Source organism: Triturus cristatus, chromosome 3_2 (genome assembly GCF_964204655.1).
Source record: "Triturus cristatus chromosome 3_2, aTriCri1.1, whole genome shotgun sequence".
Taxonomy (NCBI): domain Eukaryota; kingdom Metazoa; phylum Chordata; class Amphibia; order Caudata; family Salamandridae; genus Triturus; species Triturus cristatus.
Genome location: NC_140584.1, coordinates 952,621,990 through 952,766,168, shown reverse-complemented (window position 1 = coordinate 952,766,168; position 144,179 = coordinate 952,621,990). Strand labels below are relative to the sequence as shown.

General features: G+C 45.3%; 1 pseudogene; it reads right to left on the bottom strand.

The window, feature by feature from the left end:
- Window positions 1–77,185: 77,185 nt before the first annotated feature.
- Window positions 77,186–78,298, bottom strand: LOC146858868 (uncharacterized; annotated as a pseudogene).
- Between the last annotated feature and the right edge of the window lie 65,881 nt (window positions 78,299–144,179).

The following is a 144,179-nucleotide window of genomic DNA, read 5'->3' as shown; positions in this document are numbered from 1 at the left end:
TAGAGGGAGTTGCGTAGAGCGTCATAGGGTGGAATAGTGTCAGAGAGGCATAGAGTGAAGTAGAGATTTGTAGAGTGGAGAGGCATAGATTGGAGTCGAGTATCATAGAGTAGAATATATTTGTAATTGTAAATTGCATTTATGTAGTGCTTATTATCCCTGACAAGGCGTTGAAGCACTTTTCGGTGAGAGTAGAGTGTCATAAAGTGGAGTATCGTGCAGTGTAGTGTCACAGAGTGAACTAGAGTGAAGTGGCGTAAAGTACAGTGGTGCAGAGTAGATTGACGTAGAGTACATTAATTTTAAATATTGTGGTGTCGAGTCCATTGGCATAGAGTGCAGTGAGGTAGAGTAGAGAAGTACACAGTAGATTGCAGAGGAATAGAACACAGTGGCATAGAGTGGAGCGCTGTAGAGTGGAGCTGAGTGGCGTACAGTTTAGTGCCATAGAAAATATTGATACAGAGTAGAAACTGAAGTGGTGTAAAGGGAAGTGGTGCAGGGTAGAGTGGGGTGGTGTAGGGTAGAGTGTAGAGTGGCGTAGAGTGAGTGCAGTGGCATAGAGTAGAGGAGAGTGCAGTGGCAGGGAGTGCAGTGGTGCAGGATAGATTAGAGTGGCGTAGAGTGGAGTAATGAAGAGTTAAGTAGCATAGAGTGCAGTGGCATAGAGTGCTTTGGTGTAGAGTGCAGTAGAGTGGCGTAGAGTTGAGTGGGGCAGAGTAGAGTGCAGTGGCTTACAGTACAGTGATGCAGAGTACAGTGGTGAGATCAGTGGAATAGAGTGGAGTGGCACAGAGTGCAGTCTTCCAGAGTGCAGCATCATAGAGGGCAGTGGCAGAGAGTGCAGTGGTATAGAGTGCAGTGGTGTAGAGTGGTGCAGAGTGCAGTGAGGCAGAGTACAGTGGTGCAGTGGTGAAGAGTGCAGTGGTGCATACTATAGTGGGGTAGAGTGCACTGGTATAGAGTATAGTGGTGTAGAGTAGAGTAGAGAGGCACAGAATGCAGTGTCATAGAGTGCAGTGGTACAAGGTGGACTAGAGTGGCATAGAGTGGCATAGAGTAGAGTGGTGCGAAGTAGAGTGCAGCGTCATAGAGTGCAGTGGTGCAGAGTAGGGTGGCACAGAGTACAGTGCGTAGAGTTCAGTGGCAGAGAGTGCACTGTTGCAGAGTAGATTGATGTGGATTGCAGTGATGTAGAGTAGAGTGGCATAAAGTGCATCAGTGTGGAGTGCACTGGTGTAGAGTGGTGCAGAGTAAAGTGACGTAGAGTGCAATGGCGTAGAGTAGAGTTACGTGGAGTGCAGTGGCATAGAGTAAAGTGTTGCAGAGTATAGTGGCGTATGGGCAATGGTGGCGAGTACAGTGCAGTGGTGTAGAGTGCATTGGTTTTGAGTAAAGTAGTGCAGAGTACATTGGCGTAGAGTGCAGCGTCGTAGAATAGACTGGCATAGAGTGCAGTGGGGTGGAGTGGCGCAGGGTAGATTGCAGTGGCGTACAGTAAAGTGGCCAAGAGAGGAATGGCACAGAGTGGAATCGAGTAGCATAGAATGCAGTGGCACAGAGTAGATTGTTTCAGAGTGAAGTGAACTGGTGTGGAATTCAGTGGCATAGAGTACATTGTTGTGGAGTGCAGTTGTACAGAGTAGATTATAGGAGCTTAAAATGGATTGGCATAGAGTGCAGTGACAAAGAGTGTAGTGATGCATAGCAGAGTAGTGTGGGTTAGAGCGCATTGGCATAAAGTTGAGTGGTGTAGAGTAGAGAGGCATCAAGTGAAGTATTGCAGTGTGGAGCGGTGCAGAGTAGAGTGCAGTGACGCAATGTGGAGTCGTGTGGACTGGCATTGTGTGGAGTGGAACAGAGTAGAGTGCAGTGGCGTGCACTGGTGCAGTGTACAGTGGAGTGGAGTAGGGTAAAGTGGAGTAACGCACTGCCATTACGAACAAGACACCTTCAATTGAAATGAGCATTACATTTGAACAGACATACAGTTTTACTGATAAACATATATAATGCACAAATAATAATGTGTGAAAATGTCATAATCTATTGTATTGATTCGTTTTGATCGTATTCAAATATTTGTTTCCACCACACTTCAGAATCCCCAAAAATGTGCTTCAATGGTACTTTCCATATTCTTAAATATCTGCACAGTTTATTTACATTCATTTGATATTGTTTTGTGCTAGAAAAAAGTAATCTCGTACAGCTCACCCAGAGTAGTAAGCCTGATTGCCACAGAAATCCTCTCATTTTGAAGTCAGAGAAAGAAAAGTAAACACCAAGTTCCCTGGAAGACAGAGCCTGACATTTGACCTCTGTCTTTGAATGCACAACAAATGTGACAAGATAAGAACAAGATTGAACGTTGATAGAATTTCAGTACTTGTGAAAGAATGCAGTAAATAGAGTTTGGGCAAGGGAAGGGACAAACTCAACCTGGACAGCCTAAAACAAATAAAGGCAGCAAATAGAAAGCAAGCAAATGTGAGCTACAAGGCCAATGCGAAGCAATGGGTGGAATGCATTTCCAGGGAAGCTTACCGAATGTCCCCAAGATGCTGTTAGTAAACCAGACAACTGTGCTGTCTGATAGGCTTCAGCCATAAACCTAAAGAGTGCAGTGAGACAGGGCAGGAGGGAGCAATCACCCACAACTATGGTAAATATGTGAAATCCAATGTACATGTGTCTGCAAGTGTTTAATAAATATGTGAAACCAAACATGTTTCTAAGTACTGTACCAATTACATGTTACCCCTATCACCACCACAGCCGGGTTTCTGTAGTCCAGTGCCAAATCATTGCAATAATAAATACAGAAGCTTCTCCTCGTTGAAATGACTGTCTTTGGACCTGGGACTGTGCTCTAGCAAATGCCTAAAATTAAAAAAAACAAAAAACGCCAAGCTGAGAAATCACTCTGAAAGGCACGAATAAATCCATGGCAAAAAGCGCTGAAAGTAGTGGTATCATAAATGAGGTGTGTATAGCTGGGGGGTCCTGTACTTTAGCTACACTCAGGAAAAGCTGGTTAGGAAAAAATGTGTCAAGTGAAAACTAGAATACAATGCCTGCTGGGCATGGAGGAAACACTCTGCTAGGAGTGATTTGTAGTCAAAATGACAAGAGGCAACTCTGCTTAACCTCACCTTCAAGCACTTGAAAAGTAGGTGTGCCTGCTTGGGCGTACAGAGTTAGAGCGCAGGTGGGAAGCATTTAGACAGCTGGAGGTCTCAGTGAGTTACATGCACATTGCATTTGCAAATCTCGCTGACTAGGATGCCTACTTCTGAGTCTGGAAATCCAGCTATGTAAGACTTTAGCTTTCTGCAGAGAATGTAGTGTAATCTGTGGGTCTCTGGCTACAAATATACCGACAAACCCTTATTATTATCAAGCTCAGAGACAACTCAGTTAGCTATGGGCGCTATATAAATGGTCTATTCTAAAATTAACATAATTCTTTTGGAGTCAACTAGGTAAACACTGAGGTCTTGGGAGGCGGAATGGGTTACTCTTACTGAGAAGTCCCACTGATGACCGGATCCATTGGAGGACCAGAAGAGATGGCCCTGAGTTAACAAAGGCCACAGAAGCAGAGAGCATATATAGCTCCTGTCAGAGGGCCAACCTCAACAAACATATAGATGTACACGGGCAGAGAACACTGAGGACTTTGGATGCAGAGAGTGGAGCTCCTTTGTGAATAGCGTTATCCTTGAATGCAGAGTGGGGGAGCTCCTGTGAATACTGGCACCCTTGTACAAAGAGTGGGGGAGCTCCTCTATGAATACCAGGACCTCGTATGCAGATTGGGGGAGCTCCTGTCAATGCTGGCACCCTTGTACAAAGAGTGGGGGAGCTCCTCTATGAATACGGGACCCTTGTATGCAGAGTGGGGGAGATCCTGTCAATATTGATACTTTTGTACAAAGAGTGGGGGAGCTCCTCTATGAATACCGGGACCTTGTATGCAGATTGGGGGAGCTCCTGTCAATACTGGCACCCTTGTACAAAGAGTGGGGGAGCTTCTCTATGAATACCGGGACCCCGTATGCAGATTTAGGGGAGCTCCTGTCAATACTGGCACCCTTGTACATCGAGTGGGGGAGCTCCTCTATGAATACCGGGACCTTGTATGCAGATTGGGGGAGCTCCTGTCAATACTGGCACCCTTGTACAAAGAGTGGGGGAGCTTCACTATGAATACCGGGACCTCGCATGCAGATTGGGGGAGCCCCTGTCAATACTGGCACCCTTGTATAACGAGTGGGGGAGCCCCTCTATGAATACCGGGACCCCTGTATGCAGAGTGGGGGAGATCCTGTCAATACTGGCACCCTTGTACAAAGAGTGGGGGAGCTCCTCTATGAATACCGGGACCTTGTATGCAGATTGGGGGAGCTCCTGTCAATACTGGCACCCTTGTACAACGAGTGGGGGAGCTCCTCTATGAATACTGGGACCCTTGTATGCAGAGTGGGGGAGCTCCTGTCAATACTGCCACCCTTGTACAAAGAGTGGGGGAGCTCCTCTATGAATACTGGGACCTAGTATGCAGATTGGGGGAGCTCCTGTCAATACTGGCATCCTTGTACAACGAGTGGGAGCGCTCCTCTATGAATACCAGGACCCTTGTATGCAGATTGGGGGAGCTCCTGTCAATACTGGCACCCTTGTACAAAGAGTGAGGGAGCTCCTCTATGAATACCGGGACCCTTGTATGCAGAGTTGGGGAGCTCCTGTCAATATTGACACCCTTGTAAAAAGAATGGGGGTGCTCATCTATGATTACCGGGGCCCTCTATGCAGATTGGGGGAGCTCCTGTCAATACTGGCACCCTTGTACGAGTGGGGGATTTCCTCTATGAATACCGGAACCCGTGTGTGCAGGGTGGGGGAGCTCTTGTCAATACTGGAACCCTTGTACAACAAGTGGGGCATCTCCTCTATGAAAATCGGGACCCTTGTATGCATAGTGGGGGAGCTCCTGTCAATACTGATACCCTTGTATGAACGGTGGGGGAGCTCCTCTGTGAATTCCTCTAAGAACCTTGTACGAAGAGTGAGGGAGAGCCTCTGTGAATACAGATACCTTTGTACAAAGAGTGGGGGAGCTCCTCTGTGAATACAGATACCTTTGTACAAAGAGTGGGGGAGCTCCTCTGTGAATACAGATACCTTTGTACAAAGAGTGGGGGAGCTCCTCAATGAGCACCAAGAACTTTGTACTTAGAGCTGAGTAGCTTCTCTGTGAAGACTTGGACCTTTGTTTGAAGGAAGAGGGTACTCTTCTGTACCACAGACCTTTGTACAAATAGCGATAGGGCTCCTTTATGAATTCTGAAGTTATTTGAGGCAGGGGGTGCTCCTCGTCAAAGCTAGGGTTGAAGTGCTCAGCGGTGATTAATGAGAGTGAATGAAGGGAGGGGTTAGCGCTCCTTGGAGCATTCGTCTTGGCAGTTTCTTGTGTGCTTCTTTCAGAATACAATGGTTCGGGAGGCAGAGGGGTGCCCCTCTTGCAATGATGCGGTTGGCAGGTGAAAGGGGTGCACCTCTCTCAGTGCTGAGGCTGGCACGTGCAGTGGGTGGTGAAGTTGGCAAGTGCAGAGGGGTGCCCGTCTTTCAGTGCAGTGGTTGGCAAGTGCAGGGGCTCCTCCTCTCTCAGTGCTGAGGTTGGCAGGTGCAGAGGGTGCTGCGGTTTGCATGTGTAGAGGGGTGCCCCTCTCTCAGTGCTGAGGTTGGCAGGTGCAGTGGGTGGTGAGGTTGGCAGGTCCAGAGGGATGCCCCTCGGTGCTGAGTTTGGCAGGTGCAGAGGGTTGACCCTCTCTCAGTGCCCAGGTTAGCAGATTCTGAGGTTGCCCTTCTCTCAGTGCTGTAGTTGGCAGGTGCAGAGGGTTGACCCTCTCTCAGTGCCCAGGTTGGAAGATTCTAAGGGTGCCCCTCTCTCAGTGCTGTAGTTGGCAGGTGCAGAGGGTATCTGTCTCTCAGTGCTGAGGTTGGCAGGGTCAGAGGATGCTGAGGTTGGCACGTATGGAGAGGTACCCATCTCTCAGTCATAAAGTTGGAAGGTGCTGAGATTGGCAGGTGCAGAGGGGTGCAACTCTTTTACTGCTGAGGCTGGGAGGTGCAGAGCGGTGCCCTTCTCTCAGTGCAGAGGTTGGCAGGTGCAGGGGGTGCCCCTCTCTCAGAGCTGAGGTTGGTAGGTCCAGGGGGTGCCCCTCTCTCAGAGCTGAGGTTGGCAGGTGCAGGGGGTGCCCCTCTCTCAGAGCTGAGGTTGGCAGGTGCAGACGGGTGCCCCTCTCTCAGTGCTGAGGTTGGCAGGTGCAGAGGGTGATGAGGTTGGCAGATGCAGCGGGGTTCCCCTCTCTCGGTGCTGAGGTTGGCAGGTGCAGTGGGTGGTGAGGTTGTCAGGTCCAGGGGGTGCCCCTCTCTCAGAGCTGAGGTTGGTGGGTGCAGGGGGTGCCCCTCTCTCAGAGCTGAGGTTGGCAGGTGCAGACGGGTGCCCCTCTCTCGGTGCTGAGGTTGGCAGGTGCAGAGGGTGATGAGGTTGGCAGATGCAGCGGGTGCCCCTCTCTCAGTGCTGAGGCTGGCAGGTGCAGTGGGTGGTGAAGTTGGCAAGTGCAGAGTGGTGCTCGTCTTTCAGTGCAGAGGTTGGCAGGTGCAGGGGGTCCTCCTCTCTCAGTGCTGAGATTGGCAGGTGCAGTGGGTGGTGAGGTTGGCAGGTCCAGAGGGATGCCCCTCAGTGCTGAGATTGGCAGATTCAGAGGGTGCCCCTCTCAGTGCTGCAGTTGGCAGGTGCAGTTGGGGTCTCTCTCTCAGTGCTGACGTTGGAAGGGTCAGAGGGTGCTGAGGTTGGCACATATGGATGGGTACCCTCTCTCAGTGCTGAGGCTGGGAGGTGCAGAGCGGTGCCCTTCTCTCAGTGCAGATGTTGGCAGGTGCGGACGGGTACCCCTCTCTCTGTACTGAGGTTGGCATGTGCAGACGGGTGCCCCTCTCTCAGTGCTGAGTTTGGCAGGGTCAGGGGGTGCTGAGGTTGGCAGGTGCAGATGTATGCCCCTTTCTCAGTGCTGAGGCTGGCAGGTGCCGAGCATTGCAGGTGCAGTGGGTGGTGAGGTTGGCAGGTGCCGGGGGTGCCCCTCCCCCAGTGCAGAGGTTGGCATGTGCAGAGCATTACCCCTCTCTCAGTGCCGAGGTTGGCAGGGGCAGAGGGATGCACGTCTTTTCAGTGCCGAGGTTGGCAGGTGCAGAGGGGTGCACCTCCCTCAGTGCCGTGGTTGGCAGTTGCCCATCTCTCAGTGCTGGGTTGGCAGGTGCAGTGGGTGGTGAGGTTGGCAGGTGCAGATGGGTGCCCCGCTCTCAGTGGTGAGGTTGGCAGTTGCATTGGGTGGTGAAGTTGACAGGTGCAGAGGGGTGCCCCGCTCTCAGTGGTGAGGTTGGCAGTTGCACTGGGTGGTGAGGTTGACAGGTGCAGAGGGGCGTCCCTCTCTCGGCGATGGGTTGGCAGGTGCAATGGGTGGAGCGGTTGGCAGGTGCGGAGGGGTGCCCCTCTCTCAGTGCCGAGGTTGGCAGGTGTTGGGGGTGCCCCTCTTTCAGTGCCGAAGTTGGCAGGAGCAGGGTGGTGCCCCTCTCCCAGTGCCGAGGTTGGCAGCTGCAGGGGGTCCTCCTCACTTAGTGCTCAGATTAGCAGGTACAGGGGGTGCCCCTCTCTCAGTGCTGAGGTTGGCAGGTGCAGGTGATGCCTCTCTCTGAGCTGAGGTTGGCACAAGCAGGGGTGCCCCTCTCTCAGTGCTGAGGTTGGCAGATGCAGTGGGTGGTGAGGTTGGCAGGTGCAGAGGGCGATGAGGAGGGCAGGAGCAGGGGATGCCCCTCTCTCAGTGCTGGGTTGGCAGATGCAGTGGGTGGTGAGGTTGGCAGGTGCGGGGTTGCCCCTCTCTCAGTGCTGAGGTTGGCAGGGTTCAGAGGGGTGCCCCTCTCTCAGTGCTGAGATTGTCTGGGTTCAGAGGGGTGCCCCTCTCTCAGTGCTGAGGTTGGCGGGGTTCAGAGGGGTGCCCCTCTCTCAGTGCTGAGGTTGGCCGGGTTCAGAGGGGTGCACCTCTGTCAGTGCTGAGGTTGTCTGGGTTCAGAGGGGTGCACCTCTCTCAGTGCTGAGGTTGTCTGGGTTCAGAGGGGTGCACCTCTCTCAGTGCTGAGGTTGGCCGGGTTCAGAGGGGTGCCCCCTCTCAGTGCTGAGGTTGGCGGGGTTCAGAGGGGTGCCCCTCTCTCAGTGCTGAGGTTGGCCGGGTTCAGAGGGGTGCACCTCTCTCAGTGCTGAGGTTGTCTGGGTTCAGAGGGGTGCACCTCTCTCAGTGCTGAGGTTGTCTGGGTTCAGAGGGGTGCACCTGTCTCAGTGCTGAGGTTGTCTGGGTTCAGAGGGGTGCCCCTCTCTCAGTGCTGAGGTTGGCCGGGTTCAGAGGGGTGCACCTCTCTCAGTGCTGAGGTTGTCTGGGTTCAGAGGGGTGCACCTCTCTCAGTGCTGAGGTTGTCCGGGTTCAGAGGGGTGCACCTCTGTCAGTGCTGAGGTTGTCTGGGTTCAGAGGGGTGCACCTCTCTCAGTGCTGAGGTTGTCTGGGTTCAGAGGGGTGCACCTCTCTCAGTGCTGAGGTTGTCTGGGTTCAGAGGGGTGCACCTGTCTCAGTGCTGAGGTTGTCTGGGTTCAGAGGGGTGCCCCTCTCTCAGTGCTGAGGTTGTCTGGGTTCAGAGGGGTGCACCTCTCTCATTGCTGAGGTTGGCAGGGTTCAGAGGGGTGCACCTCTCTCAGTGCTGAGGTTGTCTGGGTTCAGGGGGGTGCCCCTCTCTCAGTGCTGAGGTTGGCTGGGTTCAGAGGGGTGCACCTCTCTCATTGCTGAGGTTGGCGGGGTTCAGAGGGGTGCACCTGTCTCAGTGCTGAGGTTGTCTGGGTTCAGAGGGGTGCCCCTCTCTCAGTGCTGAGGTTGGCGGGGTTCAGAGGGGTGCACCTGTCTCAGTGCTGAGGTTGGCGGGGTTCAGAGGGGTGCCCCTCTCTCAGTGCTGAGGTTGGCAGGGTTCAGAGGGGTGCCCCTCTATCAGTGCTGAGGTTGTCTGGGTTCAGAGGGGTGCCCCTCTCTCAGTGCTGAGGTTGGCGGGGTTCAGAGGGGTGCACCTCTCTCAGTGCTGAGGTTGGCGGGGTTCAGAGGGGTGCCCCTCTCTCGGTGCTGAGGTTGGCAGGTGCAGTGGGGTGCCCCTCTCTCATTGCTGAGATTAGCTGAGGCAGGGAGTTTTCTTCTCTGAATTCAGAAGTTGGCGGAGAATAGGTTAAGTGCTTCGCTGTAAACAAGGAGGCAAACCTTCTCAATGACCACCTGCGGCGGGATTCCGTTTTTTCAGAGAGGGACATTTGCACGGATGGCCCTAGCGTGCACTGCTCACACGCCAGAATCTGAAACTCGATGAAAACAAAAAGGGAACCATTTTGGCTGATGGCAATGGCCAAGATCATTCATTGCTCGACTTGCTCTCAAATGTCAGACTCTGCTTGTCCTCAGTTTTGCCATCAAGTTTAGGAGACCAACCAGATCAGTGCCTTGCATGAACAATCATAAGAAATTGTATGTTTCCTTCAGTTTGACTTCTGCTCCATAGCTTTATATACAAATTTTCTGTCGCACACACTAATTTCCTGCAGGGTAAACCTGATAACGCTGTAGTTCCTGAAAATACCCTTTGACCTGAGGCCTGGACTGTAAATGACTAGACTGACAAAATAATTTTTTGCTTCTGTTTTTGCTGAAGACAGTCCCCAAACCACCGATGATCTGCTGCTGACTGGTGGAAGTCAGCTGCGGCCGGCTACCGTTTCCTGCCATTAGACCACCAGGCAATGAAAACACCCAAAATCACTGAGACTTGTGCAATTAGATCAATTTCCCAAAAGCTTCCAACCCCCCCAAAAAAGATTGCTTTGCAGCTAAGGCTTCCAAGAGTCAAGCCCTCCACACCATCCGCAATCCAGGCATTGCGTTTCCTCAGCCCCGCACAAGGACGGTGAGTTATGGGCGGGAATAAATGCATTGCCAATTAAAATGAAATTATTATTTCGTGAGCCAGACATGTTAACGGCTGGCACGAAAACATATGTAAATACATGCACAGGCTTTCTTAACGAGTCCTCGTTGCGAGCACTGATATACGTACCTGTGGTGGCGCAGCAGAGCCCCACTGAAGGGAAGCAACGTAACCGAGCTCGAGAGAGCAGCAAAGATCTAGAAAATAGAAAATAAACATGATCAGCTAAACTTTTTAGCACGATATATTAATTTACTATTTTTTTTACTTCCGGTTCATAGAGTTCTGTGTAAAGAAGTCACAGAATGGAGAGAGAAGATTAATACATGTTTCACTATTAAGTACGAGAAGAGAACTCCTACAAAAGAGTTCCCAATCTCAGAAAGACAGAGGCAGAAAATGATGCCCGAAATCAGATCTCACCAGGGGATTTTGAGCGAGGGAGATGGTTGTAAGAGTCCCAGACCTCTAAAATATCAACAATAGCCCTGTTGAAGTGCTTAGACCATTGGAAACACGGTGTGGATCCCTTAATATCACAATAAAGGCGATATGTGACTACAAAGGCAACAATGCCCCCTCAGCTTCCTTTGAGCCGAAATGTACAATACTCACTTAGACAGACCTCAGGTGGACCTATTAAAATACAGAAGGTCCACAATACACATTTATTAGGATAATCACAGTTTTCCATGTTTATATTGAAGGTGGCAGAGTGTTCAGTAAGAGTTTGAAGCGATTTAAAGTGATTTCAAACATTCATTGAATAGCTGAACTCCAGATAGCAGACACATTAGATATACAGGAAGGACCCTTTGTAAATTGTTCAACAGGCGGTAGCAGTCAAAGATCCTCATGGAACCAACCCACTGGAGAGAAGTCAACGAGTTGACCCACTATAGTAATAAGTATGACTTCATTGAACCATGTGAATATGTCACTTGTTTAAAAAAAAAAATCATTGTCATTTTTGCTTCCTAAACAAAAGTAAGTATTAGAATCATAGCTCTAAGTATGCATAATCCATTTTGCCTGAGTTGATAATAGGAGAGTATGGTTCAATAAAATGAAAGCAAACTATTTGCAATAAATAGGGGTACTGCACCAGAAGGTGTCAAAAGCATGAGTTAGCACCAATCAACAACCATAATACAACAATCAATAAACAGTAGTTTCTTTAGGACTCTTAGTTTCATAATGTTATCTACAGAAATACTCATTGCATGTATCCAGGGGTCTTCCAAACAACATTTGGAGATAAGAATGAAAGGAAAAGGGCACAAGAGGGTGACCACACGTCATGTACCTAAATAAATCAAAATACCATGTTAGTATATCCTAGCTACCGAGCACTATCGCAGCTGGAGGGGCAGCCTACAGAGGCCTATCTTTCTTGCCCGCTGGGTAACGACTAAAGGCATTCTAAGTCAGGGTTACAGCTAGACTGCCTGTGAACTGCACTCCGCCCATCCACTCACATCACTCGTCCAGCTCTCGATACATGGAGCAACCGTTGACTTCCAAGTCATTGCATCTCTTTGATTGACCACAACCAGCGCCAGATAAATAATATACACATTCCACTCGTGCTGTAAACAACTTTCATTCTTAAGTGAGTTAGATTTTCCAGTTCTGTAAGTCAGTTTCTCGGTTAATTTCCTTCAGAAAAAAACCTCTATTACCGGTAGGACCAGATCATATGGTAGGATTGTGCATCATCAGCCTTACACCTAGAACATTTATTGCTCATGGTAACATGCATTCTTTGTATGTGATCAACAGTTAAATAGGTCCAATGAGCATAGTTAAAATGTAAACGTTTAATTCAAGCGTTCCTAAAAACTCGATCTAGAGGCCTACCAGTTTGAACCCATTCTTCATCAGATTGCTCCAGTCCCATATCACCCTCAAGTTATTCTCTGTGATCATGCAATACAGCGTTAACATTTCTTAATGCGTCATAGAATGAGTCCATTGGCCGCCTTCCCTTTGCCATGACAAAATCAGTTGCAGCGTCTTACGTGCAGGTGGTTTTACATTTTTGTATTTAGTTGTTGCAAATTAGGGGGCGGACTTCGATCAGGAATGAAGCCCCTTTGGTCTCTATGGACCAAAACTGGTAGTACCTTTAGTGTTCCAGATGCCAAGATTTTTCTCACAACCTTATTGTCTAGATTTAACAGGGACAAGGGGCGATAAGGCGTCCTGTCCAGCGGAGCGCGATTTGTTTTGCTTCTTTATTTCGGGGAGGGAGTTAGTCGTTCTCCAGCGAGGAGTTGTATAGGTCAATTGCTTGGGTTGTCGGTAGGATTACAGATGTAGGGAGGCTCTGGGTGGCAAGAGTCTTACCTCTGGCATGATTTTGATTCGAGCTGAAATGGCAAGCAGTGTGATGGGAACATCTATTTTGATCAGTGTGCGTTACCTGCCCCTCCCCTAGTCCCTCAGCAGCATGCAGAAGGCTGCTGAGGGCCAAAAAGAGGCACATGGTGTCAGTCCTGGGATGTCATCAGAGTACACACTGTGCATGATCTTCACTGGCCCTTGACACTTTTGTGCTTCAACATCAATGTTGATCGTTGGTCCCAGAAGTTCAAAGGGCGCCTTTGATGCCCAAGAAGGTTCTGGATATGCTGATGCAGAGTACTCCACTAGGTAATGGGTAGCTGTTTCACTAAATGCCAGTCTGCTTCTCATAGAGATAAACCTTGCCACACAATGACCGAAAGGCATAGGAAACGTCTCATCTTTCCAGCAGCAGAAACTAAACAAGCATTGGCATAGCCAATAGGTCTCGCCTTTGGGACCTTATAAGTGTTTAGCCATGCAACAGTTGCATAACTAAATACTTATAAGGTCCCAAAAGCGAGACCTATTGGCTATGCAAAGTGGCCGTGCGGCCGCGAAAGTGAAAGTGATTGCGATCACGATCACACATCAAAGCAGCCGCAAAAGTGAAAGATGTCGCGGTAAAGTGCGGTGCGCGTGCCCGCGCACATGCACTGTAGCTCTAGGCTGGCCTGGTAGCACTTTTTGGAGCCCTCTCAATAAGTCTCGCCAGACCAGCGCATGCGCTGGGTCAGGCGAGACCTAAAAACAGGTGAGGACTTTAAAAACATTTTATATGGTGAAAAAAATCGGATGAGACTTCAAAACAAAGCTCACACTGCCAACTAAAGCTTTATAAACAGTGTCAGAAATGTAAAAACAGATGAATCTTCGGCGTGGCCTCTTAATTTGTACCTAGCTCTCACATATATCACATTATGCCGGATCAGAAAATCTGTCTCTACGGCAGTATATTCTTATTTCCTTCTTCAAGCCTTCTACGGTTCTTTTGATCCTGCAGGCCTCATATTTCTCCTGCCTTCATCAAAGAGAAGCAATGATGGTGTCAGAGATTTGGAAGACATTGACTTCCCCTTGTCTCACCTAGGAGCACTGATCCCTCCTGCTGTCAACAGCTGCCCAGGTTTGGCCTGGGGCAGGGAGCTCACCTCTCAGTGCTTCTTGGAAGGGCTCGTGTAAAAAGTGCTGAACTCCCTGCTAGGGACAGCACCTGCTGACCCAGGAAGCTCAGGCATTCCATCCGGGGTCATGGTGACCTCTGAAAGCTGCCAAGGCAGGTTTCAACATCACACTGCTTCCCTTGAACGACAGGGGGGAAGCAATGCAAATGAGCTCGCGAGGGCCAAAGGAAGTTAGAATAGCCGCCAAGTCCATCAATTCAAAGAGGTCAAAACTCTTCATTTTTTTGTAGCGGGAATTTGCGTCTTTCCCAGTTTGAATGTACCTTGTTTCACATTTTTGCAAATTCATTGGTAATATTTAGTAAAGCAATCTTTATACTTATCCTGAATAATCCAAAACGAGATGATGTATGTTTACAGTTATTCAGGGCCACCGATTATAAGCCATTTTTCAAACATTTCTGCCGGCATGTATTAAGTTTGTGCTACTTTCAGTGATCTGATGCTAGCACGGAATTGGTCTCCATATACACAACAACATTGCACTGAAATATTAGCCTAGTAGAAGCAGCCAGTCTGTAGATATTTCTGTTTTTAAATCTTCATGCTGTCAGTATAAACAGGGCCACAGCAAGGGAGCATATGGAAGCGACTGCAAGACAGGGAAAGAGCCACTGCCTCCACATTAGTAGTATAAGGAGCCATAACTGGGATCAAGTGGATCTCTTCGTTACACCACTGGGCTTTGGTGCCCCTGCGCCTGCTGCAGGAACAACAGCTACGCCAAGAGTACAGCAAATATTGGCTTAGCAATCTTGATTGACAGCACGGAGAGCCAATCAAAGGGAGATCTACCTATAATTTTTTCTGTTTTTGTAAATAAATACAGATGAAGAAATGCCTTATTTCGCATCTTTGTTTGTGAGCAGTAGTATAAATCCGAGAGCCTTAATGATGGCACATCTTTGTGCAATGTCTGCCTTTGCAGAAAAACTGCATCCAAAGTGAGACGAGGTCAAGTTTTATGACCTGCCTCTGATTTCGACTTGGGATTATAGAAGCATGAAAGTGTGCATTGCTCGTTTGCACGGCGCATACACCCAGCTTCTGCTTGTGATTTGGTTCTGCTGTAATATATAATAAAGGATGAAAGGTGTACAGGTGATGAAGCAGTGTATAACTTTTCTCTTGCACATTGCATTTCAAAATGACATTGCTAATGACATCTAATCATTTTTAGGTCGAGCTTAGGCAGCGCGCATGCCCTGCTGTCTGCAAGACCTGGTGTAACACTAGACTGAGTGTACACTGAGTGTAATCCCGCCTCTACTTACCATTGGATCACTCCCAAGTCGCTCATTTTCGTAGCCTCCTAAGTTGTTCAGGCAGCCAATACCTCATTTCCGGTCAAAGCTAAGGAGCACCGGCCAAGCACAGTCTCCTTACGCTTACTTTCTTCATCAATTCTTTTACAGAACTTTTTTTTTAGGCTCCACCAGTCACAGATGAACGGATGCCTTCTAGCACGGAGCAGGGGCGGCAATAGGCTCATGTATTGTATCCGATTCCTCGTGGCCAGGCGGCCCCTGTGGTTTGGCGGCCCTGTGCAGGTGCACAGCTTGAACATGCCTAAGGCCGCCCCTGCACGGAGCACCAGTTAAAGGCAAAGCCACTGAAGCTGTGTGCAGGCTACCGTGAAACAAAAACATCCCGGACACTACTGTCTGCTTAGCTTGTAGAAGCAGCAGCCGTGAGCTTTAGGTTTCACATGACACCTCAGCCCGGAAGACAGGCGCGATGGAGTCATAGTCACAAAGAGGGTCCATTCCAACAACCACCAGCACTGACAGAAGTAAGAACCTCCAGTGCTCTAAGTAGCAAAAATGATCAAGGAACCAACAAGTCGAGAGTAGTACTTGAGGCTAGCAACGAGTTGTCATGGGGATTTATTATTGAGGGATGTGTCATGGCACGCGGGGAGCAGAGCAGTAGTGTTTCCCTGTGTGCTAGGTATTACGGACATGGCAGCGCTGCTCGGCGCACCGCTGCAGTACATTTACAATTTTTATCATGATGACTGTCACCCCACTGGGCTTTGTAAGAGCTAAAACTTGTTTTATTTATAGTGCTGGAGGTGTATGCCACATCTGCCCCTCCCCTCGAAGCACTCATTTTGGTGTCATTGTGTACTTCAGCACGTGTAGTGTTTCAGGTCTATGGTGCGTATGCCGGCCTGTCCCTGCCTCTTCAATCATACACGGCCACCAGCAAGGCTCCGTTTAATGGCTCTATGTGTCATAATCTGCATATCTGTCCAGCTGCAGGGTTGACTGCCATAGAAAACATATCTTTTCTATGGCAGCCAAAGAGGCGGGCAGCCTTTTTTCTGCCAAATTTGGAATTTGAGAACCATGATCAAATCTCGGCGTGTGCTCAAAATCCTGTGATTCTCGGCAAATCACTTCTCCCTCTGCCTCCAAACATGAATGTGATCTTGTGTAATGTAACCGGTGCTCATGCAAAGTGCTCCAATACCTTTGTGTGGCGTTCACGCTATATAAAACTGCAATAAACGCCACTCCACCATGGTTTTACAATTGTTTTCATCTTGTTGGTTGGCCTTCTGGGGTTGCCTTCCGTCCTGGCTAATCTTGCTTGTGGTAGTGTGCGCAGAGCTCCTGGCCTGACCTGCCCTGCACCATGACTGGCTCAGCGTCACCGTCGGTTGTCCAAGGTCCCCACAGATGGGGGCAAAGCCGGCTAGGGCATGTTTTTACTGCTGGTGTTGTGTGTGCTGTGTGATCACAAGTGCGTCAGGAGCTGTGGGTCCTGCTGGGATCCATCGTCCTTCTGGTGATAGAGAAGTAGCGGGAAATCCAAACCCAGCAGGGCCCTTACGGGTTTGATGACGATAGAAGACCTAGGATCCTTGCCTGTATTCTTAGGGGATAAGTATTTTTTAAGAGTATCTTCCTTAGTTCTTTTCTTACTTTTCTTACCTTGTCTCCTGGGAATTTCAGTTCTGCTTTTACAGTATCTACCACAAAGTCCAGGAATTGTGCCTGTTCGCTTGGTACTGTACAAGATTTTTTCTTGTTTATAATAAACCCTAGGTGTTCTAGGAGTCGTATTGCAAGATCCGCATGAAGAGAAACAGTCTGCTTTGACTGGGCCATTATGAGAATGTAATTGAGATATACAATAAATCTCACTCTCCTTTCCCTGAGCCAAGTAGTCACGGGGCGTAGTACCTTGGTGAAGCACCGAGGGGTGGACGATAGTCCGAAAGGGACACTGCGAAATTGGCATAGCCTTCCCTCCCATGTAAATTAGAGGAATTTCTGGTGAGGTCCCCAAAATGGGATTGTCAAATAGGCGTCTTTCAGGTCTAGTCTGGTCAGCCAGTCCCCTTTCCTTAGGATGTCTCGTAAAAGATGTATTCCCTCCATTGGTGGTAGGTTACCCAATGATTTTAATCCTTTAGATTTATAACTGGTCTTTGTTCCTTGTTTTTCTTCTCTAGCAAGGAAGATATTGCTGTGGAAGCCTAATTCTGTGCCCTCTATAATTGCCCCTTTCGTTAATTGGTCTTTTACCTCCTGAGAGACCAGTTTCTATCTTTTGGTAAGCATTACATCTACCATGGGCATCTTGTTTGGGAAGGGATGTGGAGGACATCTATCTTGTATCCTCTCACTGTATCCAAGACCCATGGATCTTGAGTTACTAAGTTCCAATTGCCAGAGAATTGGCGTAATCTCCCTCCCACCCTTGGAGGGATATCTGAAAGGTCTTTCAAGGTTCCTACCTGAGGAAAAGGAACGCTGTCTCCGTTCCCTTCTGAAGGGTCTTCCATGGTTCCTCTGTCTTTGAGGGTAGAAAGGTTGGATGCCATAGGTATTCTGGAATTTTCCACCACGGCCCAGGAACGGTCTTGAGGGAGGTAGTCCACAGCCAGGGAAACAACCCCGCAATCTCCCGACTATCCCAAAAACTCTATCATGGAAGACCTTTTTTATTTCCTTTTGTGATTTTTGAATGGAGCTGAAAAAAACTTCAACGTATTTAGCCATCTCCTTAATAAAATCTTCTCCAAAAAGTAGACCCTGGGAACTAGGTCCTCCATCTCTATTGGCCAATTCAATAAGTTTAGGATCGATCTTAAGTAGGACCCCTTTGTGTCTCTCCGTGGAGATTGCATTATTGGCATTTCCCATCAGGCATATTGCCATCTGCACCCATTCTCTTAGCCCCTTAGGGTCGATTAGGGTATCCCCTAGATAGGCTGACTCGACCATCTCAAATATCTTAGTAAGTGGGCCTATTGTATCGAGAAGGTGGCTCTGGCAGGCCTTCAGCCCTTTGTCCATGTCTTTTCTAGGGTCCTTAGCATTTTTTGCTAAAAAAGCTACCACTTTAGGGTCAAGTTCCGGAGTCATTGCCACTTGATCCGATAGTGATGGGCGTGGGCATTCAGAGCGTAGCCTGGACCTAACGTCTTTGGGAATTTCTTTTCTCAACCAAAATGAGAGGTAGTCCGCTACATGTTGAGATGGTGTCCACTTCGGTGATAAGGGATGTTTAATTAGTAGAGGATCGAACATTTCCTCTCCAAATGGATCCACAATTCCCATTTTGGATCCCCAGGCCTTGGATGCCTCCTCAGAGCTTCCTGTTCCTCTTGTTTCTACCTCTTCGACATCAGTATCGAACTCAGACGAACAAGAAAGCTCGATTTCTGGTTCACAATTGTCATCACTGTCAATGTGGATTGGGAGCTCAGGGCCTTTGTCTTACCCATCTGGGGTGCCCGAGGCTCCAGTTTTGTCACCGCCTTGAGAGCGTGATGAGGGGATGGAGGCTTTACTTTTCTTTGTTCTCTTACGTTTATTTCCTCCAGAGGCCCTCTTCCTTGGAGCCTTACTTGCTCCTTCTTGCTTACTAGTCGATGGACATGGTAGATTGGAGATGGGATCTAATTTTCAATTTATGGTCTCATCAATTGAGCCCAAAACATTTTCTAGAGCCTTGTTAACCAGCTACTCCAATTTATCCCCAATATTCAATTGAGGTGGGGGTGCAGACATTGTTGATAGGGTTTTACAATCCCCCTATGAAATACATAGGGTATTAGAGCAAATATTTAAGGAGAGGGAATGACTAACCCTTATTAGTCTAGAGTTTCCCCTCTTTTTTTGTTTTTTTTGTTGTTAGAAAAACCTTTCAAAAGGCCTTGATAATGATTTCCTACCTAACGTGGGAGAGAGGTGTAAAAAAAAAACAGCTGTTCGTTAATCCGAGACAGTTAATTGTGTGGTAACTGCTGGTATGATCATTTGTATTATAATTTTGTTTATCCCAATTTAGTAAAGTGGCCACATGTATTAGGGACACTAAGTTGTCCCAATCCTTTAAAATGGCCGCCACGCACGTATTGAGTGTGTGTGGGTGCCTGCTAAGGGTCTTTCATCAAATGCACCCGGCCCTCCTCTGCGATCACGCTGAGGGGGCCGGATCAGTAAGATCTACTCGGTTGGTCTGCTCCCTTCGCCTGGGTGCTCACTTCCCTGCTTCCCTAGCGGGAAGAGCAGGGCTTGGAGTGGCGGTGAGGCAGGGAGAATTAAATGAAAGAAGCATGCCGGCAAAAGAGGTAGCGCTTGAACGCGCACCTCAAACTAGATGGATCTCGTGAGAGAGCTTGTGCTTGACCGCGCGCCTCTGGACGAACGGTAGGCAAGTTTCTTTAATCCAAATGTAAATAGGGGAAAGGTGCTAAATCCAGTTCATAATAAAACCAGGGGGAAGAAAGGAAAGAAAAAGGTATTTAACCTGTGAAGGGTTGATAGAGAATAAGAGTGTTTGGAAAACACACAAAGTGTTGAAAGTATAGAAAATTAAATACATTAAATGGCACAGGCTACATTAAATAGACTTTCAAAAATCTACCTTCAATAAATCTTAAAGTACTGTAAGTAAACAGCATGTAATAATAATGAAAAGAGCTTAAGAGTTCTAGGCCCGTAAGGAATATACTTATCTTTGTGAGCAGCAGCAACAAAGAAGGAAGATGGCTGCTTGTGGGGGAACTTTATAGCATATTGGAATGTTCATTGAAGTTCTGTATTCTTCAATTGTTGCTGCTGAGCTGTGGCAATAAAGGAGATTTGTATAATGCTGGCCTTCGTGTCATGCCATAAAATCCAAACCCAGCAGGCCCTTACAGGTTTGATGACAATACTCCTTTAAGAAAGCTTCCATACCTTTACCTCAGCTTTTTAAATTTTTTGGTTTACTTTGGAATGCGATTACTTTGGACAGTTAACTCAGATTGCATTATTTTGTTTTTTGTACTAAAATTATATTTAAGTCCGTAAATTGTTAAATTATTTAAAACTAATATTTGTCAAGCCCTCAAACCCCCAAAACCCCTTAACCCCTATTACATACGTCTAAAAACACCACATGTTTGTGTGTGTGTGTATGTACAGAAATATGAATTATCATTTTTTTAGGAGTAGTCACTGCATTATTTTAAATATATGCACAAAATTTGGGAAATTAGGGATTCAAAATAAAGAGGGCACACCCTCATACAACAACACTAGAGAATGGCAATCTAACATCTCTGCATTTTTAGATTGAGCCTGGCTAGTTCATGCGCTGCTCTGTGAGGCATGCTGTATTGGAGGATGGACCTGAAGCCCCGCCCACTCTCCGCCCATATTTGTCATTGGCTTGTGTCATTGTCCTTCATAAATGCTGGCTTCTGATTCGTTAATAGGCTTGTTAGTCCCTCCTTTGCACCGCCTTGTCTTCATTTGTAACCTCCCATGAGGACTGGCCCTTTTACTTTGGTTGTTACACGGTACGTCGTATGTAGTCTGTAAGCACTATTTTCTTTAATGAGTTTCTTCTACTGAAGGCACAACATGCTTTCCTGCAACATTTGTTTGTCAAGCTGACAACCAAATGCTTTTTTGTAAAAGCACACCATACTGCGCTTTCACTTTAATAGAGTCCACTTGCCTTTTCTTTAGACACGGCTCGTCTAAAGAAAGGGGCATGGCCTCTATTAACGTGAAAGAGCATCATGGAGCGCTCGTAAACTATAAGCGTTTGCAATGCAATAGGTCTCGCTTTTTTCAAACTTTGACCTATTGGTATTGTAAATTACAATGATTTTTATCATTTCAAGTTTTTTAAACTCATAAAATTAAAAGGCATTGTCATTTACAATACCATTTAGCTCACAAGCTCGCACTGCGAGACCTATTGCATTGCAAATGCTTGTTAGGTTTTGATATCCGTCTAAAGCAGATTATTTTGACTCAAAACAATGTACAACAATGTAGAAACAAGTGTATATTAAATTAATAAATATTTTATGAAATATTTTGTTTAATTCACAAACAAACAAAAATCGAAATTTGAATTATAATGGAAATGATGGAGCTTTCTAAAATGAGGTTTTCTTTATGTAAGAAAAAGCTACATGTCAGGCAGGCATCTCCAGTGAGTATACTTGTGATCTACTGGTAGCTCACCAGCTACCTATTAGTAGCCCTCCTGTGTGTAGCCCAGCCTACTAAATTAGAATATTTTGCTTAGTTGAAAAATATATGAATACCAAAACTGAAAAGTGTGTATTAGAGATTATGTTTGGAGAACAATGGATGAATTTCCAATATGTGTTTAAAGCTATAGTTGAGTGACAAACCATGTGTCATTGGAGACTTATTAGTCATACTATTACCATGGTTCTAGGGGCATTGCAGCAATGGCTGTTATGTGTTATCCCCGTGGAGACATTCCAAATTGATAAATACATATTTACATTACTGCTGGCAACCCTGCCTGATGCACTGAGTTGGTCACTGCTGACAGTCTTGCAGGGGGGTGTGGCCACCAGTGATTAAATTGTGCAGTTGGTTGCAGGTGGGGCACTTATTTTTCCCTCAACAGACCTTGCCCTAGAGCAAGACAGAGAAAAACACAAAAGGGGGAAAGAAAGAGGAAGAGAACAAATGAAAAATAGTGACATAGGGAGAATGCAAGGATGAAAAAGAACCAACAAGGGTGAGATAAGTAGGCAGGGAGTGTCAGGTCATGGATTAAAAAGGTATGAGGTGGAATCAAGACTATGCAGCCTTGGTATTCAGTACCCCAATGCTCGATGGTGCCAGCTGAGGGCTACTAAGCGGAACTATGGGCCCTGGCACTTACTCTTTTTACAAACTAAGCACTGGTGGCCACTAACTAAATCTTGTCTGATGTGGTCACTATTACAACACTAATAATATTAGTAGCTCAGTGTGATTTGCATTTAACATAACTAGCTCTAATTACAGAAAAGGTTGGAGACCCCTGCTCTAGCAAATCACCTGTTTTTTTTGCTCCTAATGCATGCCCTCTTTTTGTCATTCCATACTAGTGTTTCAATTAAGACCATCAATCATTTCATATTATACTATGTACTATACCCCTAAAGTATGCAAGTAGTTCTGTAAAAAAGAAAGCAGGATCAGGCCTTTACTCTTAAACCAAATATTGCTTTTCTGTAGTTTAGGCCATATATTAAAAGTTTGAGAGGTATATGATGGTGTGTGTATAGGCTTTCCCCGCCGTCTACATTCGGAAATATGGGTTTAATGCCCCACGCCAAAATTAAATCTAGAACTGATTTTTTTTTAGGTAGACACGTATCAATATTCATTAGCAGCAATCGATTTGATGCACTACATTGGATCCACCTGTCTGTCCATAAAAGTCTACTGAAAATACACTCTCAGAGGGCTCATTAGAAAGACCCTGGAAATATACCTGGCGACTCTGCCGCCTTGCGTTATGTATACCAGGGGCACTGGTACCTCCGGAGAGGGGATGTTGCTGGGTATTATATGTGGGACCTTGAGGGGCTCCTTAGAATGTAGAGACTACTGGCAGAATCAGCAAAACAATTATGTTCCTGATTGTCCTCATCCATCATATTACCCATGGAATTTCACCTGGGAACACCATTTGTTTTAGATTTTAGAAGGCGGGGTTCCCGAGTGACAGACACCTGATCCATATAGTTACCATGGATCTCAAAATTCTATTGGGACCTGTAATTCCAAGGGGCCATTTGTAATAAGTGTCCAAGTCTATTTTTCTGCTTCAAAATCGTAGGAAACACATTATCAATGTCATAAAATCAATTAACTGTACAAGTTGTCAAAATAAGTGTGTGGGGGGACTGATTAGCAAATTCAGGGCCTGAGCTAGAGTTCAGAGGACGGTACTTACTCCATCAGGGTGAAGAAGAGAAATATTCCATCGCCCTGGTGGGGCACACGTCATTCGAATTTAGAGTCGTCCGCTGGCCCAGTGGACAACTTTTATCATTAACAGGGTTTGCTGGAGGGGTATAGCCTAAATCCTTGCCTACGACAGAACTTGTGTTAGAAAATTCCTATCTACAGGCTTTGACATAGTGAAATAACAATCCATCCATAAAGGCCTATTGGCTTTAACAAATGCTTTCGACAATAAATAATTCAGGCTTATTGCCATCAGGGCATATCTTAGTCAGTGAGTTTCAGGGGGTGTTAATCTCCAATTGCCATCTAACAAAGGGGTGGGCAGCAATGGGGAAGAGTGAGAGGGCCAAGAGAAACTGCAACCTTGAGGGCTCAGACACATGTGCTGCAACTCTGTGCCTGTATCAATCGCGCTCCTGGCTTTTTATCAAATATCAAATAATTATTAGTGGAAAATTGTGCTGTCAAATGATTTGTTAAGACCCACATTTGTTTCAAAATGTTGTTGGTGCGATAACGTAAACGTTCCTGGAGAGGGTCGGACTCTTGCTTCTTTCGCTGAGTGCAATAAGGGACTGGGAATAGAATCATTCAGAAGGGCTGCTTTGAGCACCAAGTCCAGCTCTGCAATCTGAAGCATTAAAATACCAGAAGCTGTATTATACATAGGGTGCACTGTCCCAGTCTACACCTTGACGACCTCCAACTAGGTGTGCCGGGCACCAATAGGCAGAGTGCCCCCGATTACAGATACCCATGGGGTAGACGCCCACTCCTACCTGCCCTGGGCCAGCATATTACTGAAACGAGCTGTTTGAAGCAGTCTCTCCATTTTTCACAGCGCAGATGGCATTCTAACCTGCTTTGCAAAGGAGGACCGAGATCAACAGACAATAAACCATTGCACCCGCCTGCAGGGGCATGTCTGGGTGGTCCATGGGACCTCCTTTCCCACCTTTTAGGGGGCGCACTAAATTTGCACCACCTCTTTGTGGTCCACGGCCAGTATGCCTACGGATGGCCTTTTTCCTCTGCACCGCGTGCATAATACAGCGGGTGCAGGCTGGGAATACCGAATCCGGGCTATTGATGGGGTATAATGTCATCACAGCAATATCGAGGGGCAAAATATCGAAAGTTATATTTCTATACATTTTCTATCCATAACTCCCCATATATACGTCCCTCATGATATATATATATTTAGAAGGTATGTAGATGTGGAGATAAGAATAGTAAATACTTACCTACCTCTTTACACTTACCTTTCAATATTTCATCCCTCGATATTGTTGTAATAATATTCTGTCCCGCCTATATTCCATCTTTCACTGCGGGTGCAGAGGGTAAGTGTTTCCTTCATGACAAGGGGCCATGTCCCTATGCAAATTCGCAAACACACCTTTTGGATTGCGTGGCACGCATGTAGCACCAGAGAGATCTGTATTACTGAAGGTGCCTCGCAAGCGTCGGTGACTCCTTGTGCAATAATAACAACATTGCACAGAAAGCGGGAGCATCAGCCCCTTCTGCCCCCAAGACACTTTAAGCAATGAGGACCACCTAGGGTTATTGTGTTGTTTTGTCCCGCTGTTGCATGTCAAGCTGCAATCCCCCCAAAAAGACACAAAAATGATGACCATTGATATTTATATTGTTTTTCCCATAATATACTGACATTGTGGGCCCAGTTCACCAAGCCAACTTGCACCCATAATGACCCTATTTATGCCTGTGAAGGGTCCATCGAAGGATACTAAACATTTAGAACGGCACAATTGTACATCACAAGTTTAGTACAATTATTCAGTATTAAACCCCAAGCACAGAGACTGTAGTGGGTGGATCAACCATGATTGGCCTTCAGATTTTGTGAGTGCCCAGCAACTTATGAGTTGATGAGCATTCACAAGCTCCTCTTTGACCCTTTCCCACCTCGAAAATTGTCAATGATGCGCTCCAGCAAAGTGCCAGAACCAATATCCTTCCAGGGAGGGAAGAGAAAGGAAAACCCCATAAATTTGTGTGGGCGTGCAGAAAGAGGGTTCTCCATGGAGAAAAATATTTAGCGTTTGATAAATAAAAGTGTAACAGCAAAGTGGCCTTTCCCAGTGAGTATATGTATTGTGTGAACAATATACATTTTAGAAATAGCAATGTCCAAACATGTCATATGACAAAAATGGCACATGACACTGCCAGTAGTATGGCTGGAAATCTGAAAACTGCAACTGACTCACCTTTTCAAGCCTACTACTGCCAATGTTTGTGAAGCCGTGCATCTGCACCATTCATAGAGATACATCTAACAGTACAGATTTACTACTTACTTTTGTAAATCAGTCACTATATGTATTTCACTTCCCAATTCAAAAAGTGAACAAGTTGAAACCTGTTCTCTAGGCGAAAAGAGGACAAAAGTAAATTTATAAAAAGGAAAAGTATCTGCATCTGTTCAGGAGAAAAACCAACACAAACATAGCAGACACCTTAGGGCCCCCAGACCTAACTACCAACCCAGGAAGGCAATCGTTTGGGTGGTGTCACACCTCCAATACCCCCTGAAGGAATGCCCTCACTACCTGTGTCATACCTTTTCATAATAAGATCAGACCGATGGCATCTTCCAATGAACCAATCCGGCCTGCAGCCTTGAACATCGGCGTGTCACTATAACCACCCGAGGCCCGCTCTATTGAGCATATTCTTTGGAATAAATGCAGTTTTTAAGTAGAAGCACACAGCTTGGTCTGTTACGTGGATTTTTAGAGCTCCTAAACACCCATGAGAGTATCCTGGTGCTAAGCAGGTGTGTGGTGCTGACCTCGAGCAGCCTTACTCGAATATCTAGGTCTTCAGCTCTTTGCACAATTCAAAAAGTGATGAGGAGACTCTAATGAGATGCGGGAGGTGGTTCCCTGAGTTAAGAGCGATGTATGTGAAAGGACGGACTCCTGCTTTTGTGTATGGATGATGATATGTGAGGGTGAGTGTCTAGCAGAGTGGATGTGCCTGGTGGGTTGGTGGAACTGCATGTGGCTGTTCAGGTAGGCAGGACCTATGTTGTGTAGTGCTTTGCATGTGTGGGTAAGGAGCTTGCACTCTGCGTGTATTGCCAGTGTAGCTCCCTTAGATGTTTGGTGACGTGAGATTGGTGTGGGAGGTTGAGGACCAGTCTGGCTGCTGCGTTCTGGACGGGCCGAAGTACCAAGGCCTAGCTCATGAAAGGTGTTGTGAAGGTTGTCTTACCAGATTCAATATAAGGTACTACAATCAATAAAGATCACTGCCCGGTCACATTCATCACTTTATTAAAGAACTCATCCTTTAGGCACACTTAGATTAATACAACAGTTATAGTGAAAACCCACAGTGAAAGCAACAAAGTCCTTAGCATAAATGGTTAAAACATTTTAGAAAAAAACTAGTCTTTACATCCAGGGTCAGTGTTCATGAAACCTGTGGATGTGATAAAAGGCGCATCATCTAATCACTAGGTTAGCCTTTCTGCATAAGTAAGGGTCAGTTCTGTAATTCTTTAATCCTAATTACCTTATTTCATGAAACTCCAGAGGTCGTCTTTCTGAAACCTTTAGCTTTAGACCCGATAGACTTTAATTGCCCGTGTACGCCTGTTAAGATCACAGCACCATGGACAGCTCTCGAGCTGCCCTTGTTCCTTAAACCCTTCAGTGCCACGCCCTTTCCCCGCCCTGTGCCGGCCGTTGCATTAGCGGGCGGGGTTCATGACGAGATAGTCTCGTCATGGGCACAGCGCAACCGCGCTCCATGACGAGACCATCTCGTCATGGGCACTGAAGCGGTTAAGATAGGAATAATGGGAGTCAAAGGAGAACCACAGGGGTGTTTAAAATACGCCTCTAGCAAGATTATTGGGTCACAACCATCACAATCTTTCTTTTTATTTCAGAAACTTTTTATTTTCATACGAAGGCAAGAAAAACAAAAAGACAAGCAATAAAAGGGTATGTAGTACAATCCTTCTTATCATAGACTTCCAAGGTTTCCGTGGGGGTTGTTAAAATGTATTTATTTTATTTTAGGAGTTTTATATAGCGCTAGCTGGATCCGAGGGCATCACAGCGCTTCACAACAAGTAACTTATATGAAAACAAGCAGTGCAGAGATCATTGTAGAACATAGAGATTTGTGACGAGTAAAGTTCAAACAAAGGAGTAATTGAGCGAATGGAAACACGAAGAGTCCAGGTCACACATAACGAGTAGCCGATAAGTTTTCTTGTTCGGGGCGGAGGGAGGGGATAGGATTTCCAGAAGGGGTCCAGGCGGTAGAGGATGTCAATGTCAAATGACACAGTGTTAAAGTCAGGTGGAGTGCCAGCTAAGGTACTTCTGTGGATCCTATCGGTACGCTAGTGAGCAATCGAGGAAGAGGACTTTGAGCAAGCTTTTGAATTTTGCAAAAGAGGGGATTGTTCTGATGTGGGGGGGGGATGGAGTTCCAGATTTTGGGCACGTTACCAGCAAACGACCTGGCCGCGTTTTTTTGTTTGCGAGTTTTCAGCGGGATGAGTAGCAGAGTATTAGAGCTCTTAAAGGTTCCTGGTCTGGCCGGCCTTTTTGAGTTTGGCAGCCAGGTATTCTGGTTTGCCTGTGTGAAGGGCTTTGTGTGTGAGGCAGGCTGTTCTGAAGCTGGCCCGCATTTCAATTGGGAGCCATTTTAGTTCTCTGAGTGCGGGCGAGATGTGGTCGAATTTCTTAGTTGCGGGGACCATTCTGGCTGCTGCATTGAAGGTTGTTTTGAGGGGGGCGAGGTGGGATTTTGCTGCACCAGCCAGGGCTGCAATCCCGTAGTCGAGTCTGGACAGCACCAGTGCTTGAGTGGCTTGTTGAAGGTCCTTGGGCGGGAGGAAGGGTTTTATTTTATGCAGTAGCTTCAAGTTAAGGAAGGCGCTTTTTGCGGAGCTTGTAATGTGTTTGTTCATGTCCAGTTTTGGGTCTAGGGTGATACCTAGAGATTTTCCCGATTCTGCCAGGGTGAGGTTACCATTGAGAGCATCAATAGCTTTGAACCATTCTGCAATTTGGGGGTTCTCTTCTTTGTTGGAGATGAGGAGTATTTCCGTTTTCTCTTGATTGAGTTTTAGATGATTACTTGAGAGCCAATGTTGTACCTCTCTGAGCGTGGCGTTGAGTCTCTTGATGTTATCAATGGAGGTTGTTTCCAGATAGATCTGTGTGTCGTCAGCATATAGGTGGAAAGGGATGTTGGATTTTTTGAGTAGGGTGGTAAGGGGTTCAATGTAGATGTTGAACAGCTGAGGGGAGAGCACTGACCCTCGTGGAACACCCCTGTTTACGGGGTGAAGGTCGGACTCAAAGTTTTTGATTTTAATTCTTTGTGAGCGGATGTGGAGGTAGGAGGAGAACCAGTGTAAGACTGCCTCGTCAAGACCTGCCCTTTCTTGTAGAACCTTGATGAGAAGTTTGTGGTCGACCGTATTGAATGCAGCCGATAGATCCAGGAGAATGAGAAGGCAACATTGGTCCGAGTCAAGTGACTTGTGTAAATCATCAATGACATTAAGGATCGCGGTTTCAGTGCTGCAGCCTTTTCTGAATCCTGATTGGTGGGGATCTAGAAGGTTGATGTTGTCCAAGTGTTGGGTTAATTGTGAAAGTACACATCTTTCCAGGATTTTGGATAGAAGAGGAAGGTTTGAGACAGGTCTGAAGTTATTCAGATCCTTTGTGTCTAGGCCGGGCTTTTTCAGTTGTGGCGTGACTTGTCCGACTTTGAGGCAGTCTGGTACGACTCCAGATCTGTAAGAAGTTCCTACGTGTACTCTAGGTAGTGAGGAGGTGGGGAATACCTCCTGTGGGAACTAGGACCCTCACACACCCAGCAAGCTAGGTGTCATGCTTCATCATATGGGTCTGCTCCTCGTCGAGCCGGCGCTGCAATGCTTGACGGGCACCCATAGAGGGGCTCTTTATCTGAGATCTTTTGTTCCTCGCCGTATCAGTGCTGTAGGTGTGAGGGGCCTAGGTATGTGTAGATGTAGGATGTGAATGTAAAATAGGTAATGGGAACCTCTGTGATGAGTTTTATTCTATATGGGTCCCAACCTAATTAAAAGGAAACGAGGGGGGTGACAATGTGTGGCAAGGTGCAACGCTACCTACCAAATGCTCTAACTGTGGGTCATTACTCCAGAGAAAGAAGCAACCAACCTATTCAAAAGGTCTGTGTCTGCCTCATCAGTTGGCAGTGAAATATAAGGACACTCGATGTAGTGTCACTACTCCCATTCGGAGCTTTGTGTCTGACCTACCCGCTTAGTCACATTATAACAAAATAGTTACCCCCCTCGTTTCCTTTTAATTAGGTTGGGACCCATATAGAATAAAAGTCATCACAGAGGTTCCCATTACCTATTTTACATTCACATCCTACATTTACACATACCTAGGCCCCTCACACCCACAGCACTGATACGGTGAGGATCAAAAGATCTCAGATAAAGAGCCCCTCTATGGGTGCCCGTTGAGCATTGCAGCGCCGGCTCGATGAGGAGCAGACCCATATGATGAAGCATGACACCTAGCTTGCTGGGGGTGTGGGGGTCCCAGTTCCCACAGGAGGTATTCCCCAACTCCTCACTACCTAGAGTACACATAGGAACTTCGTACCTTTCTGGTTCTTGACTTAATTTAGGGTATGTAGGTTGGACCTTAATCAAGCCCTCTCCATCCCTCCCTTTGTTGATAAACGACTCCAGATCTAACACAAAGTCCATCGAAATATATTTGTTTTTATAATAATATGATTTGTATTATTTATTACACGTTTGTCTGGTGTCCCTGTGGTCACTGACTCTTGTCAAGCTCAGAGTAAGGGCTGGAAGATCAGTTCCACATCAATTCCTTACACATACAAATAAACTCTTTGTGTGCCCGTGGGGTACCTGTGGGATACCGGGTCTCTCACATAGTGTAATGGCCACACAAGAGGAATACAGTCAAAACAATTCTACTGACATTCGAGGTAGGAATTTCTGGTGCTCAGTTAGTGGTGGGCATAACTAGCGTATTTCTCTCTAGCGCAATTATCGCAAAAGTACTCACAATTATGCATAATTGCGTAAGGAGCGCAACACAGCATTTCCCTTTATTTTCTAAGTCCAAAATGCACCCTTGCATCCAGAATGGGACCAAGGATACATACTGCACTAAGAAAATAGCACTGAATGCTACAGGAAAGGAACAACAGTGGCCAGCAGCCGCTCGCTCACCCTTAGTCCGTTGTTCTTGTTCACCTGCGGTAGGATTTTTGCCCCATATTACTCTTAACTACTCAAGCTAGCGTAATTGTGTAATTTCAAATAACAAGAGTAATGTGTAATTACTGAAATTACTCTGATCACACCAGAATAATTCAAATTTCTCCCAGACCTGTTCTCAGTCCTCCGAGAGGGGTCACAGATAGATCCAGCGCAAGGGCTGTTAGCGCCAGGCCCATTTCTTTCCAGGGATCGATCGATCGATCTATCTATCTATCTATCTATCTATCTATCTATCTATCTATCTATCTATCTATCTATCTATCTATCTATCTATCTATCTATCTATCTATCTATCTATCTATCTATCTATCTATCTATCTATCTATCTATCTATCTATCTATCTATCTATCTGTCTGTCTGTCTGTCTGTCTGTCTGTCTGTCTGTCTGTCTGTCTGTCTATCTTATATGTATATTCTAAGGTCTGTGTGTCTGTTTATATGTGTGCATATATATTCATAAGGCGACAGGTAAAATCAGCTGCCACTAGGTGGCAATATATGCTGGAACTGCCACCCATGCGTCCTATGATAATGTGTTTTTTGTACGAGGTTCTCAAGATACCAGAAACCAGAGATGGGCCCCACATGATGCTTGTTGCCTGGGCCCCACAAAAGATTCTGACAGGTCAGGTCACAGAGAGGTCATGGAAAACAAACTGGTAGAGACCTTTCAGTTCCCCCATGGGCTCTGGTCATGAGCTATTTTGCATTTGCGGCCCTCTGCTTGTGACTTTGGGTCTCTGGTTGCAGTAGGCATTTTCTTTTGCTCAAGAGTCCTACTCTGCCTCTCTTTGTTGGGGTCAATTGCCTGCTTTAGGTACTATTCATGGCTACTGTCCCTGGTGCAACAGGACACTGGTGATGGATCTTAATGGAAATGAATACCTATACAACAGCCCTCTAGCGGTGGCCTACACCAACTGCAGGCACACACCTGAGAGAAAGAACAGGAATATGGTACAGGCCCTTTAACACACACCATGTAACCAACATGGAGGGAAATGCTCCAAGAGACGGCTTCAAATTTGCACATGGGTGAGTCCACAAGGTTCATTATCGGGGTACTCTAAACAAGTTGTTTCCGGCGCCATATCTAGGCTGGTATGCGCTCAAGAAAACTTTCAATAAAACTAGTAACTGATTTCAAAGCAGTTTCATCCTGGATGCGTGGGAGATAATAAAACGCGCTTCAAGCGGTCTGCACGGGTGACATTGCACGCCAGAGCTGTGTGTCTTCGCCCTGGACTGCTGAGGCTCGCAGATCTGACGCTAAGCAGCCTTCAGCGGGGGCACCTTACCTTTCACACACGAACTGCTGACACGGACAGAGAGCAGGCTCTGGGAGGGAGGGGCGCGGCGGGGGATACATACATTAATGTTCCTGCTTGCATGAAAGGCTGGCAGTGTGCCCACCTGCCAGGACACCCCTTATTCAAGCCCTCGTCCGGGTTAATCTTGGATTCACCTTCCAGGAAAAATAATGCGCTTCTGTATTTTCAGGCTGCTTTTAAGAGGGGGCGTCTGCCCTCCGGCCCCTCCATCAGAGCGGACAGGCGCTATATGTTCCACAAGAAAATTATACATAATGTGTCCATGTCGGGTGGAGGTCACCCTCTCTTTCCCAGCACAAAAGCCTCGACACTCATGGAAACGTGTGAAATGAAACTGAAATAAAATATGATCTGAAAGTTCTACGGACCTCTGGTGAAATATCCCTGTCCCCTGGAGGCACGTGGGGTGCAGAGGTTCCGGGTTGACAGCCGGAAGGAGGGCTGTTGACGGCTGACATCAGCTCTTGTCCGGTCACGGCCCAGAATTCTTTCAAGACCCCCCAGCTTTTCATCCTTTCCCTTTGGCAAAGAGGATACTGTTAAGTTAGTTAGTACCACATTCTGTTTACAGCCCCTAAAAAGACCGCAAACACTATATGTAATTCATCCCTCCTCTCATTTGGATAACCGGTTTATGGAAATGTTTTACTGATGCACCTTTAGCTTACCATTACAGGGTGGGCAGCATGAGAGAAGCAAAGCGATAACATTCCAAAGCACCTTAGGGTGGGGGGGGGGGGGGGGGGGCGGCTGGATATGGCACACCTTAGGAAGAAAGGAGACAAAGAACGTCCGGGCGTGACCCTCATGAGGGCGGAGCCGTCTTAGATACAACACACACAGCCAAGTAACTTATATAAAATACTTTGGGGGGTGCAAAAGGACCAGTTTAAAAGGACCAGGCTTCAAGTGGGAAAAAGTTACTGCTCCACACTCTTGGTTCCCCTCAGGCAGCCTTGCTGGGCTCCTGTAACACATGTCCCACGACCTCTTACTAATGTGTTATGACAATGTCGAAAATAGGCTGCGGTGGTCCTGAAAGCGCACCAAACAATAAGGTCACCGAATAACCCTATGAGCAAGAGAGCAATGATACTGCCTTCGGATTTTCTTTGTTTAAATCACTGTTTTCAGGCGTTTTCGTCAATTTGGAACGAATGAGTGAAGCGGGACTACAACTCCCAGAATCCCTTCTGTGGTTAACCTAAACCCCAGCAGTAGAGCACCTCATCCTTCCTCACCTGGCGCCTCCTGATTACAGGTGTGGAGAAGCACTGGGTCAGACCCTCCTGTCGCAGAAAACCAATGGCAGGCTGGGGGCAGGAGCACCCCAAGACTTGTACAGAATGCTAGAGCACCCCTCATGACGGGGTTGAGATTCACTTTGGCCCCATCATATTTTGACTCTATGAGGGGTCTCCAGACTTGCCCAGAGGTATTGGCAGGTAGTGTTTTAGAACCCCATTTTATACTTTTGTCCCTACTATTGCTGCCCCACCCCCAGTCGGTCCTGTCTTGAGCTGCAGCCACCCAATGATGTCCCTACCTTGTCCCACACTAAAGCTTCTGTCCACAACTTTGGATCCAACTAAGGGTTAGACTGGCACACGAATCATTTTTATTTATTATAAAGTTATACATTGTTTTACATTTGTTCAGAAAGCTCCATTTATTTTTGAGCCGTAAGCATATGTTTTAGGATGAACTCACAGGGGCCCAACTGTGGGAATGGGGGTGTCTTAACCCACTCAGATGAGCATTCTCAGGTTGGTAGTGGGGTTCAGATGGTCATAGTCTGTGTGGGAGATTCAACCGCGACTAACAGCATTCAAGGTATAGGCCTATGTCCTGGGTCAGACTGGGGTAGAAAATAAGCCTGGGCACCAAAGTAAAAGGGGCCTCCATTAGCGAATCAGATGTGATAGTTGGAGCAGTTCTAAAAAAAAGCTTTAGATGGGTGTTTTGCAAGGTATGGGAGACAGTATGCATTTATGCTTGCTGAAGACAATGTTTATGGTGGTAATATGAGTGTAAAATCGGCCCACCAGACCACAAAACCGGCACACAAACAGCTAAAAAAAACTGGCTTACACACTGACCTGTCAGACCAGCCCTTCCGGCACTGCCAGATTGCCTTACAGGCCAGTCCGACCCTACATGATATGCCCCCCATGAGCCACACAAAAGGCCTGGAGAAAACAAAGGACATGATTGCCAAACAATAAGACCTAGTCAATGTCTCAGTAACATTCTGCTGTATAGAAACATTACAGATATTCACACTTTGCTTCTTCGATGGCTAGCCTGACAAAATAATTTTTCACTTGTTTTTTTCCATCAGCTGCTTGGAGGTTCACACAGGGTCTGATTTTCAAAGTTATTTGTGCGTGCAAGTCAAACTTCGATGTCCAGCATGCCTCATTAACACATTATTCTCTTCCCCCTTCTCCTATTAATGTTCTATCCCTTTTTGTTAATGATTGAGCCACATCTCCTCAGAAGTGATTACTATTAGGGATACCAGCAGTACACTACTACTTTTCCACCACCACTCTCGTACACACCCACACATCATTCTGCACTCACACTTTGACACATCTCAAGACGAACTCATCAGAATAATGAAAGCGTCCGACCCTATGCACCAACTGACTTACTCTGTCCCCAGAACTCAAACTCTGGCCCTCACAGCCACTGCTCTAGTCTCTATGACCACTCTTTTTAGGTACTCTTTCACGTTCAGTTTTACTTTCTAACCTATCCACATACCATAGTTCTCAGATGGACTGATTGAGTATCTATGTCCCTGTGAGTGCTGCCAGTTTTATGGGTGGAACCACCACAAGGAAAACAAGCATTGGCATAGCCAATAGGTCTCACCTTTGGGGACCTTATAAGTATTTAGTTATGCAGCACAATATCCTTACTGCAACAACATTAACTGTTGCATGGCTAAACACTTATAAGGTCTCAAAGGCGAGCTGCTGAAATAATCATTTCTGCCAAGTGCTGATATATCAAGCGTAATTTATTTAAAGCGCTTTTTGCTTGCTTGCGTGAGGAAGAGAAGTAAGAGGGGAACTTAGCATCTCACAAAACTTCCGTGCAGTAAGGGAGGGGGAGGAGCGGGTGAGAGAGGGGGAGGAAAGCCGGCCATGAGAGGAAAGGAATGCTAGAAACCAGGATAGCAGCTGTGCGCGTGCACGACATCGCGAACGCAAGCTGGAGGCCTGAAAAAAGCCACTAGGTTAGCACTTCCAAAACGCGCTTACTAAAACTCTCGCCAGAGCAGCACTATAAGCTCTGGCTCAGGCGAGACTTAAAAAAGTGGTCATACCCAGCCCATTTTGAGATATAAAGCATTCTTTTTTACCATGGGCTTACTTCGTGGATTCAAATCCACTCCAGCTTCTGTTTCTAATGGAAATCCTTTAATTGGCTGTATATATTTATTTATTTAAGAGTTTTATATAGCACTGGCAAGACCAGGGGGTATCAGAGCGCTTTACAGAACAGGGACAGAGACAAAGACAATATACAGGTCAGGGTTGGAGATCATAGATTTACAATAGTTTGTGGAGGTGTTCGACTTTGGTTCTTTCATTCGGATAGGCCACAATTGTCCCCAAAAGAAAACATGCCTGGACTATAATTGCGGAGTTTAAACCCAGATCAGAGGCACCTTATTTATCAGGCAGTTATGCACTTTCATGGAAGAAAATATTTATGGCACTGAGGATGGGAGAATGGCCTTTTTTAAGACACTTTCCAGCATGGCGCTGCTCAAGTGACGATACCAAGCGTAGGGAGTGTAGGTACCACTCAGAACAGATTGATCACGTCGTTTGTGTCTGTCCCGCGTTTCTTAATGAGAGAAGGATTTTGCTCCGGGGCGAATGGATCAAACATGGAGCCCGATCATGCCAACAAGCCATCAAAGCTGCCATGAACCCAGAAAACACGATCCTCAACATCCGGTTTACCACATTCGTCACAAGAGAGGCCGAAAATCTCAGAATGGCAGGATTTCAATCAACCCCTCCACAACCTGTACACCCATGAACATATCCGAGCCCCAACTAACTCTTGACAATTCAAAAGACAACTACCAATGCCTGCTGCTGCTTTTTCTACTGTCTCATTACCCCCTACTTTATTTCCTGAACGTCAAGGTTCGGTTGTTCTTTTTTTATTCTTACTGACGATGATATAATTCCCGGCAGCCCATATCCTCCATTAGATAACCATGAAATCGGTGAATTACGTGCATCCAACAACAAGGACATTACACTCCAATGGATTCCAGCAACATTTCCGCTTCCTTTTTAAACTATTTTGTATCAATGACTCGCTTTTAACATTTTTAACTTTTTTGGTACTTAAAAAGTATTGTGTTTCTTTCTTTTTCTTCATTTTAATTTTCATGATTTTAAGTAATCAAACAATAAAGATAAAATTCAATGCAGTGATTTCTAGAGAGGATTTATAATATTTAGAAAGATTCATTACAAACATTTGAAAGTTACAATACAGAAATTGTAAAGTGCAGATACATAAAGTCAATGCCAGGAAGGCTCTCACCAATAGGACAATATAGAACTATGGGCAAAATCAAAAATATTCCAAGACTCACTGAGCAGTAAAATCAGTAAGAAAGCGGACAACATCCCTAGAAGCATTAACCCCTTCGGTGCTCATGACGGAACGGTTCCGTCATGAGCCACGGTTGAGCTGTGCTCATGACGGAACCGTTCCGTCATGACCACGCCCGCGCAAGATTCCGTCAGCACAGCGGCGGAATTTGCGCAGCATGGAAGGGGTTAAAAAGGGCTCTTCCTCAAATCTAATTGTTTACATAGGAAATCTGCTCATAGACTAAGATGAAAACTGCAGATTCATCTTGGTTTGAGCAAAAGAATAGAAATTCAGCACAGAATTAATAGACGTGATATTGCCTCACCAAATAGGCATTCTCCCGCTACATGAATATTGATCCAGCTATAGTACACTGAAATCATAGGGAGAGTCCAGAAAACACTAGTTACAAAACAACAGTGAACTACTGTGAATGGATGCAACACAGAGAAGAGGCTGAAGAAACCTCGAAAGTTGTTACACTACTGAGCCCATGTTAGAAAGATGGCTAGAAAACAACGTCAATCAGACATAAACACACATGACTCTAATTGACTGTGTGCAGCAGAAATAAAAAACAGTGAACGTGCAGGGTGAGACATCCATTTCGAACAAGTTTGTGTTGAGGTCTAGCTGCAGCCTAATTAGTATAAGCAACATTTTCCTGGAGACAACAGGTCATAGCATAATTCTTTCAAAGGCAGTAGCATCATATACATGTATACAGTGTAGATCCATATTCTGCACATGGTTAATAAAGCACAATTTTATAAATGCAATAAAACTCCCACACAGTCTAGGTCCTGGCACCACTCCTGAATAGTTGGCACTCTTGCACGGTCATACTGCTGCCCTAGCAAGGGCCGACGCCGCCCCTATGGCAGAGTAGCGTCCCCCCGCAACCCCTGCCAGCGGCGTAAAGAAAAAGAAAACAATAATAAACCTGGGTTTATCATCGTTTTATTTTGTTTCCCGGCCGAGTCTTGGGGTTGGGGTCAGGGGGATGACAGGACCCAACGGGGAGTGGTTGCACTGCTAACAGTGTGCATGACGGTTTGGACGGCCATCTGAGGCCGGCCAAACCGTCATGCACACTGAAGCTCTCTCCAACCCAGCTGCGTTGCTAGGGTTGGAGATAATAAAGCACTGGCTCCCAGTCTCCCTGGGAGCGCGAATCATCGGCGCCCTACGCCAATCATGAAGTTGCTTTCATGCCTGAGTCTGGGAGCCTCTGCCTTCAGTGGAGCCATGAGAGGAGCAAAAGACGGTGATGCGGCGGGCTGCAGGTCAGTGCTTTTTTTCTCCGTTTCTTCATTGTTCACCCCTCCCCCCTTTCCTCTGACACCGGCCGCTAATGTGCCCTATTTTCATTTTTACACATCTTTTTGTATCTATTTAATTTCTAAGTCACCACAGAACCCCAGAGATAATGCCCTGGATATGTGCATGACCTATTGTTTTATTCCATTTGGTTTGTTCCAATAGGTCTGTATTTTCGGGCACGACAATGAATATGATCCCACATGAGCCTGCCTCCTCGGGTAGGCCGATGAGTAGATATATCCAAGTACCTCCATTTTCGGTTTTGAGTAGTATATACTGTGGGTGTCAATGTAAATTCGGTCCTATTACAACCTCTCTATGATGAATTAACACCTCTTGCCAACCTTCCTCAGACAACTCACATACATCCCTCTCCCATTTTTTTTACCTTATTTAATACAAATGTTGTATTATTAGCTGACGATTTATAGGTTTTGCCGTGATCTGTAAACGAGAGAAAGAGAAAAGAGAATAAAAAAGGGTCAGAGAGAGAGAAAGATAGAGATAAAAAGAGAGGGTGGACGAGAAAAAGAGCGCGAAAAAGAAAGTTAGAGAGATAATATAATGGGGGTATTATATCCCCTTGTTTTGTCGACGAGACTCTTATTATCCGACTACTGGTGCTAATTGCAGTGCTTTGAGCTTGATGAGGTGCGAACCCCATTAGGGATGGGCCACCCTTTATGTGAGCGCCAAAGCACATTGACAAGTGTGAGAGAAGGAAAGATGGAGAGGCTATCAGAAACAATTACCTGCACGAAATCAAATTGATGTGCCGGTTTCCAGGATGATTTATGTGGCAGTAATGGTGGCACCGCGGATGCCACTCAGCTGCATGGCACTGCGGGGGTTTGGAGTTTAGGGCCGAGCGGAAGTAGCTTTATCTGCTCTCTTATGTAAACAGATGCTCTTTTAAATACAAAATGCAACCAGCCAAGAATAGCAATAATGTTGTGTACGGGAACACTTTACCGCCAATGGCACCAACAACCTGAAAAGACGTGTTAAAAATATAATATAAAAACTAATAAGCTCTTTGAAATAGTGTCTCTGTAGGCACTGACATTTGGCACATAATTCTCACAAGTTCTGCAAACAGTGTCATAATGACTTAAATTATTTAAACCCTCACACAATAAAATGTTATATAATTAATACGTGAAGAATACGAACCTGGGATCGCAGACAATCCAAGTGCCCACATTCAAAATATACCGAATCTGATTGGATGAGAGATCGTTTTCTCTCGGCATGCATTTTGGATCCGTGGACCCAAAGCTGGTAGTGGACCAGAAGCAGCCTGATTGGCTGACTGCAGCAGAGAAAAATATGTTGCACTCCCATTGCCGGAAGCGGAGCTCAGTCCCACGCCTTGAAAAAACAAGCATTTACAATGCAATGGTCTCGGCATTGTTAAAGTTAAAGCTATTGGCATTGCTCATGACATTATTTTTGTTTAGGTTTTTGTTTTTAAAACATTTAAAGAAACGGCATTGTTATTTACAATGTCAATAGCTTAATCACTCTCAAATGCGAGACCTATTGCATTTGCACCCACACACAGAGCCACACACCCAAAGCCAACCACACACACAGAGCCACCCACACAGAGCCACTCACATAGAGCAACCCACACACAAATAGAGCCACCCATAGAGCCACCCACAGAGCCACCTACACACACACACAGAGTTACCCACACACAGACAGACCCACCACGCATAGAGCCACCTACCAAAAAGCCACCCCCACACACAGAGCCACACACACAGAGCCACCCCCACACACACAGAGCCACCCCCACACACACAGAGCCACCCCCACACAGAGCCACCCCCACACACACAGAGCCACCCCCACACACACAGAGCCACCCCCACACACAGCCACATATTTACTTTTTGCAGGATCAACTGACATACCCCTCAACAGGCTCTATCAAGATTAAGAGAAACCTTCCCCCATCAAGGAGCCCATGGAACTGGGTTTGAGTCTCAGTAATGACACTGAACAGTGTTCTGATACCCGATTGGATTCGGGTCAAGTTCGCGTTATATAAAATAAAACTCTGCAATATAGGTAATCCAGACAATACTAAGAAACGAATGGCAGAATGATGTGTGCTGCATACTGAAAACATAAAACAAACAGAAAAATATTAGAGATCATTCACAGTATCCCCTCGATACTGCATTTTCCATTGAATGGCCAGTCATAACTGATGAAACAATATGCATCAACCGGTAAAACGGTGCTAGCAGATACATATATTTTCCTTTAAGTCCAGTAACGAGATATCTGAAAATAATAATTAAAAAAATGGGGTACTTGGGATCTGAAGGAAGGCGGTTGCTTTGCACGGAAGAGGGGTGGTTGATGGAAGCGAGCTCTTCTTTAAAATAAACTCATTAGAATTGTTGTACATAATAAAAAGAAATCGGTAAAGGAGTTGCTTCACATTGCGAGAAATCATGGCGCCTGCTCATGAGCGTACCAACCCCCACCCCAATTTATGCCCATTTGCTTTTAATGGAGAGTGCGGGCATCGATCTCCAGTACCCAGACATTCGCACTACTTTCCCCGCGTTGAAAACACACCCTGGCCCCACTCAAGGCACGGAGGGGGGTTAAATGATTTGCCCCGGATCACAGGAAGAGGACACAACCTCGCGGCTCGGACGAGCTTTCGCGCCCCAGAGACGGCAGCGCAGCCGACGGACCAACTCCTCATCAAGGAGAGTAAGTGATTTTAAATTTTTTGCAAATTTTGGGATGGAGAGTGCGGGAATCGATCCTGTTACCTCTCGCGTGCTTACGCAATTGCTCTACCCCTCGCACTACTTCACCTGCGTCGAGGCTACACCCGGACCCAGCTCGAGGCACGGGGAGATTAAGTGATTTGCCCAGGATCACAAGATGAGAAAGCGGCCTAGCGGCTCAAAACCTGCTGTCCCGCACCGGAGGCGGCAGCGCAGCCCACGGCCCACATCCTCATCAAGGATATTACGTGGGTCTGAAATTTTTAGCAAATTTCAAGGTGGAGAGTGCGGGCATCGACCCCGCTACCTCCCGCGCGCTAGACAAGTGCTCCACCAATCGGGCTACTTCCCCCGCGGTACTAACCAGCGCTGCAAATCGGCAGCGCTGCAAACGGACCGCCTCAACCGCCCCCTAAAATCACCATCCGTGCATCGATCTTGTGCCCCCTCCGCCCGTGGCAAATCCGAGCCACAGGGCCCCGTCGCCTGGTACTGCCCAGGGACAGGGCTGGGGCGGAGTGGGTGTAGCAAGACTCACCGTCAAAGAAGCACGACGACTTCGCGACGACCTGTGGTGACGATGCGGCGTGGACGGCGAGGGGTGACATATTAAGTCAGGCAGGTTAGGCAGATTGAGGCCTGGTGCTGCACATGCGCGAGCTTGCGCGAGACAGCTTTAAACGTGTTTGTTTGTGGAAAACATGCGCCTCAAAGTAGCGTATATGCCAGCGGAAACCACAACAACAGTCGTAAACAGTGGCAGAGCACTGCGTGAGGCATAGGAAGCGAGTTCACAAAAAGTAGAGGCACGCACTAATGCTGAGGGTTGAAAAGCATGCTAGAGGTGCGGGAAGCGTGGTGTGATCAGCGCCGAATGAAGATGTCGGTGGGGTGAAGAAGATAAGAACAGTCTTACCACTCGATAGGGACATCTTCAGCAAGATCAGCACCAGAGGTGAGCAGGGTTGCACGCAGGGTCCGACGTGTGGCAAACAGCACATGGATTGCCCGAGAGCAGGGGGAGAGGACGAGCACACCACCGCCTTTCTCCGAGGTGAAGCAGAAATGCCTCGGAGAAACGCAGCGGCGTTTTGGGATTCGGGGGCGTGTTTTTCTTTCTCAAACACGCCCAGAGAAAGAATGGGAAAAAACACGCCCCCGAATCGCAAAAGGACGCGGCTTGTTTGGGGAGACAAACCTCTTCTCCAATGGCTGACCAGCATTTCAAAGGCCAGCCAATGGAGAAGAGGAGAGAAGAGGGGCGGGTTAAAGCCCCACTACTCCAAGTCATTAAATCTTGCGAGCGAGACTGCGCAAGCGCAGCCTTCGCTAGCCGAGACCTAACAAAGCACACCAAGTTCTCGGGTGTACGCACCCCTGCCCCTTGGCTCACGTAGGTTACCCAAACACACCATTCCTTACAGTGAAATTAAAAAAATATATAGTTTTGTGCTGCAGGCTACGTGGACTCTGAGACAAGGTTTGTGGCATCCTCAAGGCTCTGAGTCATGCCTTGGGGTGCAGCAAGCTCTCTTGGACCCTTGTTGTGCAGTGCATAGAGTCGCATTTGTAAGGCAGGCACTCGGGCAATGGCCAAGGGGCCAGTATCTGAGTTCCAGCTGTGGGCTGCTTTTTTGGGCAGCCTGGGAGGCTGATTTGGGCAGTGTCTGTGTTGTTCGGATGCTGCCAGCGGCCCAGTGGGTGCCTAAGTGGACTTTCTGGAGGCAGATGGGCATCCATCACCTCCCTTTTATCAACGGGCAGAGGTGTCACCCCCTATCTCTCGCTGGGCCGGCCCATTAATGTATGCATATTGAGCAGGGTCAGGGGGCCTGAGCAGAAGTGGCGTCACTTGTTTTCAGGTGTGTTTCACCAGTGTGAACTAATCATTAATTTTTTTTATCTAAATAAAGTTAAGAAAACATGCCTCTGTCAGAGACACCGCCCCTTCTTTTTTTAAAACTTCACCAAAGCAGTGTTTTGTGGAAAGGCAATATGCAAACGTGGACCACATTATTTCAGCGTGCCCGGGCCGATTTTTAATCCCAATCTAACCCTGGCAGTGCCCTCTCTCTGCTCCACAGGTATGGGACGGGATCAGCGAAACTGAAAGGGGTCCAGTAAGGATTCAAGAGTCCCGAATTGTTAAAAAAAAAAGAATTGGACAGTGTGGATTGGCTGCCTGCAGCAGGATGTGTACAGAAGGTGACCGTGCCACTGTAGATTTGGTTATATAAGAGTATCAATTAGAAAGGGATTTAAAAAAAACTATCTTTATAGCTTTATTGCCAATCTACAAATCTACAAGACATTTACCCCAAAACTGTTCTTCTGATTTGAGTTTGAATTGCAAGTTTTGTGCAGACCCACCAAAAAAGGGGGAGCTCATAAAAGGGTATCATAAAAGTGGCTTTTCTTAGTTTAACTCACTCAATCTTTGCTCTCTGCTTCAGACAAAAATACTGAAAGGGAATTACGCCAAACTTGGCTTGAAAGTAGAACTTTACTAAAGGAAGTGGTTCTGCTGGGTTTGGTGTACCTCTGTTCAAATGCTTTTTGAAAAAAGTAGCAGTTAAAAATATTTGTGGCCTATCCAAAGACCCACTTTAAAAAATATAAACAAATCTGATTAGATGAGGGAGCATTTTATCCTTGCATGTATGTCAAGTCTGTGGACCCAGTTCTCTGGCTGGCTTTGACTGCTGCAGCTGTCATTAAAGGATATGCCACTTGTTTTCTGGGTCCTGAAAAAAAATGGTAACTGAGCCACTGGGGGCAGGGTATCATCCCCTGACCAAATTGACCTCCTCTTAGATTAAACAAACTAGACTAGCTTTCTGCTGCAGGCTTTGTGGACCCCGAGGCAGGGTAACTTTCCCTGGGGTCTCTGAACCCCATGGCTAGGTCTCTTGGACCACTGTTGTACACTTTCTTTGTTCTACAGATATGGGAAGTGCTCTGAAAATGCAGGTAGTTAAATAAAAACTCTGACAGTCTCCACTGGGATCTGTATTAAAACCTATAACCTTCTCTTGGCCCCTTCTCTTGGCCCCCCTCCTACCCCCGCCTCCTCAGTCAAAACACTTGGTATAAAACTTAATTCTCAACTCACTCTTCACTCCCAGGTTAGCTCTGTGGTGTCTTCTTCTTTTCTTTCACTGCGCACTATACGCAGGGTGTCCCGTTTCTTCACTTTCTCTGCTCTAAAGCTCATCATCTTGGCCATGGTGGTATCCCGCCTGGATTATGGCAACGCCCTGTATGCCGGCATCCCCGCCTACAGTTTGCGTCGCCTACAACAGATCCAAAACCAGGCGGCCCGCCTGGTTTTCAAACTCCCCAAATTTCACCACTCTACCCCGCTCCTAAAATCACTTCACTGGCTCCCTGTGCGAGCCAGAATTCAATTCAAGCTTGCTTCCATCACTTTCCGGGCCCGACACGGACTCGCACCTGCGTTCATCTCCTCCGAGATTGTTTCCTATGTTCCCACCAGGGAACTTCGTTCATCCTCCCAGTCCCTCCTCACCATCCCACGCTTCCGGAGAAAGAAGTGGGGAGGCTCCAAATTTGCTATTCTCGCCCCTACCCTCTGGAACTCCCTTCCCCTTGAACTCCGTACCATTTCTCTCTACCCACAATTCCGTAACCAACTTAAAACCTACCTGTTCACAAAATATTTCGAATAATAACTTTCCTGTCCCCCCAGCTTTTTAATTTAGGATCCGGTTAGTAACAGCGCCAAGAAACCGCAGGTATACGTGCGCTTTATAAGAAATTTTAAATTCAAATTCAAATTCAAATAAATGTAAAAAAATTGACAGTGAATTGGGCACCGTGCCTGGCAATAGTCCAGGCCCAACATCCGACCTCTGCTGTGCACGGCCAAAGGCTGTACTCAGTTGGTGTTGGTAGCTCACAGCAGCCTTGATGCAGGGCCTGGCCAATGGTTGTGACCTGGAAACAGTGGCGGCCGGCACCGATTGGGGGTGGCAGGGGAGCAGGGGTTGAGGGTGAAGGAGTGTAAAAAAACAAATAGAAAAAACATACCTGCAAAACCGCGTCCCTTGTCATCACTCCCGGGCAGAAAAGGAAGGAGTAAGCACCAGGCTCCCCATTGCCAGTCACAATGCTGCAATTCTGTGTTGTGATTGGTTAGAGTGCCGTGGTTCGGCGCTCAGACAGGCAGTGGGTGCCTGGGCATGTTCTCCACCCAGGCTATAATGCAGCCTGGGTGGAGAACATTCAAAGTGCGCATGAATGTTTAGCCGGCCCCAGTCAGCCGGCCAAACATTCCTGCGCACTTTAAGTGAGCAAACCACTCCTCCCCCTGCTCCTGTGTGAGCAGCCCAGCCCCGCTGCACCTGCAAAGCTGCTGCAGCAGGAGAACTTTAAATGATAATAACATTGAGTTATTATCATTTGATGTGTCCTTTATTTCACTGCTGTGTCACAGTGGTGCGACATTCCTCCGCCTTTGTGTGGGAGCCGCCACTGTCTGGCAATATTTATACCAATTATACCTAAAAGGACAACATTATTAAATAGAAGCACACATCAAATTGACACATTATGCTAGTCATAGTGTTATAAGTAATCTGACCTGTAACATTGATTACATCTTTTGTAATTCCATCTCTCACATCAGTTGTGAGGATATGAACATTGTATCTGGTGTGCGAGTTATGGTTTGCATAGCTCTTGTGCGAGTTATGGACTTCCGGTTTTAATATGTAACTGTACTTTAACTTTGTTGACACACACAAACGCGCGCGCACACACACAGAAACATACCATAGTGACTGTCACTACTGTGAAGTTATTCCAGTCACAATTTCCATTAGAAGAGCATTTTTTTTGCTAATTACTTTGTCACCATTTGACATATCTTCATGAAACTTTCCAAAAAAGAGTTTATCCACCTCAGCCCCTTCTTGGAATGTTTTGGAATAGTCCGTCAAGCTGGGGAGAAAAAACTGGGCAGCGGTGTCCCACAGAACTTTTGTTCCAAAGGGAAAATTAGACAGCAATGCAGAAAGAATGGCTGAACAAAATTACACCAAATTCAGCAGAAAGCTCGATCTGTACTTGAAAGCGAGCTTTTTGTGATGTAGGGTTTTTTTTGAGAAATTAAGCTTAAAAATACAGGAACACAAATTAAACAAGCATTTGCAATGCAATAGGTCTCGCATTTATGCGAGTTTAAGCTATTGGCATTGTAAATGACGATGCCTTTTATTTATGTTTGAAAAACGAAAACACAAATAAAAGGCATTGTTATTTGCAATGTGAATAGCTCAAACTCGCGTAAATGCGAGACCTATTGCATTGTACATGCTTGTTACAGTTGTAACCTTTTCACAAAAGCCAGGAAAAATCACAAACGTCATAAAAAAGTCGACGTTAAGGTGCAAATGCGAGTTTTATAACTAAAAAACAAATCTGGCACAGTCTAAATAGTCTTGAAACGCTGAAGATATGATATCACAGCAACCTTTGCTCGTCATCAGTTATGTACTGCTGCTGCTGACACGCTACAAATGTTGAATACATTAACACACATCAACTACACCAGTGTGGATATAAACTGTGACCTGCAAGTGACAGACAGACCTCTGCAGCAGATGTGTCAACCTGCTGAGCTGTGCTATAGGAATCGAAATCAGTGGCCTGTAGGAAGCTCACAGTCCTCTGCTGCAGGTGCCTTATCCCACTTGCTAAACCCAACCCACTGGATTTGGAAATCGTGCTCTGTGGACTAGAATCAAAACCCTTCAAGAGATGCTTTTTTCTTATGCTTCTGTTAAAGGGACTGGGGTTTGCGACAGACAGATCTCTGTAGAAGATGCAATGTCACAGGTTATGATGGAATCCGCGGATCTAGAACTGAATCCGCGGATCTGCTGGTAGCAGTTGAACCTGTAGCCCTCTGGTTTCAAAAAGATTCACGCATCAGACACATTATCCCACCGAGCTATCTCACCGGCTAGTGGCATTATCAAACAAGGATTCCGAGGAACGCTGGCCTGGTTTTTACGTGAAGTATGTTGTTTTAAAACTCCACGGGCAGACTGGGGCGCTCGGCCCCGCCCGGCCGGAAACGTCTCGTGTACAAGTTGAGCAGGGACACCTGTGTTTGTACAGGGCACGCCTCCTGTGTGCGTTCTTGCCCGCTGTTGAAAAAAAAAACCTCAATCGGGTTCAGAGGAGGATGTATTTATAATAACTCTGTGCTCGACACATCAATCAACTCAGCGTCTGCCCAGGCCCTCGAGGCTTCCAACAGGCAGGGAGGGACCAGTGCTTCAAAGCCGCTCGGTGGAAAGGAGGCAACCTCAAGTAGTCTGGAAGCGAGTCCTCCTTCGGCTGGCATTTTTACTACATTTGTGACCTACTCAAAGAGTGCGAATTTTGATAAGGAAAAGAAATGCATAAAAAAATCAAAGTGGGCTGCAGTAAAAAAAAACAAAAAAACTTTGTAATCCGCACACTAAAATAAATGCCTTTTGTTGAACGATTTCACCCCGACGTTAGGGTGCAAGTAAGCACTCAGACCCCCCAGTTTTTTTCTTTTGGGAGCTGCGTGCAAAATGTATTTATTTTTAAATCAAGCCATATTCAGGAGGCAGAGTTATTTCTAGTGGGATTTCGTCGCCAAACGCAAACCCCTTTAACTGAAGTTAAATAACCTCACAAATACTTTGCTCTGTTGGCGCCCATCTGTGTGAAGTAGCTGAGATTAGCACCAGTAAAAAAAAAGCCATTAATCAAGCAGGATGGCTCTGTCTCCCTTCACGCCCAGGGAGGAGGGAGATGCGAGCAGAGCATCAAAGGGCTGGGTGAGAAGGGAGGGGGGAATGCAAGGGTCAAAGCGGCGAAAGTGAAAGTAATCGAGCAGAGCATCAAAGGGCTGGGTGAGAAGGGAGGGGGGAATGCAATGAGCAGAGGAGCAGCTGTGCACGTGCATGTGATCGTGCACTCAAGGTTTAGGCCAGCCAAAAGACTGTGGGTAGCACTTTGAAAATCCCACATACAAAATGTCTCTTCGAGCCTTTGGCTCGCGAGACCTAAAAATGGAGTGCTCTAAATGATCGTCCTGTCAGACGGTTGTTCTCATGGGACCAGTGGCGGCAGGCAGGGGACAGGGGTGGCGAGGTGGGGGAGAGGGGAGACAAAAAAAACACACAATTTCTTTTTGCTGCCGGCTGGGTGGCTGTCTCTCCCCTTCAGCCGCCTTCTCCTCTGCTTCCATAGCGGAAGGAAGCGGGAAGCACAAAGGCTCCCTACCCTAAGCCAATCAACGTTGCAATGCAGTGTTGTCATTGGTCTGACCACCATAGTTCAGCGCTCAGATGGGGACTGTGAGGCTTTGCATGTTCCTCACCAGGATGTGTAAAGCATGCTTAGTGGGGAAGATGCAAAGTAAACAGGATTGTTTGGCTGGCCCAAGAGGGCCAGCCAAGCAGTCCTGCGCACTTGGAGTGGGCAATCCACTCATCCCCCGTATTCCCAGCGCTGCCCCACCCTAACCCAGCCCGTAGTGAAAAAAAAATGATTGTAACCAGGTTATTATCATTTTATTTTTCCGCTGCGTTGCTCTTAAAGCAGTGGGGTGACGCGCCTTAGCCGAGCAGCCGCCCCTGCATGGGACCCAACCTTCCCGCGGGACCGAACGTTCCCAGTGGCAGGCCACAACATGAAAGAGAATGGTCTGCCCACCATTACAGGACAGTGGGACTCAGTCATGATGCCCCGAAACGTGAAAACAAAAGAGTTAAGAGAGGGTAGGGTAGGATAACCCTGACCCCTTATTTTTAGACTGTTGGCCCTGCTGCGTTCTCACAGAAGATTTTGACAGCTTCTGTGGGACTCTTGCAGGAGCCAGCGCAGACCCCTGAGTTCATGTGGGACCCAAAAATAGATAGATAAATAAATAACTCCCCTACCAGCTGGCATCTCACAAGGCTTAGTCCTTGGACCCCTCCTTTTCTCCCTCTTTGTGATCGTTTTTCATAACCTCATCTTCTTTCTTGGTTTCTCGTACCACCTAGATGCTGAAGAAATATAAAACACATTTTCATTTATCTCATGCATATTTCCTACACTCCAATATAGATTTTCATTCTTCCTTTCCTCTTTTAGGTGGACCTCAGAATGCCCTCTGCTCTTTTATGTTTCACGTCACAAACTGAAGTCATCTACTTCCCTGTACAAAATACCCACAATACCCTCTCATCTGCTATATGCATTCCCTGAAACACTTCTGCCCCTCCGTTATAACTAAGCCTATGCGCCTCCAGCTGGTAGCCGACACTGTCCCAGTCCATCACATCACAGCCTCAGCCGGGAGAGAAGGTCCTTCCATGAAAGAAGCTCTGAAGCTCTGAATGGATCAGACAAGTACATTGGCAGATTTTGCCTGGTGCCGGGTATCACCAACCGCTCAACAGTAGGAAAATCTGTTCCCTGATTAACATCTCAGTGATGAGCAAAGTTAACTCCTGTTCACCCTTCCTGACTTGTCTCCCATAATTAGCTCTCATCACTTCTAGACAAAGACATCACTTGTAAGAACGTTATACAAATCACACCACCATTCACACCCTAGACCCCATTCACAACAGTGACAATGGCTCTCTGTCAAATCCTGCCCCATGCAAATCACTTGCAATTGAGATCAAGCCACTCGTAACATGTCCGACATCTACATATCTACTCTCATCCCGTGTCTGACATCCACATACCTACCCTCATCACGTCCACTGTTCACACTGCTAACCTGACTGTACCCAAACCGCCCTCTGCCCCATCACCTGCAGTATCCTTCCATCTGTTGCCAGGACCACTACTCTGGAATGCTGTTTCCCACGCAGAGAAGAGCTACCAGCTCGCATACTGAATTAATTTGACACTGAGAGCTCACCGCAACCCTCCAGCTACCCGCATGTATAATTTCACCCAGAATGCTAAACCACAAATGCATCCCGCGGATGCGTGTAATTAAACTGTATGCTACGCACCTCTTGCCTTGCACTTAAGAGCTGACGGTCTCACAATAGTTCGATTCAATGTCAGGGTTTCATTTCTACAATCACTGTTTCATCAGATGCTTTATTTAGAACCTTTTGGCACTGCATACTGCACTTGTGCGGACAAGCAACCGGCACTGTGCAATCATTGAAAACGGCATCTTGCACAGTGCGAGCTGTAGTTTTCTGCTGCTCGAGTAGATTTTTACTCGAGCGGCAGCTTTCTCAACGCGAACTGGTAGTTTCTCATCGCGAGCGGTCGAGAGCATACGGGACCACTCGCAATGAGAAACCTTACCTCCTCACGTTGAGAATCTCGCCGGGTGGTTTATTTTCCACGCTCTCGATCGCCAACTTGATGTTGCTGATCGCGAACGAGGAAAAAGTCTCGCTGGGATGTCATTTTGCTTGCTCGCGGTCGGCAACTTGACGTTGAGGACCGCAAGCAAGCAAAAAATGACCGCTGCACTACGCAACACTACGCTACGCGTGTTCGCACTGTGCTACGTGCAATTCGCGTAGTGCGAAGTAGCGCAAACTTCGAAAACTACGCGAACGTAGCGTAGTGCTTTGCCCAGGCTTACCATTGAGTTGGGTAACAATAAACATCTGTTATTCAGCACCAAGATACCCATTGCGGTAAACGTACACTTTACAAATACGCATGTTATCTTATCAGAAGTAATGGTGCTTGATTTAAGAATGGAAGGCTCAGCCAGCATTGCTAGGATTCAATTTGTGAACTCACCGAACCATCCATCAGTGCACAATTGACCTCAATAAGTTCTGCAATTTGCATTGGGCTCAAAATAATTTGTGGACAGTTCTAAAACTGTAACCCAACAAAGACCTTTGTTCTCTCGCTGATCTTGCACCCAAAACAACGCATGCTTAATGACCTAGTAAAGCAAGTAGGATCCTATGAGATTAAAGAATGAATCTTAGAAATTCAAAAGCTTCTTTCAGCAACTAAACATGAACTACATGTGTTTAAAAGCATAGTTTATAGACTTTTTTGGCCACTTCCTAACTCGTTATATGCCATGCTAATATTGTCACTGTGCCCTACCCTGCTGGCCTGGCCTGCCCAGCCTGCCCTGCCTTTTGCATGGTTTGCTAATTTTCATGTGTCTTTGTGCCAGGAAGATCTTTAGGCCCAGAACTCAAACTGGGGGGTGAGTGTTTGACATTGTTCATCATTCTGTCCATCAACGGTTCTTTTTGTATTTGTCACCCCGAGTGGGACTGGTATGCCCAGACATGTTTTTCATGCTCACCATGCCACTGGTTTCAGGCTATCCTGGCTGATGAGGGGTGATATCCCAAAACCGGTCCTAGGATGCTTGTTTACAGTCCAGGGAGGACCTGGCCTGGCAGTTTGGGCTGGACTATTCCCTTTGGGTGCAGGGTCAAGACTGATTTGCATTTGACTGGGTCCAAACTGGAATGGTATGGTGAGCAAAAAACAATGGATTTAGGTCCGGATCTCTGTACTGGGAGTGAATTGTTGACATTGTTTAGCATTCCGTCCATCAATTGTTCTTTTCACATTGATTCTCAAACATCGCTATCTGGGTTTCATCCTATGGAGCCCAACCACTGCACCTAGTGAGAAAAACAACAAGCACCTTTAATTTTGCCCAAAACTCCCACTGATAGTTCAGTGTTTTGCGGTTCTTATGAAAGATTAAGGGCAGGGCCGTACTGGCCGTACCGGGCACCAGGCGTTTCCATGGTGGGCCGCCAGAATGGGGGCCGGTTTTGGGCCCCTGGGGTGCCGTTTTTGTTACCGGGGCCAGTAATATCACCCCCTGTAACAAAATCGGACTAAACTGGCCCTGACAAACAGCTTGCCACACCCCCACCCTCCCAGGCCTGATTAAGGGAGCCATCACAAGTCAGTGAAGTGGAATTCCTGTATGTAATTATGCTCCACCTGATCGCGAATGTCCAAGTGTTTTCACAACTGGTTTTCCTGGGTGTGTGAACACTAGACTCAATTTAATAGCTGGAAAACAATGGCCAGTAAAATCGCTTCAGGCTGCGGTTGAAACAGCAGCGAGGCCTTGGCTTCCAGCTCATCTTCTCTGGCAAAGGAGGAGCATGCAGTCCTCCCCAGGACACTTCTATGCCTTCTCTTCTGTACCCTTCCCTCCCACCCCCCTCTCATGGCAGGTTGTAAATTGTAGCGTTAAACCCCATAAAATTGGGATTTCTGTGTGGCGGTGTGTGGCGGTATGTGGCGGTAAAAACGGGTGGACACAGTTAATCACAATTTCATGGGGTTTCTAATCATAATTGCAGGATACTAAAAGGGTGTTACCATAGGGTACAAGAGGAGTTGGTGGCATAGGTTCTCGTATAAAGACAGCAAAGTGAAGCTGTACAGACAATCTGTAAGGGGGAGAGTGAACATACTCATGGTTCTCCCACTACATGCTTTTAATCTATATGTTGAACCACCCAATTTCAGTTTAACTTTATTATGATACGGAATTCCTAAAGAGGGCCACATAACATAAAACAGTAATAAAAGAATGATACATGATCCATAGTACACAGTACATACTAGGACCAACAATTAAAAAGTATAAAACCTCCAGTCTGTTACATACATCATCTAGAAACGACATTGTTTCCTTTAGAAAGTCTCACCCCAGGGACTGCAGATTATATAATTTGAAAAACAGTTGAAACATGGTAAATGTCTGTCCCATCCGGTGATGAGCTGTGCCCCGTTGAGTGGAGCTGATATATGGTCTGGCTGGGCCTTATTGAAAGCCGGGCGGGCGTGGGCATAGCAGGAGGCTGCTCCTCTGGAGCTTGGCCATCCCACCCTAGAGCCAACACTCCTTTGGTTGGACAGGGTCCTCTACTGAGACTGATGGTTTATCAACAGTTTGGATGGCTGGCCTTTGCCAGACTGCTCTGGGATCGGGGAGTTGATAATTGTGGGTGTTTTTTCGTAGTTTGGGTTGTTTTGTTTGCAGGGGTGGTTATGGCTCTCTTATCCGGAGGTGGGCTGGGTGAGGGTGTGAGATATGGAGGTAATGCAAACCACGCATTGACGTTTCTGACGTGGAATATAAGGGGGATGGGGTTGGCAGCTAAAAGGCACAATGTGCATAGATATTTGAGAAGAAGGGGTGTGCAGGTGGCCCTTCTACAAGAAACACATCTCTTGCGAGGGGAGGTGGAGACATTACGTAGAAGATGGAGGGGACAGATATTCGTAACCTGTTTCTCAGCATATGTCTGTGAGATGTTAATTTGGATACGGGCGGGAGTTCCCTTCAAACCTGTACATACATTAATAGATAAGGAAGGTAGATATGTGCTGTTAACTGGGAGATTGTCTGGTTCGTATATTACAATTGGTAGTCTATATGCCCCTAATCAAGATCAGGTGACTTTCCTCCATGATTTTTCAGCCCACATGGCTGATCTGACAATGGAGACTATGATACTTGGGGTAGATTTCTATTGTGTGGCAGATGTCTCCCTAGACCACTCTCACCCTCCCCTGCCTGAGGCCCAGGACCATCGAACTGCCACCGGGTATTGGGACTGGGTGAAACATTGGAGGGTGGAGGACATTTGGAGGATACAACATACAGAGGGAAGGGATTATTCCTTCTACTCGCCTATGCATCACTTACATACCAAAATAGACACCTCCGTGTGCTCACCCAGCTTCAGTGGAACTGTAACACATACTGAGTATTTGGGACATACATTTTCAGACCACATCCCATTAATAATGTCCCACCAACCACTGGGGAGGTCCCATCTGATTCCCTTATGGAGACTCAATCCTCTAATGCTGGAGGATGTCTGCTTTAGGGAGACATTGGGCACCTTTATTGAAACTTACTTTTTTAACAATACACAAACGGCATCCACAGGGTTGGTGGAGTGGGAGGCATTTAAAGTGGTGGTTCGGGTACACTGCCTGGGACAATCAATAGGGGTGCACAAGGAGCTCCACTAAGAGTAGGAGGACTTGGAGGAGAAGCTACACAGGCTGGATAATGCACAGACATCGACAGCCTCTGCTTTAGTACACTTGCGGGAAACTCGGGCACTTTACAATGAGGCACTTGAGCGGTTGAGATGCCATGACCATAAGAATAATCTTACCAGGGTACCGGAGGAGGAAGGTAGGCCCGGCCTCTTGTTGGCATGGCTGATCAGACCAGAGATCCGAAGGCTACCGATCACTAATGTCCGGTCTGGGACTGGGGCGTCTGTCTATCAAACAGAAATGAATAACACTTTATTCTGGGTATATTATGAAGCTCTATATACACCACACCTCCCCCCCTGTTCCGCAAGAGGAGGTCACAAAATTCTTGGATCGCCTCCAATTCCAGGTGCTGGATAGTGAGGCTCAGGAGACGTTGGGAGGCCCAGTGACACTACAGGAAGTTCACGAGGCCATTATCAGCAAGGCGACAGGTAAAATGCCAGGATCAGATGACCTTCCTACACAATTCTATTTGGTGTATGCCTCCAGACTGGCACCCCGACTATTGACCCTATATACGAAATCCATGAGTCTTGGGCGGCTTCCTGAGTCCATGCGGGATGCGCTTGTAATTCCAATTCCCAAAACGACAGTTCCAGGAGCCCGGGCTGTGGATTATAGACTGCTCTCCATGCTCAACATAGATTTTACGATACTTAGCAAGATCCTGGTGCTCCGATTGCTTACCTATAAGCCCACCTTAATGATCAGAATGGGTTTATCCCATCCTGGAATTCCTCCTTCAATTTACGGTGACTGTATTCTGTGATGTACCACTCTGGGGTGTGATTTGTACCATGGGCAGCCCTCCTGTCGATTGATCTGGAAAAGCATTTCGATACAATATGTTGGGATTATTTATTCAAAACCATGAGACAAATGGGTCCTGGAGATGGTTGGGTGAAGTGGGTGTAAGTGTTATATGAAGGCCCCACAGCACAGGTCAGGACAGGTAAAACAGTGTCCACACAATATGCGATCTCTAGCGGCACCTGGCAGGGATGCCCTCTGTCGTCCCTTTTATTTGCTCTGGCAATCGAGCCTCTGGCCGCATTGTTGCGATGGGGAGGTGAGGGGATGGGCCTGATGGTAGACGGTCTTGACCATTCCATTTCCCTATACGCAGACAACCTTCTGTGGTGGGATCCGGCATCGTGCTGGATTGCCTGAGATGGTTTGATCTCCTGTCAGGTTTACGGGTTAACAAAAACAATACTTACTTATTTCCTGTGGCTGGAGTCCTACCCCAGCCCCAGGACATTCCTTTGAACCTTAACTGGGCACCCTCCACCTTTAAGTACCAGGGTATCCATATCATTCAGTCTCTTGATGACCTGAAAGAGGGTAATCTGGACAGAACTCTTCGGTCCCTTAGGTCCTGCGTTCCCTTACTGATCTTCTTTGCGACTACTGATTATGGCTCGAGTTTCATAAGCCAAAATAGTTATGCTGCCACACTTACTGAACATTTTCATCAATCTCCTGATCTCAGTGTCAATGGGATGCCTCCGACAATTGGACTCCTTGTTACAGGATCCTTTTTGGGGAGACGGGCAGCGGAAGGTCTTATTGGTGACACTACAGTGCCCCATGGCAGAGGTGGTCCTAAGGGTACAGAACTTAGAGCTTATTTCCTGGCCTCACAGATGCAATGGTTGGCACAGTAGTTGGAGGGAGTGAACCCAGAGGGAATGTATATAGTGGAGCCTTGAACCCACCCTAACGTATTACTAGCTCAGCTGCTCGATCCATCGGTGGTAGTCCCTAACTGGTCAGTGCTGCAAACCACGGCTCTGCAGTGCTGGAAACAATGCATAATCAAAACCGCTGGAACCCCTTGGTATACGCCGGTCCTGCCCTTAGTTGGACAGCTCCACGGCGACCCAGGGTCGATATTTACAGTTGACCAAATGACAGTTTTGGACATAGGTGGGACTGGAGACGGTTGGAGACTGTTATCAAGAGAAAGCCTTAGCCCCCTTTGAGGATCTGGTCGAAGGCCATGGCCTCCCTCCTGGACAATTCCTACAGTACGAGGCGTTGGTCTGCACATTTGGTGCACTATGGGAAAAGACCCGGGAAGAACCTGAGATGCATGCAGAGTTGCTCACCTTGCTTACATTAGGTGCTGCTGGGCATCAGGTGAAGTGGTTTTATGCCTCACTGATTGTAATATCTCTTACACCTTTACAAACACTGCACAGGCGAAGGGACACAGTCTTGTACCGAGACCTCACCGACCTGGAATGGGGTAAAATTCTTGCATCCCCTAAGAGGGTTTTCCGAAACAGGAGGTTGATGTATTTACAATTCAACTTCGTGCACATGACTTATATGACCCCCATAGACTCCAGGTCGCCTACGGTGGTGAAGTGTGTAGATGCCTGAAGTGTAATCACAGTGATGTGGACTTCATACACATGACCTGTGCCTAGGGCATGTTGTGTCCTTTCTGGGACGAATCGTTTGGGTGCACACTCGACCCCGAGATCAAAGTATGACTGTTGGGGCTTTTCCCCAGACTGAGCAAAAGTAAGGTGGGAAATAGGTTTATCGATCTAGCCCTGGCCGTAGCTAAAAGGCAGATATCAATGACCAGGAAATCTGCCAGTGGGCCCGTGATAGTGACATGGAAACGGGATGTAACTCTCGGGGCTGGGGCAGAGGGCAGAGTCCTCATGGAAGGAGGTACTAAACGCCTGGGAACTCCCGACACAGGCACACAGCAGTGAAAAGGGGAGTGAGGATGGGAATAGGCCTGGGCTGGAGTGAATCAATGTGGCGTGGGACCCTAATACTTACGGCACCTCTTGTGGAGACACTCAGGTATAGGGAGAATGCTGGAATTGGGTACCACAAAGTCTGTGTGGGTGAAGGAGAAAGGGGTGCTCTCCACTAACCAATGTTGCCCCCATGCCCTATCCCCGTGCATCCTTATGATGAGTAGTGCATAGCATGCTGGTCGCACAACTGACAGGGAGCAGCCGGCTCTCCCCCCGCCCCCTTTCTACAAACCGACTCCCCCAGACCATAACTTTGATCTATAGTGCTATCCCCCCTGCACAAGTTAGTGGTTTTTGTTTGTTACCAAACAGACGGCATTTCCACTACCCCTTTCCAAGCCGCGGTGATTGTTTTAGAAAACAACACATCTTCATTGGAATCTAATACTGGGGATACCGGGTATTAGAAAACGTTATTCATGAGTCTACAGATGGATTCCCTGACTGGGGGGGGGGGGGGCATCCCCCAATGTTTTCTTAAGTAACAATTTGAAATATGTTTCCTTGCCTACTTAATAAATGCCAATAAATATATGTTTGGAAAAAAAAGTGTCCTTTATAGAGTGTCGACATGCATAGCACCACACAAAAAATATACTGAAATGACTGAAGTTATATGGGTTCAACCATTTAAAAAATATCATTGTACATGGCACAATAGAAAATCACGTTTCAGTTCACAAAACCCTAGAAGCACTTTATATGCTCACTTCTTCCCAACCTCACAAGAGAGGCAATGAACACAGAAGAAGATAGAAAAGCAAACATAACATATAAAGAGCTTACTCAGTAGCTTCATTTTCAAGCCTTTATAAAGTGCAACATGCGTAATGCAATATACGAAGTGCAAATAATACCTAATACATTCTTATAAATGCAGCCTTAAAAAATTGGAGCATACATATGCAAGGTTGAAAAATACCAGTATTGCATGTCTAAAGCAAACATAACATATAAAGAGCTTATTCAGTAGCTTCATTTTCAAGCCTTTATAAAGTGCAACATGCGTAATGCAATATACGAAGTGCAAATAATACCTAATACATTCTTATAAATGCAGCCTTAAAAAATTGGAGCATACATATGCAAGGTTGGAATATACCAGTACTGCATGTCTAAAGCAAACATAACATATAAAGAGCTTATTCAGTAGCTTTATTTTCAAGCCTTTATAAAGTGCAACATGCGTAATGCAATATACGAAGTGCAAATAATACCTAACACATTCTTATAAATGCAGCCTTAAAAAATTGGAGCATACATATGCAAAGTTAGAATGTACCAGTATTGCATGTCTCATAAACATGACCAGAAAAAGCACCTCCCAGCACATTCCATCAGAGCATTCCAAATCAACATTAAAATGAAATATGTACTCCCACCTATGCTGAGCCTCAGCCCAGATAAAGGTAGGAGAGTCTAAAAAATTTAAGATCTTGTTACACTCGGCCATCCTGTAACCAAATAATTTGGGGAAACATTACATTAGTTTTAAACACCTACTGATAATACACAGGAGCACGATAGGTGTTCTAAGAGGATCAGATTTTTTTTAAGCGCCCACAAGTCCTGCCCCATGGCCCTAATAGATATTCAAACAGGATCTGAAAAATTGGTAGATCTTATTGGAAATCATTTCATTCAAAGGAGACAATACACATTTACAAGCCTCAGGAATGTACATTATACTTATTAAAGATAGGCCTTAAAAAATGGCGACGAACATTCTGTAACACAAGACACACAAATAAAACGTGGTTAAGATCCTGAGTATGTAACTGGCATAGCTCACATCTTCTATCCTTTTTTGAGAATTTGTCCGAAATGCCAGTAATCACTCGTAAAGGGAGCAAATCCTACATGGCACTCAATGGCATTATTTACTGTCAAACAATAAAAATCAGATTTGAACAAATCAGATTCCTAAAGGTGACTAATTATTTTTTAATCGCGCGCTCGTCAAGAGATTTTTGTTAAAAAGAAGGAAAATTATAGGAGAAATAGAATGAAATGCAATTAAATAAAATGCAAACAAGCTATTTCCAGCTTTTAGCGCTAGACCAAGTTATACCTCCTTGTCTGGAAGTGCTTGCACGTATCACACATTTAGCTGCAATCAATATCAAATACCCACAAAAGGAATGGCTGCTGGACAGACATTTGCACCATAACAGCCTCAAAGCGCAGCCCAGCAAAAGGAGGCAACAAATCATTTGTTACTGACCAGATAAAAAGAGACAACAGATCAATAGGAAGAAGGTCATTGTGATTTTCCTTTACAAGGAAAGCCTTGGTCCCTCTGCAGCTCTGGGCTCTGCATTCTAAAAGGGTCCACGTAAGTGCACCCCTCTGCCCTGTCGAGTCACTGCCTGGGGAAGCATGCAAGCTTTCTCCATCCTGACCTTAAGATGTCTGCAAAAAGGAAACTTTGTGGCATGGGCCTTCACAAGCTAGCTTCAAATGATCGAATCGATATTAGTTCTGAATTAAAAAAATAATAAGTGAGAAACCCAACAAATCTAAAATAGAAGTTAGATAAAACAAAAGTTAGAAATGTAAAAGCTATGTTAAAACCGGGAGTGCGAAAAAAATGAATAATTCTGGATTCTCCTACATTGAGTCTTATTACTAACAGGGAGGGAAGGTGCAGTTGTCTACTGGTTGAATTGGCAGTGTAAAAAGAAGTGTGCGATGGCCGAGAATTCAATCAAAAGTGGGCTCCACCACCTCCTGTTTATGTAGATGACTGTAAATGCATCACAATGGGCTCATTGCACGTCAGGGCCACGGTGTCACTGCACATGCTGCACTAATGATAGCATCCCCACTGGATCAAGTTGTGCACTATGTACCCAGAAGACCAATCTCTAATCCTATTCATTCTTAGCTGCTCCACCTAACATAACTTAGTGACTGACCTTGGGGACTTCCTCACCCTTTAAGCCTTACTTACTGTATATCTACCCCAAATTGTAGGCAAGTACAAACAGCTAAAAAAAAGGGTATTACCTCACTTCTTGGAAAATTAAAATACAAATTTTAAAATCTTGAAATCATAGCTTCAACAGAAAAAAAAACACATCAACATATTTACATGGATTTTACCACATCAACATATTTACATGGATTTTACACCCTTAACAAAGCAAATAAGGTCGCAGTGTAAGACTTTAGTAAAGGGTACAACTTTGGGTGCAATGAAAACACTATCAAGAGGCTGATGGTTCAAATGAGAACTTAGGAACTAAGCCAAAGAACGCTATGAAATAAGCCAAGGAAGGGAGGTGCCACAAGGAGCGTGCCTTCCATTTAAAAGCTATAAAGCTCACGAGGGAAGGGAGGGTGCCCAGAGCCACCTGCCTTCCAATGGACCTCTTGGTAAATTTCCGGTCTCTCTTTCTCACCTCTGTCTTTTTCAGTCTCAGTTTCTATCTCTCTCTCTCTGCCTACCTCTTCCTATGACTCTCAAAATGTGCCTCCCTACTTCGCTCTCTGATTTGCTGTCTCTGCATCCATCTCTACCTCTGTACTTTACCTTACTTCTCACCTCTCTCTGCACCTGACTGCTATATTTCCATATAATCTGCCTGTATCTCTCCTCCAACTTCCTCTGTCCTCTGTCTCTCACCTTTCTATCAAACTCTCATCTCTCTAGACCTGACCTTTCTCTAAGTCTGTCTCACCACTCTCTCTGCGTCACCACTACCTTCTTCACCTCTGTCCCTCATTTCTCTCTTTACCTGACATTTCACGTATGGCCTCATCTCTCTCTACTCCACTACTCTCTCAGTTAGCAGTAATTGTTATTACGAGTACTCTAGTACTTTTATACTTCTTATATCCTACAGAAGGATTATCCATCTATCTAATCGTTCACATACCTGCCAACTCACACTGTGCCACCGTGTGATACACTATATCGAATCCCATCACACGGTCTCCCAGTGAGGAGCCGATATCTCACTGGGGCAGGGAAAATGAGCTAAAAAACACTGTAAATAGTGGTTTTCCAGCTCATTTTCCGAGGCTTTCAACCGCCGAAAGGGGGCCCTTGACATTGGCACAACCTTAGGGGTTCAAAAGAACCTCTTAGGTACTTCTCGGCATGAGGCCCCATCCCCTTAAAGGCCCCACCGCTTCCTCACATAGCGAGATTGTTCTTCAAGTTGGCAGGTATGTGCACATTTTATTCAATAATGAGCATCTACGTAATCACAAGTGACACGTTTCGCTCTCGCAGTTTGGCCAATGGCGATTAAAATGTTGTCACAGTCAAAGACATATGTGTTTTCCAATTGTTCCACATAGTTTAATCCGTCACAGAGTAGATTCCATGTCGCATCCTGGTCCTACAGCACTGCAGCTCATCATCAGTAAGACACGTGCGCTGTGGATGCAAAGGTGCCAATCATTGAATAAAATGAACATATAACTCACAACTGAAAACTGAACATCCCTAGAGTTTGCAAAGCCAGATGGGGCGGCCGCTCCTTCTCAGTGGCGGTGGCCAAACTTTGGAATACTCTACCCTCCTCGATCTCCCTGGTGGAACCCCTTCCGGTGTTCAAATAACCACTGAAGACCTGGCTTTTCTCAGTTCAGTCAGCAGCCTCTCATTCTCCTCTCCTCTTCCCGTCCCTGCAGCACCTTGGCACCCTCGGGTTTTAGTGCGCTTTATAAATTCCTATCTTATCCTAGCCCACAACTGTTGGACCCATGAGTACTCTTTCTGTGTGATACGAGAAGTGAAGAAAGCCAAGATACCTTTTTTCCTCTAACCAGAGTCTCGACCAGGGGCCATTCTGCGTGCATCCACGGCTCTATGAATAAGGGCGATGCCAGCCTTGTTACCAATGCAGACCCTAATGACACTGGGCAAATAAAGGAAGCTCCTTCCAGGCTCTCCAGAGGTCTCTGACCGCACCTATGCTGTTGCACCATTGTCAGAACAATGAGTCCCAAACAATGTCTTTGATGTCACCTATTCTACCACAATGTCACTCAATATCCGAAAGAAAATCTTTTCGTAGTAAAACCAAACTCTGAATGTATTTAAGTGAAAGGCAGCAGATACCTTAGTCTCTGAACCATTTATTACATTTAAAAGAACACTGCCCTCGCGCTGGGCAAATTGTAGTCTTTTCGACAAGCCGCAGACCATGTGGTTAACAACTCTGCAGTTTTTGCATAAAACAAGATTTCCCAGTGCTTTACCTGCATGGATTTCCTAACAAAGGACGAAGAGGAGAACTTCTCTCATGCTACCCAGGGCTCCTGTGCAGGCCACATGCCTGGCTTTTCCCAACTTCTATCCCTCGGCTCGATGGTGCCCTCAGGCTCTGTGCCCGGTTCCTTCCGCCACTTCCCTCTCTTCAATAACTTCGACGCTTGAAGTCTTTAAAGGGAACAGACATTTGTACGAAATGAGCATTCTGCAACTTTGCCTACAGACCTTCCCTGCACAATATTGCTTTGCTGAGGCTTGTGCAGCATAAACGTTTTGTGTGAGAAATAACTAGGTTTAGCTTCTTTTTACTCCCAAATAATACATTTATGCAAGATTGTTCAACTATTTTTTAAGTTCATCAACCCATTAAGTTCCTTCAGTCAGTGCAGTTTTATAAACCTAGAAGTCGACAAAGTTCAATTCCACCCAAGCTCCCATCTTTGCTTGAAATCGTGGTCTCACCTTTGAACTGCCTATATCTTAATTTGGCCATGTCAACTTTATTGTACCCTTCCATCTCTTTTAATCTTTATTACATTGTTCCTTTCTCATCTATAAAAATTTCTCATTCAAATACTTCTGTTGACGCCTAAATGTTCTTCCACTTTTTTGCTCCATCCCTTTAACTTTTTCATTAGCTGGCTTGCCATCTCTTCCGTTACCAAAGGGTGTGTGTGTGTTGAAAAATAAGTATATGAGGAATATATGTAGTATACTAAAGTGAATCCCCATAAAGTGTTCTTGGCCAAAGGAGGGAGCACAGATTACAACAGGTGGTGTCTTATGGTCTTGGGGAGTGTCTTGGTGAGCTAGATTGTCTTTCTCTTCCTGAGCTCTGTTCAATGAGACTGACTGCAGTTCTCTATAGACCTCCTGTGGAGCTCATTGCACTGCTGGATGGATCCCATCCTGAGTGGAACCAACAAGAGGAGTGCTGATGTCACTCTGAGTGACATGTGGACCTTTGGCAGCTCTTGACGGAGTGGTGAGAGACAACCACCAGGAGCTTAGGGAGTGGTGAGATGGCACACGGCTCGACGCTGGTGTATCTGACATAGTGGCATTAACAGTGAGAGGGAGGCACCACAAACCCCCAAGTAGCCCCCCCCCCCCTCTGATCTTTGGAACCCTATCCTGAAGAAGACTGGCTCACTGAAGAGGTCTCGCCAGGCAAATGACAAGAAAAATGGCTTCTTCTGGTCTATGGTGTTCAGGGTAAGTACAGGGCGACTATTTGAGGAAGTTCATAGACGGCTTCTGGGTCTGGCCAGCAGAGCCTCAGGGTGGAATCCTGCACAACTAAAACAACAAGCATTTACAATACAATCCGTCCTCGCAACTGTGAGATTTTGAGCTATTGGCGTTATCATTATATTATTGGCAGCGTCATTGGGAAATCAGCCGCAGTGTAACCAGCGGCGGCTCCTCCGCTGAGGCGGAGGAGCGTCGCCCCACAGGAAAAATGAAATGATAATAACACCATGTTATTATCATTTTATTTTCCCGTCCTAGGTTTAGGGTGGGGCTGGACTGCCCACACAGCAGGGGGAGGAGTGGTGCACACTTTCTGAGTGTGTATGACTTTTTGGCCTGCTGTCCTGGGCCGGTCAAACAGTCATGCGCACTTAGCATGTTCTACACCGGGCTCTATTGCAGTCTGGGTGGAGAACATGCACCGGCTCCCAACCCCTGTCTGAGTGCTGAACCGCAGCCCTCAGATGAAAGACAACCCTGCTGTCATGCTGGTGACAGCAGCATCGTGATTGGCTAGGAGAGTCTGGGAGCCTGTGTGCTTCCTGTTTTCCTGGTTTCCTGTGTCGGACGGAGGAGAGGAGGCGGCTTGCAGGTAAGTGGAATTACTTTTTTTTTACACCCCACCCCACTTCACCCCTGCCCCTCCTCGCCCCACCACTACTGCCCTGTAGCAGTCGCTACTGAGTGCAACATGAAGACGGTGCTGCAAAGCAGTGAGAGTGCTTTGTGAAGCCTTCTTTGCATGTGAGGCCCTTTGTCCTTGAGGCTTGTGGTGAAGGCCTGCAGTGGGGGTGAGTGGCAGTGGTGCTATGAAGTGCATGACTTTGAATAAGGATGCCCACATCTCGACAGAGGGCAGGACATTGTCAAGGACTTCGAATGGTATGCAGTGCTTCTTAACGTGCAACGCCTCTCACGAGCACCAGATCTGAGGTCACAGGCCGTCCAAAACAAAATACCTTCCTACCCGCTACCCTCCAGCCTTCACACCTGCCCAGCACCAGCTGAATCCCCGCCGCTGGCATTGCCCAGGCCCATGGCACGTTAAGGTCGCCACAGTGTGCACCCGCCAGGTGTAATAAGCATTCATTTACTCTACAAATACATGAAGAAAAGTTGTTCCACTAATTTATGACTTCGGCAAAGTTCCCGATTAGCAGACACAGCGGCCAGGAGGGTGGGGGTGAAAACATATGCCCGGGGGTACGTGTACTGGACAACCATTACAGCGCTGTAATTAGCTGGAATGTGCTTCACTGGTCCACCCAGGCATGTCCAGCTCTAAAGTTATGCCACGGCTGCTGTCTGCGACTGGTTAATGAATATAAATCAGGTGGTTTCTAGTTAGCGAGCATGTAATGGGCTTGCAACGAGCTGAATACCAAACCACAGGGCCTGGGGACAGGAACATGTTGTTCATGAGGCTGAATTTCCTTTTTCTCTTGTTAGAAGGCTGTCCTCTGGTCTCGGCACCTGCAGCACCTGATACCTCCATTAGGGCAGTGTCACACTGATACCTGATATGTGCATCCTCTTCCTTGGATGATTGGCAGATGAAACTTTGCAGCCAATCAAAATAAAGAATATTTATCACACCCACCCCCTTCACTCACTGCGGTTAAGCCTAGCCCCCCCTTTGTCCATGAGTGGCCAAGTCTATCCCTGGGTACCTGCACGCGCTGAAGGTGACCTCCGGGTGGATGTGCCCTACCCATAGCCATTTTGTAACATTTTTCAGTATTTCTTCAGGATGGGTGGCTTCTGTGGCATTTAGACATAGTCACAAGGGCGTGACCAGTAAATAAATAAGTATAATAATCGCCGAGAATGCATGGGTAGCACGTGTAAGCTATTTTAGGGAGATGAACTGTGTTGTTACCAGTGTGTTCTCATGACTACTTATGAAGCCTGATTCTGCGCTTTAAAATTCTATTGCTCACAGTATTTTACTTTTTGTATTTTTTCTGCAGTTTTATGGTGTGTTTTTTAACTTTCAAATTTTAATTCTTAATCCATCGCATTTTTGGCGAAGTTTTTGGAGCATTTTTATTAGGGGGGCAATACATACGAGTTTTGTCTGGTATCATAGAGTGGTAATAAGGGCAGACGTTTCAGGGATTGTGGCCCCAACTCTTGGATTGCCATTATTGTGTCATTAAGGTGTCGATTCAAACCGCCATTTTGGTTAGCGGTCTAGTTGAAGGATTCTGGTGACTACCGATTATTTAAACCAGGAGCGTCTGCGTATCTTTAGGCTGTTTTATGAAGATCAACCGTGTTGTTGTTGTTATAATGAACTTTAGAAAAGTATCTCTCACAAGTACTTTACCTTTTCATAATATTAATGTAGTTTTATGGTGTGTTTCTTAACTTTGAAATGTTAACTATTGATCCATCGTTGTACAGTGAGGTTTTGGAGTATGTTAGCAGGAAAGAGGGGACTACTTAAGAGTCTTGGGCAGGCCATCAAAAAGTGGTAATAAAGGCAGATGTTTCAATCAGCGCAACCCCAACTCTCTGATTGCCATTATTGTTCCATTGGAGTGTGCCATCTAGAACCGCCATTTTTGTTAGTGGTCTAGTTGAAGGATACAGATGACTACCGGTTATTTAAACAGCCCACAGATGAGTCCTCACCAGCGAATCACCAAGGGCAATCTGTAGGTGCCCGTTCACACCTGGATCACAACCACCACCCAGAAATGCTGCCCACAGTGAAATAGTTCTGTAAGTAACTGGCATAGTAGTTATGATCCAGCCCTTTTGTGTTGTCTTTCTCTGTGTAATGGGACTTTTCAAGAATCAGCAACGCAAGTATTAGCTGATCTTGGGTGTTAACGCTCTTTCTGTGTAATTTGTGCAAGGTCCCTTTGGCTCATCTAATTCAGTCTTCTAGCGTTTCCTTTCTCATGTATGCTGATGATACACGCATTCTTTTTATGTTTAAGGGAGATCTTAGTCAATGTGCTCTCACCTTAGCCAACTGCCTGTCAGCAGTTTATAACTGCGTGTATTATCATCAACTGATATTAAATAGTGAGAAAACAGACATTCTACTCCCCTTTTTCGATGCGTAACTTTCTGGGATCTTGCTTTCTGGCCATCATTCTTGGGTCAAACATTTAGTAGTAAATTTGATACAGGTCTTATGCTAAATAATCAGATAAATGCAGCGGTCAGTTCTTGATATTTTCAACTCTTTTTTTAACCAAACTTTCCACCGCTTTTGGTCTACACACAGCATGCAGATCTAAGATTAATTTATCACCGCAATATTGAACTATTGCGATGCAGTTTTTCTCGAGTTACCTGATAGGTCAATAAAGAAATTGCAGTTAGTCCAAAAATCAGCTGCAAGATTAATCCTGAATTCAAAGATATCAGACTCAGTATCTACTGCACTTGCTTTCCCTTCACTGTTAACCAGTAAGAAAACATATTCTTATCCCTTTATCTCATCCATAATGGTATTTATGATGTCTGCTTTACTCCTCTAGCCTAACATTTTCACCTGTATCATCCTAAATGCTTTCCTAATTCTAATACACAAATTTAAGCTCAAAACCATTAGTGGTTATTCATTCTTGATAGCTGCTGAGAAACACTGGAACGTGCTTCTGTCTGACTTAAGAAGGATTACATCGCTTTCTAAGTCGAGGAAGGCCCGGAAAAGTGTCTATTTCCAGTTATGATTAAAGCACCGCCTGGTTAATATCTTATATCTATCCTTTTGTCACCCAGAGGTTTTCTGTTGTACCACGATATCTTTTGGTGTAGGATTCACTTAAAAAATACTATAAATAATAAATAAATAAAATAAGTGACACAAGCAAAGTCTGCTCATACAACCTCAGTCTCCAATTTCTAGCCGCTCACTAAGGCAGCCATGAACTAGGATGCCACTTACACCTAGTATATTGAATAATGAAGTTAGGCATGGTGCAGACATGCCGGGTTCCACCCACTTCACAGTGACAACCATTTATTGTTATTTTTTCCCACAGATATGAACAGCCTGGTACATTCCACAAGCAGTCTGTAAATTTCTGGTAGCTGAACTATTGAGACTTACTTTCAAATGATCTTTGCACAGATCGGGGGCAACAATTAAAGACCATAAACAAGGTTACCTTCCATCCAATAGGGCTCTCGTTTCACTTTGCATTCCCTCAGTTGTATTTCTTGTCATCATTGATGCATATTCTCTTTAACATGAAGGTCCATTGTAAAGAGTACCCTGCAGAATTGCCCGTCTTACCTGAGAGGAATGAATCATATTTGCCTGGTTTTGAAATGTAACAGCAGCCAAGGCTAGAAATTGGGATTTTACTGCAAGAGGTTCTGCTCTACAATGCTCCACGGATCCTGGCATACATGTGGAACCCTGTGAAATGCAAGAGGCATATTATACCTGTTTTATGCTCACCTTTTTAATTTTATCCTTACTGCTTTTGGGCTTTTCAACTAATGTCAGAAGAGCTGGAATATTTAAGCCAGAAGCCCAGATAACCCTGCAGGCCATGGGCATCGAGATTGTCCAAAAAAAGGAATTATAAGTCATACTTGACTTGCAATTCGCATACACAATTGAATATTATTGTAACTCATGAAACCAAATAGGATTTAAACACCCTCCAGCTAGCTTATGCACCACTAGCACTGACCTACCATTGTTACTGAGTATGTCCCTTATGACTATCACTAACTGTCCTTGTCAATGACCATGCCAGACTATCAGCAGGCTGTAGACCTCTGAAGGTAATGCCCAAACTGGTTACAACTCAAATAAAGAAGAGCTTGTGCGTTTCAAGGCACAGTAGGAAAATGTCAAGGATATCCCAGCACTGCAAGGAAAACAGGTTATGACAATGACCACAAAATGTTGACTGAATTCAAAGGTTTTGGGGAAAACAATGTCTTGTTTTGAAGCTTTTTTAGTTAGGCTTCTTGTTAAGTACTTCTTTTATACGAAAAGATGATCTTGCAATGTGTGGAGGTTTTCAGCAATACAGATGTTCCACAGAATTTTCTGCAAATATGTTTTTTCTTTTTTCTTCCAGCAAAACCTATCTTTGATGACTTTTCCCACATGATTTTTTAAGTAACGATTGTAAATTCAATTTCCTTGTTTTCATAGAATTTCACAAAATTTGCAAAAGTGAAGTCCCACAGTTTCACACACCACACCAGTGTCAGAACAGTTTTAAAATACGCTACCGATGACTTCAAATTGCTGTTTTGCATATTTTGGTACACAAATCTTTATGTGTGTGTTTCACAAGAACAAGGGAACCCAGGCAATCAGTCAGGGACCTTGGGTACAAGTATTTAACACAGGAACAATGGTCCATCACAACAAATAATTATCTCTGTAATTCACATAGAGATACAAGAAGTGTATGATCATATTTCAAAAAAAATGTATATAATAAATTATTTTGCAAATCACCAAAAACGACATACAAGTGGGACAATTTACAACAAAAAATTAGAGTTTAACATAGTCAGGTATTTGTATATAGTAGCCAAGAAACGATTTAGTGATAGGATCACAAACGCAATAGCAAAAATAAAATTGTGTCAGAGTGCTGGAAGTCGACAGTGTTTCAATCCCTTAGCAAAATAATGGGATCATCATCAGGACATTACAATTAATGCCTAAGAATGCCAAGGTGAAAGGATCCTCGCCCAGAATCCGAAGGGAACCTGGTCGCAATAATATGCAGTAGAAGCCGTATATGATAGTCACACAGGATTCCTGGTAATGTTTGAAGGTGATCGGCGATATGGGGTCCCGGAGGACCAGAATTCTGCTATGATGAATCTTTAAAGCACAAGGGAATTTTCCTTCAAATACAGAAGAATTTCACCAAACTTCTTATTATACAAAACCTCAATATTTCACTATTTCAAGGGCAGATTTTTTTTAAATTTCACCCAGTAACTTCAGTAGAATCAAAAATGTGCACACTCCTGATTGAGTGGTCCAATCATCAAGAGGCATTATGACAAAGGTATATACAATGTGTGCCACTGGCAGACTCCAGGCGTTTGCGGAATAGCTGGTGTACAGACACTGGAACACTGAACTCAAGAGATAATATGTTTTTGTGGACTTCATGTTAACTACAGAGTACTTACTCATTCTATACCACAAGACTTGTTGTGTCCAGATCTCTCTAATTTTAATCTGACCAGACCTCTGGGTTCTCATTGCTATTCCAGCCACATATGTGTTTAGCTTCATATATGATACTTACTTTTACCTCTTCTTTAGCTTAGATCTAATTTTACCATTTTTGAAGAGACCCAAAGGCCTGTTATAGATCTTCATAAAGCACTTCCATCTCTATTTAGCATGAAACACTTAAGGGGTCATTTATAGACTGGTTATAACAGAGTGTCTGCCAAAAATGGGAAGATGTTCAACCTGCCAACCACCTTGTTCCCTTGTCTTATTTAGCAGTAGGAAAAGCGATGTGTTTTGGAAACACCTTCACCAGCACACAACCACTTGCTGACAAGGACTCATAAGTCGTGCTCTTTTCTTGTGTGCAATCTAATGCAATGCCAGCAGTACCCAGGACATCATTAATGGGGGCTGGCAAAATAAACAATGACACCCACACTTTGGTAGAAAATTCCAAGCACGTCTGGGACACTGATTTTTTTCCCCTGTGGGAAACAAAACAAGCATTGGTCAAGCCAATAGGTTTCAACTATGGGGGAGCTACTGGCTTTGTCAATTTCTTTCAGCCATGCTGTACATAAGCGCTGCAGTTGTATGATGTTACAACGCATGCTTTTACCCCGCATGCCGTTACAACACACTTTTTTACTCCGACTTGCTGTCGGGGGTGTGCTGGAGTTTGGAATAGTATAATTTACTATTCCAACTCCAGTCTGTGCAACAGTAGGGAAGAAGTTGGAGTTAAATCCAACACCTTATACCCCTAAAGCAAGCCATTTTCGTTGTAATGGTATGCGGGATAAAAGCATGCGTTGTAACGGTTGTTTGCCAAGCGCTGCTGCTGTGCAGCATGGCTGAAAGTTAGAAAAAAAAGAGCTATATTCAGCCAGTGCTTAGTGCGAGTGGCAGTGACTTGTATGGATTATTGTTCGCCTTCACAAAAAAACTGTTTAATTATCTTACTTTCGATCGGAAGCTCTCTGTGTTGGACATGCATGAAGACAGCGCCAAAAAGGCCATACAGAGCAGCCCCATCTGCATCTCTGTGGTATCTTGAAACCCATTGGTGCAACTGTTGGACACTTTTTTTCTGGCGAGATGGGAGGGGGCAAGCTCCGATGGGGGAGAGGGTGCAGTGTGGATGGGACCAAGCAACAATTGGGGTGGGCTGGAGTGGATTGGACAAATAATAACACAGGAGCAGGATGGGAGGCAGGACCAGCAACAATGCGGGCATGGAGAGGAAGAAAGGGAGTGCAAATATAAGGAAAAAGTACCTCTGAAAGTGGTGGGCAGAAGAAGGACACTGGGCAAGGGAAGCAGTAATTTGGCTATGCTCTAGGATAGGGGCAAACACATGAAGAGGAAGTGAGGCTGGCACTCACTGACAAAAGTGAAGTAAGGAAAGGAAAGGGACAACTAAGTCAATCAATGGTAAGCAATGGGTGGGCTCAAAACTCCTGCAAGTAAACAAATTGTCTTGCAAGCTATATCACATGAGTTTACTCACCCAAGACCTAAAGTATAGGGTCTAGAGAAGGGGGTGAATGAGAGGGGCGAACTATTAAAGAGGCGAAGATGCCTGCCAATCATACTGTAGGGCATAAAGGAACAGACAGTGCCCCCAAACATTTAAGGGTTCTAAGGTGAAGGCAGGAGAATGCTTAAGGATGGGGTGGCAATGTGTCCTGAGTGAGTGAAAACAAGCTTCACCACACAGCCCTTACCACACATGATCTTTACCACACAAGTAAGTACCAGGCAAGTAAGGATTTTGTACCTTTACCACGCAGTACTTTATCACACAGGTAAGTATATATTTTTTAAAGTGCTCAAGGTATACATCGACATCATATTCATCCATCCTAACGTCCCCCCTCTAGTTGAATCTTCAACTACTTTATCCTCTTCATATGTCATGACTGTTACATTATTCGAAACTGTGTGTCTTATCTATAGTGTCTGTTGCTCTTTCCCTAGCTACATGCATACTATCCAATTGGAGTACTGACTTTTAACAGAAGGAAACCCCGTTTGAGGAAACCACACAACAGAAATACAGCAACAAAAACTGGAATTAGTGACATGAATAGCTTGGAAACGCAAAGGGGATCCAAAAAAACAATATTATGCAATCAGTCCCACCCAGGGGCACATCCCTCCTTCTTCATGTCAGCTTGTAGACGATACAGTTCTCAGATGGCAAAAGCTAATGTTCCATTGTCCATATTGTTTCCAGAGATGAAAGTACAACAGGAAACACCAGTCTTGGCACACACTCCATCCTCCATAGCGGTCATCAAGTCCAATACATACTGATGTTGAATCAGCATAAGGCGGACGGCTCTCAGTTCTTCCTTTATAGTGTTTAGGCTGAGCTCAGAATCGTTGATCATCTTCAGCATCTTCCACCTGGTTATCTGTAACTTGCGGGCGTTCACCTTTGGTTTCCTGATGAACAAGGGTATCGACCCTCCTGTGTTTACTTGGATCTCTGTAAACCCTTATTCTGGAATGTCCTTGTACTGAGCCCAGCCCAAAAAAATAGTAGTTTGTCTTCTTCAAGCCTGATGCAAGAGTTGTTTTCTTCTGTAACAGATGTTGAGACAACTCAGACAGATCTTCTCCAGGGATGACCAGTGCTGGGGTGTGTATGGTCATGAGGGTGCAGAGGCCCCGCCATCTGGGTACAGCTGGTTATAGGCAAAGTCACTGCTTTGCCAGTAGATATCCATCAACGTGGAGGTGGCCCAATGCAGGTCCAGTCTATGCAGTATCACGCCCCAGTTTTTTATTGTTACAGAGTGGTATGGTTCCTTTCTCTCTGAAACACATCTAATACAGTGTACTTTCCATCCAACTAGGGGTTGTCCCTACACCTCCAATCATGTGTAACTATTGATCTCCGTGTCCCAGACTTCCTGTCACAGGGCGTCTATACTGGCGTTGGACCCCCTCCCATGAGACTCATTTTCCCTAGAGTGATCAAGGTGAGCGGCCCTGCACTGGAATTCCATGTCTGGGGTCCACTTGCCTTTAAATAAGGTGGCCCAAAAGACTTTAAGGGCCTCCCTGGGACAGCAGACATAAGAGGCAAGAGTGGATGTATTTGTGCACTGGTGCTGTTGTCTTGCTACCTCCAGGAACCCCCTTCTCTACGAAGTCTCGGGGCCAAACAGTGTCCTCCCCTATGGTGCCCCTTCTGCGCATCCTGTCTAACTCAGTTTGGATGTCGCTAGAATCGGTGAAAAGGTACAGTGCTGTAGGGTTGGTCTCATACTGAGTGATGTTTGCTATTGTAGTATGGGGTTCTATTCTATTGAATCTAGGCCCTGATCCCACATAAGTACAGATGGATGAGGAATTTTGCTCTCTCAGGAGCTATCTCCTGTCTGATATCCCATGCCTGTCTGCACCGACGGCATGGGATATCAGTGAACAAATGTAACATGACCTGTTCGTGGTTTGAGTGCTCACGGTGGTCAGGTGTTGGTACCAGGTGTTGTGTAAGAGTGGGCTATGTAGTGCTTGAGGAATTCTAGTGTTAGGTTCAGTATAGGTGTACGTGAGGGGAGCGAGGTTCCTGCACATCTGTTGCAAGAATGTAGAAGTAGAGATTATGAGATTAAGGCATACGTCTATCTCTGGAGGGGCACGAGAGGACTCTGGCTAAATAGAGTATATACAAAAACACATAATGTAGGCTGTAGGACCATCTTCAGGGAAGATGTCTGTCGTCTGGGTGCCCAGAGGGATCTTGTCTTGGTGCAGTAAAAAAAATGTCTCTTTAAAAAATGGTTGTAAAGTCAAATTATAGTCTGTGGTACTTGAGTGGGTAGCCTTGTGAAATTCCTTTTGAAAGCTTTGATCGACGGGGTGGTGGACCTTGGCAATGATGGTGCACATGCAGCTCGATCACAGACATGCAGGTTAAGAGCTGTGCCTTGTAAGTTAGCTTGGAAAAAACACAACGTTAGGCATTTTACTGTGATCAAATTTCCCTAATGGGGTACAGGAAGAAGGTGCTAGGATTTTCGGGAATGGTGAGTTTTAAGCTGACTCTAGTGCTGTTTGTATTTTGGTTCCCCCTCTCCGTGCTACGGTGGGGACAGTGCTCTTCTTCTGTGGGCTGCTCCGTTTTAAAGGTGTGGTGTTTTAATTAGTGAAAAGATGTTCTTTTGACCTGCATGTGCTGCATGCAATTGTGAAGCAAAAGGGGATGTTTGATTTTTAGGCCAATGTTTTAGTTGATAAGTGCGTCTCAGCACATGGTGTGGAACACGGTTTTCTCTAATTGGGTTGAGTTGCCGGGTTAGGCCCTTCTTCTGGAAGGGTTGAGAGTTTTGAGCTGTTTTTAGGCTTACTTGTCCGGATTGCGGTGGGCGTTTACCTATGGTCTGGTCGTTGCTAATTTTAACAAGTGATACCGGAGGTGGCCGGAGGGTTGTTCATGGAACCACCATAAGGACCTGCAGGGAAATGGATGGAACTTTGTTTGTCCACTGCGCTTTTCTATGAGAGTTTGGGGTTCTCGTTGTGGACTTTGTGTGCTCGGCCTTATGTGGGTAATGCTAATGAACTCAATGGATTTTCCCTATGGACTTTGGTCGTGTGAATTTGGTTTCTTTGGAGTTTTGAGGACATTATTGCCCTACGCATGTTGAGGAACCTTGATGCCAATGCCAGCGTTTGCTTCATTTTGGAACTAAAGGAGAGCCACCATTTGGTGGTAAACCCTGAGGTGGGCAAGACTGGGCGTGGTCAGCTAACCCAGCACTGGGAGACCAACAGCAGTGGGAGCTCCCGGCCCCCAGCGGGCACCCGGATGGTAAACTCTAGTGTGGATTCCCGGTAGACATAGCATGGCCATCCAAAAAGGCTGGCTGTGAAGACAGGTAAGGAAATATGAGTAGGAGCAGTATGAAAGGGATAGGTCATTCCGGGCGATAGGGGGATGGGTTTGGACTTACGGCGTGCTTGATTATGCTATGGCATTGCCACCCCAGAGTCACCCCAGCCTGCCGCAGTTGTGGGCCCGGTCCCTATAGGACTGAGGTCCCTACCTGTTGTAGCAGTTGCCCTGTATTCGGCCAACTGCCTGCCTCTGTGGCGGCGGGGTGGCTGTAGCCTGATTACCTTGTAGCTGATTGTGCAATGCATTTATACTGTTTTGAGCTTGGTTTTGGGGGTGGATGCTCTGTGGGGGATGTCCTGGTACTATTCCATTCTGATAATGGTACAGTTTTAGATGGCACCGGTTACTCATGTGGCCCATTCGGTGACAGTAGTGGCACTCTAGGAGGCTGGTTTGGACCCAGCTTCCCTGACCTCAGCTGCTAGGACTGGGCAGATACCCACTTGGGTCTGCAGGCAGAGCTCCCCTTGAGACTGGTGCCATCTGGATGTTCGCAGATCTTTTTCAACTTATGTTGGACCAGTTTGGCGGTGTCTATCTGGGCCTACTCCTGTTTTACCCTGTCCTTCTCCTGTCTTTTCCGGTAATAGTGCAGTATGTATTCTATTGCATTGTATTGTTTTTGCATTTATATAGAGCTTACTATCCCTGACGAGGTGTCGAAGCGCTTTTAGGGCAAGTAGCACGCTACTCTAGAACCCGTAAAGGATTAGTGGTGAATTATTATAGTGAAAATATGAAAGTAATTTGAGTGGTGGATATGTTAGTCAGTTATTTAGATTGAGAAGAATAGTGGAGTGATAGAAGCGGGAAAAAGGTTTGCATTTACATAGCGATTGCTACCCTTGAGGGGGTGTTGAAGTACTTTTTCGGAGAAAATAAATTTGCGTGGTGGACAAGTTAGTCAGTTATTTGGATTGAGAAGGATAGTGCAGGGCAGAGAAGGGAAAAGGGTTTGAATTTAAATAGCAAGCTACCCCTGATGGGGGGTTGAAGTGTTTTTTTTTCAGCGAGTTGCACGCTACTCTGGAACCCGTACAGTGTTAGTGGTAAATTAGTATAGGATAGGATAGGATAATATTTATAAAGCAAGCTTATACCCGAGGGTGTCAAGGTGCTGAGAGGACGGGGGAGGAGGGAGAAGTGCCAACATCCAGCTCAGAAGCAAATAGCTAAGTTTTCAAAAGTTTTCTGAGGTGAATAGTGAAATATGAAAGTAATTTGAGTGGGGCATCTGCTAGTCAGTTATTTGGATTGAGAAGGATAGCAAAAGGGTAGAAGAGGTAAACAGGTTTGCAATTGCATAGCGCTTGCTACCCCTGATGAGGTGCTGAAGTGTTTTTTCAGCGAGTAGCACGCTACTCCGGAACACGTAAAGGATGAGTGGTGAATTAGTATAGTGAAAATATATATATGGGTCTGTATTTCCCACCAAGGTTTGGTGTCTAGTCCTACTACACCATCTAACCCGGCCTGGATCTCAGTGGGTAGTCCCTTTTTGAGGATGTTGTAAAAAAATACAACCTAGAGACCCATGTCAGTCATGTGCTGTCCTGTCTCTTGCCCCCATCATTCTCTCATTCTATCTAGGAATTCAGTCACGGTCTCCCCAGGATTCATGCTGCCTGCTATTAGTCCTCCTATGTCTGGGCGGTCAGGGAACGTCTCCCTCAAGGTACTCCAGATCTGGTGTCTGAATGAGTTAAATGCAGCCCCGTGATGCTCGGTGTTGATAAGCATGACTGTGGGGATGCGGGCTCTGGAGAACTCCATGGCGGTGTACTCCCCGATGAGGCTTCTGAGCAGACTTTTGATGTCACCTATAGCTAAGTTTATACCCACTGTGTTCTTTTCAAAGCATGAGATCGATTTTCCTGCCCGTCCATCAATGGAGGCAGTTTGTTCTGTTGCAGGGATTCTGCTTATGCGCAGAACTATGCGCAGGAACCCAGGCCCTCAGTGAATTGCGGTGTACCAAAAACTCACCTCAGAACCCAGAACCCCTATCCGGCCAGCATCAGGGTTCCATTCGTTATCCGAGATTTAGCTCGGCGGTCCCAATGTATAAACAACCCAGAACAAGCGACTTAGTATATTTCTCAGGAATGGTGGGAATCAGAAACACCTTTTCGGAATTATTCTCGTACCAGTCCACAACAGAATAAACAGAGACACTGGAAAAGTTTCAAGAGTTTATTTTATGAACCTCGTGTCCTTATATGCAGCAGTTTGGCCAACATTAGCAGACAAACAATTAAAATCAAAACCATCAGCATAGTTACAATACCATAGAAAATGAAAGGAGCAATCATAATAAAATGACAGTGGCTCTATGCCACCTTCCTTTCTCTAACACACTAATAGTATTATTAGACTAATAAAAGGTCTCTAGGCTTGAATGGGGAACCCCATACCGTATAGATCAGCTCAGAGAATTCACATCACAGGATCAGCTATGCTCTGCTCCAAGGAACGCTCTTCTTCCGAATGTGTTGAAAAACATGCAACACTGCAATATTAAAAGCATTCGACTTTCAGGTATTTGCAGGTGCGTGCGTGATATGGCTAAACTAGTGGGCCGATCAACCTGAACTCAACAACATGCACCGTCTAGCGATCCAGACTGTTTCTGTTACACTGTGTACAGACCAAGGTCGCTATTCACTGTTTAAGATGTTAACAACAGACAGTTCTCATGTGAAGCAAAGTCGAATAAGCATTTCTCAATTCTAATAACATGTGACTACAGTGTCGGGTGCAAAAGCAGCAAAAGCGGCAAGATGGCTTTCTAACATCTAACGCGGTTATGCTAACTTAGCGTTGTACATAGCTAGATAACGATCATTACTACACCCCCCCATGATCGGACCACTAACCACTAGGGGCGCACTAGCAAGATAGAACGGAACCAAGGGCATGAACTATAAGTCCATATAAGGGAAGTGAAAAAGTTCGAAGAAAAAAATCCATGGAAAAAGTTAAAACGTAGAGAGAAAAAAAACCATGTAGTTAACTAAAAATCGATGATGGACTGAGGACCGAGAGGAAGTTCAAAAGTCAATCCATCAAAGTGTATGCACAATACGTTGCTACTGCTTCCAACAGGAAATCATTGGAACGTTACGCAAAAGTATCTGCCATCCAGTTCAGGACGGGGAAAGAACAGACATGTTCTTCAACCACCGGAGCCTCCAGCACCTGGCGAGGACAACCGGGGTGCACCTCAAGGTAACTGTTCGTCAAGAAGTCAATCGCCGCCGCTTCGATGTCCCAATTACCAAGAACTCCATGCGCTGCAGCACAGGCCATAATCCCGACACCAGAACAGTCCAACTCGTGGGCCACTAAGGGGCTCATAAACCGAACATAATCCGGATCAGGAGACACCGGGTTTGACAGACACAAATCCAGAGCCCATTGGAACGGACAATCTAGGCAATGAAAGACAGGCTGCACACAAATAAAGTAGGCAAACCGAAAGGACAATCCATAGGCTGCGCTTAGAGTCGCCAGCGGTAAGGCATCATAGAAATCAAACATCTGGTTACGAAGATGGTGCAGCCGGTACATGTTGTCGTGCCACGCAAGTTGTGCATCCATAGCGCAAGGCACAGATCAACAATAGTATTCCAGCCACGAGGGCAAGAAGTAAAGGCAGACCTCCGAAGACACTGGAAAAAATAGAATGAAAAAAGGCCGGGATCACTCCGAAAATAGTTTGAAAAGAGGTCACGAGGCCGGAGCCCACGATTTAAAAAAAATGAGCTATGCCACTTGTGGATGAGGCATTAAAGATAGTATTAATCAAGGTCCCAAAATGGAGTGGGAGATAAGTATTCAAAAGCGCTTGCACCTCAGTGCGCGTGTTAGCTACGTGAAGGACAAATGTTTCCCGGGACGAAGTTAAAGCGACTTCTTTCTGAGACAATAGAGCCCTTATTCTGCTCATCTTGTTGAACTCTGCTTTCAAGGTTGGAATCGAAGGCCATATGGATACATCCAGCTGGCCATGCGGGGGTGGGAAAAGGACGTTATTACAGCAAACTACCCTCTGTGATACAGTCACGATGTAGGGAATTCCTACCAGCATCCCACAGCAAGCTTCATTATTTAACAGCATATAACTACCATTAGCAAGCAGCGTGAAAGATGGAGTAATAACAGGCACCGGAATCCCTTTCAGGACGCAAGCTAGATTAGGGGAATGGACATTACATGCACCATGCAATTGAACGTGCCTACACACAACAGAGTGATCCGGTGCGGAAGTGCACTCTTCACCTTTCAAGTAAACCTCCTTGCCGTCCCTCACACACCTGTATGTGAAAGGGAGCGGCCAGACTTCATGCAGAAAGGCAGTACCCAACTGTTCGTACCTGCCCAAAGCATAATGTTTCATGCACAAACTAAACTTGAACAGGGGAAACGGTAAAGTGTTCAACCCATGTACTAGCCACACGGCATAATTCAATTCAGCAACAGAGAAAGGCAAAGGTTCTAATTTTTCAATGTGCAGCAATGAATATGTAGCATCTTTCATGGACATGAATTGCTGTTTCGCAGTTAAGTTAAAGGGAAGGAATAAAGATGAAGTATTCATGTAATCCCAAGGGACTTTCCCTGCCTTCAACGTTTGCAATGTCCATGCAAACTGCATAATAGACCGCAATTGGTTCTGACCATGATACAATACAGACAAATCATCCTGCACAATGTCTACTACAGATGAAACAATATTATCTAAAGTATAGATTCTGGAAGACAGGGTGTTAATGCTATTATCTATAACAGCCAATACTTTTTCCATATTGGCTTGATCAATTGCACGCAATCTGGAAGCAGCCTCAATCTGGGACAACTTCCAAATTTCGTTATAAACAGCATACACCCATCGCTTGGGTCTGCCAACAGCAGGACCCTTAACAAAATCATTCAAATCTATTTTGCCATTTAATCGAGCTAAATGTAGTTTAACAGACGCTAAAGTGGAATGTTGCAGCCAAGACTGGCATAACTTCCCTACTGAGTAGGTAGTTACTGTGTGAGAGGATTCAAAACGGGGGTCCACACGAACCTGTGTATACCCCTGTTTCAAATCCAGAAACCTATGTTGACAGGAGTCCGAACTCGTTTGCCACACCAACCACCCCTTCGGATTCAATGTAGAAATATTGAAGGACGTGTTGAAAACCTGCATCTGCAACATGTCAAGTGATAGATCTGTATGATTACCCCAATTGGGATAAGCACCCAGATCTGGCATGAAGGGAGAATTTAACTTTTTAGACGTAGCCAATCCAAAACAGGTTGTCTGAAAAATCGAGGAATTTAAAAATAACATATGATTCGGGATGAGGCAGGCACGATGCAAAGCCTCTGTTCCCCGTACTTGCCATCGTTTGGAGCCCCAAATCGATTTAAGATCGACTGTAGCTTTCCACAGATCATACCCGCCAATTGCCAACTCGTTCATAAAGGACTTGGAATACAACAATTTGGTGTGTGTCAGTCTAACTTTAGAAGCAGCCTCAGGCGCAACCTTAAAATAAAAGGAGGCCGGATGGGCCACATTAAAGTCAGAAAAATAAGTGAATTTTTCCACTAACTTGGCAGAACTGCCCATCCAAGGGGCGGGGCAGTGTTCCCATTGTGTATAATTTACAAAATTTCTAAACGTATTCGCTTTGTGCAGGAAATGAGTGCCATAATGTTGATAACAAAATTGTTCATCATAATTAGCAGTATCTAAATACAAATCCTCAGCATCAAAAGCAGCATGATATTTTAGATCAGAAAACAGCGCTTCTATGGCTTGAACATCCCAATCATCTGAGTGAATGTTCTGCTTCACGACATCACCCATAGAAACACGAAATACATTTGGCACATTAATCACTTCAGTGGGGCCATGAATTTGAAATTTAACGGCATCCCAAGCGATCCCATCACAAACAGGCCAGGCAGTAATGTTCACAAAAGTCTGGTCCCTCTTCATTATGTGTGACAAGGAGTGGGGGGCCAAAGTTCCATCAATTAGTCGAATTGTAGACCGTTCATTCAGGTAGTGTCCATTGATAAGTCTAAAAAACACTAACACAAAGCCAATGGACATAAACAAAAAAACACATATGAGCACCAGCCAAATGTAAGTCCAAGGTGGTATTAAAAAATGTCTTTTGAACCAAGCCACAAAAATCGAAACTTTGGACGGGGCAATGGAAGTCATTGAATGAGAATCAAAAGAGTCATGTGAGAGGGCAACTGTGGTGGATTGTAAAACAGGCAAGGTAACATCCGCAGGATAAGCATACTCAACTTCTTCAAGCACGCCACTAGGTGTTTGTGGCAACAAGGGACCAGTAACGGCATGCATCTCGATGGCAACATCAGGCACTATGTCAGAAGCTCGGGCCACAACCGAATTTCTCAGCATCGAAGGGCAGGAAACCGCCGGAGTCATACTAAGAAGAATCGGCCACTCGTTGTAGTTTGACATTGTCAATCGAAATGTACCTGTTATCCTTTCGACCAGGAAGAGGAGGTAAAATGAGAGTTTTTGTACCCTGCACTCCAAGCACCGGAACCGGTGCACGATAAGAGGGGCCAAACTCCTTCTTGTTCTCCACCTCTTCAAAAGCGCTTGCACCTCAGTGCGCGTGTTAGCTACGTGAAGGACAAATGTTTCCCGGGACGAAGTTAAAGCGACTTCTTTCTGAGACAATAGAGCCCTTATTCTGCTCATCTTGTTGAACTCTGCTTTCAAGGTTGGAATCGAAGGCCATATGGATACATCCAGCTGGCCATGCGGGGGTGGGAAAAGGACGTTATTACAGCAAACTACCCTCTGTGATACAGTCACGATGTAGGGAATTCCTACCAGCATCCCACAGCAAGCTTCATTATTTAACAGCATATAACTACCATTAGCAAGCAGCGTGAAAGATGGAGTAATAACAGGCACCGGAATCCCTTTCAGGACGCAAGCTAGATTAGGGGAATGGACATTACATGCACCATGCAATTGAACGTGCCTACACACAACAGAGTGATCCGGTGCGGAAGTGCACTCTTCACCTTTCAAGTAAACCTCCTTGCCGTCCCTCACACACCTGTATGTGAAAGGGAGCGACCAGACTTCATGCAGGAAGGCAGTACCCAACTGTTCGTACCTGCCCAAAGCATAATGTTTCATGCACAAACTAAACTTGAACAGGGGAAACGGTAAAGTGTTCAACCCATGTACTAGCCACACGGCATAATTCAATTCAGCAACAGAGAAAGGCAAAGGTTCTAATTTTTCAATGTGCAGCAATGAATATGTAGCATCTTTCATGGACATGAATTGCTGTTTCGCAGTTAAGTTAAAGGGAAGGAATAAAGATGAAGTATTCATGTAATCCCAAGGGACTTTCCCTGCCTTCAACGTTTGCAATGTCCATGCAAACTGCATAATAGACCGCAATTGGTTCTGACCATGATACAATACAGACAAATCATCCTGCACAATGTCTACTACAGATGAAACAATATTATCTAAAGTATAGATTCTGGAAGACAGGGTGTTAATGCTATTATCTATAACAGCCAATACTTTTTCCATATTGGCTTGATCAATTGCACGCAATCTGGAAGCAGCCTCAATCTGGGACAACTTCCAAATTTCGTTATAAACAGCATACACCCATCGCTTGGGTCTGCCAACAGCAGGACCCTTAACAAAATCATTCAAATCTATTTTGCCATTTAATCGAGCTAAATGTAGTTTAACAGACGCTAAAGTGGAATGTTGCAGCCAAGACTGGCATAACTTCCCTACTGAGTAGGTAGTTACTGTGTGAGAGGATTCAAAACGGGGGTCCACACGAACCTGTGTATACCCCTGTTTCAAATCCAGAAACCTATGTTGACAGGAGTCCGAACTCGTTTGCCACACCAACCACCCCTTCGGATTCAATGTAGAAATATTGAAGGACGTGTTGAAAACCTGCATCTGCAACATGTCAAGTGATAGATCTGTATGATTACCCCAATTGGGATAAGCACCCAGATCTGGCATGAAGGGAGAATTTAACTTTTTAGACGTAGCCAATCCAAAACAGGTTGTCTGAAAAATCGAGGAATTTAAAAATAACATATGATTCGGGATGAGGCAGGCACGATGCAAAGCCTCTGTTCCCCGTACTTGCCATCGTTTGGAGCCCCAAACCGATTTAAGATCGACTGTAGCTTTCCACAGATCATACCCGCCAATTGCCAACTCGTTCATAAAGGACTTGGAATACAACAATTTGGTGTGTGTCAGTCTAACTTTAGAAGCAGCCTCAGGTGCAACCTTAAAATAAAAGGAGGCCGGATGGGCCACATTAAAGTCAGAAAAATAAGTGAATTTTTCCACTAACTTGGCAGAACTGCCCATCCAAGGGGCGGGGCAGTGTTCCCATTGTGTATAATTTACAAAATTTCTAAACGTATTCGCTTTGTGCAGGAAATGAGTGCCATAATGTTGATAACAAAATTGTTCATCATAATTAGCAGTATCTAAATACAAATCCTCAGCATCAAAAGCAGCATGATATTTTAGATCAGAAAACAGCGCTTCTATGGCTTGAACATCCCAATCATCTGAGTGAATGTTCTGCTTCACGACATCACCCATAGAAACACGAAATACATTTGGCACATTAATCACTTCAGTGGGGCCATGAATTTGAAATTTAACGGCATCCCAAGCGATCCCATCACAAACAGGCCAGGCAGTAATGTTCACAAAAGTCTGGTCCCTCTTCATTATGTGTGACGAGGAGTGGGGGGCCAAAGTTCCATCAATTAGTCGAATTGTAGACCGTTCATTCAGGTAGTGTCCATTGATAAGTCTAAAAAACACTAACACAAAGCCAATGGACATAAACAAAAAAACACATATGAGCACCAGCCAAATGTAAGTCCAAGGTGGTATTAAAAAATGTCTTTTGAACCAAGCCACAAAAATCGAAACTTTGGACAGGGCAATGGAAGTCATTGAATGAGAATCAAAAGAGTCATGTGAGAGGGCAACTGTGGTGGATTGTAAAACAGGCAAGGTAACATCCGCAGGATAAGCATACTCAACTTCTTCAAGCACGCCACTAGGTGTTTGTGGCAACAAGGGACCAGTAACGGCATGCATCTCGATGGCAACATCAGGCACTATGTCAGAAGCTCGGGCCACAACCGAATTTCTCAGCATCGAAGGGCAGGAAACCGCTGGAGTCATACTAAGAAGAATCGGCCACTCGTTGTAGTTTGACATTGTCAATCGAAATGTACCTGTTATCCTTTCGACCAGGAAGAGGAGGTAAAATGAGAGTTTTTGTACCCTGCACTCCAAGCACCGGAACCGGTGCACGATAAGAGGGGCCGAACTCCTTCTTGTTCTCCACCTTCTCACGGACCAGATCACCAACTCGGGGTAGCCAGCCGACTACCGGAATCTGAACATCAGCTTCAGATGAGGAGGGTACGTGTTCCTTCGCTAGACTGTTTCTGGCTTCTTGTAGAGTCTGCAATACAGCACAGTGTTCATCTACGTGAAAGGGTGCGGCTGACGCCGCCATGTCTAGACCATCAAGGTCTGGAACAAACATTCGAACACCAATGAGCATCATGTATGGGGTCCGCCCACCCAGAGACCTTCTAGGGAGATTATTAAGTGCACGTTGCACGTCATATAAGTGGGCAAGCCAGTTCCGGCCAGTACCCAAAACTCGGGCTGTCAAAGATTGCTTTGAGTCACGGTTCATTCGCTCCACCACACTATTGCCCTCAGGCCGGTATGGAGACGAATACTTGACTTGGACCCCCAAACTCTCATGGCTTCTTTGTACGCCTTAGAGGCGAACGCCGGGCCCTGATCAGAATGAAAGGTACCACACGCAAATCTTCCAACAAAGACACGCAAATCCTTTATGACAGTGCGAGAATCAGCACTCCTTTGGGGCCATACCCACAGAAAACGTGTGCACGAATGCACTGCAACCAAGATGTATTTGAAAGCAGTATCAGAGGTAAAAGGACCGCAGTGATCTAAATAAACACAACCCAATGGTTTACTAGATATGTACAACTGAGTTTGTGGTGGGCGTGCCGCAGAAGAAGGTTTAATCTGCTGGCAAATGTCACAATTAAGAACATAAGCTCTGGCTTGTTTGTACAAACCGCACCACCAGTAACGTTGTTGTAGCAAAGATACAGTAGCCGCAACGCCGGCATGCGCGGACGCCATGCCCTCGTGAGCCGCTAATATCAAAGAAGGTCTGTAGTCCGCGTTGGGAATCAATCTGTCACCAACGTCATTAATCCTCACTAATGGGACTTTATCAGGACATAAGTGATAATGGTAACGAGCAGGGAAACCTTTCGGCGGCTTCGTGCCCTGCTCTGTAGCAGCAATAGCTGCCAAGATGTCATCATCAATCTTACTTTTGGATCTTGTAACTGCTGCTACTAAGTATGTCGCCACTGCTGTTTTTGCTGCCTCGTCAGCTAAGCTGTTGCCGACAGCATGGACACCAACGCGTTGGTGACCAAGAGTGTGAATTACATTCACGAGAGGCAGACGGTCTTTAAGATCTGCCACTTGAACCCAAAGCAGTTTATGCTTAATAGTGCTGCCCTTGGAATCACGATAGTCATTCTGAGACCAAAAATGCAGATGGTGGTTGTAAGACTGAACACAGTAAAAGGAGTCACTAACAACAAGAGTAGTGACTCGGGGATCAGCAAACTCCAGCGCAAGCACCAGAGCACAAAGCTCCGCCAACTGAGCGGTACAATCACCCAATGACTGCGTGTGCACGACATCGGACAGGAATTCACCATTTACGAAAGTACCGACTACTATTGCGCAAGCCGCTGAATAGGCGTGCTTTGATCCAGTTGCGGGTTGCGCAGACCCGTGAGTGTATATGACACAATGGTAATCCTCGAGCGGGCGCAAGGACAGAGGAGCCGGATGAACAAATTCATACTGCAAAAACTCCTGAGTCTGAAGTGCCGCGTCAAAGATAAAAGTGACGTCAGGCGATGTCAAGGAAGTGGCCCATTGTATCCACCTTGGATGCAAAGCTTTAGAATTTGGTACACTCGCTTTTGTCACTGCCTCAAGGCAGGATAGGGTGTCACCACCAACATGCGTTTCCCTTGCGACAGCGCTCGTTCTTTCAGAATCGCCATCTGCACCGCTGTCAGAACCTTCTCGACAGCGGAAAAACGCAGTTCAGCTGAAGTGTACAAGTGAGATTTGTAAGCAATGGGGACGGTGTCGCCCTCATTGAACGTTAAGTATGTGAAACCAACTGCGCCGGGCACAATTCTTATGACCAGGTTAGTGTGGTTATCACGTGTCAGTAAGTACTTAGAAGCAAGAAGATCAGCTTGCAATAACTGCAAGATAGCTGAATGCTCAGGCAGCCAACAGGATTTGGAAAAAGTAGGTTGTACCAAGGCGTAAAGCGGCTTGATACGCTGGGCATAATCCGGGATGTAAGTTCGACCGAAATTCAGAAAACCCAGCAGGGATTGTAATTTCTTTAGTGAAGTAGGAGCACAGAGGCATGCGCACTTCTCCAGAAAGTGCGGAGCCAATCCTCGACCTTCATGGTTGAGTTCGTACCCCAAGAACAACACTGTATACTCTGCAATGTGCGACTTCGCAAAATTGAATTTGTACCCGAAGTCTGCAAACAAAACAATAATGCGGTCAACGCGTCGGAGATGCGGGTCTAACTCGTCATCCGTGAGATAAATGTCATCCACGTACGAGTACGCATCTGGGTCTATACCCTCTAAGAGGGAGACCACGCGAGCGGCAAAGACTCCCGGGCTGTTCTTATAGCCCATTGGTAATCTTTTGAATTGTTTTTGTTTGCCGCCAGAGGTGAAAGCCATCCACTCACTACTAAGAGAGGACAGGTTATGGCTGTAAAAGCCGTTGGAAATGTCAAGTGTGGTTTTAAACCTTTTTCTCACAAGACTATCGACGAGAGCCGAACTGTGGGTATTCTGTACTGCACAGGTCCGGCAATGAGAGTTAAGGTGCCGGTAATCCAAAACTAGGCGGTACGACCCGTCAGGTTTCGTCACAGTAAATAAGGGATTATTCATAGGTGACACACATGTTTCGATTACTCCCTGATATTCCAATTGTTCAAGGATCGACGCTACGTGAGATCTAGCTTCAAAACGCATGGGGTATTGGGGTTGTGGCTGGGGCGTAGTCCGCAACGGAATCTCATGGCCAGGGGACAATTTATCCCAGCCCACTTGAGTCCGATACAACGCAGGCGCTTGCACCTGAGCCCATTCCCCGGCATACTTATCAGCTATGACCTTAGGCACTGTGTGCGCAAAGGACGGGAGGATTACCTCCTCCCCTCTAGGAGCAGCTAACACGAAAGCCGGGGGCCAATCTGCCTCCGCCAACAGAATATCATAGGTAGTGGTCAGATTATCCCAAAAAAACCCTTGTATTGTGCGTTGTATATCACCCTCAATATGTAGGATTATATTATATAGTCTGTCAGGAGGAGACACACGAGTGTCAGCAGTTTCAATATTCACAAATACATCAGTTGCTGTCGCCACCAAATATGGACGCAGTGCTTGTCGCACTACTGTAACTTCCGCCGCGCTGTCCAGCAGCGTTAGCGCCCATGTTAGGTTCTGAAGCTGCGTCCGCACCATCTGAGGCATACCTCGCTGTCAGTGCAGCAACTTTCTTCTTCTGAAACGGGGGTCGTTGACGTGCAGAGTCTTCTTGCTTGCCTTTGCCGTCAGCCGGTCGGGACTGCTCACGTTGCTTTGAAGTACCCCGACTTTTGCCAGCGCCTCCGCCACCGGACTGTGAAGCCGATGGTTCCTGTAAAGAACGAGGAGAACGTTGGTCAGAAACCTGAAATCGATCAGGTGACTTTATAGTAGCACGATCACGCAGATCATAAGTGCGCTCACTACTTGACTGAACTGGAGAAGCAGGACGGGACCCCTGTTTCTAATGCTGCTTTTCCTGCTTTTTCGCCCTCCAACTTTGTTTTGGAAAATTAGGGCGATCGTCCTTACCAGACGAGTTTGCCTTCGTCTGCTGTATCGAATCAGGATTCTTCACAGTTGGTTTAACACCTAAGGCGCTACGACCAACCTGTCTATAGGCGTTTGCGATAATTTTCGCGAATTCCCTCGGCTTGTCGTCTTCGTTCACTGCGTCTAATTTATTAAGCACTTGGAATTGCATAGCATCTCCTTTGAGGTTACCCATAATCATGGTAGCAACCACATCGAACACACCGACAAGCCGCATTCCCAATTCAATAGCAGCCTCCGCTCCATGATTCTCTTGAACACGTTTAATCACGGAGGGCAGTACCGACAGAGACGGAGTGCCAAAGCACTTCGCGTATGTCGCTGCAAAGACCTTACCCCAGTTTTCGCAATCCACCATATCTGGGACTAAGTCTTTAGGCAAAGCAATGGTAAGGATCCTGTGCTTCTCCACAGGAGATGTACGCGGATAAACCTTATTTCTCAGCAAGCCAATAAGGGAAATCATCCCTATTTTGGGGTCGCTTGCCCACCACCGAATTGACCATAACAGGACTAATAACCACCGTGTGGTGCTCCGTCGGTTGTCCCGCAACAGCAGTAGCGACCACCTGCATGTTGCGCGACACGTACTGCACTAGAGCCCTATGTACTGTAATAAGGGCAGTGTGCAGTACACGTAACTGATCCACCGTTACCTGCAGGTAGCGGGGATGAGGCGTATATCCGGCCAACACCGGCCATGTGGCCCCTGGGATTGACAAAGGGCCCATTCTCGCTGGAGTAACCGCATGGGGAAGGGCGCCATTAAACCAAATGTTATGCTGCCAGGCAGAAATAGGAATTTCCTGAGTCCTATACGGCGTATAGTTGGCTGGTAGTGCCGTGGGAGTGTAACTGTGGTATGTATCATCATCCTCACTCACCGCCGGCAGAGTAACCCAAGAGTAGAACAACTCAAACGGGAACAACGCATCGGCATCTACTACAAAAATCACAGCCATACCATCGTCTGGCACCCCATAGTTCGCCAGATGACGTTTCAGGGGTGCCCGGCTATGAGCCGGAATATCGACCGCCATTAGGACTCCAACAGTAAATCTACAATAAATCAGTAGCACTAGGGTTCAGATTAAATAACCTTTTTAATGATCAAGCTTGAATGAACCTATTTAGTCGAAACACAGGTAGGTTAAACCGTCACTCCCGTTATCCGGAAACCAGAGTGAGGGTGTTGTGGACTAATACAAGCACTACTAAGGCGTCTCAAATCAATAGAACAAACGTTAGGTGCGCCATGTTGCAGGGATTCTGCTTATGCGCAGAACTATGCGCAGGAACCCAGGCCCTCAGTGAATTGCGGTGTACCAAAAACTCACCTCAGAACCCAGAACCCCTATCCGGCCAGCATCAGTGTTCCATTCGTTATCAGAGATTTAGCTCGGCGGTCCCAATGTATAAACAACCCAGAACAAGCGACTTAGTATATTTCTCAGGAATGGTGGGAATCAGAAACACCTTTTCGAAATTATTCTCGTACCAGTCCACAACAGAATAAACAGAGACACTGGAAAAGTTTAAAGAGTTTATTTTATAAACCTCGTGTCCTAATATGCAGCAGTTTGGCCAACATTAGCAGACAAACGATTAAAATCAAAACCATCAGCATAGTTACAATACCATAGAAAATGAAAGGAGCAATCATAATAAAATGAGAGTGGCTCTATGCCACCTTCCTTTCTCTAACACACTAATAGTATTATTAGACTAATAAAAGGTCTCTAGGCTTGAATGGGGAACCCCGTACCGTATAGATCAGCTCAGAGAATTCACATCACAGGATCAGCCATGCTCTGCTCCTAGGAACGCTCTTCTTCCGAATGTGTTGAAAAACATGCAACACTGCAATATGAAAAGCATTCGACTTTCAGGTATTTGCAGCTGCGTGCGTGTTATGGCTAAACTAGTGGGCCGATCAACCTGAACTCAACAACATGCTCCGTCTAGCGATCCAGACTGTTTCTGTTCCACTGTGTACAGACCAAGGTCGCTATTCACTGTTTAAGATGTTAACAACAGACAGTTCTCATGTGAAGCAAAGTCGAGTAAGCATTTCTCAATTCTAATAACATGTGACTACAGTGTCGGGTGCAAAAGCAGCAAAAGCGGCAAGATGGCTTTCTAACATCTAACGCGGTTATGCTAACTTAGCGTTGTACATAGGTAGATAACGATCATCACTACAGTTCCTAAGCCCTTTGTTGTCAATCTGTGCTCAACGCACGTAGATGGTTCCTGCTGTACCTTTCTGCAGTAGCAGACAAATTCTAGCTCGGACGGCTATGTCGACTTCTCCTCGACGTGGTGCTCCCATTGTCCCAGGCATTCCTGCATGTAGAGGCAGTTCCATCGTGGATCAGCCTAACCCCGGTTCCCTCTGGGGGAGGGGTGTTTTTCCCCTCCCTGCTGGGCTTCCCAGGTATTATTTCTCTCTTACCCTAGCCTTAATTCACAACTTTCCTCTAACTCCCACCTGGGTTCCTTTTTTGCTCAAGGCTGCGTGATGTTCTTCTAGGCAATGTTGTGGTCTTAAACTTACTGACTGATTCTTCCTCTGCACCATAGACATGCCTTGGGGGAGTATAGCCCTTCCAGGATGGCAACAAACTTCCCTCTGATCTTAGGGCGCTCAGTGGGGTAGTCATTAGCATATGTTGCCTGTTCAACTCGGACCCGATGGGCCGCAACCGAGGGGTGGAGGGTTGAACACCCAGGGAGCTTGGCACTAGACTGCATCTAGGCTGGTTGGGCCTGTGTCTCCCCCCACGTCTGGTGGCTTGCTACCCCATGGGAGGTCCACCAGTTCCCTAGACTGGTGGATTGGTGTATCCCAGAGCAGGGGTGGCTGGAATGGTTAGATTCAGCGAGAGCATATCTCTGCTGGTGTATGGTGTGGGAGGTGCAGATGCCTCGCTCACGGACTCGGGGTAGTCTTGTAGGCAGGGCCCACCTCAAAGATGGCCCATAGTTCTAGCAGGGCCTCTCATTTAGCCTTTTTATGCTCTGCATACCTGATCTGTATGTGAGTCTTTGTGTGTCCTACGATGTTGGTATCAAATGCTCCCTAATCAAGCCAGGGAAATGTGTGAGCTCTGGTGTGGATGGACCACTCATTGCAGTGTTTCTCTTGCTAGCCTGGGTGGGGAACCTCGCTTACATGTGGTCTAGTGAAGTCTACATGATGGACTAAGGAACTTGTTTAAGGGTGTTGCAAGTTTTTGATTGTCTCGAGATTCTTTAAATACTTAACATTTTTACTCTAATCGTGGGGAACAGTGTATTTGGTTTGGTACCAGAAAACAATCTACTGGTTACGAGCTCTATAAATTTGATGCATCGAGAAAAAAACATTTAACAATAGACAAGGACAAATGCAATGAAAGAGCAAACAAACTGTAACAAAGTGCAATTGTTAGTTCAGAACAGTATGAGTTGATTTGCAGCAGTAAACTGGCAAACGTGAAATTCTGATTTGGAAAGAAATGGTTATTATTTCATAAAGCATAGACTCACTAACATGACATAACATTTAAACATGACACCTCCCTCCGAAGGTAGATGCTAAACCAGCGATAACGGGTGCTCCAGCGGAGTTGATGAAGAGTTTGAGATTACAGGATGCATGGAGGCTATGCTTCCCACATGGTACAGCATATTCCTGCTATGTGCTTGCTACCAGGCCGTACAGCTGCCTTGATTACTGTCTCCTATCAGACATCATCCCTTCAATGGGTGGAAAATATTAATTATCTGGCACGTTACATATCAGACCATTCACCATTGCTGGTCACCCTCCAAATGCATAGGCAGGTGCCTTCTGGGCCATTATGGAGAATGAGTGTGGTGGCGTTGTCAGACCAGGTGTTTGCGAGTGAAGTGCCTAAAGTGCTATATCATTATTTTGCTGAGAACTGGGACAGTGCATCCACAACAGCCTTGAAATGGGATGCAATAAAGGTCGTGTTGAGACGGGGAATGCATGAAAATCACGTATGGGGTTAAACAGCAGCTGACTAGATCTCTAGATGGACTTGAGAAGGAACTGGGTGCCCTAGAAAAGGAGATAGTTGTGCGACCGCTCAGATTATCTGCATGGCAGGAAAGTAAGAAGGAACTGCTAGATACGTGGGATAGACTGGATAAATTCATACAAACTAATTTTAGAAAAAGGTTACATAGGGAGGGTGACAAGGCTAGCCGAATGCGGACAATGCTCATTCGATGTGGAAATAGATGCGCACCAATAGTGGGGCTACGTAACAAGCAGGGACAAATGGTGTCCTCCCAACAGGACACTGCAGAGGTGTTCACAGAGCATATCCAAGAGGTGTACATGGTACCAGAGGTTGGTATCCAGCGGGAGGGGATGGCATACCTGGCTGCCTTACAGATATCCTCTTTAAACAGCAAGGAGAGAGACAGTCTAGATATTCACATCACCAAGGAGGAAATCATGGCAGCAATAATGGCACTGAAGACAGCAAAGGTCCGGGCGCGGATGGCATACTAGCTGAATTTTATCATGCTAGAATGGGGTATATAGCTGACCGCCTACTGGAAGTATACTTGGAGGCCTATGAGGGGGCATGCTCCCGGCACACATGCAGGAGGTGATCGTAGACTGTCATTGATAATAAACTCGCCTACTTTACATGATGACCAGTATGCGCTTGTGCTACTGGACGTAGAACAAGCTTTAAATCCCTATCCTGGGGGTTTCTGTGGGAGGTGCTCCATAAGTTTGATATAGGGGGGGAACTATATAAGATAGGTGCAATTACAGTATAAAGCCCCCACGGCGAGGGTGCGAGTAGGAAGCATGGTGTTGCAAAGATTTGCGTTGAGTCGAGGGACTCGCCAGGGTTGTCATTATCGCCACTGCTCTTTACTTTGGCAATGGAGTTCCTGGCCTGCCGCGTAAGTGCGGCACTTCGGGGATGGGGAATCTAAATTGGGGAGACCGAACATGTGGTGTCCCTCTATGCCGCCGATGCCTTAATATACCTGCGTTACCCGAGGTACTTGGTCCCATTATGCTTGCCGCTCTGGCAGAATTCGGTGAGCTCACCGGGTTGCATGTGAACCTCAATCAATCCAAACTTTTCCCACTGGAAATGTTGGTAGGGACACCAGAAAAGGATTTGCTGTGTCTCGACTTCCCCTGGGAAACGAAGATGGTAAAATATTTAGGTATAACACATGGGGTTCCAGACTACGAAGTGACTAACACAGGCAGAGTAATAGACGACCTGAAACCTGCTATAAGATTTTGGAATACACTTCGTCTCTCCCTGATGGGGAAGATCGCCTTAGTAAAGATGATAATACTTCCCAGATGTTTATATATCTTCCAAGGCACCTTGTTTACCATACACAGGAGGTTCTTTCCAGAGTTAGACAGGCTGATAGTGGAGTTGTTGTCGGATACGGGAAGACATAGAGTTAGCTACTTTGAAACACACCGTGCTTGGAATATTACTATTTGGCCGCACAATTGCAGCACGCAGTCCATTGGTTGGACGAAAAAAGATCATTGGGAGCGCAGACTATTGAAGGGCACATGCGGTAGGGATTCACTGTCAGAGATCCTGATGATGGGGGCAAAAGTCCCAATAACCTTGCCGTATACGGTTAGACTGTTTTTTGGGGCCTGGGAATGGGCGGCTAAGGTTGTGCTCAAGAGGATCCCATACGCATCAGACGTGAACACCTGGGCAATACGCCCATTCAAAAATATAGAAAGATCCATGTCCTTACATAAATGGCGTGCCACGACAAGTTGCGTGATCTTTATCCTAATAATAGGTTTATAACTTGGGCTGACGCTAAGGAGGTCTTCCAACTAAGAGCGGGTCAATTTTTAAAATTCACTAAAATAGCGGCCACGGCACGAGAAATCTGACCAATGTTCCCCGATGCACCATAGAGCTCCCAGGCATTGGAAGGCCTGTTGGCCATGTATGAGGCATCTCCCATATATACAGGACTCTGAGGGAGGATGCACCCATGGCTGACTCATGGTGCAACAAATGGCAAAAACCTGGGAGAACATTCATGAAGGGGTTAAAGCAACTTCTACCAATGCGAGTTTTAAACTGTTGCAATATAATGTGATTCGCCAGGTGTACCTTACCCAGCGTGATTTACACGCTGTAAACCCGGAAAGGTCAGCATATTGCTCCCACTATAGGGGGCAGGCATCTGACTTCCTGCATGTGCTCTGGAGCTGCCCTAATATTGACAATTAGTGTATTATTATTCAGTATTGGCAAAATTAAACACGGCCACAGGGTGGGAGAGCCCCAGAAAGATGGGCCCGTGCCTGGTGGGACTGGTCTCCTTCAAGAAAAAGAATAAACTGAATAGAAGATTCCTAGCCCTAGGGCTGACCCTAGCAAAACATAGGATAGTAATAGGATGGTTGTCTCCAAAACCTCAGAAAGTGGAAGACTGGCCAAAAGATACGGCTGAATGGATAAATGCCAAAGGGTGCCACATGAGAAAGATGCACATAAATGAAAATATAAAGGATGGCATGAGGGCCTGGGCAGCAATGCTCTTAGAACTACTAACTCCACCAGATGAGCTACCCCTGTAGATCATGATTGAGAGGAGAAAATAAGCTGGAGGGGGCTAGTAAGTGGAGGGATAACAGAGTCCTGATGTGCGTGTCTCCAATTTGTTACCAACAAGGATTTTTGCTCCACTGTTGTTGATAATGGAAAAATACTATATGGATTTTGACTGTGCATAAACTGTGACTGAGCCTATGTGGGTGGTGGGTGGGGGAAGGGGTTGGTATCAAAGGATTTGAATGCAATTAAAGTTGTGATATTGCATGATCAGCTTATGCTAGTATTGTATCTTGGAAATGTCACAGAAAAACTATACTTTAAAAAACTTTTAAACATGAAGCAAATTACAAAAGTAATAATCTGACAATTATCGGCCATCTGTAGCCAGACATATGCTACACCTTATTCACCAAGGTAAAAAAATGTTCCCTAACGCCCGAATTACACCCTATATTACACTTAGCGGTCCAAGCGGAATAAAAAAACATCTCCTCACTTTTTTAGACATTGCCAGTTTTGAGAAACCAGCAGTCCCCAAGAAAACCCCTTTAACTAAAAAATAAGTTCAAGATAGTGGCCTTATATAACACCCAGGGCCTATGCGTACCTCTGTACCACACCCAGTGGTCCAAGGGGTCCCTAACTGACACCCAGAGACTGAGCGTACCTGTGTACTATGCCCAAAGGTACAGGCTGTCCCTAACTGGCACCCAGAGACTAAGAGTAACCTGTGTCACTCACAGTGGACCCAAACAGTAGGCCTCCATAACGTGCTGACTAGGGGAAAAGCAAAAGTGATCTTCACGCTTGTTCTAGTTTGCCACATGCCACCTACTGGAACTAAGGATGAGATGTAGTCTCTTACCCTGTGAAGGCTGTCTCTGGACAAATCTCCACCCGATGGATTCAGCAGAACTTCTAATCAATTAGGGTATCTTCTCACCGATCTCGTTGCGCAGATGTGAATCCATTCAGGCAGGGGTCCTTCCTTCTACAGCAGTCGAGCTCGATAAACCAATCTCTCCTGGCTGGCTCGCCAAAATGTTGCTCCAATATGAATTTACACTAAACAAATGAAAAGACAAGAGGTGTTTGGAAAAACAAAAACAAGTTGGTTTAATTAAACGCAGCGGCTGGAAGAGAGTCGACAGAGTCCTGTCTGAAGAAAGGCTCTAGCTGTACAAAGTTTCAGCTGACCATATATACATCTTGTGAGGTAGAATAAAACAATTCTGGATTCTTGGAAAAGCATCTCAACTAATAAATAACAATTCTGGTCATCTGATAAGGGGGCAGATGGGTCTCTATCTCGGTAAAGCTAGTGTGGGCCAGTGTGTATGTGTCCAGATGTCTAGTGTGGGCAGCGCGTGATCACTAGGTGTGGTGAGCATGTTGAGTCCAACTGACTGAGTGTTTAATGTGACATCTAGCTTTGTGGTATTTTTGGGGGAACGCGTGCCTCTGGCCCAACCGGTTTTATTGAGGCAAATTTCCTCATATCCATTTGTGGTGCAACTGTCTATCTGTGGGATTGATCAGGCTGTGTGCACATTTGTGTTTAGGCTAAGCAACCCCACCTGTGACTTGTCACTCAATAAACCTGGGTTGGGGTCGCAGGTCATGTCTGACCACGTATCTCTGACTCGGGGTTGATGGGGAGGTAACCTTGGGTGAATACGACAGCAATGATTTAAGTTCGCAAGAATTCCTACGAATAACATGGCAGCCATTGATATAATTTTTACAGACAATCTCAATATTGTGCGTACAGTTGTCATAGCGTACATTGAGATTGTCTTTACTGATTTTGACAATGTTATGTGTATCTTGATCATGACGTATATTGACATAGTTTCCACTGGTATTGACATTGTTATGCATGCATGGATTATGACATATATTGACATTGTTTCTGCTGGTATCAGCACTTTTGCACGAGCATAGTTTATGGCATTCATTGACATTGCATTTATGGGTATTGACATTGTTATGCAGGCATAGGTTTTGGGATACGTTAACACTGCTTTTATTGGTATTGTCGCTGTCGGGCTTAAACACATCATGGTATACATCAACATTGTATTTACCGATCCTAACAATGGTCAAGGTATAAAGGGCAACTGACAATAGGTCGGGAGAAATGCCTGCTTACAAGGTGCTGCCTTCTGTGGTATGCAGCTGTCCTATTGGAGTGGCGCCCGACAACCACGGAGATGATGGAACCTTGGAGTCTAATGGAAAAGAGAGAGTATCATTTAAAGGCATGCCCTAATTAGTGGCTGAATAAAGAAATGCATATGCTTACCCGGTATTATTTGGAAGCGTGGAAAACAATTTGATCCAATATGTACAAAGGAAGACTAAATCGTCTGAGTACCAAGACATGTGCCCTAGATCACAATAAATAAAAACAATTTAGCTCATAGGAGCGTTACATGAGTACATTGCATTGCCAGAGATCTAGACAGTGCTTACCTGTAAGAAACAAGGTTACATTACGGGCTGCGGGGCAGGGCCACATGGAGTCCGAGTCCAATTTAGGGACACGTACTTTAAGGTAAATATGAAAAAGAAAATTAGCTGGTGGTTGCGCTGGGACTGCAGAGAACTGCCACGCAGCTGATAAAGCTTACCAGCAACAATCGGAGTTAGGGAGCTGGCAGAGGTACTGTCCATGCACTGTGTGGTGTCTTATAATAGGCACATGCGCTCTAAAAGAAAATTGGGACAAAGGAGAATTAAGATGGGGTAGCCCTATGTTACTACAAAAAGCCGCTATGTAGAAATTAGTGCTTACCGGAATAAATCCAAGTAAGGTGGTAGGCAGGGGTTCTATCAATGTAGCCGCTCAAGGCGGTCTGGCATACTGCCATATTGTGTCTTCCGGGTTCAAATAGACATGCGCACTAGCGTGTTCCCACACATAGGCAGAGGCTGGAAAGCTAACTGTGGTATGAGTTAGGACACATGATGCATGAGCATAGCGCGCAATAAAAATGCTACAAAAGCTGCCTCCGTAGAGTAGAAATCTACGCGAGAAGTGCCTCACGTGATAGCAAAGGTATAGAAACAGGATTAAAGAAAGAGTTAAAAAGGAGTAGAAAACGAAATGGCAAAGGATGCACATTATAGCACATTTGTAATTCAATCAGCCAGTAGGGCTAATTGGAAGATCATAATTAAGGACCAAAAAGTACTTACACCCCATATGACATTATACACAGCATTCCCTCAAGGGAGTAAAACATAAACATGATGATGAAAGGGCAGTTGGAAATTCATAATTACAAACCAACAATTATTTACATCACTAACAACATTATACAACGCATACCCTCAAGGGGGCGAAACATAAACATGATGAAAAGATTCTGAGAGCCATTGGGAGTTTCATAAATCCATGGTATGTTGTGACCGGGAAAGGACATGGTGTCTTCTTATACTAGGAGATCGATGGAACTCAAAGTGGCAAAAACATTTATACACTGCTGTTCCATTCCTCCTGTGTATTAAGGCCCTTTGTAACTGAGTCAGACAAAAAGATCCATTGGCATTCCAAGCGGTTTAGTAGGGTTTGATTGTTGCCCCCTCTTGGTCCGGGTATCATTAAATCAACCACTTGCTCTGTTAAATAATTTTCGTTATATGACCTTCGTCTGCAAACCGCTCCACCAAAGGTGCTGTTATTGATTTGCAGCGGATCCTGCTTTTATGCTGTGAAATCCTGGTTTTCACTTGTTGGATACTTTGCCCAGTGTAGACCAAATTGCAGGGGCAATGGATAGAGTATACAACATTGTTTGAATTACAGTTTGAAAAGAAATTAAGTGTTCTGTGAATCTTGAAGCGTAACAGACACTTTTTGTGGCCCCCAAATGCACACTAGTATTACAGAAGGTTCAGCAGATACTGGGAGCTTCTATGACACAGATTGTGCTTGTGTTACATTTCCATTGGTGGTTATTTCACGGAGGCATCCCCCCATTTGCCTGGGGGTGTGGCCCCGTGTGATTGATGGAAATCTTTGACTTTACACCCACACAAGTTTACAGAAGAAAACAGACCATCAGGAGGTGCACTGACTATGCATCACATAGAGGTGGTCCTCAGTCAGTGCATCCCCAAGAGTGTGTCCCTTGCAAGTGGGTATAATTGGGTGCAGTCACTCACTGTAATGTCCCCCCTTTCAAATTCTGGTTGGGTTGCTATTATCAAAGTGAAAAGTAGACCGGCTGCTTGAACAGCTGGTCTGCCTTTACCTAATGCCCTGTCACCAGTGCAGACAGGGGTTCATGCCTCCACTGGTAACAGTACAATGGATATGATACGGCACAATGTCTTTGTATGTGCCGGGTGCACACACTTAAGTATGTACTGCAGAGAGAGACAGTGTGCTGTGTCTGTAATTCGGCCCTTGGTATTTTCTTAGGAAGATATCTATAGGCTGGGTAATTGTCTCTGTGCTACTAGGGGCTGCAACAGTGTACTTCATTTCAAATTCAATCTCAGCATGAAGTCGTCAATTGTATTTACTCCATATATTTATGGATGTCCTATGCAGGTGCGACTCCAGGTGCCTGGGAGGGGGAGGTATTATTCTGCCGATTGTCCTTCGAGTAAGCACTCTTGATTTCATTATCAATTATAAGCTTAATGTGCAAACTCATTTTTTATGTTATGTTACATGGCTTTGTATAGCAAGCTATCATCCGTGAGGGTATCCTGGTACTGTGTAGTTGCGTGTGCCTAGATTCACCTTTTATTCAAAAAGCCAGGTCTTCGTCTTCTTGTGGAACTCAAGAATCGAGGAGGAGACTCTGATGCGTAGTGGGAGGTCATTTCAAACTTTAGGAGTGATGTACAATAAGGTCCTGCTTCCAGACCTGTTTTTGTGTATGTGTGAAATGTGTGTGAGTGGGAGTCTGGCGGAATGGATGTGCCTGGGTGGTTGATGGAAGGAGGTGACCTATGTTGTTTAGTGCTTTGAATGTATGGGTGAGAAGTTTAAACTAAGTGCCTTTGTAAATAGGGAGTCAGTGGAGCTCCCTGAGGTGTGGTGTGATGTGTGTTCTGCGCAGGAGGTTGGAGAGGAGTCTGCCTGCTGGGTTCTGGATGGTTTGTAGTCTTCTGGAGAGTTGCTTGGTGATTCTGGCATAGAGGATGTTCCCATAGCCCAGATTGCTGGTGACAAGGGTGTGAGTGATGTTTTTTCTGGTGTTGCTTGGAAGACATTTGAACATCTTCCTCAGCATCTTCAGGGTGCGTAAGCAAGAAGCTGTAACAGCATTGACTTGTGCCATCAGGTCCAGTTTGCTATCAGTGCCAATCCCAAGATTCATTGTGAGGCTGCTGGGCGTAGGTATGAGTCTACGGTAGGCTGATGGTGAGGTTTATTGTTCAGAAGAGCACTACTTCCGTCTTGTCTGTGTTGAGCATTAGACAGATGGACTTCATCCAGACAGCGACTTCAGTTATGTTATGTTATGTTATGTTAACCAACACTTATAATGCGCACAGATGCCCCAGCAAAGGGGCGTCCCGGCGCTACAACAAGATATCCAGGCCAACACGAACCAGAGACAAGTGCGACATTAAGGATTCTGGGAGAAAAGAAAAGTGTTAATGGCTTTCCTAAAAGTCAGAAGATCATCAATAGCACGGATATACACAGGAAGGGAGTTCCAGAGCCTGGCCGCGAGCACTTTAAAAGAGCGTCCACCGACCCTAGCCCTCCTAAAGTGTGGCACAATGACCAGGTGAAGTCGTGAGGACCTTAAAGTGTGTGAGGGAACATAAGGCTGAATAAGATGTTTCAGAATTTGAGGAGAGGAGTGCTTGAGGATTTTAAACAGAAAACAAAGAGCCTTAAACTTGATCCTCTGAGAAACAGGGAGCCAGTGGAGTTGACTGATAGTTTTTTTGGCCGAGCAGAACCTTGGTAAGCCAACCAGTGCTCTGGCGGCAGCGTTTTGAACGCGTTGGAGTCTAGCAAGTTCGGCCAGGTTGACTCCCAGCAAGAGAGAGCTCGCATAGTCCAACCGAGACAGGATCGTAGCTTGTACGATAAGCTGTCTGGTTGGGGCATCAAAAAATTTGAAAGTCGGTCTAAGCCTACGAAGTATCCCAAAACAAGTGGCAGCAGTTTTCTTTGTGTGGGGAGCAAAGCTAAGTTTGGAATCTAACCAGACCCCAAGGTTTTTAACCTCCGTAACAGGGAGGGGAGTGGGGCCAAGCTCCGATGGCCACCACTGATCACCCCAAAGATAACTCTGCTTGCCAACAATGAGCACCTCGGATTTTTTGGCGTTCAATTGTAGGCAATTATCAGTCATCCAACGCGCTATTGAGTTAATACCATCCTGAAACTTGGCCGCATCAAGGTCGGAGGCCCCACTTAGTGCAACCGCCAGCTGGGTGTCGTCTGCGTAGGACACCATAGTCAGGTTCCACCGCTTGGCCACCACAGCCAGCGGCTGTACATAAAGATTGAAAAGTGTGGGGCTGAGAGCCGACCCCTGCGGAACACCCTGAGCAATAGGGTGAGGTTCAGATTGAAAAGGGGGAGTAACGACCCTAAACGTACGGTCGGACAAAAATGATCGAAACCAATCCAGTGCCAAATTGCAGACACCAGCCTCACCCAGCCGTTGTAACAGAATAGCATGGGAGACGGTGTCAAACGCGGCACTGAGATCTAAAAGCACCAGCGCCGCTGTTTGACCCGAGTCGACCAAAGTTCGCAAATGGTCGACCATAAAGAGCAACGCCGTCTCAGTGCTATGGCCGGGTCGGAAACCGTTCTGTGTAGGGTCCAAAATGTCAGCACGATAAAGATGATCGGATAAGATTGCATTAACATGAGCCTCGGTCAGTTTGGCCGCCCATGGAAGAAGCGATATAGGACGATAGTTCTCCAATTTAGATGGATCCAGGGCTGTTTTTTTCAGAATGGGCGTCACCTGAGCTTGCTTCCAGCTAACAGGAATAGAGCCAGATGTTAAAGATAAATTAACAAGATCGCACAGTGGAGAGAAACAAAATAGCGCAGAGTCTCTAAATTGGGCAGGACGAAGAGGGTCCCTCGGTGAACCTGATTTAACTTTCGCTGCAATTTTTGTAAACTCCTCCAGTGAAAGTTCAGGGAAAGAACACAGAGACATCGTAGGAGTTGGAGAAGAATCCGTCTTATCCAAGGGGGTGGATGCATCAGGAAAGGAACTATATATAGCCGCTACCTTTTCCACAAAAAAGGCGGCCAAATCCTCGCAGTGCGATGCAGAACAGATTTCGTCAAGTGAGGCTCTGCTAACTGTGAGATCCTTAATTACCTTAAAAATCAATTTGGTGGGGTTGGAGCTGGAATTAAATTCGCGGGAAAAATAGGCGGCCCGAGTTTTACAGACCGCTCTGTGATAGAGCCTGGTCTTAGCACGATACTCTGATTTCTTATCGGGTAGATATGATTTGCGCCAAGCTCTTTCGGCTTGTTTACAGGATTTCCTTAGAAGCCGAAGCGCATCGTCATACCAAGGACTAGGCTCACCGCGACGACTTTTAATCTCAGCCATTGGAATCAAACAGTCCAACGCTCCAGTCAGCCAATTGCAGAAGAGATCATAGCCCGACTCTACATCTAAGAAAGGGCCTAAGGCATGTTGACCAAGGAGCCGATGAAAATCAACTAGATTCAATTTGCTCCATGGGCGTCGCTATGACAGAGGTGCCATAGTTTTATGAGGAAACTCCTTGATTTGAAGGTGCAGCTCAACAAGATGGTGATCAGTCCAAACCATAGGCTTGGGGAGCAACACTTTGGCAGACGTAAGATTGGTGAAAATAGGATCCAAAATATGGCCACCGTCGTGGGTGCAATGATCAACAAGCTGATAGAGCTGGAGGGCTTCCAAATCTGCAAGAGTAGTACTGACGGCAGAAGAAAGGGGAGAATCAAAATGGAGATTCAAATCTCCGATGATACTAAAATTAGCAGCACTTGAGGCTAGGGTGCCGGCAACCTCCGGCAATGCTAGCCTAAAGGCGGTATCTGGACCGGGAGGTCGGTAGATAAGTAGCCCAGAAAAGGTGAAATTAGGGCTGACCGAAATGCGAAAATGGGAACTTTCACAGCCAGCTATATCCATGGATTTCCAAACACATGGGAAGCAAGATCTAATGACCGCCGCAATACCGCCTCCTCTCGTGCTGCGATTATGGGTGAAAATCACAAACTCCGAGGGAAGAGCCAGATTAACCGCAACCGCAGCGTCCTCATGCAGTCAAGTCTCAGACATAAACAAAATGTCAGGGGCAGCGTCAGTGAGTAGATTGTGCACATCTCCATAATGTCTCACCAGCGACCTCACATTGAGGTGGCAGATCTTAAGATTCATGGGGACCTGAGATTTAACCGAAGATGATACTATATAGTCTGAGCAGCCCAAAGGAAATCTCCTATGGGCCGCAATCAGGGTGTGCAAAGGCAGTTTAAATGCACAATCCGCACACTTAATAGGACCAGATAGAGGGTGAAGCGGACAAAATCTACAAAATGAATGATTGCGCAAACAAAGCAACGCTGTCCTAGAATACCTGAATGACGCAGGTGTCTGGGACATCATAAAGCTGGAAAAATGCAACAGGGCCCTGCCAGGCACAGCCTCGGCGCGGACGAGCGCAGACGGGCAGGACTCTGGCACGACTCAGGCGCAGAGAAGGCGCTCCCGCTGCGCGTCACCGCTGCGCGCTTAGAGGGCTGGCTTAAATAAGGTGGCTGGGTGTAGACGGCGCTACTAGGACGCTAAAGATGGCGCCCGAGATTCGTCCCCACAGATCCCAATCCAAAATGTCTGCCAAATCCAAATCCCCATTAAACATACCCCAGGATGGGACCCGCTCTAGCAGCCGTGAGGCAACAGGATTATGGTGCAGGTATGAGGGCGACCCCCCGGCGATAAAAACAAGGGAAAAGAAATTAAACAAACAAAATACTAAACGCGGTAATCTAAAATATGCAATGTGCAGAATGCGCTTTCAGCAGAATTTGCCACGCGAGTCCACAGACGCGCAGAAGACCAGGTCTTGTCAGGGCTGACCCCCTTAGAGCACCGCCTTAAATAAGGTGGCTGGGTGTAGACGGCGCTACTAGGACGCTAAAGATGGCGCCCGAGATTCGTCCCCACAGCTCCCAATCCAAAATGTCTGCCAAATCCAAATCCCCGTTAAACATACCCCAGGACGGGACCCGCTCTAGCAGCGGTGAGGCAACAGGATTATGGTGCAGGTATGAGGGCGACCCCCAGTCATGCAGGCAGTGAATTTGTTCCCTGTGTTGGGGGTCTTGTACAAGAGGGAGAGTATGTATTGCAGAGGGTTGAGCTGGGAGACCAAGCTTAAGGCACTATAAAGATGACTTTGTGGGATACAGAGGAATAAAGTACCAGGCTGACAGCTTGTGTTCTATCCGTCATTTGTGCAAACTAATGGAAAGCAGATCCTTGGATGTCAATCTCAGGTAGACATTTGATGAGGATGGAGTGTGAGACCGGGTTCAATACCATGAAGTTGTCCAGGAGGATGGGGTCGCTGTATCGCCTCCGTCCAGAATCATGCGAATGTCTGTAGCAGCGATGAGAGCTGTTTCTGTGCCTTGGTTGGGCCTGAAGTCAGATTGCATGGCATCCAGGAGCTGGTAGTTGATGAGGTGGTTGGTTAGGCATCTGTTGATGATCTTCCCTATGGTATGGGTTTGGTAGGTGAGAGAGCAGTCGGTAGGTGGTAAGCATGGCTACATATTCAGAGGGTTTACTGAGCAAGGGAGTGACTGTGGCATGTTTCTAGGCATCTGGGTAGTAGCTGAGTCAATAGAGGCATTGAGGAAGGGTGTAAAAGCTTTGCTGATAGGTGTGCGTGCTTTGGTGAAAACGTGGGGGGGTTGGGGTCTGACGGAGCACGAGAGTTGATGGACCTCATGGTAGCAGCAGTCTCAGTTATGATGTTAGGGTCTTTTTTCAGGCTGAATTGGAAAGTAATGTTACGAGGGCAACTGAGTCCAGTTGAGCGTTAAATATTCTGCATATGGATGAGATCTGATTGAAGAAGAATTCCAATTGCTTTTTGCAGATGTCATGTGAGGAGGTGATGTTACTGGAGGGGACTGCCAGTGAGGTGAACCATTTATGGACAATGAAGATTTCCTTGATGCTGTTAATGCCGGAGTCAATGTGGTCTCCGAGTACTGTGCGCTTGGTGTTCCAGATCTGTTTATGTTAGCATCTCAGGACGGATTTGAAGATGTCTTTGTTTATGTTATAGCCTTATAGCCTGCTGATGAGGGCTATACCGGTTGTTTATGGCTCTAAATCTGAGTAATAGGCTCAAGCCTCAGGCGAGGGCCTATAATGAGGGAGAAGGCCTTTAACAACCGGTATAGCTTAAGCCAGAAGGACTATGAGCCTATTAGAACATTCCACCCACTAAGGGTAGAATGTTCTAAATTAAAAAGGTAGAAGCATAAAGACAAACATAGAAATTTTGGAGCAGAAGGCTTGTACCAGCCATTACTAGCCCAGAGCTACTCCATTGTCTTCAATTGAGCGCTCAACAGTCCAATGTTCTAATATAGCCATATAGCCCACTGGGCAATACCGGCCATTAAAGGCCCGCTGTAGTGTTAAACGCCTGAGCCGAAGGCGAGGGCCTTTAACAAGGGAGCAGGATTTTAATGCTGATATAGTCTAGCTACAGAGGGTTATAAGGCTATTAGAACATTCCGCCACTAGAGAGCAGAATGTTCTATCAAATAAAACAAAGGCCTCATGGAGGCAGAGGGGATTAAATCTCTGTGGGCTCTGTGAGGCCTATGTTCACGGCAACAGATGTGAACGACATCATTGGAATGTTGGAGCTCCGGGCTTCTACCTGCCATTAGAAGCCCAGAGCACTCCATTGTTTTCAATGGAGCTCCCAACATTCCAATGTTCTAATAGGTATTAAGTATCTGTTGGTCCACAGAACTTATATATCTTTTGTGAATTCAAAGATCCTTCATTCCCTTCAATGACTCAGAACTGGGGTGCAACCCAAGGCTCTTTTTAGGCTCGATGGGGGAGACTGAGTGTATGGGGGAGTACCCAAAGTTTCCCATGGCCCCCTCAAGGATAATTTCCATTCTGCTAGTGGTGATATGTTGAGATGTTCGCTTTTCTTCTTTCATTTTACCTGTTGTCTCTGGAGGTCAGAATATTTTCAAAGACTTAGTTTGCAAAGCAAATTTAGCTGCATACTGTAAATCTCTCTGGGTTCATGATCTCTGAAGCCACGACCTCAACGACTTTGCATATTTCTCCCCAGTATTAACATTGTAAGAAACAGTCTAAAGCTTTTTTTTTTCTTTTTGCCTTCTTAATTTGAATATTGCTCTGGTCATTGATGTATTTGTATCTTTTCTTAATGTGATTTTGTTTGTTCTTTGGTTCTATTATTCTGATTTAGTGTATTTATAGTATTTTAGTTGTATGTGGCATTATCCAGTACGGAGCCCCAATGCCTTTGAACTGTTCCACACTAAAAAAAAGTGTGCCAAATGAAACAAATTAATAAAAAATAAAATGTGAGACTTCACACTAGATAACACCCGCTTCCTATTTGGGCTGTATCATGTACAACGGGCCTGTGAGTCACATTGTATCCACAGATCTACCCACCCAGGACAGTCATAATGGGGTGGAGTAGTACTTAATGAATCACAGGTGAATGTATAAATTCAATTACAATGAATTATTTAAATGTCATAATACAACATATACTATTATCTGGCGCAAGTATCTAGTGTGTAATAATATATACATACGTACAACAAGGGGTGTCAAGATATTGTACATTGCTTTAGCCATGTCCACTCAAAATCATAGTTTGACAAACGTGTAGATGACAACCCCAAGAAAATGTCCACGTTCCAGTTGGTCTGCAAGTTCACACAGGCCTCTCATATTTGCTTTACAAGATCTGCACCAGGAATAACATGGTGGTAGGGGGAGCCCCGAGAGAGCTGAATCTTCCTCCACTACACTGTTCTATTTGTTTAAATGCTGCAGTGTGATAGTGCCATGGCTAGTGCAGTGTAACACTGTAGTAGCGTGTTGCAGGTATAGTATCATAGTTGTGATGTTCAGGGTCAGACTTGCAACCTTGCAGTGCCAAAAGGGCTGGTCTGACAGGTTAGTGTGTGGGCTAGTGCATTGGCTGTTTGTGGGTCTGATATATGGTCTGGGAGGCCACTTTTTTCCTATTGATTCCTCTGACGTTACCGCAATTTTCGCCTTAAGGAAACACAAAAGCATACGGTCTTGCATGCCTTGCAAAACACCTGTACATCTGTACAAGCTCAAACCCCCCAGTTTGCAAATGTGGGCCACTTTTTAGCTATCTGATTCACTAACGGGGGCAACTTTTATCTCGGTACCCGGTCGACCCTTGTGATATTGTTGTTGTTGTATAGTTGGTGTACTGCAGTGTTTATGTTGGTGTGGTATTATAGTTATAGTATGCAGTGTTTTTGTTCAATAGCTGCAGTATTGCAATGTCATTCTGTTAATAAAGTATGCTTGTAAAGCTGTAGTTCTTTAGTGTTGTAGCACTGTAGTTGCGCTGGTGTTATTGTTTTATGGTGTTTGTGCAGTGTTGTGCGTGTGGTGGTTGTGGTTGTGGTACAGAAAGAGCCAAAGTAAGAGCAGCAGGGCCTGGGCAGATCAAGAGCCTCGCGCAGAGTTATGTCCGCTTGTACTTTTGAATGCAGCAGGTGTGTGCAGGCGCACAGAATCAGCACTTAGAAAAAAAAGTGCGTCGAGGGCCTTGCTTACAACTGCGCATGGTTTACTTATATCACGTGCCAACCACTGAGGTCCGAAAGGTGAGTGTGAAGCCAGGCGGTGGATCCCTCTTTGTGGAAACACGACAGATGGCGACCCCGCGAGCTCCCGGCGACGGCAGCGAGGCTGGGCCGTCGTGGCGGCGTGTTAACTCCACACATGACCTTCAAGGGAATAGAAAACAGAGACAAGTTCCCCTCTGTGAACCGAGCCCGGCGCTGCCGCGCATGTCCTCGGGCGCAGCACAGCAGAGCCGCGTAACTGCCCCAGCTCCGACTCGGAAAGACCATTTACAAGGAAAAGCAGAACAATTAAGGAACAGTTCAATCTTTTTCCAAAGTCCCTGCGCTTCTAAGATGGACATTATCCCTAGTCGTTTAATAAAGAAAAAAACAAACGTCCATAATTAAAGCAAACAAGCTCAAAGCCTTAACACAGCTACATTCTAGAAGACACTTCCTGCAAATTGTTTAACCCTCCAGCCTGCCATCCGAGCCGGAGAGATGGGTAGAGGCATGGTGTATCTGGCAGGGACTTTAAAGAGAGGGAGAGATGGGGAAACAGATAGAAAGAGATGGAGAGAGATGGAAGTGACAATGGAAGAGAGCAGAAGAATGAAATAAAAAAAGGGGTACGAAATCAGAGGAATGACATTGAATGCGATCAGAGGTGCAAGAGTGAAAGATCAGTGGATCAAGAATATTACAAAAGTGGCGATAAAGGAAAAACCAGGAAAGTGACTGAGATTGGGCTGAAATTTTAAGGGAAATCAGAGGAATGCCAACGAAATATAGAAGGAATGACAAAAAACAGAAGCCAGCAGAGCGGCAATGAAAGTGGTCAGAGCATCGACAATGTAAGATCAGATGAATTACAAGAAAAGGGATCAGAGGATGTCACAGAGTCAAAGGAGTGACCATGAAAGGAGGGCCAGACCAGTGGGGTGAAAATGAAAGATCAGCGAAGAAGAAATTCATCAGATGAGCCACAAAGAAAGAGCAGGAGTGACAACACAGACCAAATGGTTGACCACGGGATACTTCGGTAAGAAAATAGTAAAAGAGATCAGAGGGATGATTATTAAACAGAAATTAGAGTGAGAACTTACAGCTGCCGCCAGAGCTGCTGATTTTGGATCTACGGAAGCAGAGCAGAATCGCAGCCTCAGTGAACATGCTGTGACTATGGGCAAATAACAATCTCCCATTTGTAAAAAAAAAAAAAAAAGAAAAAAAAGTGTAATATTGCTCTCCTGTAAAGGGCTCTAATACCATTGAGCCGAGTTTGCTCCTGATGGTCGGGTGGAGGGGGGCGGGGGGAGGGGGTAGTTTAATAATGGACAGCTACCCAGCTAGGCACATGATGGGGTGAAGTGGTGATTCCTCAAACTCAAACTGGGACACTTTACTCATGCTTTGGAACACTTTACTCATGCTTTGGAGTTGTACGGCAGGCATATGGAGAAATTAAAATACATTTTTCTCAGGTGCGCATGTCTTATCCTCTAGAAGCATGAGGGTTGGCCCATAGGCTGACAGTTTCTGAGAAGTCACATATATGGCAAAGGGGGGGAGGGGTCTTAGGTGGAACTGGTGCCTCTTTAACCAGTGCTTGGTAGAAGCATTAAAGAAGGAGATGGTGGAATACTTCAAAGAAAATACCAACCATGCGTCTAGTGCGGCAGCGACAGTGTGGGAACCATATAACCAGATATCAGGGCCGATGAAATATCGGCAATAATGAGCAAGACAAGAGAAAGTAAAGAGAAACATGTGGCTAATGAAGAAGATATATTTAAAGTGGAACAGACTTTGATTATCTAGATGGCATGAGTAAAAGACTCCTGCACGCAGAAGAAGAGGAATTGCGAGAAGGCCTGTGCCCACCATCTAAGGTACAAAACAATGTGTATAAAGTGAGGGATGGCTTGGAAAAAAGGAAGATACAGTGAAGCATGTCCATAGGGTGAAAGACATTTAGGGGAAGGGTACAGGGAGATGAACCAATTGCAGTAACATTTGCAATGGCCTTCCAAACTTTCTATGAATCTACATTGAAATGCAATACCTGGGCAATTCTAAAGCTTGTCTAGGATTTAAGGATTTCTAAAATCAGCAGGTGGAAAAACCAACTTAAGCTATAAGAACTGATTAACAGTAGAGGAGGCTGAAGCTGCCTTAAAACAGCCGCAGTGAGTGAAAACATACTGGCCTAAAATGTTGCCAATCAAGTTTCCCAAGTAATTAGAAAATACCGTATTTAGACCACTGCTGAACATCTTCCTAGTGGCTAGAAAGGAGTGAAAGTTCACAGCAGACCGTAACACTGACACTCTAGTCTTAATTCATAACAAAGAGAAAGAGAGGGAAGACTGTGTTTCATATGGGCCAATATCACTTCTAAATATTGAAATGTCAATGCTACCAAAAATTCTTGTACATTGATTTTTATACTACATACATTGACATACTCAGATCAGTACAGGTGTATGCCGAATACATTGGCCAGACTCAATCTGCTTAAACTGCACAACAACACATCATGGTATGAAAGAGTGAGGGAGTCAGTGGCACTGACATCATTGGATGCAAATAAAGCCTTTGGTACACCTGGCTGTTCTGTAATCGTTGAATACAAATAAAGCCCTTGGATCTTCTAGCCGTTTGTGTTCCACCTCCCATGGAAGACGGTCTTCGGTCCTGCCTTCCTGTCGTGTGTACCTTTTTTACATAACGAACCATAAGCCTGTGTGCGACTTAATTGCATGGTTGTCTAGTATTAACAGTATTATTTACCCTAACAATAGAACCGGTAGCTGAATTCATATGAAATTATGCATTGGTTCGAGGATGTAAGTGGTTCACAGAACTTGATGAGAGAATCTTGGCACATGCTGATGTCATTTTTATTTGATCTGGGTGAGCAGATAGAGTCATTGCATAGGCTGAAGTTCATCTTTGAATAATATAATAAGTATAGGCTTCTGAATAAATTGGGTACAATTTCTCATCTTTGCTATGGGCGGGTGGAACTTGAAAAGTTTTACTCTGTGGAATTCTGTGGAGTTATGTAAAGACTCTGCGAAATTCAGCAGAGTTCCACGAGTGGCGGAATTTCTGCACATTGCACTGCTTGTCATGATTTTTAGCACCAGCAGGCTGTTCTGCTCTGTATAATCAGCGCAAATGGCACCATGCACCGTGCCAGAGGGTCCTGCTTCTTTTTGCCGCTCAAGTAGATTTTCACTGTAGGAAACTACCACTATCTCTATTAGGGAGTCCTGTACTGTTTAAAACGGTGGCTTTGGCAAAACTCCTGTACATTTTACAGAAGGCACCTCATGCCATACCTGAAAAATTCTTCAAAAGTTTGAATAAACTATTGAGAACACTGCTCTGGAATTGAGGTGCTCCCAGAATAGCGTTTGTTGCACATCAGACATTGGTTCACAACTGGAGATTGTGATTCCTAATATCATGAAATACTATAGGGGATATTCACAAGGAGCTAACGCGGTGTCAATGGCACTTTATCGCAGCCAAAGTTGCGATAAATCGATCGCCCCATTCACAAGCTGGTTTTAACAGCCCACAGCACCAGTTTACCCGTGATAGCAGCCGCAAAACACATTGCCACAGAAGACCCCCGCAACTATCACTAATGAGATGCAGAGTAGGCGTTCCCGTGTCCAGAGCCACAACAACACCACTCCACAACATTCACAACGACCAGCCAGAACTGCGATAAGAACACAATACAGGCGATAAGACGCGTTAGCAGCAGGAAAATAACACCTGCTCTGACCTGGTGTAAAGTCGGACCACAGCCTGCACCAGACAAGGGAGCAAAGCCCATAGCCACACATGAAGAACAAAAGATGCACCCGAGCAACTGAACATGCAGCACGGACACCCAAGAGGGCCACAACACCCACCGCCACCACCCCCAGGCCCTCAACACCCCCCCGGACCCCTTCAACCCCAGACAAAGAAACTGCACGCCAACACCACAAATCCCAAAACAAATATATTGCCTGATGTCACACAAGCAGGAAAATCAACATGCATGCGTTGCCAGAAAGTGGAGATTCAGTCATACAGCAATGCAATCCCCAACACAAAACAACATTCAAACAAAAGCCAAAACAACCATTCTGATGAGTCCTAGCGTGTCCTCACTGGACAATCTGTAGGACACAGCCTGGAAGACAAAATCCAAGAGAAGAAGGTGTGCCATGCGCCCAACAAAGGAAAGAGAGGGAGAGAGGGAGGGAGAGAGACGGAGTGAGATTGAACAAGCATCACAAGGCCTCTTGGGCACCTGGCTCCACATGCCAACATGTGTGTGTGTATCGCCATCTGTACACCATGAGCCCAAGGCCTTGTCCCAATCGCAGAGCCAAAGCGACATCACATTCCGAAAACGCAAGTAGCAGTCAGACAAACATCAGGGATGAAAGCTCCATTGTACCAATGCAGAAGGCTGGAGAACACCTGCACCTCCGACCTTGGTCCAGAACGCGGCTGGAACACACTGAGAGAGATGCCATGGCAGATGGGGATGACTCCCACACAACGTATTGCGCCAATGAACTATCCGACTTATCAACACCCCACACATAGAAGCCCCTGCCTGAGGTACCCCCGCATGGGATGCCCTTGACACTCACGGAAACAGCAACCCATTCTCCCCAACGTTGCACACACATTCAAATCATTGCTCAGAGCTATGGCATATCCTCCACACAACTGCCGCAGTACAGAAGAGTGCCGGTTTCACGAGACGCACCAACGCAATGGTAGGCCATCCCGGGCACATGCACAACCCCCGTCACGTGGAACAGTACCGTGCACGTATGCTGCATTTACTGGGCGCAGTGCCACTGGCAGTGCTGCTGATCAGTTACCAGCTGAGCTTCCGCCTGGCCTACGTCACCTGTGTCCAGCCCTGGTTCCACTGCCGAACATGCACTTTCAAGTGTCCCATGGATGCCTGCCTATCCAATACAACCGTAGATGAATTGGATTATGACTTGTGTCTGCGCCCCCTGTTGTATCACGAACAGGAGTGTAACCGAGACAGCAGTGCATGGGATGCCTTGACATACTGAGTATGTATTAGCAGTTGCGCCTGGGAGATTGCACAATTCCTCGTGTGCAGTTACCACATTGAGGTGCTCCCCCATTGGGCTGTGTTGCGGATCGGTGAAACGATGTGGGCTGAGTACACCTGCCTGGACCAGTTAATGGATTGGCTCACTCTGGTGTTCCTTGAACACTACAACAACGTACTATTGGAACACATTGCACATGAAGTTGCATGGGCATTCATGGACGAGTAACTACGTTCCTGCAGTCACATCGGATTGTCACCCACAGCACAGGTCCCAACAACTTGGTGCATCGTGGGGAATGCTCACATATCCCACCACAACTGAGGACATATCTGCCTTCGTCAGGACTCTGGATTCATGTGCGTGGAACTACGCGTGTGTATACACACCTGTGCAAGGTGATGCAGGTCCATGGTCGGAGCAACACAGCGTCATCTGGCAACGTTACCAATTCGGACACACTGCTGGGGGGAGAGTACACCATGGCACTGTAGCACGACATGTGAACCTGTCGGACCCTTTCACCTGATCACTGTTAGCAGAGCCGATAATACGCGCACTCCGGTGGCAGAGCACTATGCAGATCCAATGGGCAGTGAGTCGTGCCCCCTCACAGGGGGCAATGGGCAGACGCCAAACAACACATGACTCTTTCAGCAAGGCAAGGTGGGCTGAGACCGTTGCCATCCGTGATGATTGTTGTCCGTTTTTGAATCATCATTTTCTGAACCTCGACATGTTCCCATGCTGCGTGTAAGTGTCTATTTATGTCCCTGCCTGTTGTGGCCGTAGCCTCGTCCGTACTGACACGCACATGCCAATAAAGTCTATGCCACTCCACTGGTGTCTAACTGTGATGTGTGTTCATTAGAATGTCCACTCGTGTGCCACAATGAGCAGTGTCCCTACGCAGGGAGGAACTGACTGACACATGTGCAATGGGGGTGGCTCACTTTTACAAGCTCCACCTCTGTGAGCCAGACATTGTTTTGGGGTAGTTGCTGGCCGACCTGTGCACTTATGTGACTTCAGCAATGTGAGTATGGTGTCCAACCTGTAACCATGTGGACAATGTCATATATCATAACAGAATGTGTCCACGCAGATGTGTGTGAGTAGGTATGCGACGTGAAGTTCTCTTGTCACATGTGATGTAGGACACCACTCCTGGCCTGCTAACGATTCAGTCATTCCAACACACAGCCCTACTGAATACATGGACGTGTGCCTACGTTGGGGGGTTGTGAGGTTGTTGTAGATGTGCAATGGGGACACAGCTAGTACTCACCTTCACATTCATCCAATTGTCCATGTGTCTCAGGGATACACATGCGCATAGATGTCAGTTACCGGGGTGTACCTTCATGTGCAATCATTGTCCCTACATCCAGCCATACTTCCATACGTGAGTGAACATAGTCATGACATATCTGTGTGATTTAGAATGTTTTATTCACATTCAGGTGATTGACAGAGCTGGAGCTGTACATGGCCATCAAAGCCCACATTACATGGGAGCCCAGTAAGGGGTCAACCAGAGTCCTTTGGGGATTGAGTAGTGATTAGGAAGAGGGGGAGTGCAGTCTGCAGCAGGATTGCTGTGTAATTGTCCAGCAGTGAAGAAAAGGCAGTCCGTGTCGGGGTCCGGGTGAATGTCGCAGAGTGTTCCGGGGGTCAGTGGGAGATATTGTCCCAGGGCATGATGCATAGGGCACAACCAGGCAGGGACAGGCCATATAGCGGTGATGGATGCTACTGCCTCCTTCCTCACACAGTAAGTATCATCCCCATCTTACTCCCCTGATAACGGGTTCCGTGTCCGGTGTGCCCGGTGTGTGTGGCGGGGTGATGGCTGCATCACTGTGTGCCACTGACACGTCAGGGGTTGGAGATGTGTGTGTTGATGTTCCCGCTTCAGTCATCTGGGATAGGCTCAGTGGCAGCAATGGCAAGATGATGAACCGCAGGGCATTGAAGTTCCCAGCTACTACTCGCTGGTGTCCAGCCGTGGCAGCCATGCTTCCAGCCAGCATCTGCTCCATGGTCTCCATTGACCTCCGCTTCTATGCCAACTCTGTGCTGTCATCGCTGGTGCCTGTCTGACCAGTCAGTACTTTTATTCGATTAATGGCCCAGCGAGGTCAGCCAAGGTCTGTGGTGGCGCATGGTGCATACAGAGGCTGTCTGATAGGGACTGTATGTTGTCCCTGATGGGACTCGGACACCCACGTATGGCATCGAGTTTGGCTGCCACGAGCTCGAAACCCACCCGCAGCTGCTCAGCCAACTCCACCTGGCAAGCCCACACACGCTGTTGGAACTCCATGTATTGGTCGGGGGGTCCTGGGAGACAGCTGTGGTGGTGTGGGTTGCCTGCTGTGTGGTCTGTGCAGGTGGTGGGGTCACCTCGGGGCAGCTGGCCTGCCCTGCTCCTGGGGATGGGGTGCAGAGGTTGTCCATAATCCGTTGGTGGGTGTCTTGACATATGTGCAGGTTGTCCTCTTCGTCATCAATGATGGGAAGTGTGATGTGCTCTGCAGGAGGTGTTATTTGTCCCTCTGCAATGTAAAGGGGAGATGCAGGTTAACAGAGTTGCACATGTAGGTTGAAGATTTGCAGATGTTTACATTCAGATTGCATGCCAATGTACATTGTGACTGTTTTGGTGGAGCTGGCTATTTGATGGCAGTCAGTGTTTTTTTCGACTACATGACGGATGTGTGGTAGTACCAGTACATTGTCATCACACAGTGTCAAGCAAGGCCAGATGTGAGTGGATGGTTACTAAGCACATGCGGGACCGGTTGTGAGCCCTGTCCTGTGGTGTTGGTATTGCACTTTGTGCCACATTGCCGTCATTGCTGATGTTCTGTGCTTTCTATGTGTGTGTGCTGCATTGTAGGGGAGTTGCCCCTGCAGCTCTGATTTCGTGTAGCCATCTCCCTTCGATGCGGGGTGCCTTTGAATTGTGTGCCTTTCGGGGCTGTTTTGTTTTTTACTTAGGTCATGTGTGCTCTCGGACAGATTTTGTGGTCTGGTGCATTGTTCGTCTGCTGCGTGCATTGTACGGCATGTGTTGTGGGTGCACGTGTATATATGTCAGAGTGTGATCTGCTCCTTTGCGGATGTGATCCGCACTGGGCCTCCTCCATGTGGCATCGTGGGCCATGCCATGCCATGTTTTTTGGCTGCTGCCATGCTATCGGGCATGCAGTGTCACTTGCATAGTCAGTGTGGGTCACAGAGCCGCTGCTTTTCTGGATTCAGCACATGTGCATGGGTGGGTTGTTATATTGGTGAAAGGGAGGGGGGCCCCTTTGTGCACATTGTGGATGGGAGCCTACTTGGTGTTTCTATGTGTGCTGCTACCATCATTGTGGGTGTGCAGTGTGCTACACATAATTGTGCATGTGTGTCACTGTGCCCATCTCTCCCCATCCCCCAGTCCCTGGTTGTTACTCACCCTGTTGCTGTTGGGTCAGGTCGTATCGAGCTGTGTCCCTGGCCCCAAATCCTGCCACCATCTCCACTCTGCTGACTGTGGCCACCATTTCCTCCAGCTCATCCAGCTCCTCCTGTGTCGCAGGACTCCCGCCTCCTGTCACCGTTGCTGCCTTCCTGTTGGTGGCGAGTTTCTATGTGGTTTGGCTGTGCACTTCATGCCAGCGCCTCTTGACCTCCTCCATTGACCTCCTCAACACTCCGACTGCATTGACGTTGGTGACGATGGCCTGCCATATTTCCGTTTGGGTTGCCAGTGCCGCAGTGGAGGTGCCGAACAGTTGTTGATGGTGTTCTGTCTCCTCCGTGATGATGATCCGATCTTCCTGCGGACTGAACCCCGTCTTCCTCTTCCTCTTCTCCTTGCCCTTCCCCGAACATGGAGTTCCTGGCTGGCCCTCCGTGGGGCTTGTGGGGTTCGGCTTGTCCTCTGCACTCATCCATGGTGCTATGCAGTTTGAATTGTTCTTTTTTGTTTTTTTCTTTCTTTTATAGTGCATTTTCCCGCAAGATGCGTGGGATTTGCAGGCCTGTGTCTGCTTTTCGCTGATTTTTGTACTGCGATTGGCCTTATCGCACAATTTATTCCGTACGCATTTCTCATTTTTGCGGGGTGGCGTTCATTTTTAAGCTGACATTTGACGCGTTATCTGGTGACTATCGCATGCTACCGCTGTGTTGTGAATACTTGGTTGGCACGGCAAAATTTTGCCATGATAGGCTGCGATGTTGATAGTTGTGTTAGGTTACTCTTGCTGTAGTTATCACACGTTCTTGTGAATATACCCCTATGAGGAGTGCAATTTGTGATGATGAATAACCAGCCGCGGCCCGTCCATATGGACGAAAGGGCCACGCCCTCTCACCTTTTTCTAGAGAGGAGGAGTGTCTGTCAAGCTGAGCAAATGTCAGCCTGACAGACAATTTTCTTGTTCCGGTTAGGCAGCCAGGAGCTAGACATGTGCTAAATGTCCAGTCTTCCGGCTGCCTGAGCTGAACTTTGCCAGGCTGAGGATTTCACAACCCTGTGGGTGTGACCTCCTCAGCCTGGCAAAAGTGCCTCGAGGCCCTCCGCATTGTGACAAGGGTGAACGTCACCCATTGCCTCAGACCTGGGCGCTTCAGTTTTAGGCCCTGAAGGTGATAGGGCCGAGCGTCAGTTAGGACACCTTTCCACAGAGTGGGGTGGGGTCAGCAACTCTCACTGAACCCATCCCACCCTGTGACGAGTTTGGGACTGCTACCTTCCCTCATTGCCAATGATGGAAGGCAGTAGTCCAAACCCTCCTGGGACCTCTGAAGCTTTCCCCTACCAGAGCTGCACGACAGGTAAGTTTTCATTTTATGAATGTTTGGTGCATGCATGCGTGTATGAATAAATGTGTAAATTTGTTGTGAGTGTTGTGAATGGGTGTGTGGGTGTGTGTCCGTGAATAAATGGGTGTGAGTGAGTGTATATGTGTGCGTGTGTGGCCCACCCGCCCACTTCCTGTCAAAATTACCAGCCGCAACTGTAAATGACTATGCGTTTGCACCACAAAATGGCCTGGGAAATCAACCAGACTGATGTGCAAAGGGTAAGAACAGATATGGCAGGTTCAAGTGATCAGCACTCCGCAATGGGCTTGACAGTGAAAACCAGGGCATGGTTTAACAGGTAGACTGGATGGGAAAGGAGACATCAAGCATGCCACTTTGGTTTGGGTCCAGATTAACAGGAGTGATGTTCTTAAAGGGTTCACGGCATGGGACACCATTACCATAACAACCCTAAATGGCATAAAAGGTGAAGAGTATAATATGTAATTTACACAACTACAAAAGAAATATGTCCTACACGATTCACAGGCATTTACATACATACAACTAAAACATTCCCTGATGGCCAATGCTAGGGGTGTGGGGTGTGGGAATGCTGGGACCCTGGATAAATCATACCTATACACAAAAGGACTCAGAGAGCATTAAAGGAGGAGGTCTGAGAGGAAGCCTGATGTTCCCATGGATGGTATTGATAAGGTCAGGCTCCTACCTGGCACACCAGGGGCATATTACAGTATTACAGAAAGCGCCCCGGGGGCGCAATAGGCGTTTTCACCTGCTTTGCGCCCCCCGGACACTTTGGTATTACAGAAGGAGCCACAGACGCTTGCTTGACCCCTTCTTGAAGCGCCAGGGCTATCTTTAGGAGGCGTTCCCTCATTTGCATGGGGGTATGCCCCATGCAAATGAGGGAATCCCTTTGCCTCAAAGGCAAAAACGCTCTCAGGAGGTGCACTGACAGCGCGCCCCCTGAGAGCAGCCGTCTGGAGGGGGAAAAGGGGGGTCCCATGGACCCCCCCAGACACTGACTGCACCCACCTGCAAGGGGATCTTTAATCCCCTTTAAAAGTGCAGGGGGGTTGCCATCTGTACTGTGAAATCACAGAGTGGCTGCAAGAAGTCGCTCCATTTTTCACCTGAATGCGCTGCCCTAGGGCAACAAGTTCACGGCTGCCCTGGGGGCAGCACATTCACCATAATCGGGCGCATTGTTCTTCATTGCGCCGGGCACACCTTTTTAAAGGTGTGTCAGGTGCAATGAAGCAATATGCACTGCATTTGTAATGGGGCCCCTGGAGTTCATTTATAGGGAGTAATCCCTAGGGACAGTTAAAGAAATTTGAACAAGCAAATGATGACAAGTATCTGCGAGGTTACAATCATAAGAAAACATTTTTCCACATGATGTGGAGCTGCAACATAATCAAAGAGTACCGGAAGGGAATAGGAAGGGACCTGGAGGTGGCAATGGGCTCCCCACAGTTTTAAAGGTAGCTATGGTATCACTTGGCATCTGGACTGGCCAAGGTGCCACAAGATATTAGAAGCTGCTCATAAATCAAGGCCTCATTGTGGTGAAGAGGGACATAGATCAGTATTTGGGCAGGCCACACTTGCCATCGATTGATGAATGGACCCATCATATGGACTGGTGTATGGCGGCACAGAAAGTAGTGTTTGAATGTAGAAATTGACCAGAGAATTGTAGCGAGACATGGGGAGCATGAATGGAACATGGAGGGTTTGATCAGGAATGAATGGAGACAAATGAGCATACATCTATACGTACTCTCTAGAATGCCTTGTTGGTTGGAAGGCATCAAGAATTGAATGTACTGGCAGAGTTAATGGTCAAGGCAACTGGATACATTGTCATGTGAAGAGTAGACTTGCTTGTCTAGAAGAGCCTCCATGAAGATATTTTGGGTGCATTTACTATGCATAAATTACATAAAAAGATTGTTTTTGGAAAAAAGATTTTCTTTGAATTAAGTTTTACACAATACGTTAAACAATTCAAGTGAGAGGTTTAGGTGATGTATGTGCATGTGCACACTGTTTTATTTTTCACATTACACTAGTGTTTCACTTCCTTCAAAGTGCCGCCAATTTTTGGCACTAAAGGGCAAAACAGTACCAGGAGAACAGTGCCTAATTAAAAAAAAAAACTCACTTCCTGCCTGTTTTGTCTCACTCTCACACATTATTTATCATCCCTGCTTTCTATGTTTATCACTGTTTTCCTAATTTTTCATCATCCTTCATCCCTTTCTCTCTCTTGCTCCGGCTCAAAGTTTGATGATGAAAAATAAACCTGTTCCCAAAACTTAGTGTCAGTTAAGGGCACCCCTTAGAAGGAAACAAGCACTGCAGGGGTAGAAGTTATGTTCCCAGCTGTCCAGGAGTACACACACGTTTACGCAGTTACATAAGTGTAAATGTATATTGTGTGCACATACGAACGTGTGAATCCTTACCAAAAGTGCACTTATCATACTAACTTTTTCCCCTCCACGTGGAAAATACCCCCTAGCCCTCCCCCGCCCCCCCCCCCCAAGGAGAAATCTATTGCCTTTTATTCTCCCCAATTTTGGGCGTGTGTCCTCCTGAACCCAAAATGAATGCAGATTTACAGCTGTCTTACACGAGCAGTAACTCTCCAATTGTATAATTGTATCCGGGGTGCAGTGGCGTACCTAGGGGGGGGCGGGGGGTGCGGACCGCCCCAGGCGGCACTATTTTTAGGGCGGCGGCGGTCACTGGTGGCCCGTCGCGGCGGCCTTTATAATGTATTTGGGGAGTGGGGACACTCTCTGTCTGACACTTTACAGTAGTGTCAGGTCTCAGTCAGTGTCCCGAGTCCCCAAATAAATTATAAAGGCCTCCGCAACGGGCCACCAGTCAATCAGACTACGGCCCCGGGCCCAGGCCAGACGTCACCAGATCAAGAACAGACAGGCGGGAGACTACCGATGTTCAGGCTAGTCTCACGCCTCCCGATTCCTGCAAGCAAGATTCCTCGGGGTTTCAGCTGACAGGGCTTGTATCGTAACGTGCTAATTCTTCCACCAATAGTCAGAGTGGCAATGCAGGGGCTCTCGAAGGGGTGAAAAACCAACAAAGCCTCATTACGCTCCATGCTTTTGAAAGGTAAGAGAAAAACGTGCATCTGCGTTTCAAATGCCCGATCCTGCAGCAGCACACTTCCAAAGCCCACACGTGACAGTAACCTGATTCAAGGCCCCATTCTCCCGATTTATTTTTTTAAAACTCCCACTTTGCTCTTATGAACACCCATTCCCTATTATGCTACTGACACCTTTTGGCGGCCGCCTCGGACACTATACGCCGAGGATCACAGCTGCGCATTTAGTATCAAATTGGCGCCCTCTGCTAGAGTGGGACCCGAACGCTGGCGCCAGTCTATCAGGTCACGTGAACAGACTCGGACAATGTTGCACTCATCGTACTCAGCGTGAGGCAGGCACCAATTGTGTTTTTTTGTCAATTTCCTGCTAATGGACCTTCCCCCCAGGAGCTGGATTGTCCTCCCTCCCTCCCTGACCTCGACACCTTCAGGGCAGCCACGGCAGCAGGGTGGTGTAGCATGGAGTTGCCACACACTTTCGGCTTGTATTTCCTCGAAGTGCAGGGGCCTCCCTTTCCCAACGTTTTCAGTTGGCTCGCGTTGTAAGGTAGGAAATATTTTTTTCTTTTAATAATAGAATCGCGTTTGTTTCAGCTGTTGTGGTGCAGGGTCCCGCATGTGCAGCTCATGACTCTTCCCTCTGGGTACAGTCCTGGGTACAGTTAGTGATGGGGGCTGCCTCCAAGTAAGTGAGACTGTGCCAGCCTTGCATGATGTCAGCGCGCGTGTAGGAAATCGTGTCATACGCGGTGGCACCGTGTGAGTTGGCAGGTATGAGTTTGCATTGACTCAGGTAGCAACATAATCTTCTATGGACATATTACTGCTAGACTTTCGGGGAGGGGCACGGAAGTGCAGATGTAATGGTGAGAGAGCGGTGGGGGCGCATTGGCTGTGCTATTATGTGCGGGAGGGGGTAGCTCACGAAGAGTGTGAGAGGACCGAAGCAATGAGAATGGGAGTTTGTAGTGTACTGTAATTGCATAAAAAGTGTCAGTGTCCTAGAAGCCTTCCTATATGTTGGACACTATTGTGATATATGTTTCTAGAGCGACAAAGAAAAAAGATGCCCTTATCAAATTTGAGGACCACTGATGTCCCTTCTGCAGAAGTAAACACCTTCTACTGCTTACGTGATATTCTTAAGAAGAGCCTGTGTGTTCTTTTAATGTCAGAAAAGATTTATTGGGATTTTATATGTACAGGAAGATACAGTTAATAAAGTACAGATAGGGCTTGTGTATTCTGAATGTGAATGCACTATTTACCCTCTGTACTCACTCTGTGTGTCCAATCAGAGATGCAGGGATCGGGGATTTTCCGCAGATTGGGGGCAGGTAGACAGGGAGGAGGCGCGGCGCGATGCAGGAGAGACTGAGAAAGGAAACCAAGGAGAGGGAGAGGCAGTAAACAGCGTTGGAGGAGGGGAGGAACGAATGAGAAAAAGATAAACGAAACAGTAGTAAATTCTGGGAGTTCAGAAACGGTAGGTCTGTCCCATCCTTCCCTGCACGCATGGACAGGAGATTATAGATCGGAGTAGCAAAGGGAAGAGACGAACTAAGAACAAGGAAACATTAAGAAAAGGAGGTGAAAGGAAACTATTTTAGGGGTGTGCAAAATTTACCTAATTTGCTTTTGTGTAAATCGCAAAATATCAGGAACATTCCAGAAAATTAGGTATCATTTAGTGAAATGCAAACCCATCATTTAGTGCTATATTTGAGCGCAAAATGCATCCTAGCCTCAATTTTTGATGCAACAACGTATTTTGCATTTTAAAAAAGTGCAAAAAAAACTGATTACTGCAAACTATAGCTGCTCATGTTGTTGTTGTTCGCATTGTTCCTGTACCCCTCTGCTATAATTTTATGACGATTACACGACATGGTCCAAGTTTGGAAATTTTACATAGCAAGGTTAAGGTGAAATTTCCAAAATGATATAGATTTTGCCAGCATAATTTAAATTTCGCCCAGGTCCAAAGGTATTACAGTACAGTGAAAGAGGTACAGAAGAGAATGAAGGAAACAAAAAGAGCCAGGAAAAGCTGGAATGGGGGTGGTGTAGCGCAAGAAAGAGCTTACAGTTTGAAAAAAGATGACTAGGATAGAAGGGGAAAGGAAAACATTAGAAGAGGGGAGACCTGCCAGGAAGTGTTTAGAGTGCAGGTTGGCACCGTGGAAACCCTATGCTGTTAGACATCTCATGGTGTGCCGTGTCTAGTTTGAGTCTCACATCAGGGCATTTTCTTCCTTGTATTGCAAAGCATGTAATACCTCCTTCCCCACAGATTCTTTAACATTGTTTGCAGTTTCCCACTATTAGCAAAGAGTGGAGTTTTTCGCAATGTAATTCGCAGCACAGTGGTTCTTTTGCTGCAGCTTCCCAGGGCATGATGGCAGATTTAAATGACCTGATACAGGAAATACCAAGGCACAGAAATTAATTCGGTTGGAGTTTTGAATAATCAAATCGGTAACAATTTATACAAAGCAACATGTTAAACTTTCCACAGTATGCACAAAAAGAAGGAGAAAAATAGTAAGCTAGAGGGTTGGATGAGAGTCCACCCTCAAATCCACCGGCACGTGGGGTCAGCTGAAGCTGCTGGGCAGGAGTAGGTCAGTGATAAGGGCTGGCAAGTACAAGGAGTGAGCTGAGGGAAGTTATAAACAGAGGCCATGTGCCCCAAGGTACAGTCAGCACAATCTCCATTGAAGGGGTCACTTAACTTGCAAAGACATACAGTTTTACAGATAAAACTAATATAGCGCAAAAACGATGTGTGGAAATCGGGTCTCAATCAATCAAACAAACAGGATTTGCATAGCGCCACTTATCACCTGTAAGGGTATCTAGGTGCTGGAGGGTGGGGGCGGTGCTGCTGATGAGGGACTTTAATCGAATAACCATGGTTTTAGGCCCTTCCTGAAATCCTGCAGGGTGGCAGTCTGTGTGTTCTCCTTTGTACTGCCGGTCACCAGTGTATTCAACTGTGTAGCCTTGGATCGTGTCATGTATGTGCATGTAACTTGCATGATCAAGGTAACTATTAGCGGCGATACTACGTGTCTTTCGGTCCTTTCCCCAGTACCCTCCTCCCCTTATTCCCCCTTCCCCCCCCCAGGGGCGGCAATCTGAGGAATAGCCCCGGGCGCCACAAGCTCTAGCTACGCCCCTGCCGGGGTGGAAACGAGCCACGGAAAACATTTAGAAAAAAACAAAACCCACAAGTTGCTGGATCTTCATATATTTTGCAAAGCTTTCCCGCCATGGATTGTCCTCTCTCAATTACTGGGAGAAAATTTACTTCTGCGAAATATGACACTATAATGGCGCGATCTTACATGTTAGAAAGTGAGTGAGGTCATGTTTGGTGAATTAGCGCTCGTGAACCAGGCCATGTGAACCCAGAGCTGAACTGAGGTTACTGAAAGGAAGATCTCACAATAAAGACAAACAGTCAATATTACATTTCTTTCGAATCACATTCTTTAAATATACATCAAACATTTTAAATCTCATATTAAATAAGCAAAGCCATTCCCTCTAATTAATAAAACACGACATTAAGCAATTCATTCATGTGGGGGCCGGCCCTTCCTTCGTACAGTTTAATACTAAGGATAATGTCCACAAATGGAGCATCATTAATACACAATAAAACGAGATCAGGCTTCAAATATAATTCAAGACTCATAAAGTGCCTGGACGCAGTTGAGTTCAGACCCAGGGGGAATAAGTGATTTCCACGGTCATTAGGGATGTCAGACACTTTCCCTCATGCAAAGCATCCCATGGCTCTGAAGGCGGAAGGGACTTGCACCAGCTTCGCTCCATGTCAGAGCGGATTGAAAAGAACTTACACGTCTTTTACTTAAACGACAGGCAAACCAGGACTGGACTGGACAGGACACTGGATTAGAAATGACACATATTCACAGCAATGGGCTCAGGAGCAAGCGACTGGTCTATCGCATATGATGGCTATACCCTACCTAAGGCCATCACTGTAATGCACAGCAATGTAAATCATTTTTTCCCTGTCTCTTAAGGGCTTCACACCTGTGACTTCCCAATGAATCATTAGGACACTGTTATGTAGATTGAGAGGTCTCTGTCTATTATAGCCAATTACATGTCCTCGATATCACAAAATACCCAGCCTTGTCAGTAAACCCAAAATGATATAAACCTCATAGAAAGAAAGGGATCACCTATAGAAGTTTGTAATTGATTAACTTTCTTGTCTCTTTTCAATTCATAATACTTGTTCAATTCCATAAGATACATTTCACAGAGAATCTAATGAACTTAGTGCAAACCTTTTTTTTATAAGTTTCCATTCAGAAGGACATAACTCAGAACGCGGATGGTAACACAAATCTTCCTCTCAAAAAGAACAAATCTTAATTACCCGAAGCTGCAAATAAGTCCAACAAGTAAGGTAACGTAGCGTCTCCCATGGGGCCTTTAGATTTACTCATTAAACAATTGCATGTCTTTCTGGTAGCAGGCACACTGGTGAGAAGCCTTGTTCTTCAGCTGACTGCCCCTCGCTTGTCTTCACAGTACAGGAGATCCCCATCCTGCCTTTTCAGTGAGAGGCAACTCGAGGCCAACATTAACTGTTCAGTAATGGTTGTTTTTTAACAAAACGTAAGGGAACTCTTTTGTAAATATAAAAAAACAAGATTGAGGACATCTCGTCCACTTTAACCACTGAACAGACATAGTATATATTAACATACAGCACTTAAAGTTTGGTATTTCCCCAGATAAATAATGTTGTCCTTCCAACTCCGCTCAGATGAAGCCCAGGGCCATCTCTGCAGCAAGGTGTTGTTTATATTTAGGTCTCCCAGTTTTCCGTTTTTACTGATTTTTACAGATAAATACAGACAGAAAACTATTTATTTTCCTGTCTGCATTTATTTTTAAATACAGAAAAATACGGAAAATAGGTCTTCTTTTGATTATTCTTTCCCAGTGTTAATCATTAGTGCCAGGTCAGCAGGTGTACAGATTGAGAGGTAGAGAGATAAAAAAAGACAATAGATTTCCAAATAATGCTTAATTAAGTGCAGACCTACAGTAATGTATGTTATTCTACAAAGCAAGTGTTTTCAGATAACTATTGCACTGTACACTACTCAAACCTTTTGGACATTTTAAATCAGAGTATATATTTATCAGTCAAATAAATGTGGAAAAATATCCATTGCAGCTTTGTTTATACAGAAAACAGAAAATAAAAATGGATAAATACAGAAAAAACGGTCAAAAAATAAATATGGATTAATACAGACAGAAATGTTGGATTAATAAATAACATAAAACCGGGAGCCCTATTTATATTATGGCCTGACGCTGAGCATGCACCTCTGTTTCTCAGGTGAGATTTCTAGTGAAGAGTAGCCTGCCCTAAAAATATCTGCCCATAAGCTTCTCTCGCACTCTGACTCTGGAAGCACTTTTAGTAGCCTGAAACGTGGTTACTTATCATAGGCTGTGTGAGGACGGCTTGCGATCCCGCCTCCATGTTACATTCCCATCTCTTAATCCATATAAGGTCTAGACTACACGTTGCAGCAAATTCAGGCATTTGCTGTGACAGATGTTGCTTATGGCTCAAAGAACATGATACCACTCATCATGGGAAGAAAGGCAAATTATGCAAAATATTCCATGGCTATGTTATCCTGTCATTGTGTTTATTCATTTAACACATATTACTGTTGAAGCAAAAAAATAGAGATTTCGTACGAGACAACAGAACACACTTTTATCACAGTATTCAAAATGTTATTTTTTAATTCTGTACCTAACTTTGCCATTTCTGGAAGATCGGCAACATTATTTTGCGTGAGAGACATTTTTTAAGTTTCATTTTACATTTTGTTTTTGCAATGGATGTGATTCACGACCGAGCCAGTATGATGCACGCGTCGGACAGCCTGTGTGAGCCAAATTGTCCGGCTCGCAAAACGTCCGGGTTGTTGCCTTTGCGGGTCTGCGTCGGACCCCCTGTCACCCGCAGCCCTATGACTCGGACACAGAGGGAGACCCAAGGGTCCCTCAACACAGGCATGTATGGTGCGGAAGGCACCGACGCGTACTCACTGTAGGGGGCGCACTTGTCCGCGACGTACCCATTCAGTCAATGGGAGGCCATGTACGCGTCGTACGACCGGCTCCCTTTGACTTCTATGGGAGTCCGACCGAACCGAGTACGACAGCATACGGGCGCATCGTACTCACTCGGTCGGACTGCAGGACTCCGGCTCGGTCGGAAAACACTCCAGCTCGGTCGGAGTGCTTTCCGACCCGGATCGGAATCTGCTGATTTGGTTGGGGTGGAAATAGCAAATCTGACCCCTTCAAGTCCAAAACTTTCACTAATGTTGCATAGGTTGGAGTGGGAACAGTAAATCGGACCCCCCTCCTAAGCCCAATGATTTACCTGCTGTTGCTTAGGCTAGAGTGGGAGTAGTAAGTATTACACTTCCATAGTCCGGAGCATTCCTTACTGTTACTCAGTTTGGAGGTTGGGTTTATTTTATTTTATTTTTATTTTTTTATTTTTTAACTTGTAAGGCGCAACAGCTACCCAAAAAGGGTTTCCCGGCGCCGAGATACAGCAAAAGAATGTCAGGGGAAATTACTAGCTATTCTAGTTATTGTTCGAATAGCCAGGTCTTAACATTTCTTCGAAACCTGATATAGTTTTCCTCTTTTCGAATGAAAGGAGGGAGTGCTTTCCAGAGGGACGGACCAAGGTAGGCGAACGATCTGCCTCCCATTCTTGCCAATTTAAATCTAGGTACACAGAAGTTGGAATGTGATTGTGAACGAAGACTGCGCTTGGGGATGTAAGGATGAGCCAGAGCTAGAAGGTATTTAGGTGCCGTACCTACTTTGATTTTGAACATATAGGTCAGGGCTTTAAAACGGATTCTGCTTTCAACCCTGAGCCAGTGGAGTTCCCGGCGATAGCTTGAGACCCCGGAGTTTTTAGGGATTTTGCACAGTAATCGGACTGCGGCGTTCTGAACAAGTTGCAGTCGACTGACTACCGCTTTATTGGACCCGAGGTACAGAATGTTGCCATAGTCAAGCCGGGAAGTTATGAGGGCATTGACTACAGTCTTCTGAGTGGAAAAGGGCAGCATCCAGATAATTTTCCTCAACCATTTGATGATGGTGAGGCATAGACCGACGACTTTATTGGCCTGTTTACTCATGGAAAGGGCACTATCCAAGATGATTCCCAGATTGCGAACTTGCGTCACTGGGGTAGGAAAAGTGGCCAACTGGTCTGGCCAGTGTGAGGGATTCCAAAGATCTTGACGTTTTCCTAAGAGAAGAATCTCTGTCTTGTCTCCATTGAGCTTTAATTGGTTTCTTGTCATCCAGTTGAGGATGTTTTGAAGCCCAAGTTTGAGGGGAGATGAAGAAGACGGACCTGGTTCAGATAGGGAGAAAATAATTTGGGAGTCATCGGCGTAAGTCATAAGGGAGAGTCCGGATTTTTCGGCTAAATCAGCTAGGGGTCTGAGGTAGATATTGAAAAATAGTGGACTCAGTATAGATCCCTGTGGCACGCCGTGGGGGGCATTGAAAAAGTCAGAGCAGGCCATTGAAGATGTTATTTGGAAAGTCCGATCTGCTAGAAAAGATCGAATCCAATCAAGCGCTTTACCACGGACACCATTACTATATAATGCCTTAATGAGAATTTCATGGGATATGGTGTCAAAGGCCGCGCTCAGATCTAAGAGCACGAGCGCGACCGTCTGACTTTCATCAAGGAGATTACGGATGTGTTCCGTGACTCCAAGAAGAGTGGTTTCAGTCGAGAAACCAACTCGGAAGCCTGATTGTGAGGGGTGCAAAAGTGAGTTTTTTTCGACAAAGGTGGATAAAGCCACGTGGACATGTCTCTCCAAGCACTTGGAGAAGGCAGGGAGTAAGGATGTGGGTCTATAGTTGGCCAAACATTCCGGATTAGCTGTGGGCTTTTTTAACAGTGGCGTAATCATAGCGTGTTTCCAGAGGGTCGGGACTGAGGAGAGTTCAAATGAAGCGTTAAGCGTATCAACGATGACTCCCAAGGACTGGTCATCAAGTTGTTTAATAATTTTAATCGGGATGGGATCCCTGGCAGAACCGGACTTAGAGTTTTTGAGTATGGTTTTCATTATTTCTACCGTAAGGAGGGGCCAGGCTTCCAAGGTATTTTCACCGAAGGAGGCATGTTCCAAGTCGAAAAAAGGGGGTGGTACGTTCTTGTTGGTGTTTATGTCCCTGATGATTTTCTCAATTTTCTCAGAAAAGAAACATGCAAGATCTTGGCATTGTTGTGAATTTAGTGGGGGAGCCAAGGCTGTGGTGTGTGCGCCTGCTAGATCCTTGACTAGGTTGAACAAAGTATTCGACTTGTTTGTTGCTTCCGTGATAGAATGGGAAACAAAAGATGCACGTGTTTTTGCACAGGCAGTGTGATATAAATTCCTGGCTTCATGATAAATGTTTTTAGCGTCAGGGGCGTAGTCTTTACGCCATTGGCGCTCCAGTGCCTTGCATTTTGATTTTTCAATTTTTAGAAGATCATTAAACCATGGGGCAGGGTGGCGATGTCTATTTCCTTTGGTAGAAGTGGTAGATAAACAGTGGTCAGCGGCATCGCTGAGCCATTTGTGAGTGGCTGCCGCCAGGCTGTCCATGTTATGACCCTTCCTAGGAGGATTTTCATGAAGTGCCGCATTTAATTTGGCCATGTCAAGTAACTTCCAGTTTTTCCTCGACATAACAGAAACGTCGGGTTTCGCGGAGGCGGTAGGTGGAAGATTTATACTGAATTTTATTAAATAATGATCAGACCAACAGATAGGAGAAGTATTGTGCCATTTGAGCTCGGTAATGTTAGAAAAAATGGGGTCAAGCAGGTGGCCTTTTTTATGAGTCGGTCCGGTATTGATTAAGGTCAAATTTAGGGCCTTCAGGTCTTCAAGCAAGTTAGCGCAAACGGGAATGGAAGGGTCCTCCAAATGTAAATTTAAATCTCCAATGAGTGAATTTTTTTTTGATGCAATATGGTAAGGAGTAATATAGTTAGCTAAATTGGGTGCCCATTTGGATGAGTTTCCGGGGGGCCGGTATAACAATATGCCGGACATCGTGAAGTTCGGATTCAGGGAGATTTTGAAAAAACCGGCTTCGCAGTCAGGGATGGTAATTTGTTCTAATGTACACTTCAAGTCTCTATCGAAAATGATAGCTATTCCACCTCCTGGCTGGTTCTGTCAGTCTATCCTAGTGATAGCATAATTTGCGGGGAGGGCAGTAGCAACGTCGGGGCCCGCACTCTCGTGTAACCACGTCTCCGTCAAAAAGAGGACACTAGGATTTACCTCCAATAGGAGGTTGAAGATGTCCAATCTGTGCTTGGGTAGTGAGCGGCAGTTAGTACTGTAGAGCACGTATTTCTTTTCCTCAACAATGCGAGGTTGTTTGCGTTTCCTATGTCTCCTTACAGCATCCGGGAAAGGTTGAAGGATGGTAGTGGTGAGTTTGCACTTGTTACAGGAGGCAACTCCTGCACTGTAAAGATTGAGTGTAGTGCATCTTGAGTTAGGAATTGGGCGTAGCGCTCGTAGTTCCATCGAGGATCTTACCAGCTTTTTGTGGGCGGGAGGAGCATGGCCTTCTGCCCCATGCCCCGTACTGGCCCGGACGGGCACAGACGGGCTGGTCTTTGGCGTGTCTTCGGCGTGCTGAGGGCGCGCCCGCTGCGCTCGTCCGCTGCGCTTCCAAAGAGTGTGCATAGTTATGGGGAGGGGAAGGGGGTGTGGCTAGCTGCGAGGGGCGTGGCCCGGTGTCTCGAGGGTGGCGATGGCGGCTGAGAACTCGCCCTTCCCACACCAGCGCTGGCTCCGCTGTACGGGGAAGTGTCTAGCCCAAAAGCAACAGAAACAAGGTGAGAAGCAATAACCAGAACAGAGTAGTTTAAAATCAGCAATGTGCAAAAATGCGCGTTTTTAAAAGTTAAGGAGCGATACCCCCGGCTTCCGCCTCAAGGGTAGCTGTCAAATCAACACCGGCTTGTTACTCAGCACGGCGTTTTAAGCGTCAGAAAAGGGGGCGTGGCTAGCTGCGAGGGGCGTGGCCCGGTGTCTCGAGGGTGGCGATGGCGGCTGAGAACTCGCCCTTCCCACACCAGCGCTGGCTCCGCTGTACGGGGAAGTGTCTAGCCCAAAAGCAACAGAAACAAGGTGAGAAGCAATAACCAGAACACAGTAGTTTAAAACCAGCAATGTGCAAAATGCGCGTTTTTAAAAGTTAAGGAGCGACATCCCCGGCTTCCGCCTCAAGGGTAGCTGTCAAATCAGCTGGGTTGGAGTAAGAATAGTAAACCTCACACTCCAAAGTCTAACACTTTCACTTCTGTGCTGAGGGTGGAGGGGAAATAGTACATTTTATTCTTCTAATGTGTAATACCTTCCCTACCCTTTTAGGTTAAAGTGGGAGTGGTACATTTTATTTTTCAAAATGTACAATTTTTGCCAATTTTTTGGGTTGAATTTGGAATGTACATTTAGTTTCATGTTTTGGGTGTATTTTTTATTTTAATAGAGTTTGTTTGATATTTATTTCTTTTTAGGCTTATAATTTGGATGTATATTGTAAAATTTGTTTTGTTAAAGATATATCTATTTTATCAATTGTAGTTTTTTTATATAAATATTTTCTAATTTTTATTATGTTTTTATTTTAGTTGTTTTGTACTTTTTTATTTTTGCGGTTTTAATTTGCAATATTTTATTGCAATCAAATATTTGTATTTTATTTAGTAATTTGTTTCAGCAATACAAATCTTACTCATGTTTTAAAATATAAATAGTTAGTAGTTGTACATAATGTTTTACATTTTCTTATACATATTTTTTATTATAAATATATATTATACATATAATTTGTTTATAATCTTTAGTAATATTTGTTTATGTTTTATTTTTTAAAGCATCTTTTTATTTAATTATATGTTGGTTATTATATATTTATTTGTTCACTTAAATTCATTTTTAAGTATTAGATTTTATAAAAATATATTAGTTTATTTTTAAATGTTTTACTATAGATATAAATGAATTTCTTTTTTAATGCTGTTATATATATATATATATATATATATATATATATATATATATATATATATATATATATATATATATTTCCACTTCAGTTCGCGCTGATCTCTGCCTCTTCGCAGGTGGCGGGCTACCGGCAGGGTCGCGACCCCTCCAAATCCAAACAACGATCAATCTTTCATAGTGCAAAAACTGCGCTGAGCCCCAATTCGTTTTCAAAAAGCGTGCTTTATTTCAAGCAAAGACAAACACTGTCCCGACGCGTTTCGGAACCGTAGTTCCTTGGTCACGGGTCGTGAGACGTTTACGTGCATCACATGATATAGTGCAACAAAATAAACAATACAAACAAAGGACTACGGATACAACTCTCTTTGAGTAATGCATCACCGCCATATTGAAATGGTTTCTTTGTATCACCTTACACGTTACATAAATTTGATAACAGAATCTTCTCTGACATAAGAATGTATTTCATCGTCAAATGTATCTTTTTACCCAAGTGGGTCGTGAATGCATGATCAAAATTTGATGAAACATAAAAAATAACAATATAGCTACGAAAATAACGTGGCGAAAATAACGTTCTCATGCCCCAGTGGGCTAATCACTACTAGTGTGTGATGCAAAAAGTGATACCACTTCAAGGCGTAATATTACTGCAATTCTTCACAATCAGTTGGACACTCCGTCTCCTACAAAAATAAACCAAATGCACCTATCATTATAATGAACTTATTTTCGAACTATTAAAATTACTACACAAACATCTTACATACAAGGCAATATTTTCAGCTTCATAATATTAAAAATATTAAAAACATAGGATGGACATGTGGTGTTCAAGATCATACTGTTTTCGAGTATATTCTAACCAAGGTGGACTGACAATTCTTCATCTTTATTTATGCCCCCTGGGACCATAGTATCATATTTAATTATCAGTCGAGATTCTAATCTGCGCAATTCTTGCGTTCTGTTTCCCCCTCTTTCAGATTTCACAATTCTGTCCAGGGCACAGAATCTCAATAACCTGCTATCTTTATTGTGACATTCCTTGAAATGTCGAGCAATGGGGTATTGCTTGTCTTCGTTGGTTATTGCACGCATATGTTCTAAAATGCGCAATTTCACCTGGTTGATAGTACTGCCGATATAAACTAACTGGCAGGGGCATATTAATGCATAGACACAAAAATCCGATTTGCAATTAAGATGTTTCCTTATAGTAAATGGTTTCATAGTTTTGGATAAAATAATCTCCTTGCAATTGAAGCTGTTTCTGCAAGCTTTACAGGAGGTACATGTAAAGAATCCCTGAATGGTGGATCTCCCTTCAGTCTCTGGAAGATTATTTTTACACAGTACATCCTTCAAAGCTGGACATCTGCGAAATGTTATTTTAGGAAACTCATCTGTACATTTAACGAAGGTTTCATCAATTCGCAACACTTTCCAAAATCTATTTAAACACTTTCTAACCCCCTTGGCTTGATTGCTGAAAGTGGTAATAAATCTTACTGTTGCGTCCTCCTCTTTTATGTTCGTCTTAGTCTCAAACATTTCATCTCTTTTTATTTTGACAACTTTCTCGCAGGCCTTTCTGATAACTTTTTTGGAGTAACCTCTTTCTTCAAACCTGTCTCTCATCTTATTCATCTCTTGTGTGAATGTGATATCTGAGCTACAATTTCTTCTTGCTCTTAATAGTTCCCCGTAGGGGATACTATTAATAAGATTAATCGGATGGCAGCTTGCCGCATGGAGCATGCTGTTACCTGCCGTGCTTTTACGAAACAGTTTGCTCTCCAAACAATTTTCAAAAGATGTTACTTCTACATCTAAGAACTCAATTGTGTTTTTATTCATTGTATAAGTGAACGTGAGATTGAGATCATTTTCATTCAGGGAATTTACAAATTCAGCTGCCTCTGTCTCATCACCCTTCCAAATGCAAAATATATCGTCAATATATCTGATCATTTCTTAAGGCCATATGTAGAAACCCTACCCTCGTATATCAAAGATACGGGTCATTTTTTAAGAATGATTAAGGATGTAATTTGGGAATCTGATTATCTATTACTAACATTAGATGTTAACAGTCTTTATACCTGCATACCTCATGATCTGGGGTTAGAAGCATGCAAATATTATCTTAAAGATCGACCCATTTGCTATCTCATGCACACAGAGATGCTACTGAACATGATGACAACATGTCTAAAAAATAATTTTTTTATTTTTGATCATGTCATATATCGTCAAGCCCAGGGAACAGCGATGGGGACTTGCTTTGCCCCCAGTTACGCGGGTTTGTACTTGGGCTGGTGGGAGGAGCAGGTGGCGAAAAACATCAGTGCCTTTAACCATCATGTTGTCCTCTGGGCAAGATATATTGACGATATATTTTGCATTTGGAAGGGTGATGAGACAGAGGCAGCTGAATTTGTAAATTCCCTGAATGAAAATGATCTCAATCTCACGTTCACTTATACAATGAATAAAAACACAATTGAGTTCTTAGATGTAGAAGTAACATCTTTTGAAAATTGTTTGGAGAGCAAACTGTTTCGTAAAAGCACGGCAGGTAACAGCATGCTCCATGCGGCAAGCTGCCATCCGATTAATCTTATTAATAGTATCCCCTACGGGGAACTATTAAGAGCAAGAAGAAATTGTAGCTCAGATATCACATTCACACAAGAGATGAATAAGATGAGAGACAGGTTTGAAGAAAGAGGTTACTCCAAAAAAGTTATCAGATAGGCCTGCGAGAAAGTTGTCAAAATAAAAAGAGATGAAATGTTTGAGACTAAGACGAACACAAAAGAGGAGGACGCAACAGTAAGATTTATTACCACTTTCAGCAATCAAGCCAAGGGGGTTAGAAAGTGTTTAAATAGATTTTGGAAAGTGTTGCGAATTGATGAAACCTTCGTTAAATGTACAGATGAGTTTCCTAAAATAACATTTCGCAGATGTCCAGCTTTGAAGGATGTACTGTGTAAAAATAATCTTCCAGAGACTGAAGGGAGATCCACCATTCAGGGATTCTTTACATGTACCTCCTGTAAAGCTTGCAGAAACAGCTTCAATTGCAAGGAGATTATTTTATCCAAAACTATGAAACCATTTACTATAAGGAAACATCTTAATTGCAAATCGGATTTTTGTGTCTATGCATTAATATGCCCCTGCCAGTTAGTTTATATCGGCAGTACTATCAACCAGGTGAAATTGCGCATTTTAGAACATATGCGTGCAATAACCAACGAAGACAAGCAATACCCCATTGCTCGACATTTCAAGGAATGTCACAATAAAGATAGCAGGTTATTGAGATTCTGTGCCCTGGACAGAATTGTGAAATCTGAAAGAGGGGAAAACAGAACGCAAGAATTGCGCAGATTAGAATCTCGACTGATAATTAAATATGATACTATGGTCCCAGGGGGCATAAATAAAGATGAAGAATTGTCAGTCCACCTTGGTTAGAATATACTCGAAAACAGTATGATCTTGAACACCACATGTCCATCCTATGTTTTTAATATTTTTACTATTATGAAGCTGAAAATATTGCCTTGTATGTAAGATGTTTGTGTAGTAATTTTAATAGTTCGAAAATAAGTTCATTATAATGATAGGTGCATTTGGTTTATTTTTGTAGGAGACGGAGTGTCCAACTGATTGTGAAGAATTGCAGTAATATTACGCCTTGAAGTGGTATCACTTTTTGCATCACACACTAGTAGTGATTAGCCCACTGGGGCATGAGAACGTTATTTTCGCCACGTTATTTTCGTAGCTATATTGTTATTTTTTATGTTTCATCAAATTTTGATCATGCATTCACGACCCACTTGGGTAAAAAGATACATTTGACGATGAAATACATTCTTATGTCAGAGAAGATTCTGTTATCAAATTTATGTAAGGTGATACAAAGAAACCATTTCAATATGGCGGTGATGCATTACTCAAAGAGAGTTGTATCCGTAGTCCTTTGTTTGTATTGTTTATTTTGTTGCACTATATCATGTGATGCACGTAAACGTCTCACGACCCGTGACCAAGGAACTACGGTTCCGAAACGCGTCGGGACAGTGTTTGTCTTTGCTTGAAATAAAGCACGCTTTTTGAAAACGAATTGGGGCTCGGCGCAGTCTTTGCACTATGAAAGATTGATCGTTGTTTGGATATATATATATATAAAAATATGTATATATATATATATATATATATATATACCTACCTGCATAATGTCAGCATCGACTACCATGATATTTTGTAGTTTACACTGGAAGTATGTAATCTCGATATTTAGTAACAACATTTTTGCTGTGATATTTGTGTATCGTGATATCTTTGAAATCGATATTTACATCATAGACGTATTAAAGGATGACTACATGTGCTGTCTGGAAGGCTGTCTTGTTGTAGCTGTGTTGAAGACACAGAAAGACGACTACATGTTCCCTCTATGCCATGTTTATATATTTCCTTTCTGTCTGGGACTGTGAGTGCTTTTTAGTTCTACATTTCAGTCACTGAGATCTCACATTGTTGAATGAGAAAAATAAAGGCTAAAACTGGCAAAATATGCTCATTCTATCTGCTCTCACTGGCGCATGACAATATTTTGAGAAAACTGTGCCCAATGATGTAGAAGTGCTTGGAGCCATTAGCAGCCGCGGTCTGTAGTAGGAGTAACTGCAGGGCGGTGACGTGGGGAGGGGGAGGGGCAGGGTGGGGGGAAGTAAACTATGGATTACGGAGGTTTACAGGTAAATTAACATATAAATTAATAAAACGAATTTCGTTGCGTGCACTGCATCTCCAAATGCGATGCAGTGCACGCAACAAAATTAGTTTTATTAATTTATATGTTAACTTACCTGTAAACCTCTGTAATCCATAGTTTACTACCCCCCACCCTGACCCTCCCCCTCCCCACGTCACCGCCCTGCAGTTACTCCTACTACCGACCGCAGCTGGCCATTAGAGTCGAGAGAGGCGTTCAGCTTAAAGACAAGCAATCTACAAGTGCAGGTAAGTAGGGGTGGCAGGGACACATTTCAGTTGGTGTTCGTGCAAGTTAAAGGAAACAAGTATAATGTTGTCACTCAGGAGCCTCACTTTCCAAACACTGAATAGCTGTCCTGTAGTCTAACCAAATATCTGATTGAAATGCCAGCACAGCTAATGGCTGAAGAGGGCTAACTCATTGCCCACGCTCTGCATGCTAATTGTGGACAGAACCAGAATGTCAATGACACTTCAATTAACGTTTGACCAGGACCACTTATGTGGTGGGGGAGAACCAAATTATGTGTCAGGGTTGACTAAATTATGTGTTAAGGAAAGGCAAATTATGCGGCATAATGTGACACATGTTCTGATAGCATTACTTCATCATTTTGTAATTTTTTACACATGGTAATACTCTTTGGGCAAAGTTTGCACCTCATTAGAACAAGCTTAACAACTAAATACAGAAATAAGCGCCTGAAAGATGACCAGTTAACTTTTACGATGGGCATGCCACGTTTTTAGTAACTTTTGATCCATTAGAGCTAGAAACAGATTCAAATTTTTTTTTTAATCTGCAGATTATGCAGCAGATGATGGATTATGTGCAGAATGTGTCAAATCAATAATTATGCAAAAAGGCTGGTGACACATAATCATACAGTTCCACTGGCCTTGCCAGTGACTGAAGGAGGCTGACCCTGCAGTATTTTATATACATTATTTTATGTACATTTTTAAATATTATAAAAGATCTGGCAATAAACAACAGCAACATTTATCTTTTAGGCAGACCTAAAAATCATAACTCAGGCTGTAATGTTTTCCTGACTTTATTAGCTAAATATCTAAATCTTGACCTCTCCAATAATATCATTAGCTCAATTCTTTCCAAATTCAGATTTAAGAGATACCGGCCTTCTACATGTTGCGCATAAACATCTTGGCTCTGCTAATCTTGCCTATGGTTTGGCAATCCATAATTGGTGGACAATCTCTGTCTCATCTACCCCCCAAATTCGGTAATATTTCTTTGTTCTACTTGGCTGAAAATGGCTTTGTTTGAAAAGATCTCAAACATGAATCTTTAATGCTTGCATTCAACAGTGTCTTTCGTTTGCCTGCCCAGTTCTCTTGCTGTTAGCACCAGAAACACTATGGAGTATTAGTTCTGCTCTCTAAAATCCATAAACTTAACAAGTATGAATATACATGTATGAAGAGTACAGTTGTAATGTATTGTTTTCTCTAAATATCTGGTTCACAAGTGCAGACAGAAGGCAAACATTTGTAGCAATGTTTCCAAGAATTATGGTATGTCATAAAAATGTAGATATTCTAACACATCCAGTAAATGTTTTTTACCATTTTATTCTGGAACGAGTCAGGATATTTTCCAACCGCAATGACCGAATCTTCACTTCATTCACAGTCTTTGACTGGGATGTTATGTTATGCAGATTTTTAGAGCGCACTATCACCTAGGATGGTATCCTGGCACTGAGCAGGTGTGAGCCGAACCAGACCAAGGGTCTAGGGTCTAGGGGTACCACTAAAAAAGCCTGGTCTTCACCTTCTTGCGGAATTCAAGAAGTGAGGAGGAGGTTCTTATGTGTAGTGGAATGTTGTTCCATGCATTAGGAGCGATGTAGGAAAATGCTTGACATCCGGATCAGGTTATAAAATGCGTGGGATGTGTGCAAGTAGGAGTCCGGACAGGCAGAGCTGTCTGGAAGGTTTATGAAAGCAGATACAATTGTTGAGGTATGTTCAGTGTTATGCAGTGCCTTAAAAGTGTGGGTGAGGAGTTTCAATAGTGCTCATGTTTGGGCAGCCAGTGGAGCTCCTTCAGGCATGGTGTAATGTGAGTGCAGCACGGTAGGTTGAGAGTGATTCTGGCTGCTGAGTTCTAAATGGTCTGCAGTAATTGGAAGCCATTTGAGAATTTTCCTCAGAATCTTCAGACTATGGAAGCATGAGGCAATAACGGCGTTGACTTGGGCGGTCATGTCGAGTTTGCTGTTGATGACGATCCCGAGGTTCTTGGCGTGGTTGGGTGTGGGTGCATGTCTGTCCCTTCTTTGTTGGCCACCAGATGGAGTCCCTCAGTGAAATGCTCTTCCCGAACAACATGATTTGTTTTGTGTCAGTGTTCAGCTTTAGACAGTTGGTCGTTGTCCAGTGGACAATTTCAGTTATGCAGGCAATTAACTTGATTCCGCTACTTGGCGTCTTATCGATGAGGGAGATAATGAGTTGAATGTCATCAGCGAAGGAGAGGACATTGATGGTGTGGATGATCTGGTGACTCCTCACACCACTCTTAGACCTCTTCGATCCTCTAACGCTCATTTAACTCTGCCACCCAAGATCAAGAGAGCACGATCGGGAGGTCGGCGCTTCTCCTATAATGCTTCTAAATTATGGAACTCCCTCCCTCTTGACATTCGTGCTCAGCCCAATCTGTTGGCCTTCCGAAAATCTCTGAAAACCTGGCTGTTCCCGTGAAACCCCTCCACGACTCCAACTGTACTCATTCAGCGCTGGGACGCTCACGGGCAGCCATGCGCTTTAGAAATCCAGTAACATTAACATTAACATTAACATGATGCTGGCTAGAGGGATCATGTATGTGTTAAAGAGGGTTGGGCTCAGCGAGGTGTGGTGATTAACTTTAGAATGTGGTAGATAGAATAGAATGGTTATGGGTAAAATGGAATGGCGAGGGGATGACAGAGAATGTGTTGGAGCGGACAGACTTTATCAGCTGTATCTCCGGTACATAGAGAAATATGTTGTATATGCTGTGGCTGAATAAAGAACAGAATTTACTGCAGTGTCTTCTCATCATTACAATATTGGCGACGAGGATGGACCTGGATAAATCGTGTGTTGGACGAAGACAAGTTGTGCAGCCCCAGCAAGCGTTTCACATATACGGCACACAGTGGCATTTTCAAATGTCGGATCAACGAATTGTCATAGTGTGACATAAAGGAGCGTCTTAGGACCTCTTCTGCTGAAGGTATAGCTACATCGATACTTGTATTATAATTTTTGGCCGGGTGATCCCTTCAGCGGGTTCAGTGGCGGTTTAACAGTGTTTCTGCCACTCATCATCGGCACGTAGGAAGTTGTGGCAGTGACGTATAACCTCTGCCTGCACTCTGCGGTCATGACGTGCCGCCATCTTGGTGGTAACTATTGTTATCAGCAACGTTGACAGCTACTATCACTGGCTAAGATCAGTACACTAGATCCGGAGTCCTGAATTTACACTGTGCATCGTCCGACACCGATCAGCGCCTAGTAATCACCACGCTACGGCGGCTTATTACTGGAAATACATTGGCATATCGGGCCCTGTGAGACTCAGTGGCAGCATTTTCAAAATGGTGGTTGTCGACGTCTAGTTGTCAAATGACAGAGGTACATTTCTCAGTATTTTGTGAGACTCAGTGACAGCCTTTCTAAAGGATGGTTATCGGCGCTGGCTGTGAAATTGACAAATACAGTCCTCAGCATTTTGTTTTAAGCTGGTGAGGTATTGTCAACACACTATGCAATTTACAATAGTATATTCCTCAGTATTTTTTTTAATCTTGTGTAGTATGTTTTTTGGGGTGACTATTGATATGCTGAATGCATAAACTTGACAGCCTTACATATTAGGAACCACCTTTTCTGCTCCTTTGTATCATCTTCGGTCTCTGCAGAATCCCATATATAGCTTATAAAAGGATAATGTAGTGGGCTGGCCCCACGTGTTCAGGTGACATAGTAGACGTAACCGAGTTGAGTTTCATGAAGTCTATTATGCCCTTAAGAAGTAGTTACAGCGAGCCCCACCAGGAGCAGCCTCCTAGCTGCTCAGCCCATTTTCCAACTGACAACACTCACACCACGCACCCAAGCATTCCACTCATTTCAATCACGCCAACATTCTACACGGAACACTCACACTGGCTGAGCAGCTAGGAACAAGGTGAAAGGCAACATTACAGCATAACATGAGAATACTGCATATAAGTATTCCAGTGCATCAGTCATGTTGAGTGCTATGAATTCACAGACGCCACAAGCATTTTTACCAGCTAAAGGTGAAGCATCTATGAGATTGCAAGACTGGAAAGAATACTTTTGTAATTACATAGATATCTTTGAAGAAGAGGACTTTACACAGGAAAAGAAGAAAACATAATATTACATTGTTTAGGTCCTGATTGGGTCAAAACATAAAATGAAATTGAGAAAATGGGCAGACAAGAGGGTGATGGTGATGTTTTTACACATGCATTGGAGGATCTCGAGGCACATTTCTCCCCGGTGGTGTGTGTGGCTGTGGACAGATTCAAATGTTTCCAACGCAAGCAAGTAAAAAACAAAAATACTGATGGATACGTAGCAGAACTTAAACATTTGTTCTTAACTTGCAGAATTGGGCCTTTGCAGGAAGTGTTCGGGACCAAATTATTATGCATGCCAGCAATACCAATATATAGGATAAGTTATGGGTTAATGGGGAGGCTCCTTTAAAGGAGGTTAGAGCATTGGTGAAAAAAGATGAACTCATAGGCAGATGTGCCAAAGCTGTAGTAGAAGAAGTTCAGAGTGAGAGTAAATTGGTCAATATTGTTAAGAGTATAAAAAAAACAAATGTAATGTGTACACTTCTAGGAAGGTTGGGCAAGACACTTCTACACCTAGCAGTAAGTCTGATGCAAAAATGAAGAGTGAAGAGGATGTGAGGAAGTGTGACAGTAAGGAACATTTAGCACATTTCAAAAAGTAAACCTCACACTCCAAAGTCTAACACTTTCACTTCTGTGCTGAGGGTGGAGGGAAAATACATTTTATTCTTCTAATGTGTAATACCTTCCCGACCCTTTTCAGGTTAAAGTGGGAGTGGTACATTTTGTTTTTCAAAATGTACAATTTTTGCCAATTTTTGGGGTTGAATTTGGAATGTACATTTGGTTTCATGTTTTGGGTTTATTTTTTATTTTAATAAAGTTAGGCACATACCAATGTCCATTAGGAATGAGGTCATTCAAGAATGAAAAGAACTGATTAAGTCAACAGAATGGGTTAGTCCCTTGGTCGTGGTTAGAAAATTCAATGGTAAGGTCAGGTTATGTGTAGACCTTAGAGAATTAGATAAAAACATCTTGGTTGATCAGTACCCCTTGCCCAAGATTAATGAAATGTTGGCAAATACCAAGTATGCACAATGTTTTTCAAAATTAGACTTAAATTCTGCCTACCACCGGGCACAATTGTATCCGGATTGTAGGAAGTTAACCACATGCATCACACCCATTGGGTGTTTTCAATTTCTAAGAGTTCCTTTTGGGCTTGGATCAGCAGCTGCAATGATTCAAAGTATCATTGGTAAACTCTTTGAAGGTAGTGGGAAGGTTATGTTCTTCAAGGATGACATTCTTGTAAGGGGTGGGACCAAAGAAGTACATGATGATAAGTTAAGACAAGTCCTCAAAAATATTGAAACAGAAAGGTCTTACTGTGGAATTTGGAAAGTATAAGTTTGCCAAAGAGGAAATAACATACTTGGGGCACAATATTAGTAGCAAGGAAATCAAGCTCAAGGAGGTGTTAATTGATGCAATTTGTAACTCTCCTCTGCCCTCAAGTAAGGAAGATGTAAGTGCGTTTCTGGGACTAGTTGAGTTTTACTCAAAATGAATACAGAAAACATACAGTATTAAAAACCTGTTAAAAAACAAGCTAATATTTGAGTGGTCTGTGGAGTGTCAAAATGAATTTGTTGCACTTAAAGCAAACAATTGTAATGTACCAAGTTTGAAAAGTTTTGATCCCGAAAGCAAAATGTGTGTGACTACAGATGCTAGTAAGAAAGGATTGGGTGCTGTGCTTTCCCAAATGAATGAGCAGGGGTATGAATGGTTTGTTTTTTGCCTTGCGTGCTCTTTCACCTGCAGAAGAAAGATGCAGTCAAAAAAAGAGAGACATTAGCTTGTGTTTGGGGTTTGACTCATTTTAGACAATTTGTATGGGGTTATAATGTAACACTTAAAACAGATCACAAACCTTTAACAAAACTTCTTACCAATATCGTACTACAAAGAGTGTCATCTTGTTTAGCACGTATGTCCATATAATTACTAGATTTTATTTATGAAGTGAAATACATTCCAGGCGTCAATAACAGAATTGCCGATTTCTTGAGTCGTATGCCTTTTCCTGTCAGACGACAGTTGTGAGAATGTTCTGTTTGATGGTTGTTTTACAGGTGTTTTTGATGAAGGAATGATGAGAATTGATAAAGAGGAATAGATAGAGCAAATGAGATTGAATTATAGTGTACAAATGGTTTTAAAATACACTGAGGAACGTTGGCCGGAACAGAAGAAAATGAGCAGTGATATTTGTACATTTTTGCAACTTCGTAACGAATTGACCCAGGAGAATGGCGCTCTACTCAGGTGTAGTAGATTTGTTCAACCATTTGGAGTAAGGAAGAAGATTCTTGGAACTGGCCACAAAGGGCATTTAGACATTTCTAAAACTAAGCAAAGAATTAAAAATGTATATTGGTGGCCAGGTTTAGATATGGACATAGAAAGGTTACTGAGAGAATGCATGTAGTGCAATAGTTCTGATAAGGCACTAAAAACTATTTGTCCTCCTTTGTCACCAATTTCTTGTCCTAATATGCCATGGGAGAAAATTGGTATTGATATCACGGGCCCCATTGAGAATAATATCTATGATAAAATATATGTTATTGTAGCTATGGATCATTTCTCCAAATGGGCGGATATAGAAATTGTCAGGAAAGCAGATTCTGATTGCATTACAGCATTTTTAAACAGAATTTATGTTAAACAAAGGATTGCCGAAACACCTTATGTCTGATAATGGACCACAATTTGTCTTCGATGTTTAAAAAACATTTATGATGAGGAATGGTATAATGTATAAGACCACGTCAGTCTATCATCCTGCGGGGAACGCTTTCATAGAGTAATTAAGGGCTCAATACAAATAGCTATAAGTGGCAAACGCGATTGGGAGATTGAAACTGTTAAAATGTTATGGGCATATAGGATTATCCCTAATGCCAGTACTGACAAAAGCCCATTTGTAATCATGAGACGGAGACAACCTTTAAGTAAGGACACAGCCTGGATGTCAGTATCTAGGCAGGTAGAGTGGTCACCTGAAAATGTTAAAAGAAAATGACGTTGGCTAAACAAACTTACAATGAGTATCACGATAAAAGATAGGGTGTTAAACTGGTTCCTTTGGATGTTGGTGATTGGATAAAAGTAAAATGAGAGGGTAAACTTAAAAAATGAGAAAGTAGATTTTCAGAATAATGGAAAGTCAACAAGCTGTTCAGTAATTATGCATTATTGAGTGATGGCAAGGTGTGGCATCTAAGCAGATTGACAAGATGCAAGAAGACTGGAAGTGTGTGTGATAAGATCAAAAGAGATGGAATCAATGAACGAAATTATGATTGGATGAAAGAGAATGAGATGGAAAAGAAGGATGAACTGTCTGCTAATGAAAAGAAGGGGGAAACTCCGTTTGGTGCTCAGGTTGGTGGTCAAGTGGATGGAAAGGACAATTTGAGTTCCAAGGTTGATAGACAGTACAAGGATGTCACAACTAGTGAGTTTCAGGCAAGATGTAAAAGAGTAGTTTGTAAACCAAAAAATATGAGGATTTCATTTGTACATAGCAAGTTGTGGTTTTGCAGGCAGAACAACTATCTGTATCAGTAATGATAGAAATGCCCTAGTTTCTAGTTTATTCAAAATGTGAATGTGTTTATTATTTTTCATACTTTTTGTTTTTTATATATTTAGGGGGAAGATGTGTGGTGAGGTAACTATAGAATGTGGTAGGTAGAATAGAATGGTTGTGTATAAGATGGAAAGGTGAGAGGATGATGGAGGAAGTGTTGGAGAAGACGGACGTTATCAGCTGTATCTATGCATAGAGCACTAAGTTGTGTATGCTGAAGAAATGACCTAGTTTCTAGTTTATTCAAAATGTGAATGTGTTTATTATTTTTCATACTTTTTGTTTTTTATATATTTAGGGGGAAGATGTGTGGTGAGGTACCTATAGAATGTGGTAGGTAGAATAGAATGGTTATGTGTAAGATGGAAAGGTGAGGGGATGACGGAGGAAGTGTTGGAGCAGAAGGACGTTATCAGCTGTACCTATGCATAGAGCACTAATTTGTATATGCTGGGGCTGAATAAAGAGCACAATTTACTGGAGTGTCTTTGCATCTTTACGCTAGGAGGATCCTTGCAGATCTCAGCAGATCAGGTCAGGGGTGTTCGAGGTGCACGGTGCCCCACTGACAGACTGTTCTTCCAGTCAGGAATGAGCAGATCCATTGGAATACGTGTCGCTAAATTTCAATGTCATGTAAGTGTTGAGGGAAGATGTGGTGGACAACCATGTCAAACACTGTGTAGAGGTCCAGGAGGATGAGGGCCGCCATGTCTCCTTTGCTGAGAATCATGCGGATGTCATCTGTGGCAGCGATGATAGCAGTGACCGTGCTGTGGGTTGGTCTGAAACCAGACTGAGTGGTGTTCAGGAGTTGGTGAGGCATCTGTTGATGATTTTCTCTAAGACTTTGGCTGGGAATGGGAGTAAGGAGATCGGCCTGTAGATGGTGAGCTC